The sequence below is a fragment of the Astyanax mexicanus genome, chromosome 1 (assembly GCF_023375975.1).
Source record: "Astyanax mexicanus isolate ESR-SI-001 chromosome 1, AstMex3_surface, whole genome shotgun sequence".
In the NCBI taxonomy this organism is placed as follows: Eukaryota; Metazoa; Chordata; class Actinopteri; order Characiformes; family Acestrorhamphidae; genus Astyanax; species Astyanax mexicanus.
Window position 1 is genome coordinate 3840026 of NC_064408.1, and position 144179 is coordinate 3984204.

The window sequence follows — 144179 nt, forward strand, 5'->3', positions numbered from 1 at the left end:
TCTCATTTGCATATAAGTCTCAAAGGCACTGTAACTAAAAACTTCCTGTTTAATTGTGTGCAGGATCTATACAGATTGGAAAACGGAATTATGGTATATGATGTTTTGGAAATGAACGATGTTATTTTAATCATTGCTTGCTTCGCTACTTTAGCTTAGCGCCCAACAAGGTTAGCGCTCTGCATTCTGCTAGCTTAGCCTAGCATTTCACGTTCTGCTAGCTTAGCACCCAACATTCTGCTAGGTTAGCCTAGCACTCCAAATTTTGCTAGTTTAGTCTAGTGCCACGCTTCCTGCTAGCTTATTTTAGCGTTCTGCCTTCTGTTAGCTTGTCTAGTGTCCCATGTTCTGCAAGATTAGCCTAGATCCCCATATCCTGTTAGTTTAGCCTAGAGCCCCACTTTCTGCTAGTTTAGCTTAGCGCTCCATGTTCTGATAACCTAGCACCTTGCGTTCTGCTAGCTTAGCTTACCATCTCTCATTCTGCAAGATTAGCCTAGCGCCATGTGTTCTGCAAGATTAGCCTAGCATCCCACGTCCTGCCATATTAGCCTAGTGCCCAATGTTCTGCGAGATTAGCCTAGCTTCCAGTGTTCTGCTATCTTAGCCTAACGTCTCTCATTCTGCGAGATTAGCCCAGCGCCTCACGTTCTGCTAGCTTAGCCTAGCAACCTGCATTTTACTAGCTTAGCCTAGTAAGAAATTAATTGGTTAATTAATTAGCTGATAATTAATTTTAAAATGCAACTTTTGCAAATTGTGATTCTATGTAAACAAATTCTCTTTCTAGTGCAATTCTAACACTCACAGCTGCAACACAATCCAAAACATATGGAAAAAATATATATTTAAATACTTACTCTAGGCCCTCTACAACTTTAACACACCCAATCTGATAAAAGATGACACTAGCTTTGTTGATAAATTTGATAATATCAATAATATCAACATATCTGTACATATCTGGCTGCTTTAAAAGCTCTTGGAAATACTTTCTTAGTTAGTTCCTCCTTTAAAATCAAATATTGGCCATTTTTAAAAATATAAATGGAGAAAAAACAGATTTAAGAGGAAAAACTACATGACTTGAACAAACCTGAAGATTCTGACAAAAAGAAATGAATATTTAACAGTGTTTTTTTTAAAAATGGGATAAGATTGTATTTATAACTGCTAGTATCTGATTTCTGCTGCTCAGCACACTGTATAAACCCACATGCAATAATATGCATTAATATGCATTAGTTTAAACACAGTATTACTGTCAGCAGATTGCTGCAGGGTCTGCAGTGTCTTCAGTGGTCAGTTTTTATGGTGAATATGTGAATATGCTGAGGGTAGTATATAGGAAGTGCACTGCATTTGCTCTAGGTGGCGCTATAACAATAAAAAAAACTTACAATCAAACAAACAATTAAACAAAACCATAAGGAGAAACAGTGCCGAAGCTCGTAGTGTTGCTGTGCAATTTCTCATCCATTCAGCCTTTAAAAAGCAGCCCTTGCTAAGGTGTCGCCTGGGGGTCCGATCCGTCCGAACCGGACCCCGAATCCAGCGGAAAGAGGGAGAAAAGGTGGAGAGACCGAGTCACTTTTGTAAAAAAAAAAAAATAGAAAAAAAAAAGAGATAAAAATCTAATAAAATAAAATTTAATAAAAAAGCAATTAAATATTGAAAAAAATTAAAAAATAAAATAAAATTATTTAAACATAAAAAAATAAAAATAAAATAAAATTAAATAAAAAGGTTTAAAAATAAAATAAAACATACAAATAAAAAAATAAATCTGAAAAAAATAAAATTAAAATTAAAAATACATTTTAAAATTAAAAATAAAATTTAAAATTAAAATCCAAATTAAAATAAAAAAATTTAATTAAAATTAAAATTAAAAACTAAAACAACTGGGTGTCTCTCCGTACCTCTTCAAGTGCAAATGCAATAAAGCCAGCAAAAAACAAAAAGAAGAGAAAAATAAAGAAAAACTGATACTAGTTTGAGTTTCATTAAATAATTTACAGTAGAGAACCGTAAGCAGAAGCTGCGGTTCCGTAACTCTTTATTCTGTCGCTCGCGGTGAGGAAAGGCCCCCCCGCTGGATGCTCTCGGCAGGTTACGATGTTTTTCTCGGGTTTTTGTAAAATAACGTGGAAAAAAAGTGTCTGTTTCAGAAATGGGAGATTATGGGGGTGCTGGTTATACTGGGGCTCTGTGGACTGGTAATTTTGCATGCAAGCGTTTCTGTGTTTAGTGTGTGTGTGTGTGTGTGTGTGTGTGTGTGTGCATGTGTGGCATTAGAAATGTTAAAGCACATACACAGTGCACTCTCTGGAGGGCTTTAATGGGAAGTGTGTGTGTGTGAGTTTTCATGCCATAAATAAACACAGGCATTGCGTTCATTACTGAGGTATTATTATCTCCTGAACTGTAACACTGTAAATGCCAGTTTACCATGCCATGTCCTGCAAAGGCTCCGCCCACAAGAATCGAACCGTCTGATGCACTCTGCACTGATTTAACAAGATTTTCAAATTTACCCAGACCTAAAACGTGTTTTCAAAATCCAAATATCAGTAAAGTAGTGGAGGGATACATGTAGGGTGCTGTGACAAAAAGTAGTCCCCTCAAATAAATGTATGGGTGTGTCCCAATTATGTACCAAGGTACCGTAAGGAATCATGTAGTAACTTAGCAAACCAAAATACTATGTGAAGAAGCATTAAGGTGCTCTTATCTGACGAAAAATGATGATAACCTTTCCTGGGGCGGTCCTGATGAGTGCCAGTTCCATCATTATAAAATGTATAATAATCTTTGCATTGACTCCAATTGAGGATACTTTCAAAGTTCTTAAAATCTTTCTTTAAGAACTGATAAGGAAAAATTCTGTATTAACCATCCTGTTATGTTACGCATCAAATTGGCCTGTTTTATAGTTTAAAGATACGGGAAAAATAGTTAAAAGGATTTTTATTCAGAATTAAACTTCTTCTGCTTGCCTTAATTAGTGTAATAAACATACACAGCTAAAAAAATATAATTCTAATTAAATATTCTGCAGGCCACTTTACAGTTTTGATTTTTGAATTAATGTGTGTAATTTTTCAATTAATCTGTTCTAAAAAATGTAAAAAAGTGCCCGTTCCTAAAGACTTTCTTAAAGCAATGCCTGTGTTTATTAACCCTCCAAAGTCGCCCTCATTACCCAGAATGCACTGGGTGTGTTAGTGCAGGGTGTGGGTCCCTGTCCTGGTCCTGGAGTTGCCCTGTTTGCTCACATTTTGCTGTTTTCCCTGCTTTAACACAACTCCTCCAACCAGTCAGCTACAGTATAAGTAAGCACTCTTTAAATTAAATAAAAAAGAACAACTATTAATTTGTTTTCACCAATTGTAAAGGTTTGACGCTATATTCAAACTATTTGATTGGCTGGGAGATAATAAATTGCTTAAAAGTTGCATAAAGATCAGAGTTTTTAGATTTTTTTCTGATCTGGACCCTGTCTCCATAGAAATCAATGTCAGTAATAACATGATTATATGTAAGTTCTGCATTTAATGTAAAGTTAAGTTAATTTGTAATGTAATGTTTTTTTAATGAAGAAAAACCACAGAAGGCAAAAAAAAAAACGAAGTTTCGTCACGCGAATGCATCTTAAAATCTGTTCTGGATTAAAACCGCACATTTTACTGGTGACTGCTTAAACTTTTGTAATTTCCAAGATAAAAACTAATCCAGATGCCTCAAAAGCAGGAAAAACACTAAATGTGCAGTTTTCGGCGTACTCCAGGGCTCAGTGATAGGACCCGTTTATATGTTAGTGTGGGTTGGGTGGGTTATTTATGCGCTATGTACTGCGATGCACGGTACTGTGGCTTGTAAGTATAGTCAACAAGAGCAGCAAGGGGGCGCTATAGAGACGAGTGCAGGTGGGTTGCCAGGTCTTCACTGCCCATTTATCCTCAGACTTTCAACAAACTCCTCCTCCTGCTGTCCCTCCAGGGTCCGTTGGCTACGCATGGCCGCCTCGGCCCCCAGGATTAACAGTGTGGCCCCCAGAGTCCCGTCCACTCCTTCGGCCCCCGCCCCGTCCTCCTCCTCTTCCTCTTTGGGTTCCTCCTGTCCCCGGCCGTCGGACAGCTCAGGCTCCGCCCCCTCCTGGTGCTCGGGACTGTCCCCGTCCAGCTGTAGCGTCCTCTCCGCGTCCTTCCGCTCCCCGAACAGCCGCTGGTCCAGAACCAGGCCCGACGGGGTCAGCGGCTTAAACTCCGGGTCAAAGGTCAACGGGACCCCGGCCCCGGGAGCCCCCAGGGTCAGCCCCCCGGCCCCTCGGTACACCTCCATCCCGTCCAGCAGCATGGACTTGATCTTGGGCAGCCATCGCTTCCGGACGCGCCGGGCGTTGGTGCACATGTCGGCCGCGATCACGTTCATCTCACTCTCCTTAAAATTAGGGGCGAAATTCTGACAGTACACTGCAGAAAAGAGAGAGAGAGAGAGAGAGAGAGAGAGAGAGAGAGAGGAGTTTTACTGTCGCACGCCCAAAAAAATCACAACTCTACACAAAACGCTACACTAAAATGATGACAATAATATATATTTTTTATAATTTTATTTCTAATTTTTCCCATTTTCTCCCCAATTTACACAGCCAATTACCCAACCCACTCATTAGGATGCTCCAACACACCAGGAAGGTGAAGACTAGCACATGCCTCCTCCGATACATGTGAAGCCACTGCTTTTTTTTGAGCTGCTGCTGATGCAGCATTGCCAAGCATCCAGTGCGCTTGGAGGAAAGTGCAGCGACTCGGTTCTGATACATCAGCTCACAGACGCCCTGTGCTGCAGACATCACCCTAGGAGTGATGTGGGGAGAGAGCGCCATCTACCCACCTGGAGGAAGCAGGGCCAATTTTGCTCCCTCTGGGGGTTCGAACCTGCGACCTCCTGCTCATAGTGGCAGCGCTTTAGACCGCTGGACCACTCGGCGCCGATGACAATAATATTGTTTAAAACTATAATTTCTGAGACAATACATCATCCAACACAGACTTAACCATACAGCTGAACTTTCTGAGTTAAACAACTTTGAGATTTAGATTTAAATGTAAGGAAATAAGTAAGTAAAATTTATTCATATAGCACCTTTTACAGACAGAAGTCACGAAGTGCTTTGCAAAATAATTCATACTACACAACCTAAAATGGACAAACATAACAAAAAACATATATGATGAAAAGTCCATAAAATACAAGACAGTCAACCTGATACATTATCCAAAAGCCTGCTTAAAAAAACGTTTTTAAAAGACTCCACTGAATCAGCAGCTCCTTCAGCAGCTGCTGAAACAGGTGGGTGAAGTAAATCAGAAATATACATGGCAGCCTGACCATGTAACGCTCTATATGTAAGGGTAAGAATTTTAAATTAAATAATTTGCTTAAATCACCGGAAGCCAATGCAGTGATATTAGTAATGGACTTAAATGAGATCATTTATTTTCCCTAGTTAGCAATCTAGCTGCAGCATTCTGTATTGCCTGCGAGCGATTTCGAGCGATTTCGATCAATGCGAGATGAATTAGAAGAATGAATAAGCATCTCTAGCTCCACATTTGAAACTATGGATCTCAATTTGCTAATGTTTCTTGGTTTTCAGTGTTGGAGTTATTTGATGCTGGAGTTAAATATTTCAGTGTTAACACAAATAAACTCAATAAATACTGCTCAACTCCACAGACATTTAATTAAACCCCACCCACTTATTTTACTTCTTGTTTGGAGACATCCAGTTACTATCCAATTCTACTTATCCAAGTCCATTTAACATATCTTAGCACATTACTAAAAATAGAAAGTGCCTCCTTATACTAACTTACCATCGGTGTGTAGTCTTGCACACCAGGGCTACCTTCCATTGGGTATTTCATTTTTATATTTTATATAATGGTTGTTTGTCTAGCCGACGTGTTGTAGGCTATAAAAGCAACTTACCATCTTCTGTACTGTAAATTGTGACAAAGTGATGGCAATTCACGGAGAACTAAAAAATACACTGGTAGAATGTAAGCAGGGATGTTTTATCCTGTATAAGGAACCAAAAACACAAGCTAACCTCCTCTGAATAATAATTCAATAATAAACAGTCCTATCTTCTATCTATCTATCTAGTCAAAGTCAAAGTCAAAGTCAAAGTGGTTTTTATTGTCCTTTCAGCTATATACAGAGTACACAGTGAAACGAAACAACGTTCCTCCAGGGACCATGGTGCACATAAACACAGTGTAGACAGAACAATAGTGCAACAGTACAAAAGTGCAGACAGACAATACAACACAATACAGACAAAGAATAATAAATAACAAGACAGTGTGCAAATTATGCAGTGTGCAAAAAAGACCAGTGAGGTAGTAATTACCTCCATTACACAGTGTGCAATAGAGTCCAGTGAGGTAGTAGGGTTTTTAGTGCTTTCCATTTTCTGGGGTAAGTGGGGTAAGAGTGTGTGCGCATGTACAGAAAAACCATCAGTTCAGTCTCTGCAGTTGAGGAGTCTGATGGCTTGGGGGTAGAAGCTGTTGCAGAATCTTGTCGTGCTGGACCGGATGCTGCGGTACCTTCTTCCTTCTACTATCTATATAGTATTTAACACTTTATCTCTAGTTCAATTCACTCACTAAGAATGTGGACATATATAAACCATGGGAAAAAGTTCAACATTAAATCAACATTTTGACTTTTTGTTGTGCATGCTTATCTGCTCCAGGGGGTCCTATTCTATTGGCAATATTTCTGGCTCTACAAGGACTAGACAAGCTGTGTGTCTATTTCAGTCCAACTGAACTAAATTGGCCAAATATACCATTAAATTCACTGAAATCCAATCTAAGTTTGGTTCAGTTTGGTTTGGTTTGGTTCAATGTAAAAAGAGTTCATTTCAGGACATTTTAGAGAATTTCTATTGGTCCATTCATTAAAAAAAAAATTGGACACAGTGTAAGGGACAGTTTGTGTGTTCAGATTATGAGTGTGTGCGCTAACTTTTTCCCCAACAAGGAAATGATATTGTTAATAATTCTATTAAAGTGAAGATTATATGTCTCGATGTTTAAATCTGATTAAAATCAGGGTTTCAGGGGTTAAAGATGGTGTAATAAGACGTACGTTTGACGGCGTTGAGCACTCTGCTGTCCAGAGGTTTCCGGCTGGGGTCGCTGGTGGAGGAACGGATGCCGGTCCCACAGCTGTTAGCCAGAGTGTTCCTGCAGAGCAACCAATCAGCCAGCAGAGGGCACACACAGCAGAACCAATCACAATCCAGAACATTACAATATCACCTCTATCTCCATCCTGCTCATCACTGTCATCAAACACACAATCTCATATAAAACCGTAATAAAAACTCATAACTCCACAGAAAAATGTATATATAGTATAGTACAGGACTGTATGGAAATCAGTAATATCAATCAGTTCTATTTAATGCAGCTTAGATTAATTCATACCGGTTGAATTCAACTGTACAGTCAAATGAATTTTTATTCAATCAAAATAATTTAATCTTTGTTTTGCTCCTTTCAATTCAGTTCAATTCAGTTTTCTTTACTTTAATTCAGTTCAATTCGATTCAGTTCAGTTAAATTCAGTTTTCTTTACTTCAATAAAATTCAGTTCAGTTTAGTTCTTTTTAGTTCAATCTAGTTTTCTTTAGTTCAATTCAGTTCAGTTTAGTTATTTTTAGTTCAATTAAATTTTGTTAAATTCAGTTATTTTTAGTTCAATTAAATTTAGTTAAATTCAGTTTTCTTTAGTTCAATTCAGTTCAGTTTAGTTATTTTTAGTTCAATTAAATTCAGTTCAATTCAGTTATTTTTAGTTCAATTAAATTTAGTTAAATTCAGTTTTCTTTAGTTCAATTCAGTTCAGTTTAGTTATCTTTAGTTCAATTAAATTCAGTTCAATTCAGTTTTCTTTAGTTCAATTCAGTTCGGTTTAGTTATCTTTAGTTCAATTAAATTCAGTTCAATTCAGTTTTCTTTAGTTCAATTCAGTTCAATTCAGTTTTGCTCATTTAAAGTCAGTCTAATTAACTTCAGTTCAATTCAATTTAGTTAAACTGAAATTTAGACGTCCAACTGAAGTGAACAGTTTAACAAATTTAAATTCAGTTCAGTTTAAATCAGTTCTGTTTAGTTCAATTAAATTAAATTCAATTCAAAGTTCCGTTTAGTTCAAATGAGTTCAGGTTACTTCTGTCAAACCAAATTTGATTGTACAAAGCAAGTTTAGTTTAATTTGATTCATTTTGATTCCATTTAGTTTAATTCAGTAAAAAAATCAATTTAGTTCTGTTCAATTTCAAAAAGTTGGATTAAAATCAGTGCACTCCAGGTTAGATTGGCTGAGCGTGTTAACATTAATCAAACCAGGAATCCAGAAAATATGGTAAAGCTAAATAATTAAAGCTTGGTTGTGATTGGCTGGGAGGTGTGTCAATCATTTTGCATAACTTTGCAAACAGTAAATTGAGTGTATTTCATAAAATACTAAATATACAGTCATTTATTTTCTTATGAACCGATTATAACTAGTTGTAATTTGCGTATGTAAATAGCAGATCATATTATACACAGTATATATTAATATATATATTTATTTATATGAGTTTAAATGATGATGTTTGCAGTGACTCACCTGTCGAAGAAGGTAGCGAGCAGTCTCCTCAGCAGCACCTTGTGTTTAATGCCAGCACACAGGTGGCAGTTCATCAGCTGCCCCCGGGTCATGAAGACCCCCGTACCTGCAGAGCACCAGATATAACCTCAACACCTGATCCGCTTCATTACATCAGCACACTGGCAGATCTACAGCTTCAGCAGTGTTTACTCTCGGGAAAGACTACACACTGACGTTAATATAACACACACTCTATACTTAACATTCATCACAGGGTTGCCAGATCTTACTTTTCTGATTTCCGGATAAACTAAGGAAGAACAGAGTGTTTTATGTTCTATTTTGTCAGAACTAGACATAATTGAACTGTCCAAAGAAATTCAGTTCAGTTTAATTTAGTTTAATTTCAACTTGTTTCAGTTCAGCTTAGTTCAGTTAAACTTAGAGTTCAGATCAATTCAGTTGATCTAAATTAAAATCAGTTCAGTTTAGATCAGACCAGCTATCCTCAATTGTCCAAAGCGATTCAGTTCAATTTAATTGAACCAAATTAATTTAGACCAATTTAGGTCAATTGTAATTCAGTTAGCAGGTAAGCATCAGAACTAGGTGTTCAGTTTAGGTCAGTGCATTTCAATTCAGTTCATTTTAACTGAGTGTAATTTAAGTCAATTGTCAAATGTAATTCAGTTAGCAGGTGGGTGTAGGAACTAGCTGTTTTGTTCAGTTCGGTTCAGTTCAATTTGGTTTTGTCTGGTGCAGCTTGGTTCAGTTCAGTTCAGTTCGGTTTTGTTTGTTTTGATTTGGTTCAGTTTGGTTTAATTTAGTTCAGTTCAGTTAATTTCAGTTCAGTTGGTTCGGTTTGGTTCAGTCCAGTTCAGTCCAGTCCAGTTTAATCCAGTTTAGTTCAATTAGGCTCAGTTCCGTTTGGTTTTGTTTGGTTCGGTTTGGTTTAGTTCAGTTTGGTGTTGTTTGTTTCAGTTTAGTTTTATTTTGATTGGTTCACTTTAGTTTCGTTTGGAGCGGTTTGGTTTAGCTCAGTTCAATTTGGTTCAGTTCAGTTTGGTTTGGTATTGTTTGGTTCAGTTTAGTTCAGTTCAGTTCAATTCAGTTCAGAACGTTTCAGTTCAATTCAATTCCATTAACTGAGTCCAGTTTAAGTCAGTTGTTCAAAGTAATTCAGTTAGCAGGTGGGTGTCAGAACTAGGTGTTTAGTTCAATTCAGTTCAGTTTAACTGATTTCAGTTTAGTTCAGTTTAATCTGATTGGATCCAGCAGAGTGACACACACATATCCCACAGCTTCAATAGGGCAAAAGTCATGGGACAAATTACTACAGTGGATTGCTGTCCCATGACTTTTATCAGGTTTTTGCATTAAAAAGACAACGCACAAAAAACTAATAACTAACATAGAATTTAAAATCATTTGGAAATATAACAGTAACAGTCACTAAGTACCTCGCTGCTAATTGTCTTTCAAAATTAGTCGCAGAAGTTTTGGGGCCCCAAAAGGTTTAAGCTGCAATAGCATACTTTTAGTATCACTTGGCTACTTGGTGCACTGTTCTATTGTGCAGTGACTCCTGAACAGATACACCTGCACTGAAGAAAACTGTATATATGTAAAATATGTGTATATACTTCCCTACTAGACTGTAGACTGTATAATCTACAGGTGTGTACATATGTGTGTACCAGGACCATGTCCTTCCCCTGACCTCAGGATTATTAATACTGATTATAAAACTGTAAAATAATAGAGATTTTGATGTAAAGTGATGCTGTAAAGAATGCCCACCTGCCACCAGCTCCAGCTTCTCCCCGGGGTCTCCCTCCGTGTAGAGTTTGGGGTGGCAGCGGTACCCGATCTGGCTGATTAAGCTGGCGGGCAGTGCCACCAGGTCCCGCCGCAGCAGCACACAGGGCCGGCTCTCCAGCGGGAGGGGCACGGCTGCCATCTCCGGCTTATCCGAATCTACAGCACACAAAACAGACATCACCATCAGACATTAGATACTCATACACTATAACTGAATTAATAATATCAATTTTAACTGTAATACTGAGTCAGTTAAACTGTAGAAGAAAAAAAAATCTTCTTTTGAGATAGACTGACCCTTATTTTTTATTAAAGTATTTTTTCCTTTACCTAGTTCACGAGTAAATCGAATTACTCTATTAAAAAATGCCTCGAGAAATAATTTATTTAATTAGAAAACTCAGAGCACGGTACTTTACACTGACTATTTTTATTGTGACACAACACAAGAAGCTGAAATATGGAAGCGGGGAAAAGAGGGAGAATTTATGAGAAAAAAAGACAATACTATGGGAGCTCAATGACAAGAACAACACAGTGACTTGTATTTGGTGCGGCGTGGTCCTTGCCTCCCACAACAGCATGTTTTAATGCTGCACCATCTTGGCCGAAATTAAATAACTAAATTTCTTGTGGCATTTATTTATTTATTTATTTATTTTATTTTTTTTTTCTATTTGAAAATGTATGTTTCAGATTTAAAAATATAAATTATCTAAATTTTAATTCCTTATTAATTTTTAATTAATCATGGGTGTGGTACGTGGGCGCGGCACATTTGTGCGTCCCAGCAGACCCGAATTCTTGCATGGCATGCACTGTTTCTATTCATCTTTGCTATTTGGGATTATTGGCATCTGATTAGTGTAAAAACAAAGAATTATCTTTTTACATAATGTTTTTAAGAAAAATTATGTCCACATATGAGGACTGTTATATATATATATATTCTTCCTCAACCTATTTAATAAATATAAATATAGTAAAAGAAAATCCTCAGAAATACGAGTTGATGTCAATGTTAGGGTGTCAATGTCAACCAGTTGAGAGTTGGAGCTTACAGTTCTGTTTACACAGCTAGTTAGCGTTAGCTAACCTGTGTAAGTAACTTTAGGTTTAAATCGGATCTCCAGTTCATAAATACAGAACACCAGTCAAATTTTACGATATAGAGCGAACTCTGTTTGGTGAGTCGTTATCTGTTGTACTGAATCGTTTCTGTGTCCTGGTTGACCTCGGCGCTGGAGTTTGAGAAAGAGAGTGAGAGTTGTGAAAGTGTGGGATCGTGTGTTTATGTTTTATAGTGGTTTAAGTTTCACTCTGTGGATCTGATACCGGGCCGGTCCCGGCGCTCGGTTCTGACCCGAGCGGAGAAGTGAGGGTCTAAAGCTTTCAGCACCACCACTTCCTCCCGGCCCACCCGGCCCACCGCTCCCACATCCCCCATCAAACTTTAATCACCAACATTCAATCCCGGTTCTGATGCAGCGCCGGCTCCAGCAGCACCAGTTCTGAGTTCTGTCTGTTCCTGATCCGCTTTTAATTGACCTCTACTATCTTACTGTCACTCAGTACACACACACACACATACACACACACTCATATACACACACACACAGTCTCACATCAAGAGTGCTCTCAAATATCCCACAATGTCACCCTCCGGTGTCCTAACTCATTACAGATAGAATGGATTTCAGGAATATGTGAAACTGGACACTTTAACAAAACCTCATGCCCCCATTTGACTTCAGTGAGTTCTTCAGATCCTCAGATCCTCAGTTCTTACACTTTTATTCACTTTTCACTGCAGACAATAATGTTTAAAATTTACTTAAAAAATGATTTCGCAACTTTCTGCATTTACTTTTTTAAAGTAAATTGAATTTCAGATACATTTAAGTAACTTCAACTCCGTTTCAAGACTTAAATGTTACACAGAGTAAATAAGTGAACTGAACTTCAGTCAATCCTTTCTTTTATTAAACTTTACTTCATTTATTTTACTGAATCAATTCTTTCTTTTATTAAACTTTACTTCATTTATTTTACTGAATCAATTCTTTCTTTTAGTAAACTTTACTTCATTTATTTTTACTGAATCAATCCTTTCTTTTATTAAACTTTACTTCATTTATTTTTACTGAATCAATCCTTTCTTTTATTAAACTTTACTTCATTTATTTTTACTGAATCAATCCTTTCTTTATTAAACTTTACTTCATTTATTTTTACTGAATCAATCCTTTCTTTTATTAAACTTTACTTCATTTATTTTTACTGAATCAATCCTTTCTTTTAGTAAACTTTACTTCATTTATTTTACTGAATCAATCCTTTCTTTTAGTAAACTTTACTTCATTTATTTTTACTGAATCAATCCTTTCTTTTAGTACTTTACTTCATTTATTTTTACTGAATCAATCCTTTCTTTTATTAAACTTTACTTCATTTATTTTTACTGAATCAATCCTTTCTTTATTAAACTTTACTTCATTTATTTTTACTGAATCAATCCTTTCTTTATTAAACTTTACTTCATTTATTTTTACTGAATCAATCCTTTCTTTTAGTAAACTTTACTTCATTTATTTTTACTGAATCAATCCTTTCTTTTAGTAAACTTTACTTCATTTATTTTTACTGAATCAATCCTTTCTTTTATTAAACTTTACTTAATTTATTTTTGCTGAATCAATCCTTTCTTTTAGTAAACATTACTTCTTTTCTGCATACAATATTACCTAATTACAGTTACTTAATTTATACAATTTATGTTTTCCCTTATTTTTGAATGTATAGACTTTAAATATATTCACACCTAAGATATCTTTTCAAAATTGGTTAGACTAGAGTGTACATGTGTTTAAATCATAAGAATATTGATGATTTGAGTTCATTACATGGATTATTAATTATTACTTTGATAAAATACATGGAGAAACAGCATCAGGCGGATTTATTTATTATTCTTGATAATCAATAATCACACCTCTAGGATACATGTAGATACTAAAAACCTGACACTCAGAGCAGCGTATGCCTTTCAGTATTTTGAGGATCAGGACACACAAAGAAAAAAATATAAAATCTACAAAAATTTTAACTTTTTAGTCTAAACACCTTTAAATGTGCAAGTAAAATAAAAACTATATAAAGTAGTGCGCACACCATACCTAGCTTTAGTTTGAGTAAAGCAGGTAGTTTCACACTGCTTTTTCTGTGGACACTTTTGAGTCTTTATTTGCTGATATTATTTGGTTTGAAACATCATATAAATATGTTTGAAGCACTAAAGGTAAATAATATTGGTTGGGGAAGGAGATTTTTCACTTTTTTAGGTGTTTTTCTCAATGGGTTTCTTGTAGATTTAGCTTTACTGCACTGGGATGTGATCACTATTTTTAGAAAAAGTAAGCTCCGCCCTTTCTAACCATATATGGATTATGTTTATGTGTGAAGGGATTCCTGAGTAATTAAGATGAGAACACAAGGTGAGATTTTTTCCATAGGTTTTTAAGGGTTAAATAATCAACATTGTCGATTATATCGACTGATCGTTGCAGCCTTAGGTGCCTAGGTGTGAAAATAGACTGTTGGCAGGGTGTTAAGATAGCAATAATCATCATTACATTCACATACTGTATAAAGCCTAAACTCTATACTCTCTACTTTTGTTTTCAGGCAGTATTTGGTAGAGCTGCGCTGAGCTGTAAAGTGTGCGAGGTGTTTTTCCGGCGGGCCGGTTCTGTTCTGAGTCAGGTCCGGTTGGCTGGGTGATTCATTATGTGGAAATAGAGCTGGGTGTGAAAGCTCTGTCTCCTGGTTCAGAGAGGAGCGAGGTGTCTGATAAGGTTCTGTATGTCTGATCTATAAAGGAGAGAGTCGGGAAAAAGTGCTGAAACAGTTTCAGTCTGACTCGAAACTTTCCCCACCTCCTCTTTCCCTCCTCCACCGCTTATCTCATCTAACCGCCTGAAGATTAAAGCGCCAGGACTCATAAAAACAAAGGAAAAACGGTGCTTTTAGTGAAACCACAATATAAAAGATGATTAATTAAAATGATAAAGCCTGCGATTTATATATATACACAAGTTTTAGGCACCAAAGCAAATTAAATTAATTAATTTATCTCAGCATTATGAGTGTTTTTACCTAAAAAAAGCACCACATATGATTTAAACAGATGCAAATAAACCCCGATACAGTAAAACACAACAAGGAATTCTAATTTTTAACTAAGTTTACTAAGTAAGTTAAGTAAGAGATTCCACTTTTCTCCTGGATGCTCCTCAGCCAGCATGTGTATTTTATTATGTTCAGTTCCGTCAGCAGCTCACCTGATTTACCACATTTACCACCAATTTACCACCAAACCAGGTGTTGATTAATATGATGAGAACTAGAAAAAACAACTCAGATGAGGAGCAGAGATTAGGAGATGATTTTTGTTTTTTGTAAAATTGTTGTTTGTATTTATTTTAATGCTAGTTTAAGTTTTACTGAGCTAATAAACATGTATATATATACAGCTCTGGATAAATCTTAAAAATGCATTTAAAAATGATGATTTTCTTTGAATTTACCACATTGAAAACCTCTGGAATATAATCAAGAGGAAGATGGATGATCACAAGCCATCAAACCACCAAACTGAACTGCTTGAATTTTTGCAGCAGGAGTAAAGCAGCATAAAGTTATCCAAAAGCAGTGTGTAAGACTGGTGGAGGAGAACATGATGCCAAGATGCATGAAATTAAAACTGTGATTAAAAACCACCAGGGTTATTCCACCAAATACTGATTTCTGAACTCTTAAAACTTTATAAATATGAACTTTTTAAAAATGAAAATAAAAATGAAATTTTGAAAATGCACTTTTAGTATTCTTTACCAACTTTCAACATACTTTTAATGTTCTTAAGTGCACTTCCTTTTTAAAGGGAAGTGGTGGGAAATCGAGTTTGGTTCGGGCATCGGGTGGAGACTTTAAACTCGTATCTCCGCTCTGGTGGTTGTCTGTCGTCGGCTCTGTGAGGTCACGGGTTTAGTCGTATCTGTGGGTGAGATGTTTACGGGCGTCTCGGCCGCGGTTCCCCGCGCTGTGCCGGGAGTTCGGTGGTGAGGATTCGCTGCTGGATGAATAAACAGTGTTTTGACAGCGTTTTCTAAACTGTTTACCAAGCGTACGGATCAGCGTCGCGTACCGATACATTACAGCAAGTGTCTGAGAAGATTCTCCATGCTGTCGGATCAGCAGTGAAGAAGATAGGAAAGAAGATTTTAAGTGTTGTACAAGGGGATCAGATACAGCAGCAGTGCTGCTGGAGTTTTTAAACACTGTGTTTAATCTCTCACTGCTGCTTATGTGTCTTTTTTGTCTCTTTTTCTGCACTGAAAAAAAGTATGAGTAAAATTTACTTTGAAAAAAGTTCCGCAACTTTCTGCATTTGCTTTTTTTAAGTAAATTTAATTTCAGATTTAATTTAAGTAACTTCAACTCAGTTTCAAGACTTAAAATAAGTAAATAAGTGAACTGAACTTCAATCAATCCTTTCTTTTAGTAAACTTTACTTCATTTATTTTTACTGAATCAATCCTTTCTTTTAGTAAACTTTACTTCATTTATTTTTACTGAATCAATCCTTTCTTTTAGTAAACTTTACTTCATTTATTTTTACTGAATCAATCCTTTCTTTTAGTAAACTTTACTTCATTTATTTTTACTGAATCAATCCTTTCTTTTAGTAAACTTTACTTCATTTATTTTTACTGAATCAATCCTTTCTTTTAGTAAACTTTACTTCATTTATTTTTACTGAATCAATCCTTTCTTTTAGTAAACTTTACTTCATTTATTTTTACTGAATCAATCCTTTCTTTTAGTAAACTTTACTTTTAAACTAAATTTCTGCATACAATTTTACCTAATTACAATTACTTAATTTATACAATATTACTAAAATAATTTATTTTATATTTTTATTTATTTATTTATTTTAAACAGACAAATTCTCATTGTCTCAACACAAGAATAGCATGTTTAGTACACCAGCGATTGATGTACGATTGATCAAATACAGCAGCAGTGCTGCTGGAGTTTTTAAACACTGTGTTTAACTCACTCACTGTTGCTTATGTGTCTTAGCTCTCAGTTTCTGTATGCTGGTTAAGGTTGTAAATACTACAGTAAATGTGATTTTACTGTAAAAGTGACTTACTGCTGTAAGGGTTGGCGGTGCGTCCATAGATCTGGCTGAAAGCCTCCTCCGTGATTCCGTCGTACGGCTCCTCCTCGAACTCCTCGTCCTCGTTCTGGTAGGAGGTGGGGCTGTCCGTGGTGGGCAGGCTGGACTCCCCGGGGCTGGAGCGCTCCCCGGGGGTTATGGGATACGTCTGCACACCTGGCGGGTAAAACCCCGCCCCTCCGGAGAAAAACAGAGACCCGCCGCGTGACGCACCTTCCCTGGAGCCTTTTTTGGCGCCGCCCTGCAGGTTTAACGGAGCTTCGCTGCCTTCTAGCTTGATCCTCCGAGCTGGGGCGACGAGCGACGGTGACCAGGCCGGGGGTCCGAGCATGGACAGGGGGTTATTACTGGGATTACTGTTGGGGTTGTTACTGGGACTCTGCGGTTCTGACCCGGGCTCGTCTATGTTAGCCGTAGCCGAATCGCAGTGGGGTGAATTGGCCTTAAACATGAGGTCCATCCCTCTTTCCACAATGTGCTGAATCTGCAGGTACCCGGCCGTGTACATCACCACCAGCTGCTCGCTGGCGGCCATGGTGAGCTTCCCGGTGTAGCAGAAGGACAGGATCTGCTGGAAACAGGCCGGCGTGACCGAGGAGGGCAGCTCGAACTGGGCTTTGGTGCTGGCGCTGAACAGGTCGCGGAAGTACAAGCTGCTGGCGGCCAGAACTGCCCGGTGAGCCTTGAAGGCCTGGCCCTTCACCAGGATGGACACGTCGCAGTACTGACCCAGCAGTCGCTGCTCGTTCAGCGAGCCCAGCACCGTGCTCCCGAAGTTAGGGATCTCCACGTGGAGCAACTGCGACATGGTGCCTGGCTTTCAGACGTCCAGACAGCGGCGGGTCATCTAGGGGGGAAGAAGAAAAGGAAGGTAAAAAAACGTATAAAGGTAGAATAGGTAAGACAAGTTGAGGGATGGAGGAGATATTGTAGAATATGATTCTTTAAATTTTGGTTCTTCAAACTGTAGAGTTCGTTTTCAACACCACCAACTAGCAACACCATAGCAACCACCTTGCACACGTTAGCAGCCACGTCACAACATAGTGAAGACCAGAGACCTAGCAACCACCTAGCAACATTAAATGCCATAAAATCTAAGCAGCAATGTTCAAACATCTCACGTGATTTTTTCCCAGATAAGAGTTTATCTATAAAAGCTGCTTCTGCAGCAAAGGACGTACAAACATCTTTTAAAACTACTTTTAAGGAGCTTCAACTTAAAAAAGGCCTACCATGAACTGGAAGCTTTCCAGGAATCACCAAGAAAGAACCCTCACCTACAAAATTAACTCCTTTAAAGACATATGCACAGATGAGACCACTAGAAGTACTTATGGGGGAGTAAAGGAGATGCATAAAACCCTAACAACACTCTACCAACTGTTAAACATGGTGGTGGGAGCCTCATGCTCTGGGTGAGGGACTACCTGAGGTGACAGGACCAACCCATACTGTTCAGGCACATTTATCTGAACAGGTGTATGTGTAATAAACAGGACCAAAAGCTATGTCAAGTCACTGTTGTGCCGAATTCAGCACCCCTGCCAGGAAAAGTACCCCCTCTCTGGAGCGCGAACCCACATCTTCTTACCTTTAACTTTACTTATTAAATGGAAATACCCAAGATACTGTTCTAAGCTACGTCACCTGCAGCCTCTCCAGAGAGTGGGTGCTTTTTCTGGCGGGGGTACTAAATTAAGCAGTGCCGAAATCTGCACCCCCGCCATGAAAAGCGCCCTCTCTCGACAGCCCGTTCGCACCATCTTCTTGATAAAAGCGGAGATAATTGCTTTAGTTAACTTTAATTAGAAACAAGCTCCTGAGAGGGGGTGCTTTTCACGGCAGGGGTGCCGATTTCGTCATGCTTTCAAAATAAAAGTTTATTTTAAAACAATTTCTACTTTTTCTGTGGTATCAGAAAAATAATGCTGTAAGTCTCATAACTGCCTCAGGAAAAGTTCAAGCAGTTCATAGAAATCACTGAAACTCCAATATATCCATGATCTTCATCTCCATAACGAGTGTAGAAACAGTTCCACATATCAACAACAGCTTCAGAACTGATATATACAAAATATATACAGATGAAAGTTTTGAATATTGGCACCAGAACTCTCATTTGGGCGAATCCCACACTGAAAAGAGCGGAGAAACCGTGTGGAAAGATTCTAATCTCCTAAACCACCGCAGATTATCGTTTACGAAAAGAAGAGAATTTATCGGAAGAGAGAAACAAACATACTTTATGTTACTGTACATATTTTTTCATCGTTTTGACATGAAAACAACCAGAAAAAGCCCAAAGACTCGAGGCTGTTGATACAGAAAATAAACAGAACGTCGTTTTGCAGAGAAAAGAAAAAGCAACCATGCTTTCTTTTTCACTTTTTGGCATCAGAGCAATCAGATAAAAGTCAGATTTTGACCCATATCTGTCTGTAAAGATCATAAAGTTATAAAAATATATATTTGAGATATATATGTGTAGAAACATAGACCTCTAGCCAATAGGTTTGTGATTGATTATGTGCTCCAGAGAGTCCTATTCTATTGGAAATACTTCCCTACAAGGACTAAACAAGCTGTGTATGTTTGTGCATTTGCACATCTGTGTCAGCAATGCGTGCAACTTAAAGTATGCTGAATAATGCAGCATTCATTAGAAAGGGTGTCCTCAAATTTCATATAAAATACCAGTCAAAAGTTCGATTCATTAAACTGTACATTTAATTTTTCAACAACACCTATCAACCAACTAGCAGCACCATACCAACCACCTAGAAACCCCCTCGCTTACATTAGCAACCACTTCGCAACACCACAGCAACCACCTAGCAACCATTCAGCATCACCATAGCAACAAACAGAGACTCCACAGCATCCAACCAACCACTTAGCAACATTCCAGTGAGAGACAGTGAGAGAGAGAGTGAGAGAGAGAGAGACAGTGAGAGAGAGAGTGAGAGAGAGAGACAGTGAGAGAGAGACAGTGAGAGTGAGACAGAGAGACAGTGAGAGAGACAGTGAGAGAGAGTTCTAAGGATAAGTCATATCTGTGTGAGCTCCCAGATTTTTCTCTTTTTTTTTGTTTTAAAGTGAGAGAAACATTAAGAAAATCTGTAATAATACTTGGATAACGTAAATTCAAGTAAAAAGTAAAATATTTAGGACAGAAATCAAGAAATCAAGAAATTCAATAAGATATTTGAAAGATATTGAATCAAAACAAGAAGAGACTTCACCTTCAGGCAAAGCAGAGCAGGGAGAGAGAGAGATCACTACAGGAGGGAGAAACTGAGAGGAACATACATCTCTATCAGAACTTTCAACAAACAGCATCTGCAGTACTGTGAGTGACTTTTTCACTAAAAACATTGAAAATAAGAGGAAGAAATACTATATTTAAGCGTTTTAGCTATGAATATGAGCTAAATGCTAAAGCTAAAGTGACAGTTGGAGGGTTGACAATCAAAAACCCTCAACATTCCGAGCCATCAGTTACCCATATAAGGTGTCCAGGATGAGCCAATCAGAACTGTCCCCTGTCCCTCTCTGCCCTGTGGAGGATGTGGATCAACTCTGTGGCCCAGTACAGTACTGCCCTGTCATTTACCCTCCTGAACTGAAAAGTGAAACGGCCAGGAAACAGTTTAAACAGAATCTGCTAAAGGAGAATCCTGAAACTCTGTTTGCTGATTTTTATAAGACTGGGGAAATCAGCAATCTCATCTTTTATTCAGAACACCCCAGCTCATGGCATAAAGCTCTGCTAAGTCACTACTCCTCTGTGAAAAAAGAAGGGATCTGTAATGGGTGGAAAATAAAAATAAAGGACCCAACAGACACAGAGACAATTATGGCCACAGTGAACATTTATAAAAATGGTACTGTCATGGTGCAGGGAAACCCCAGTGTGTTCCAGGACTCTTTTAATAATCTTAAAGAAATTGCAAAGAAAGAAAAGTTCACTGTAAACACACTGCAGGAAGACAAGGCAGATCTACAGAACACTACAACAGACCCCCCAGAGCCCCCAGCTCAGGAGCAGGAGGACACAGAACAGAACCAGCAGACTTCACTTTACACCTCCATCACCTCAATGAAAGAGCACTTTACACGCTTAGAATTCGAGTTAGTACAACTCAGAGAGATGGTCCTAAAGCAGCAGTCTTACAATCAACCAAAGCTGGACAAGGACAGCTCCGAAAAAGAGTTGACAGCACTGAGAGAACAAGTTAAAGATCTAAAAATGATCATAGAGGAGGACAGACACACCTACAGAAAGGAGATGTCTGCATTGAGAGAGGAGCTAAAGCAGAGAGACAGCACAGTACAGAGTCTGACACAACAGCTGCTCTCCTTCAGTCAACATCAGAGCCCTCCATCAGCTCAAACCACCCAACTTCAGCCCTCACCCTCAACCTCCACCAACTCTCAACCACCTCCACTTGCTCCAACCATCGACTCTCAACAGCCTTCACTTGCTCCAGTCACCAGTTCTCAGCAGACTCCACCCAGTCAGCAAGCACATGTGGAGTCCAACATCCAGGAAACTGAGAGAGAGGAGGGAAATCCAGGGCAATGTGACATTGCTCTGTTAATCGATTCCAACGGGAAATTCATTAATGAGAAAAAACTATTTCCCAAACACAGAGTGGTAAAACTCTGGTGCCCAACCACTAAAAAAGCACTGGAGCTCCTCACAGAAGAAAAACTAGGGTCACCGACCCACATTATAATCCACACCGGGACAAACGACCTCCGGAGTCAGCAAGAGAGAGTGGCCACCTCCCTGAGAGCAGTAATCGAGAAGGCCAACAACACCTTCTCTAATTCAAAAATTATCATCTCAACACTGCTGCCTCGCAAAGATTTTCACCCTTACACCATCCAGAAAATCAACGCCAGCATCTCCAGGGAATGTGCTCTCCGGCCAAACACCCACCTGGCCCATCACCCGACTCTGGATACCACCTGCCTCTATGATCACGTCCACCTTTTTAAAAATGTAGTGCCTACATTTGCAAAAACGCTGAAGGACATTGCACTGACCCGCAGGGCTATCCAGTACACTGCTGAACAAAACCTCAAGAGAACACGGTCATCACAACACACCCCAAGACCTGGAGGAGGAGCATCACAAGCCCCCCATCAGACACCTCAGCACCACACCTACCATCACCCACCACAGCCAGGCATGCAGAGGAGAATCCAGAGGAACCCTGTTCCTGCACATACATCAGCACCAGCACACACCACAGGTTCCCCCCATGCACCAGTCCCACCATCAACTACCCAGCAGCTCCAGACCAGGCCTGGACCCCTGACCTACGCTCAGGTCGTCAGAGGAACAGCAAACGCTAATATGTCCGAACTCAGAGACATACAGCAGATGCTCAGTCACATCTGCACACGTCTGATGGGACATGGTCTATGATTAGAATAGCATACCTTTTATTTCATTAAGAATGGCATCATTTCAAATTTCAGTTTGGAACATTCAGGGTTTGAACTCTTCTCTTTTTAATTTAAAAAGCAGAAACCCTGAATTTATAAATGAAATTAAGGATATTGATATTTTGGTACTGCAGGAGACATGGTGTAAAGGAGACGGTCCCACTGGTTGTCCTCCAGACCACAGAGAATTGGTTATTCCTTCCACCAAGTTAACAGGCGTTTCTCAGGGTAGGGACTCGGGGGGAATGCTTATTTGGTTTAAATCAGAACTAACAAATTCTATAGAAATAGTAAAAAAAGGAGAAGATTATTTGTGGATAAAACTTAACAAACAGGCAATTTCAACCCCCCAAAATTTATTTATTTGTGCAATATACATCCCCCCAGCAGAATCCCCCTATTTTAAAGAAGAAACCTTCCAAAATTTAGAAAGCGAAATTAGTCATTTCCAAACTCAAGGCCATGTAATGATCTGTGGGGACTTAAACGCTCGAACAGGAGAGCAACCTGACTTTATCAGCACAAAAGGAGATCATTTCATTACAGGAGATGATATACATTTTGGTACTCACTCCCCCAGAGAAAACTGCGATAAATCAGTAAATTCACATGGAAGAAACCTACTGCAGCTCTGTCGAAGCCTGGGCCTGTACATTGTGAATGGACGAATGCGAGGGGACTCCTTCGGTAAGTTCACACACTGCTCAGCTCTTGGCAACAGTGTTGTAGATTATATAATAACAGATCTGGACACAACCTTCCTGAGAGCCTTCACAGTCAAGCCACTGACACCTCTCTCTGATCACAGCCAAATTACTGTATATCTAAACAAACCAGTTGGGAATGATAATTGGCAAAATCCCTGCAAACTTTTCAAATTTAAACTACCTCCCAGATGGACTCAGGACAGTGCTGAAAAATATATTCACGCAATTAACAGCCAGCAAATCCAGACACTCCTTAACTCCTTTCTATCTCACACCTTTCCTCAGAATGCAGAGGGAGTTGACATGGCTGTGGAACATTTAAACAGAATTTTTGACCGTGCCATCCAAATTTCAAATTTAAACATTAGAAAAAACAAACCCAATAAGACCCAAGAAAACAAATGGTTTGATCAGGACTGTAAAAACAAGAGGAAAGAACTAAGAAGGTTATCCAATCAGAAACACAGAGAACCTCATGATCAGGAATTACGCACAAAGTACTGTGAAGCACTTAAAGAATACAAACATACGCTAAGAATTAAAAAATACAAACATATACAAAATCAAATTAACAATTTAGAAGAATCAATTAATTCTAATTCATTCTGGAATCATTGGAAATCATTAAACCGAACAGATCATGAACAATTAACAATCATTAATGGAAATACATGGAGAAATCATTTTGAAAAATTGTACAGTACTCCATTAATAAATAGAAAACAATTTGAAATATCTGAAAAACTACAGGCATTTGAAACAATTATTAAGAATTCCCAGAACCCCCTCGACTTCCCAATTACAGAAAAGGAATTAGAGGAAAAACTAAAAAATATTCAGCCTAAAAAAGCCTGTGGAACAGATGGTGTGTTAAATGAAATGTTAAAAAACACAAATCATATATTCAAATTGGCTATCTTAAAACTATTTAATTTTATTTTAAATGTCGGCCACTTCCCAACTACGTGGAATGAAGGACTTATAACCCCTATTTTCAAAACCGGAGATAAATTTAACCCAAACAATTACAGAGGAATTTGTGTAAGTAGTAACCTAGGTAAGATATTCTGCAGCATCCTGAACAGCAGAATTACACAATTTCTAATAGAACATGACGTTCTGAGTAAAAATCAAATTGGCTTTTTACCAAACCACAGAACATCAGACCACATTTTCACCCTCCACACGCTCATTGATAAACATGTAACTCAAAATAAACACAAAATCTTTACCTGCTTTGTGGATTTCCAGAAAGCTTTTGACTCAATTTGGCATACCGGATTATTTTATAAACTTATTGAGAATGGTGTTGGGGGGAGAACATATGATGTAATTAAATCGATGTACTCACAAAGTAAATGTGCAGTTAAAATTGAAAATCTCAGAACAGACTTCTTTCCACAGTCACGAGGAGTAAGACAAGGCTGTAGTCTGAGCCCCACTCTGTTTAATTTATATGTTAATGAATTGGCAGAAAAATTGGATCAATCCAGTAATATACCTGGTCTTACTTTGGGTGACACCGAGGTCAAATGTCTTCTTTATGCAGACGACCTCGTTTTACTGTCCCCTACGAGAGAGGGACTACAACAAAGTCTCGAAATGCTGGAGGACTTTTGTCACACATGGGCTTTGAAAATAAACCACCAAAAAACCAAAATCATGGTGTTTCAAAAAGGGACAAAAAGTCAGGGGAATTTTAATTTTAAAATTAATAACACAAATATTGAATATACTAAAACATACACATATTTGGGTGTAACGTTCAGTTATACTGGAAGTTTTGGCTTGGCTGTGAAGGAGCTCAAAGAAAAAGCGAGAAGAGCTATTTTTGCCATTAAAAAATCTTTTAAATTTGAAATTCCCATTAAAATCTGGCTAAAATTATTTAAATCAATAATAGAACCCATTGCATTGTATGGTAGTGAGGTTTGGGGACCCCTCACTCAAAATGATTTTTTAAACTGGGACAAACACCCAGTTGAAACTCTGCACACAGAGTTCTGCAGGAATCTCCTCAGTGTGCAGAGGAAGACCCCGAACACGGCCTGCAGAGCAGAATTAGGACAGTACCCTCTAATAATTAACATTCAAAAAAGAGCCATAAACTTCTGGAAGCACATTAAATCTAGTGACCCCCACTCACTCCACTATAAAGCACTGACCTGCCAAGAGCTGAACATCCAGAGGAGTCCCCTAACCCAGCTGATCCTGAATCTCACTGACCTAACACACACTGACATCACACACACCACCCAGCCCCACTACACACTCGCCCAAAACATTAAACCCAACCAAATTATTACCCAACAAAAACAGAAATACATCACACACTGGACTGAGACAGTAAAACAGCAGCACAGACTGCAGTGCTATTCGGCTCTGAACCGAGAATACACTCTGGCAGATTACCTGACAGAAATTAAAGATAGAAAACTGAGAAAGATGTTGAGCAGGTACAGACTCAGTGAGCACAGCCTGGCCGTGGAGACCGGCCGGCGCAGGCAGAACTGGACACCCAGAGAGGCCAGACTGTGCTCTCACTGTGAGCTGGCAGTGGTGGAGACAGAGCTGCACTTCCTCACAGAGTGTCCAAAATACCACTCCATCAGGAGTTTATATTATAGGAAATTTAGCAGCGTCGCCCCCGAGTTCCTACACTGCACTAATACACACAAACTGCCCTACATACTGGGAGAGAGCAGAGAGCTGATCACACTCGCTGCCCAATACATTACAGCCTGTCACAATCTGAGAGACAACCAGTGAGACCGTCCACCAATCACTAATATCTGTACTTATATCTGTAATACGTTCTGTACTATTACTTTCACTTCTATTAATCTAACTTTAACATGCTTTATTACTACTTTTACTTCTTTTCTTTATTAATAACTCAACCTTTTTAATATTACTGTTTTTTTTTTTTTCTCTCTAATCTGTAGATTTACTTATGTATTTTATTTTTGTTATTATTGTTAGTATTTATTTATTATTATTTTTATTATTTTATAACGTCTGTTTACTTGTATTATTAATTGCTTTGGCAATAGTGTATGTAATTACATTCATGCTAATAAAGCACCTCTGAACTGAACTGAGAGACAGTGAGAGAGAGAGACAGTGAGAGTGAGACAGAGAGACAGTGAGAGAGACAGTGAGAGAGAGTGAGCGAGAGAGAGACAGTGAGAGTGAGACAGAGAGACAGTGAGAGAGACAGTGAGAGAGAGAGTGAGAGAGACAGAGACAGTGAGAGTGAGACAGAGAGACAGTGAGAGAGACAGTGAGAGAGAGAGTGAGAGAGAGAGAGACAGTGAGAGAGAGACAGTAAGAGAGAGAGTGAGAGAGAGAGTGAGAGAGACAGTGAGAGAGAGAGTGAGAGAGAGAGAGACAGTGAGAGAGAGACAGTAAGAGAGAGACAGAGAGACAGTGAGAGAGTGAGAGAGTGAGAGAGAGAGAGACAGTGAGAGAGAGACAGTGAGAGAGAGACAGTAAGAGAGAGACAGAGAGACAGTGAAAGAGAGAGTGAGAGAGAGAGTGAGAGAGAGAGAGACAGTGAGAGAGAGACAGTAAGAGAGAGACAGTGAGAGAGACAGTGAGAGAGAGAGTGAGAGAGAGAGAGACAGTGAGAGTGAGACAGAGAGACAGTGAGAGAAACAGTGAGAGAGAGAGTGAGAGAGAGAGAGACAGTGAGTCATTCCAACACCATCACAATCCTCCGTGAAAAAATCGCAATAAGCGTTAAATGTCACGTTACGCAAAGCGTGGCGGAGTAACGACCCCGCCGCCGCCGCGTCTCTGAGCCAATATTAATACTAACAATCCATTACAGCGCTGACTGACTGATATCAGCGGATTCTGCTGTAGCTCCATCAATAACACAAGATAACACCTCACAACTTACACAGGTGTGATCATCCCTAAGCCTCACCTGGGATTACACTTTACGATCAGTTTAAAAACTGCTGTATGCCATGACTTTTGGCATAACAGTGGATAATATTCCACTTAATTAAACACACTATAATTTTACAGAAGCTGCCACAGATGTGCAAATGCACACGCACAGCTTGTGTAAACCTTGCACAGAAGCATTGCCAAAAGAATAGGACTATCTGGAGGAGATACACAAGTATGAGCCTATAGTCACTGTATCTAATACCAGATCAGAGTTAGACGAGTTATTCTGGAGCTCAATCCAATACTTTTGGAAGGAATTAGTTTGGTGGAAAAATGATCAAATGTATTTTCATCCAAAGATATTAACAAACAGTGCAGCAATGCAAACAACGCATGGTCCAAAGCCATCAAACAAAGTGAACAAAGCTCAAAGACTTGAATTTTTGCACCAGGAGTGGCATAAGATCACCCAAAAGCAGTGTGTAAGACTGGTGGAGGAGGAGAACATGATGCCAAGATGCATGAAAAAAACTGTGATTAAAATCCAGGTTTATCCCACCAAATATTGATTTCTCAACATCTTTTTTATTATTTCGACCATTTCTTATTTTCTGTAAATGAAAGCTCTAAATAGCAATAATTCAATTTGTAATTTGGAAGAAATGCTGTCAATAATAACATTAAACGCTGCTGTTTTGCCAGTTTAAAGTGACAGTCAGAAGCACTGACAATCTCTCCAAAATGCACTAAATTAAACTGAAACAATAAGAAATGAACAGTGCTAATAATCTATTTTAAAGCAATAACTGTCCAAAATTGGCCAAACTTCAAATGCACATATTATTATTACAAATAATCACTGCTATTTATCTATATAAAGTGATAAACAGTCCAAAATGCACTAAATTAAACTAAAACAATAAAAAAATGCACAGTATTAAAGTGCTGATATTCTATTTTTTTTAACTATTCTAATTGTTCAACACAAACAATTACAACTGTCCAAAATTTACCAAACTTCCATAATGCACATATTATTATAAATAATCACTGCTATTTATCTTTAAAGTAATAAACAGTCCATAATGCACTAGATTAAATTGTACCAATAAGAAATGTACGCTATTAGGAGTAAACAGTGGTGTTTTGCCATTTTAAAGCGATAGTTTGGTGAAAAATCACTATTGTTCTCGGTTTTATAACCTATAACACACAGTATATACGCTAATAATATACGGTATATCTGTATATGTATATCCTCGCTGTCCAATAAAAAAAAAGAGTTTCTGTAAAACAGCAATTTTACAGGAGAGAGGGAAAACTGATAAACTTTAAATGGAAGTCAATGTAAAAAGAGTTTATTTCAGGTTAATTTAAAGTATTTCTATTGGTCCGTTCTTTGGGAAATTTTGAGACAGTGTAAAGGAGAGTTTTTCTGTTCAAACCATGCAAAAAAAAATTGAGATACTTGTTTTTTATTGGACAGCGATGCTATACAGTATGCATGCACATTGTAACAGTTAAAATAACTCTTCTACACACACACACACACACACACACACACTATTAGCAGAAGAGTATTTAAGTATTTTATTAGCAGGAGAGTTTTAAAACGATAGTTTGTCAAAAACTATTATAACTGTCCATAATGCCTTAAATTAAAGTGTAACAATAAGAAATGCACGTTATTAGTGATAAACAGAACATTTTTCCCATTTTAAAGTGATAGTTTGGTGAAAACAACTAAAACTGTTCATAATGTACTGAACTATAAATAAAAAAATGCTGCTGCTTTGCTATATTAAAGTGATAGTCCGAAATCATTACAGTTACAATTAGAACTATTCATCATGCACTAAATTAAAGTGTAATAATAAGAAATGCACATGCTATTAGGAAAAAAAAACACTTTTTTTTTCATTTTAAAGCGATAGTTCAGCACAAACCATTACAACTGTCAAAAATGTACTGAACTGCAAAAGCACTTTAAAATGAATAAACAGTGCTGCTGCTTTGCTTTATTAAAGTGATAGTTAGAAACAGTTAAAACTGTTCAAATGGCTCTAAATTAAAGTGCAAGAATAAGAAATGCACGTTATTAGGAGTAAACTGTGGTGCTTTGCTATTTTAAAGTGATAGTTTGGTGGAAAAAACACTATTGTTCTCAGTTTGAACTGTAACAATATGGACTGCACATTATTATAAATAAACACTGCTATTTAGCTAATTTAAAGTAATAAACAGTCCATAAACAGTCCATAATATGCTGAACTGTAAATGCACATGATATTATAAATAAACACTGCTATTTATCTGTCCAATGAAAAACAAATATCTCCAAAACAGAAACTTTACAGGAGAGAGAAAAAACCTGCTAAACTTTCAATGGAAGTCAATGTAAAAAGAGTCTATTTTAAGTTAATTTAAAGAATTTCTGTTTGTCTGTTAATCAGGAAATTTTGGCACAGTGTGAGGGACAGATTTTGTGTTTAAATTATGTAATAAACTAAAAATCAACAAAAATGGAGATAAGTGTTTTTTTATTTATACAATATGTAGGCACATTGTAACAGACTCTCATAAACACACACACACACACACACACACACACTCATAATCACACACTTACACACACTATTAGCAGATTAAAGTGTAACAACTAGAAATACACAGTATTAGAAATAAACAGTGCTGATAATCTATTTTAAAGTGATAGTTTAACACAACCAATTACAACTGTCCAATGTATCAAACTGCAAATGCACATATTATTATATATAATCACTGCTATTAATCTATATAAAGTAACAGTAAGAAATGCATGTTATTAGGAGTAAACACTGCTGCTTTGCTATATTAAAGTGATAGTCAGAAATCATTACAGTTACAATTAGAACTATTCATCATGCACTAAATTAAAGTGTAATAATAAGAAATGCACATGCTATTAGGAAAAAAAAAGCGTTCAACACAAAAAGAGTTTATTTCAGGTTAATTTAAAGGATTTCTTTTTCTATGTTAATCAGGAAATTTTGGCACAGTGTTAGGGACAGTTTTTGTGTTTAAATTATGTAGTAAACTAAAAATCACACACTATTAGCAGATTAAAGTGTAACAACTAGAAATACACAGTATTAGAAATAAACAGAAATAAACAGAAATGAACTAAGCGACAGTCAGAAGTCATTACAGTTACAGTTAGAACCATACATAATGCACTAAATTAAACTGTAACAATAGGAAATGCAAATGCTATTAGAAATAAACAGTGCCGTTTTTTTTCCTATTTTAAAGCGATAGTTCAACACAAACCATTAAACAGTCCAAAATGTACTGAACTGCAAATGCACATTATGATAATTAAACACTGCTGTTTAACTTTAAAAAGTAATAAACCCTCTATAATGCAGTAAATTAAACTGCAACAAAAAGAAATGCACTGTATTACAGGTATTAATTATTACCATACAGTATTACTGATATTTTATTTTAAAGCAATAGTTTTCTTTAAACACTGCTGTTTAGCTATTTTTAAGTAATAAACAGTCTATAATGCACTAGTAACGATAAGAAATGCACATATAATTATAAATAAACACCACTATTTATATTTATAAAGTGATAAACAGTTCAATGCACTAGATAAAACTGTAAAAAAAAGAAATGCACATGTTATTAGGAGTAAACAGTGCTGATTTAGCTATTATAAAGTGATAAACAGTTCATAATGCACTAGATTAAACTGTAACAATAAGAAATGCACGTTATTAGGAGTAAACTGTGCTGATTTGCTATTTTAAAGCGATAATTACAACTGTCCATAACATACTGAACTGCAAATGCACATGATATTTTAAATAAACACTGCTATTTATCTGTCCAATGAAAAACAAGTATCTCCAAAACAGCAACTTTACAGGAAAGAGAATGTAAAAAAAGAGTTTATTTCAGGTTAATTTTAAAATATTTCTATCGGCCCGTTTTCTGTTCCAATTATGTAGAAAACTAAAAATCCACAAAAAGTGAGATACTTGTTTTTCATTGGACAGCGATAATTTACAGTATGTAGGCACATAGTAACAGTTACAATGACTCTCCTAAAAACACACACACACTAACACACACACACACACTCACAATCACACACTTACACACACTCTCACAGTTACTCAGTTGAGAAATGTGCTGCAGCAGATTTCCAGGAACAGTAACTGAAAGGCCACCGTCCCGTACCCTCCACCCCTCTACCACACCACCCCTTCATACCTCCGCCCCCCAGCTACCCCCCAACTAAACCCCCCCTCCACTGTCCCACTGTCCCACTATCACCACCACCACCGAAAAACTCTGACCTGCCCGCACTTCTTCTTCTTCAGCCGGACCAGAACCAGAATCAGAACCCAAAGCACCAGAGCGTCCGGAGCGTACGGATCTAATGCTGTGTGGATGTCTCTCTCTCTTTCTCTCTCTCTCTCTCTCTTTCTCTGTATTCTTCCTTTCTTTCTTTGGCGGAGTTCAACAAGTGCTGCAGCCCCGGCTCCAGCGTATCAGTGATGAAAGGAAAAGGCGGGAGAGGCTCTCTTTCTCTCTCTCTCTCTCTCTCTCTCTCTCTGAGTGTGTGTGAGAGAGTGTGTGTGTGTCTTAGAGAGTGTGTGTGTCTCAGAGAGTGTGTGTGTGTGTGTGTGCAATCAATGCAGCATCTATACGTCGCAGAGAGAGAAAGAGAGAGGGAGGGCAGAGAAAACAGGCTACAGTTACAGAAAGAAGAAGAGAGGGAGGGAGGGAGGGAGGGAGCGAGGGATTGAGTGAGTTGGGGGGAGGAGGAGAGGAGAGAGGGAGGGTGTGAGACAGAAGGAAAGTCATTTAAGGACAGTCAGTACGAGCGAAGAAAAGCAAACGCTCGCCGTACGCCTTTCAGCAAGCTTCACACTTCCAGCCCAAAAACCCGAGAGGCAGCGCAACACAATGCTGAACAAATACAAAAGGCCCGACTCCGGCCAAGAGCATTAATATTGATACCCAGAATCTCCCGCTCGCGCCACTTCCTGATATCCACATCCAGATCCAGATAGATATCGCCCGGCGTATTAATAACCAATAACGCAAACACGCCGTCTAGCACAGTCGCATTACGACGTTTTGTACCTTGCAATTTCAATTTCATACCTGGTGTTAACTTAAAAGTTTGCCACCATGATCAGAAGATCGCTGGTTCCAATTCCGGTCGTGCAGCTCTGCATCAGCAGCCGGAGTCAGAGAGAGAGAGCACAGTTGGCCATGCTGTTTCTCTCTGAGTGGGCAGATGGCGCTCTTTCTTACAATTACATTCTACATACACATATATTGCAAATTCAAGTGTCACCTTAAAAGTTTGCCACCATGATCTGAAGATCGTTGGTTTGAATCACGGCAAGCAGCTCGCCATCAGCAGCCAGAGTCAGAGAGAGAGCACAGTTGGCCATGCAACCCAGGACCCCAGTGCAGGGAGGCAAATGTACAAGCCGTCTATTACAGTTGTTTGTACATTTTATCAAATTCATGTTCATACATGGTGTTCAAATCCCAGTCATACAACTCGACATTTACAATCTACACACACTCAACACACACGGGTGATAAGCGGCAGCCAATCGTGAACAGCATACTCTCAACCGGAAACAACCGTCCACCTGGAGGACAGCATCGGGCACTCTGTTATTCGTATTAATAATGAATAACGAAAACACGCCGTCTCGTACAGTCACATTACGACGTTTTGTATTTCGTAAGTTAAAGTGCATATCTGATGTGTGTATTTAAAATTACATTCTACATACACATATTTTGCAAATTCAAGTTCATACCTGGAGTTATCTTAAAAGTTTGCCACCATGATCAGAAAATCGCTGGTTTTAATTTCGGTCAAGCAGCTTGGCATCAGCAGCCAGAGTCAGAAAGAGAGAGCACAGTTGGCCATGCTGTTTCTCTCTTGCACAGGCAACTGTAAGCCGTTGTATTGTAACCGAGTCGCTGCACTTATCGTTTGGCACATAATAACGAATAACGAAAACATGCCATCTTGTAGAGTCATATTACAACATTTTGTCAAGTTCAGGTTCATACATGGTGTCACCTTAAAAGTGTGCCACCATGATCAGGTGATCGCTAGTTCAAATCCCGGTCATGCAGCTTGCCATCAGCACTACTACTAGTGATGAGCTAACTAACCTTAGCAACGAGAAAGCTAACCTTAGCGATAAGCTAGCTAACATACTTATGTGACTGGGGTGAGAACTAAAGCTTCTGATGAGCTAGCTAACCTTAGTGACAAGCTAGCTCACCTTAACATTAGCGATGAGTTAGCTAACCTTTGTGATAAGCAAGCCAACATACAAACGTTACCAGGAAGAGAACTAAAGATAGTGACAAGCTAGCTAACCTTACCCTGCATTCAAACTGGAATGCGACCATTCATTATCTATGGCAGGGCGCGATTTGTCGGCGCGCGACAAGCGACAAAGCAACAGAGCGACAAGCGTCACAGAGCTGAAATTTTCTCAACTTTATGCAAATGAATTATAACGCGGTGAAGCGACATTCTAACCCGATTGGCTCCTAGAGATGAGCTTGCTAACATACTTATGTCACTGGGGAGAGAACTAATGGTAACGGCAAGCTATCTAACCATAGCAATGAGCAAGTTAACCTTGTTACTGGGTAGAGAACAAAAAATAGTGACAAGCTAGCTAACCTTATAAACGAGCTATCTAATGTAATGAGTTATCCAACCTTAGCAACAAACTAGATAACTTCAGCGATGAGCTAGCTAACCTTAGCGATGAGCTAGCTAACATACTTATGTTACTGGGGAGAGAACTAACATTAGTGACAAGCTAGCTTATCTTTGCGATGAGCTATCTAACCTTAGTGAAGAGCTACCTAACCTTAGCGGCAAGTTAACCTCAGCAACAAGCTAGCTTACCTTAGCAACGAGCTAGCTAACATACTAATGTAAACAGGGAGAGAACTAAAGGTAGCAATGAGCTAGCTAACCTTAGCAATAAGCAAGTTAACCTTAGTGACACGCTAGCTAACCTACTAATGTTACTGGGGAGAGAACTAACCTTAGTGACAAGCTAGCTAATCTTAATTGCGAGTAAGCTAACCTTAGCTAAGAGCTAGCTATCCTTAGTGACAAGCTAGCTAACATATTTATATTTCCGAGAGAGAACTAAAACTAGTGATGAGCTAGCTAACCTTAGTGGGGGGCGAGCAAATTTACTTATGTTACCAGGGAGAGAACAAAAATAGTTACAAGCTAGCTAACCTTAGCGACGAGCTAGCTAACATACTTATTTTACCTTGGAGAGAACTAAAGCTAGCGATGAGCTAGTGTTGTAAAAAAAAAAAGATGAAAGGTGGGTTAACCCCCACCTCTCGTCCGGGGTACAACTCCCCTACGTGTTCGTTTGATAGAGTCGTAGACAGGTGGAGTGAAGTTGAAAGCAAACCAAGTATTTATTACTGAATTCAGGAGAACCAATACATACAAGACAGTTAACAGCCGTCCCAGTAGAAGTTCTGACCCCCCTCTGATCTGACTCCATGTTTATACCCCAAATGACGTGAAACCTGCTGATGAGGCGTTGCTAAAATCATCTCATGTTAGTATGCGTAATTTCATGTGTTAGTGCTCAAGTTTCACAGGTCTGACCGGACCACTAGTGTTTGGCCTTGACTGTATCCAGCCGGACAGTGTGGTATTGTTTTAAGAATTGACTGGGTCCAGTCAGACAGTGTGATATTGTTTCAGTAATTAGACAGTGCCGCCCCCCCCTCATGTGCGCGGGGCGTCCTCCCGCTTTGGTAGGTGAAGGACTTTGCACGCACAGAGAGAAAGGCTGCACTGTTCGTCCCGAAGCCTCCTTTGTATCAATTTAGTTCATCCAGAGTGCACTAGCTGATGATTGATGGTCGTTAGTCAGAGACATGCAGTGAACGAAATGCTTCAAGCATGAGCTACACAAGTCTCACAATAGATCTCATATGTTATATGTTAATGTGTTAGTGGCGCGTGGTTAGTCCGCCATACAATAGACCTTATGTGTTAGTAAACGCCTTATGTATCATGTGGGTTAATTTGTCACAATAGAGTCTGTGTTAGTCACATGCCTGATCAAACAATGTTTTACTATATATATGTAAAGAATATATTGTGATTATTGGTTAATCTTCTATATAAATGCGTGTAAAATACACTGTGAGTAATAAAAATGATCAAATATAATGTGAGTATTGGTTAATGCATATAAAATACAAGGTTTCACACACTGATTATGTAATTATAGATACTAAGATAAGTAATCATAATTGTAAGATATTTGTCAATACTCCCAAGGTAAAATAAGTATCTTATCAATTGCTAACCTTAGTGACGAGCAAGCTAACATACTGTTACTGGGGAGAGAACTAACATTAGTGACAAGCTAGCTAACCTTTGCGATGAGCTATCTAATGAAGCTATCTAGTGAAGAGCTAGCTAACCTTAGCAGCAAGCCGGCTAATCTTAGCACTGAGCTAGCTTAACTTAGCAACGAGCTAGCTAACATACTAATGTTACTGGGGAGAGAACTAACCTTATTGACGAGCTAGCTAACCTTAGTTGCGGGTTAGCTAACCTTAGCTACGAGCTAGCTAACATATTTATGTTACCCCAGAGAAAACTGAAGCTAGCGATGAGCTAGCTAACCATAGCGATGATTTTAGACGTTTATTTGCTGCTGGTTGTGAATCAAGATTTCATAGTTTTTGCTTTTAAAGGGGGGAATTGTGATTGTATTCACATTTTATTATAAAAATGAAAGGAATGTGATTCAGTTATACTACAAAGCATGGTTCATGTTTGTTTATCTGCTCTAGAGAGCACTATTCTGTTAGCAGGTGTCCAGAAACATTTGGACATATTGTGTGTTAAATCACAAATAACATTTCTATAGCGAATCCAAGAAGTAAATGAAGCTTTTTAAGGGTTAAGAAGACGAATGCAGAAACACGAACCCGATCCGGCCGCTCTGCCAGCCACACTCCATCCGTCAAACCCGGTTTCATCACCTTTACGCCGAGCGTTCAGAGATACCAGACCAGTTATTCATCAGAGCGGCATGCGCTAGCGACCGTAACGGAGCCGGACCACACCGACGACACGCGGACACAAGTGCAGGTAGGGACGAAACGAATAATTTAATAAATATATATATATAAATAACAAAGATAAACAAATAACAAAGAACACGTAATAATAAAGTAAACCAAAACAAACGAGAGGAACTAGTGAACATAAACTAAACAAACAAGAAGTACTAAATATATATATATACAAACAGGGAGTAAATAAACAAAGAAACAAACAAAGCTAAGCTAAGCTAAGCTAAGAAACTTCCAAAAAATAACCAAGAAATAACCAAAACTAAACAGGGCAGGGATATATATACAACCTGAAACAACAAGAAGCAAAACACTAAGAAATAAACAAGGAAATAGACTATATATATATATATGACAAAAACAGAGAACAGAGAAACGCTAAGAGGACTGATAACACTGAGAGAGACAAAACAACATTGGAAGGTGCAAAGACCGACGGAGACAAAGTGGCAGAGGAGTGCTATTTATAGTAACATGTAACACACAAGAATAGGAAACACCTGGGGAAGGGGCGGAGCTACAAATGAGAAACAGGTGGAAAAGTACTGAGACGGGAGACACAGGGGAGCACAGGTCACGTGGGGAAGACACACAGAGACACGAGACGAGGCCAATACGTGACACTGAGTTAATTTATTTCCGATGTATTTATTTCTGCATTCATTTATTTCCCGATTTATTTATTTCTGCATTCATTTATTTCCCGATTTATTTATTTCTGCATTCATTTAATCCCCAATGTTTTTATTTCTGCATTTATTTCCCGATGTTTTTATTTCTGCATTAATTTATTTCCCGATTTATTTATTTCGGCATTCATTTATTTCCCTATTTATTTATTTCTGCATTCATTTATTTCCCGATTTATTTATTTCTGCATTCATTTATTTCCCAATGTTTTTTATTTCTGCATTCATTTATTTCCCGATTTATTTATTTCTGCATTCATTTATTTCCCGATTTATTTATTTCTGCATTAATTTATTTCCCGATTTATTTATTTCTGCATTCATTTATTTCCCAATGTTTTTTATTTCTGCATTCATTTATTTCCCGATTTATTTATTTCTGCATTCATTTATTTCCCTATTTATTTATTTCTGCATTCATTTATTTCCCAATGTTTTTTATTTCTGCATTCATTTATTTCCCGATTTATTTATTTCTGCATTCATTTATTTCCCGATTTATTTATTTCTGCATTAATTTATTTCCCGATTTATTTATTTCTGCATTCATTTATTTCCCGATTTATTTATTTCTGCATTCATTTATTTCCCTATTTATTTATTTCTGCATTCATTTATTTCCCAATGTTTTTTATTTCTGCATTCATTTATTTCCCGATTTATTTATTTCTGCATTCATTTATTTCCCGATTTATTTATTTCTGCATTCATTTATTTCCCGATTTATTTATTTCTGCATTCATTTATTTCCCGATTTATTTATTTCTGCATTCATTTATTTCCCGATTTATTTATTTCTGCATTCATTTATTTCCCGATGTATTTATTTCTGCATTCATTTATTTCCCGATGTTTTTATTTCTGCATTAATTTATTTCCCGATGTATTTATTTCTGCATTCATTTATTTCCCGATTTATTTATTTCTGCATTCATTTATTTCCCGATGTTTTTATTTCTGCATTAATTTATTTCCCGATGTATTTATTTCTGCATTCATTTATTTCCCGATTTATTTATTTCTGCATTCATTTATTTCCCGATGTTTTTATTTCTGCATTAATTTATTTCCCGATTTATTTATTTCTGCATTAATTTATTTCCCAATGTTTTTATTTCTGCATTCATTTATTTCCCAATGTTTTTATTTCTGCGTTCATTTATTTCCCAATTTATTTATTTATGTTTTCCTTGTCCCTATATATCACAGTGTCTTAGCATTCCTATTGGTTGATTGATGTCAGATACCCTAGACTGATTGTACATGTCTTGCCCCTTTGGTAACTTTGTATCAGCTTCTCTCTGGGCTTGATTGCTAAGCCTGTATATGAAAAACACGCCCCTTCATTATCATATAAGGACCAGGAAGAACAGAAATAAATAAATCTGGAAATAAATAGTTATGAATAAATAAATAAATAATGTTGAATTTTAGGTGCAACCAATGATTTATAAGGGAAGATCATGAAAATTATCAAGGGTGCCCAAACTTTTTTACACCATGAGTAGATCACTTAAATAGGTAGTGTATTTCACTGAACTGCTGTCTGCTCTGTAATAAAAGACTAAAATCTCTCTATAGCTCTTTTTGTAGCAACAGATCAAAGCTGGCAGGAAGGTTAGCGCGCCGCGGCGCTACGGCGACAGACAGCAAGCAGATCTACACAACAACAAGGCCGGAGTCAAACAAAAGCAGCTAGACTTCGCTTTTACTGTCTGCCATCATTTCTGACTGATCTGTCTGAGCCCGAGCCGCTGCGCTACGCTAATGCTAACGCTAATGCTAATCACCTACCCCAGCCGAGCCGTGCCGAGCTGGGCGGCATCTATTCTCCTGAACCAGGTGTGAAAACAATCACCAAACGTCAGAAAAAGACAGACAGACAGACAGAGCGAGACGCAGCAGAAGGTCAGACTCAGCCGTAAACCTGAAAATACAGTTGCACGAAAAAGTATGTGAACCCTTTGGGATTATACTTGGATTTCTGCATAAATTGATTATTCATTAAATGTGTTCTGATCTTCATCTACGTCACAACAATAGACAAACACAGTCTGCTTAAACTAATACCACACAAAAAATAATATGTTTGCATGATTTTATTGAACACAACATGTTGACATTCACAGTGAGGAGGAAAAAGTATGTGAATCTCTGGAACTGTTTCAGTTCAGCTATAATATTATGGGATATCTGGTGTGAATCGCTCTCTTGAGGTCATGATGCCACAGCATCTCAACTGGGTTCAGGAGGTCAGGACTCTCCAGAAGGCCCAGTATTTATTTATTTTCTTCAGTTGAAGTCGTTCGGTTGTTGATTTACTTCTATGTTTTGGGTCGTTGTCCTGTTGCATCATCCATCCTCTGTTGAGCTTCAGTTGGAGAACAGATGATCTTAAGTTTTGCAGCAAAATATCTTGGTAAACTTGGGAATTCATTTTTTTTTCGTTGATGACGGCAATCCGTCCAGATCCTGAGACAGCAAAGCAAAGCAGCCCCAAACCATGATGCCCCCTCCACCATGTTTCACAGTTGGGATGAGGTTTTGATGATGGTGTGCTGTGCCTTTTTTTTTTTCTCCACACATAGCGTTATGTGTTCCTTCCAAACAACTCAATTTTAGTTTCATCTGTCCACAGTATCTATTTATCCAGTAGTGCTGTGAAACATTCAGGTGCTCTTTTCTTGCAAACTTCAAGCGTGCAGCAATGGTTTTTTTTTTTGGACAGCAGTGGCTTCCTCCGTGGTGTCCTCCCATGAACTCATAAACATTCTTGTTGAATGTTTTCCTTATTGTAGATGTATCAACAAAAATGTTAGCATGTGCCAGAGATTTCTGTATTCAGTCTTCAGCTGACACTCTAGGATTCTTCCTCACCTCATTGATCATTCTGCATGTGCTGTGCTCTTACAGTCATCTTTACAGGACTTTACCACACCTAGGGAGATTAGCAACAGTGCTGAACTTTCTCCATTTGTAGAGCGTCTGTCTTGTAGACCGTGGACACATGAACATCATCAAGACTTTTAGAGATACTTTTTTGGAACCCTTTCCAGCTTCATGCTTCAAGTCAACAATTCTTGAACGTAGGTTTTCTAAGAGCTTGATCTTTTGTGCGAGGCATGATTCACATCAAGCAGCAATGCTTCTTAAGAACAGCTCAAAACTCAAAACTAGTGTATGATGTTTTTTTATAGGGCAGGACCGTTAACAGTTAACATGTTGTGTTCAATAAAACCATGCAAATATATACATTTTTTGTGTTGTATTGGATTAGGCAGACTTTGTTTGTCTATTGTTGGGACGTAGATGAAGATCAGAACATATTTAATCACCAATTTATGCAGAAATCCAAGTATAATCTCAAAGGGTTCACATACTTTTTCTTGCAACTGTATAAGAGACACACTGCGGCCGGGAAGAGCCGCGATTCTGACGCCCCAAAACGCTTCACATATCATGTGGCAGCGGCAGATGGGACGGTCAAAGACAACAGCTCCTGCCAAATAGGATGCAAATGGAGACAAAAGAGGAGCTAAGAAAACATTACACTTCACAGAGAAAGAAATGTATCGGTCACTGCTTTTATCTCTGCAACGTTTCTCCAAAAAATACAATACCCTCTGGAGGTGGTGGAGCGATCACCATTACTCCTTCACATTTATTTGCAATATTTAATAAATATTAGTACATTATTTGGGTAAAAGTTGGCAATCTGTATGATGATGCATCTTCAGACAGGAAAATTATAGTAGTATTATTTATTACTACATAATAAATATGAATAGTGGAGTTATTCAGACTATGAAGGAACACATAAGAAATCATGTAGCATTTAGGTGCTCTTATCTGTGGAGCTGTTAACTTGCACTTTCTGAGGCTGATAACTGAGGCTGATGAGTGCCAGTTCCATCGTTATAATACTTTCGATGATGAATTCTTCTTTTTATGCTTGACTGACCTTCATTTCTTCTTAAAGTATTCTTTTCTTTATTTAGTTGAGTAGTTGTTGATTCTTATGATCTGGATTCGAACATTACTCAAATATTCACTTTTCACTGTATACCTGTAACTCTACCTCAGGGGTGTCCAAACTTTTTTTGTTGGGGGCCAGAAGGAGAAATATATTTGAAGTCACGGGCCACAGACTCTGTAATAAAACAAATAATGAAATATACCACTGTAAATAATACATTTTTTCCTGATTATTTCATTTACACACCATTTTACTTGACTTACTCTCTTTATCTTTGACAGTGTTGTGTAAACTAAGATTTTTCAAATTGATGTTTAATTTCATGATGTCTCCTTAATTACGGCAACTTTTAGACTCTTTTACCCCGTTTTTCTGCACTAGAAATGCGCACCCTCTCCGCTTTTAGACTCTTTGGCCCGTTTTTCTGTGCTAGAAATGCGCACTCTCTCCGCTTTTAGACTCTTTGGCCCGTTTTTCTGCGCTAGAAATGCGCACTCTCTCCGCTTTTAGACTCTTTGGCCCGTTTTTCTGCGCTAGAAATGCGCACTCTCTCCGCTTTTAGACTCTTTGGCCCGTTTTGCTGCACTAAAACTGCGCACTCTCTCCGCTTTTAGACTCTTTGGCCCGTTTTTCTGCGCTAGAAATGCGCACTCTCTCCGCTTTTAGATTCTTTGGCCCGTTTTTTCTGCGCTAGAATGCAAATGGCCCACGGGCCGTAGTTTGGACACCCCTGCTCTACCTCTTAACAATATATGAGTTTCACATTTTCAACTCCTTTACATTTCTTTGGAATATTTAATAAATGTTATTACATTATTTGGATAAAAGTTGGCAATCTGTATGACGAAACATCTTCAGACTCCAAAAATACAGTACCTTATAGTCAGTGTTTTTATATTTGTATTTTTTTCCTACATAGTAAATGAATAGTGAATTGATCCAGACTATGAAGGAACACATAAGGAATCATCTGGTAACTTAAAAAAGTGTTAAAAATGAACCAAAATACTCTATGAAGAAGCTTTTAGGTGCTCTTATCTGGGGAGCTGTTAACTTGCACTTTCTGAGGCTGGTAACTGAGGCTGATGAGTGCCAGTTCCATCATTATAATACTTTCAATGATAAATTCTTCTTTACTTATAGTTGAGTAGTTCTTGCTTCTCATAACCTGGATTCGAACATTACTCAAATATTCACTATTCACTGTATACCTGTAACTCTACCTCTTCACTACTTTACTTTAACTGATGCTCTCAAACACTTTATTAAGAGACAAGAAATTCAAGTAATTAACTCTTGATGAGTTCAGCACAGCTGTTAACTGAAAGCCTGAAAACTGACTGAGAAAATATAGCAAAATTAGAAGTGCTATTTACAATAATCTATAGGATAACACATATTCTTGTTTGTTTAACACTTTTGAGTTGGTTTACTGAATAATTCTGCATGTGTTCCTGAATAGCTTCAATATACTTGTGCATATCATTGAAAAGTGACTATATTTCAGTAATTCAGTTGAAAATGTGAAACTCATATATTATATAGATGTATTAAACACAGAGTGATCTATTTTAAGCGATTATGTCTTTTTTTGTTGATGATTATGAAGCTTACAGCCAATAAAAACCCAAAAAACAGTGTCTTTTAGAAAATTAGAATATTATATAAGACCAATTGGTACTTTAGGCTGTGGTGTGGGCAGTGTGCCAAGTCCTGCTGGAAAATGAAATCTGCATCTTCAAACCATCACTGATTGGTGGAAACTTCACACTAGACCTCGAGCAGTTTGGACTGTGTGTCTCTCCACTCTTCCTCCAGACTCTGCTCCCTTCATTTCCTTTAAATGAAATGTAAAATTTACTGATGATCAGTGATGGTTTGGAGAGACATGTCTGTCATCTGCTGGTGTTGATCCACTGTGTTTTATTATCAAGTCTAAAGTCAGTGCAGTTTTGTTTTCCCACAAAATCTTACAGCACTTCATATCTAACAGCTTCCCTCTGCTGCTGACAACTTTTATGGAGATGCAGATTTCATTTTCCAGCAGGATTTGGCACACTGCCAACACTGCCAAAAGTAACAATTGGTTTTATATAATATTCTAATTTTTTGAAACACTGTTTTTTTTTTTTTTCAAAAGCTTAAAATAGATCACTCTGTGTGTTTAATACATCTATATAATTTATGAGTATGATAATGACAATGATAATGATAAAATAGCCTCTCGCTGCACGTGTAAAAGGTAATTGGACGCATTCTCTTTACTAAGAGTTCTGCATAATTCCCTCCTCAGCATTCAGCTTAACAAGCCAGAACACATTTCAGCAGTGTGGAATATTTGCTCTCCTGGCAGCAGGAACGTTCTCGGACTACAAAGAAGCTCCACCTGGTGCCGAGGTCCGGAGCATTAGCGGCGCTTTGTCTTTTCACGTATTCCTCTCTGGTCTCGGGACGGCGCCGCTGCAACACCCGCCAACTACAAACCAGCTCCTCTCGCCGGTCTGAGACGAGATGTTCAAATAGAGTCTGAGCAGACGCTTATTAAACTCCCCTCAGAGCAGTGGAAACACACCGAGATCTGTCCTCATAACACTGCACGCATTAAAACTACGCTAAAGCCCTTAAAACTGCCCGCCAGGGCCAGACCGATACATCGACCGGCTGATTATATCGTCTGATGACCTGCTAATATCTGCCAATTTATTATATCACAAGACGATTCACAGATAATCATACTGGATCATTTTAAACCTTCAACAGTACGATAATATCACGATAGATTGAACGATACTATGTTTCTGCGATACTCAATACGATATATCGCTAGACAATTCACAGATAATCATACTGGATCATTTTAAACCTTCAACAGTACAATAATATCACGACAGATTGAACGATACTCTGATTCTACGATACTCAATACGATATATTGCAAGACGATTCACAGATAATCATACTGGATCATTTTAAACCTTCAACAGTACGATAATATCACGATAGATTGAACGATACTATGTTTCTGCGATACTCAATACGATATATCGCTAGACAATTCACAGATAATCATACTGGATCATTTTAAACCTTCAACAGTACAATAATATCACGACAGATTGAACAATAATGTGATTCTACGATACTCAATACGATATATCGCAAGACGATTCACAGATAATCATACTGGATCATTCGAAACCTTCAACAGTACTATAATATCACGATAGATTGAACGATACTGTGATTCTACGATACTCGATACGATATATCGCAAGACGATTCACAAATAATCATACTGGATCATTTTAAACCTTCAACAGTACGATAATATCATGATAGATTGAACGATACTGTGATTCTGTGATACTCAATACGATATATCGCAAGCTAATTTACAGATAATCATACTGGATCATCTTCCTCTCTCTCTCTTATTCCCTCTTTCTCTCTTTCTCTTACACCCTCTTTATCTTCCCCCTCTCTTCCTCACACTCTCTTTCTCCCTTTTTCTTTTCCCCTTCTCTCCCTCACCCTCTCTCTCTCACTCCCTTTTTCTTTTCCCTTCTCTCTCTTTCTTACTTCTTTCTCTCTTATTGTCTCTTACTCTCTTACTCCCTCCCTCTCTCTTTCTACCTCTCTTTCTACCTTTCTCTTCTCTCTCTAACTCCCTCTTTATCTTTTTTCTCTCTTACTACTTCTTCCTCTTCCCCCTCTTCTTTTTTCTTTATCTTGCTCCCGTTTTCTCTTCCCCCTCTCCCTCTCTCTCTTTCTAACTCCCTCTTTCTCTTACCTTCCTCTCCCGCCCTATCTCTTATTCCCTTTTTCTCTTTTCCCCCTCTCACTTCTTCTCTTGCTCTTTTTTTTCTCTAGCTTTCTCTCTTTTCTTCTCTCTTCCCCCCCCTCTATTTCCTACTCCATCTTTCTCTCTCCATTTCTCTCTCTCTCTCTCTCTCTCTCTCTCTCTCTGTAATGTAAACACTGTGCTGCAGTGCAGAGTGAAGGTACAGAGTCTGCAGACACACATGAACGCAGGGGTGGGGTGAGTGTGTGTGTGTGTGTAGAGTGTGTGTGTGTATAGAGTGTGTGTGTGTGTGTGTGTGTAGAGTGTGTGTGTGTGTGTATAGAGTGTGTGTGGGATACAGAGTGTATATGTGTGAAATAATGTCAAGTCAGGACAAGCGAGTGCACACACACACACACACACACACACTAAATATAGACTTTGCACATCTCTGATAACAATATAAAAAAATGAACCCGTCAACCTGAGCGCCGAATCCTCAAACCACCGCTACTGCCTGCAGCAGGCGGAGCTACGACTATAACATCACAAACACTGAGAACTATCACCTGCAGCTGTGATTATAACATCATAAAAACACTGAGAACTATCACCTGCAGCTGTGATTATAACATTGTAAATACTAAGAACCATTACCTGCAGCTGTGATTATAACATCATAAAAACACTGAGAAGTATCACCTGCAGCTGTGATTATAACATCCTGAACACTGAGAACAATCACCTGCAGCTGTGATTATAACATTGTAAATACTAAGAACCATTACCTGCAGCTGTGATTAGAACATCATAAAAACACTGAAAAGTATCACCTGCAGCTGTGATTATAACATCACAAACACTGAGAACAATCACCTGCAGCTGTGATTATAACATTGTAAATACTAAGAACCATTACCTGCAGCTGTGATTATAACATCATAAAAACACTGAGAAGTATCACCTGCAGCTGTGATTATAACATCACAAACACTGAGAACAATAACCTGCAGCTGTGATTATAACATTATAAATACTAAGAACCATTATCTGCAGCTGTGATTATAACATCATAAGAACACTGAGAACTATCACCTGCAGCTGTGATTATAACATCCTGAACACTGAGAACTATCACCTGCAGCTGTGATTATCACATCACAAAAACACTGAGAACTATCACCTACAGCTGTGATTATAACATAACAAACACTGAGAACCATTATCTGCAGCTGTGATTATAACATTATAAATACTAAGAACCATTACCTGCAGCTGTGATTATAAGATCATAAGAACACTGAGAACTATCACCTACAGCTGTGATGATAACATCCTGAACACTGAGAACTATCACCTGCGGCTGTGATGATAACATCCTGAACACTGAGAACTATTTCCTGCAGCTGTGATTATAACATCATAAGAACACTGAGAACTATCGCCTGCAGCTGTGATTATAACATCCTGAACACTGAGAACTATCACCTGCAGCTGTGATTATAAGATCATAAGAACACTGAGAACTATCACCTGCAGCTGTGATTATAACATCCTGAACACTGAGAACTATCACCTGCAGCTGTGATTATAACATCCTGAACACTGAGAACTATCACCTGCAGCTGTGATTATAAGATCATAAGAACACTGAGAACTATTTCCTGCAGCTGTGATTATAAGATCATAAGAACACTGAGAACTATCACCTGCAGCTGTGATTATAAGATCATAAGAACACTGAGAACTATCACCTGCAGCTGTGATTATAAGATCATAAGAACACTGAGAACTATTACCTGCAGCTGTGATTATAACATCCTGAACACTGAGAACTATCACCTGCAGCTGTGATTATAAGATCATAAGAACACTGAGAACTATCACCTGCAGCTGTGATTATAACATATCAAACACTGAGAACCATTACCTGCAGCTGTGTTTTACTGTGTGTATACACTCGCACACCACCTGTCACAGGAAAGGGACTAGTACTGTAACCCGTGACTTTTGGCGTGACCCATGGAAGCTGAAGAATGCTGCAATGTGAGAAGCCAGTAGCTTCCCATCTATCTGCCCCCACTATCAGACCTCACTGCCAATCCCATAATGCACCTTGCCATGAGCACTTCGGTGTCCAGTGTATGTATATATATATATATATATATATATATATATATATATATATATATATATATCATATTGTGATAGTGTCATAATGTGATAATAGTGTATCTTGACAATATCGCATCATGATATCGTATTGTGACAATATTGTATATAGAAATAATTCCACACTGTGATAACATTGCACCATAATAATTTTGCACTGTATAATAATAATATCGTACTGTGATAGTATTGTTTTGTGATATCGGATTGTGATAATATCGTATTGTGATATTGTATCACAATAATATTGTTTTGTGATAATATCGTATTGTTATACTGTATCACCATAATATTGTTTTGTGATAATATCATAGTGTGATACCGTATTGCAATAATATTGTATCGTAAAAATATTTTATTGTGGTGATAATATCTTATCATGATAATGCTGTATCATGATTATATTGTATCATGATAATATTGTATTGTGATTATATCGTATCATGATTATATTGTGTGGTGATTATATTGTGTGGTGATAATATTATATCATGATAGTATCGTATGATGGTAATATTGTATCGAGATTATATATAGTATGGTGATTATATTGTGTGGTGATAATATTATATCATGATAATATCGTATGGTGGTAGTATTGTATTGTGATTATATTGTATCGTGATTTTATTATATTGTGATAATCGTATGGAATTATACTGTATTGTAATAGTTGTTTCATTGGGAGCTGAAGAGATGATGTATATATTCTCATATGATCTTTAGAACCTCTGTACTGACCAGCCTCTCTCTCTCTCTCTCTCTCTCTCACACACAATCCTGCTTTATAAATATTCAAACACTGCAGATCTTCTCATGTCTAACAGCAGCGCAGACGCTCAGCGCATGCAGAACCAGAACCAGAACCAAGAACCAAGAACCAGAACCAAGAACCAGAACCGGAACCAGAACCAGAAACAGAACCAGAACCAAGAACCAAACCCAGAACCAAGAACCAAGAACCAAAAATAGAACCAAGAACCAGAACCAAGAACATGAACAAGAACCAGAACCAAGAACCAGAACCAAGAACCAAGAACCAGAACCAGAACCAGAACCAAGAACCAGAACCAAGAACCAGAACCAAGAACCAAACCCAGAACCAAGAACCAGAACCAAGAACCAAACCTAGAACCAAGAACCAGAACCAAGAGCCAAGAACCAAACCCAGAACCAAGAACCAAAATCAGGACCAAGAACCAGAACCAAGAACATGAACAAGAACCAGAACCAGAACCAAGAACCAGAACCAGAACCAGAACCAAGAACTAGAACCAAGAACCAGAACCAAAACCAGAACCAGAACCAGAATCAAGAACCAAGAACCAAGAGCCAGAACCAGAATAAAGAACCAAGAACCAGAACCAGAACCAAGAACCAGAACCACAACCAGAACCAAGAACCAGAACCAAGAACCAAGAACCAAGAACCAGAACCAGAACCAAGGGCCAAGAACCAAACCCAGAACCAAGAACCAAAATCAGGACCAAGAACCAGAACCAGAACCAGAACCAAGAACATGAACCAGAACCCAGAACCAGAACCAAGAACTAGAACCAAAACCAGAACCAGAACCAGAATCAAGAACCAAGAGCCAGAACCAGAACCAGAATAAAGAACCAAGAACCAGAACCAAGAACCAGAACCAGAACCAGAACCAAGAACCAGAACCAAGAACCAAGAACCAGAACCAAGAACCAAAACCAGAACCAAGAACGGGAACCGGAACCAGAACCAAGAACCAAGAACCAGTCCCTCTGTGATACGCTGATACTGTAAGCAGATACAGTACAATATATGGTCATTAATTACAAACAAACTGTAAGAAAACTCAATACAATACAGTACAATAACTCAGTTTTTACTTTTTATCAAATCAAAAGAGTGGGATCTAATGACAGAGTACAACACTGCTATCTAGTGGGCATGGTTTAAAGGCAGCAGTAAATGAGCCACTTCTGACACCAATGTTTACTGAATACATACTGAATACACTAACATCTTATTTTGTTTAACAGTTTATTGTTTTTTATACAAAATATACCGTCTGGCAGAAGATAACGGAACATCCAAGACTCTGCAACACCTTCTTTCCACAGACAGCCTGAAACCTTGTCATATATTATTGAAATAGTATCGTGTTGTGAAAATATCATATTGAGATAATATTGTATCCTAGTAATATCGAACTGTAATAATAAAGAACTGTAATAATATCGTATCGTGATCTCATACCGTGATAATACAGTACCATCATAATAACATTGTGATAATATTGTTTTGTGATATATTGTGATATAGTATTGTGATAGTATAATATTATGATAATATCGTTTTGTGATATGATCATTTCATGAATCATCATTATCGTAATAATACTACATTGTGATAGTATTGTATTTTGATGCTGTCATATCATGAACCTTCATTATCATAATAAAATTTTATGACCATATTGTGATATGTTGTGAGAATATTTTAGCCTGATATATTGTATTGTGACAATATTGTATCATGCTATCATTGTTACAGTAATAATATCATATCGTAATAATATCGCATTCATCGTAATAAAATTGTATTGTGATAATATCGTATTGTGATAATATGTTAGAATGTTAGAATATGTTAGTATTGTGAGAATATTTTAGCATTATATCATATTGTTTTAATATGGTATCGTGATAATATTGTATTGTAATAATATCATATTGCAATAATATTGTATTGTGATTATATTGTATCGTAATATCATTGTTATTGTAATAATATTTTATTGTGATAATATAGTATTTTAATAATATACTGTCACAATATTTTAGCATTATATCATATTGTGATAATGTCGTATCATGATAATATTGTATTGTAATAATATCATAGTGATATTGCATTGTAATTATATTGTATAGTGATAATATCGTATTGTGATAATATAATGTGATAATATTTTATCGCTATATCATATTGTGATAATATCGTATTGTGATAATATAGTGTGATAATATGTTATCGCTATATCATATTGTGATAGTATCGTATGGTAATAATATCATATTGTAATACAACAGCTTCTTCCCTCAGACTATCAGACCCCTCAACACACAGATGCACCTGGAACCTCATGACCTGACGCATATCTGATTCATACTACTAAATAATGTTTTTATTAATAATTATTTTTAATAAAACATGTAAATAACAGAATTTGTGAGGATGGTCCTGCACTCTTCGGGGAGATGTCAGCACACTCATCAGTAGTGAACTCCCTGACTGAAGACTAATGAAGCTCCTCTGAGCTATTTCTACTTTACTGTGTGTAATAAAGTAGCTGTCAGAGCCGTGTTAACCAATAAAGAGCCTTCATTTCTGCTCTCGCCAACCTGCCCATCAAACTCCTTAATATAGAAGCAGAGAGAGAGAGGAAAAACGCAGCGACCCACTTAAAATATTAACATTAACACTTTATCTACAGGAGGTTCACCCAGGAATTTCACAGAAACTGCTTGATTTAGGGCATGTCAGTGTGTCCTTGCTATCATAACGACGGGAAAAGTACACCTTGTACCACTAATTCTCTTAATTAATTATGGGTGTGGTTAATTTTGGCCGTAACGTGAAATAAACTCACTTCTGTTACTGGCACTCATTCCTACTACTGGAACTCACTCCTGTTACTGGCATTAATTCCTGTTACTGGAACTCACTCCTGTTACTGGCACTCACTCCTGTTACTGGAACTCACTCCTGTTACTGGCATTAATTCCTGTTACTGGAACTCACTCCCGTTACTGGCATTAATTCCTGTTACTGGAACTCACTCCTGTTACTGGCATTAATTCCTGATACTGGCACTTATTCCTGTCACTGGAACTTATTCCGGTTACTGGAACTCACTCCTGTTACTGGAATTCATTCATGTTACGTTTTATGTTTTGAGTAACAGGAATTAACAGGAACAGGAATGAGTTTTTAGCATAGAATAGAAACATAAAAAAGGGTAAAATGGCGGCTATGCTAATAGCATGAGGACACTGAGCACATTCTAGTGAATTTGTATTATAAAAATAAACCAATAAGATGTAAGAATTAATTTAGGTAACAGGACTGAGTGTTGAGACTGAGCTCCTCAGTCATTAAGATAAAATATACAGAAAAACTAATGAGGCGCCTTTGAGAATTTTGTTCTTTCCATGATCTTCAGAAGAACAAGCTGATGATGTCACTTCCTGTTGTAGATGTGACTTCCTGTTGTAGAATGTTCCAGATGTTTCAGATGATCAGGGTAATGTGTTACAGTAACAGGACTGAGTGAAACACAACAGGGGCTTGACTAAAATGCCTATTTTAACTTTAATATTAAGGATTTATTATGAAAAACACAAAAATACAAAAAAAATATATTATATTTCATGGTAAAGTTTATAGTTAGAGAGTGGGGTAACAGGTGAAAAATGCTATTTTTTTCAGTGTTTTAAGTAGTTTCTATTAACGTTTTAATTACATATCTTACTTTTCCAATTAGGTCAATGTACAAGACGCTATGCTTAATAATAAAATGTATTTTAAAGTTATTTTATGTGCACATTAATACATCTATTTCCTGGAATGGCCCAAATATTACCCATATTAAATAGCATATCAAATCCTTACATACGTTTATTTTATTAAATATCCCCCAATAAACTGCTACAGAATTATCTCTCTACTCTGATGTGTTTTTATGGGCTATAGTGACAGTAGAGACACACGGAACCTGTGGCAGGGTATCCAGTCTATCACAGGCTATAAACCACGGCCACAGACCTGCGACAGCGACACATCTCTGCTGAACGACCTGAATGGGTTCTTCGCAAGGTTCGAGCCACTCAACAACACACCCGCCCAGAAATCCATCCTTCCTCCTGGTGACCAGGTGCTGACGCTGTCCCCAGACAGTGTGAGGAGAGCATTCAGCAGGATCAATGCTCGGAAAGCTCCTGGGCCTGACAACATTCCTGGCCGTGTGCTGAGAGACTGTGCCTGGGAACTCGCAGAGGTTTATACTGACATTTATAACACCTCTCTGAGTCAGGCGGTGGTTCCCACATGCTTCAAAGCCACCACCATCATCCCTGTCCCAAAGAAGGCATCGCCATCCTGTTTCAATGACTATCGTCCAGTTGCACTCACCCCCATCCTCATGAAGTGCTTCGAACGACTAGTCATGCATCACATCAAGTCTTTGCTCCCCCCCTCCCTGGACCCCTACCAGTTTGCTTATCGGTCAAATCGCTCGACCGATGATGCCATCTCCACTGTTCTCCACTCAGCCCTCACACACCTAGACAAGAAGAACACCTACGTCAGAATGCTGTTTGTTGACTTCAGCTCAGCATTCAACACAATCGTCCCCCAACAGCTCATACACAAACTGGACAGTCTGGGGCTGAGCACTTCACTGTGCAACTGGCTGTTAGACTTCCTGACTGGAAGACCACAGGCAGTGCGGGTTGGCAGCAACACATCCAGCATCACCACACTGAACACAGGGGCTCCCCAAGGATGTGTGCTGAGCCCCCTTCTGTTCACTCTGCTGACCCATGACTGCACACCAGCACACACCTCCAACCTCTTCGTCAAGTTTGCGGATGACACGACGGTGGTGGGTCTCATCAGCAACAACGATGAGTCACACTACAGGAGCGAGGTGAGCCGCCTGGCCTCCTGGTGCAAACACAACAATCTCTCTCTGAACACAGAGAAGACCAAGGAGATTGTTGTGGACTTCAGGAGAACTCACAGCACACACCTCTGTTCATCAACGGAACTGCTGTGGAGAGGGTGAGCAGCACCAAGTTCCTGGGTGTGCACGTCACAGAGGACCTCTCCTGGAGCACCAACTCAGCGTCACTGGCCAGGAAGGCAAATCAGCGTCTCTACTTTCTCCGCAAGCTGAGAAGAGCTGGAGCCCCCACCCCCATCATGACCACCTTCTACAGAGGGGCCATCGAGAGCATACTGACCAGCTGTTTCACCGTGTGGTACGGGGCCTGCACAGCATCCTGCCGCAGGACCCTCCAGCGCATCGTGAGAGCAGCTGAGAAGATTGTTGGCACCTCTCTCCCCTCCCTTCAGGACTTGTACAGCTCCCGCCTCACACGGAAAGCCCTCCGTCTGGCAGGAGATCCCTCCCACCCACTACACAGCTTCTTCAGCCTGCTGCCATCAGGGAGGAGACTGAGGAGTCTCGGGCGAGGACCAGCAGACTGCGAGACAGCCCCATCCATCAGGCTGTGAGGATGCTGAACTCTCTTCCTGCTCTGCCCCCCATCCCAATCCTGCCCCAGCACACACTCACTCAGCATCCTGACCCCCCACTAATACAGTACTGAAACTCTGCACTACAATGCACAAAGTACTGGTCCCTTCCAAACGGACTTGCACTACACACCCAATATCTGATATAATTGCACTGTCAATACGCACTTTAATTCCCCATAAACTGTGAACTTTAAGGACTTACGCACACATTCACTTTACCAGCCTTAAGCTATATACCACATACCCTATTTGCACTGCTGATATATACTATTTATACTGTCATTCCATCTCAATCACCATCAATATTGCACTATTGTCTTACGTATGTTTATTGTGTCTTGTTGTTTTGTACATATAGTGTCTCCCACGCTTTTATATTATATCTATTTCTTTTTTTTACTTATATTTATATATCTATTTCTCCCCCACACTACTGCACCTTGTTTCTGTCTCATGTATGTCTATTGTGTCCCTGCTGTATTGTACACATAGTGTCTCCCATTCTCTTTTATTATATCTATTATCTGTACTTGCTGTAAAATTGGGAAGGAGAGTAACGTAATTTTAATTCTCTGTATGTCCTATACATATGCAGTACTGACAATACAACTACTAGACTTGACTTGACTTGACTTGACTATATAACACATGACCCGCGATACGCTCTGCATGCGACTCCATTATATCTAATGCAGGGTTATTCATATCAGGACGTCTCTATACGCTGAATAAAGACAGCGTTTCTCTGAATCACATCAACAGTAAATCACATGATTAAGGATTAGAGCTGGGGCTGTTCCAGCAGACAGTCGTCTCACAGTGAAACTGATTTCCGTCATGAAGAAATTGAGTTTATATCTGTGTTTACAGAACTTAGAATAGGTCTATAGGATATACAAAACATCTTCATGAAGTTCTTTACCCAAAATCACTCTCACATAAAGATAAAAAGATCTCACCTGCTCTATTCTTACCAGTTTTAGCCACTTTCAGAACAAGCCGTTTAAGGGCTCTGTCACTTTTATGCAAATAAGCTGTTGCTGACCACGCCCCGAGTTTATGCTGAGAGTATACCACATGTTAGTGTTGGCTTGAGCTAAATGGAAAACTACAAACAAGCTAGTTCATGCTTAACTGTGATAGAAACGCATAAAAAACTTACAGTAGGTATAGATCCCTCCCTCAGAAGAAGTCTGCTGGCTAATCCTGCCGTGTACTGTCTGAGGGTGGTTCTATGCAACTTTCCTTTTTTTGGAAGAGTCAAACAGCTCATAGAAGCAAATGATGATTCCTGACAGCAAAATCTTTCAGCTGATTTACAGAAAACAGATGGATGAATTTTTTTGGTGTTTAACGTTTTTATAGGGGCAGAGAGACCCAAGTGGAAATACACTTTATTGGGTTTCAAAAAACCTTCATTAATAACTCATTCTCTCACTGGGCGTGTCTCAAATCTAGTAAAGTTTAGTGCACTAAATTTAAGCTAGGCTTTTAATACAAAGCATTTTAAATAGAGATTTCTCATTAAAAGGAAAACAATTATTTTGACGTATGCTTAATTTAGACATTTGACATTTAAGTATGCTCAGTTTGTGGAAAGCGGAATTTTAGTTCCTGATAGTAAGACTGATAAAAAAGTAGAAAAAAAAACAGAAAAGGCTGAAAAATGGAAAAATGCTAAAAAAAAAAAAAAAATAGAAAATGTAAAAATAAAAAATTGGAAAATGAAAGAAAATGGAAATTTAAAAAAGCAAAAAATTGAAAATGTAAACATGAAAAACTGGAAAATAAAAATGTAAAAAAATGAAAAATCTATAAAACGACTTGGCAGGGTGTAAGATAGCAATTAGCAACTATCGTTACAGTCACACATATAAAACTTGATCTTCGAACTTCCTGGTGCATTATTCTTTTGTAAAAAAGTGTTTTTACTTGATTTTTTCTTCTCTGTATGAAGAGAAACGAGGAGCAGGAGTAAGAACTCCGGTGGTTGTGTTTAGGGAACAGCATGTTCTGTAAGTAAGGAGGACACATTAAATCTGTTCATGAGAGGATAAACGGCAGCGTTCCAGTCTGGATTTAAGGACAAACTGGCCTGATTCCCTCTGAAGCAGAACAGAGCAGAGCGAGGAGAACACACACCGACCCGGCCGGACTCAAGCTTGAGGATTCCAGCTTTATAAACAGCTTTTGATACAATAAATCAACAGATTAAATCCCAATTATTCTCATTTAAGACAAAACAAATATCAAATACGCCAAAATACTAGTACCATATTTTTTGCATTATAAGGTGCATCTAGGGCTGAACGATTTTGGAAAATAATCTAATTACAATTTTTTATCTATAAATTGCGATTGCGATTTAAAATGCGATTTTTTAATGTCTTCTCAAGTATTTTTCAACAAACAGAAGCAATAAATCAATTTGTTTAATAATAAACAATGTCAGATTTATTTAAAGCACAGATAACAATAAAGCAAACAAATCTATGCTTTTCCTTTTCACCATTTTTTTTTTTTTATAGAAAATAAATATATAAATAGCTTTTCCTTTTCACCATTTTTTTTATAGAAAAAATAGATATAAAAAAATTAAACTTACTGCTCTCCAGCTAGTAACATCATAAAAAAATAAAGTGCAAAAAACATAAAGAGAATCTGCTTTAACCAACTCGTTATTTTCTGTATTTGAAGATGCAGCACTGGTCGTTGGCATTTTAGCCTTATACCATACGAGGCTTTGTGATGTTTTTTTTTAGGGCGTTTTCACACCTGTAGTTCGTTTCTCTGGTCTGTTTCTACGTGCAGCGCAGATTTATACATAATAAACAGAGTCACGCGGCTGTGAGCGGTGAATACAGCGCAGACGGCGCGAGCATGGAGACAGTGTTTGTTCACAGCTGTAGTAATTAACGTTATCCACCTCCTCTAGCTGGTCTCGGTTCGGTTCTTTTGATCCGCACCCGAGTGCGATTACTGTTTTCACACCTGCTCAATCGAACCGCACTAAAGTTACAAACGGACCAGAGTTCGATTTAACCAGACCAAACAGTGCTGGTGTGAAAGTGCGCTGTGTTGACTTCACTTCTCCACCTCCCTGCCTCCTGCTCGGGTTTGCTCCGCTCGTCCTCGGCTCGGCTCGCTCCCAAGTCACGTGACCAGTCAAATCGCAGCCTGTGCGGTTAGAGAATCTCGTTTTAAAATATCGCGAGATAATCGCAAATGCAATTAATCGTTCAGCCCTAGGTGCATCTGATTATAAGGCGCATTATGCGATGTGACACTAGTAAGGAACAGGGGTGTCTCCATGTTTCCCTCCTAATTCAGCCTGTAAAGATCTGTGAAGCTAAGCTAAATAAAGAAAACTGTAATTCTTTAAAAAAAAAACATCAAATGAGTGCTGGATGTTAATCTACACAGATTTCTCTCTTGAAAACGGTTTATATGGGTCAGTAAAGTACTCCAGTTTATTTACAGTAAGATTAGATTTCCAGATTTCCACTAAGGCTGGGTGCAGCAGCATTAGCATTAGCAGCTAACCACTAGTGCCGCACCGACAGTGCTACACTGAGGAGGCCTCTGTGTTCTGGTAAGATGAGTTTCTTTAATTTTACCAAATTAAAAACCTCTGGAATATAATCAAGAGGAAGATGGATGATCACAAACCATCAAACCACCAAACTGAACTGCTTGAATTTTTGCACCAGGAGTAAAGCAGCATAAAGTTATCCAAAAGCAGTGTGTAAGACTGGTGGAGGAGGAGAACATGATGCCAAGATGCATGATTAAAAAACTGTGATTAAAAACCCAACAGGGTTATTCCACCAAATATTGATTCTGGACTCTTAAAACTTTATAAATATTACATTTTCTCATTTACTGCAAATAAATGCTCTAAATGACAATATTTATATTTAGAATTTTACTCAAACATATACCTATATAAATAGCAAAATCAGAGAAACGGATGCAGAAACTAAAGTGGTCTCTTCATTTTTTTCCCAGAGCTGTATTTTGTGTATTGCATTGTGTCACAGTGTAATATATTGTATGATACTGTTTTATATAGCATATCTTATTGCACCTGGTTGTATTATATAATATCGTATTAAATTATATCACCTCACAATATGCTGTATTGTATATTTTATCAGTCTATGCTGGTTGATGGTTAATTACAGTTATATATGGAATATCAGACTGGAGCTCTGCTGTAGTTAAATGAGTATTTTTAGGGTAAATGTTGTGTCTGGTTGTGAATCTGCCCGAGGCGTGTCCGGTACCGCTCAGCGTGTGCTCAGATTTAGACTATTCTAACCCCAAAACAGCAGAAGAGAGGCAGAACCGGAGCAGACAGAGACGCTGGCTGCTCGTCTGATGGAACCAGGCCACGAGACGTCTATAAAACCCTACTGATAAAATCAGGAACGAGGGAGGAGGAGGAGGAACGGCGCTCTCTCTCTCTCTGTTCTCCCCCTTTCTCAACACTTCGCCTTCTTTAGAAAACAGAACTTAAAGCTCGATTTGTACAGAAAATAGGATATGATGTATACTGTACCACATTATATAATATATTTTATATAACATATAATGGTACAGTATGTTATCTGTCATATGGTATAGTACTGTATTGTATTATATTGTATAGCTCTATTGTACAGTTATATTGTACTGTATTCTATAATAAAATTCTCTATTGTATTATAATCTATTTTAGATTATTCTATTGTATTATTTTATATTGTACAGTATGTTATTGCATTAGACTCTGTTGTGCAGTGTTCTATTCTATAGTTCTCTATTGTACTGTATTCCATTATTCTGTTGTATTGCATTCTATTGTACAATGCTGTATTGTACAGCATTCTTTTGTATTATTTTCTATTGTACAATATTGTACTTTACAGTATTCTATTTTATCATATTGCATTGTATTCTATTCTATTATATTATATCATATTTTGTAATAAATCATATTTGATGTTGTGTCCTACTGTACAGTATCCTATTATGGTATAGTACTGTATTGTATTATATTGAATATAACTCTATTATACAGTGTTCTATTATTCTATTGTACAGTGTTCTATTGTAGTGTATTATATTTTATAGAATTATATTGTAGAATATTCTATTGAACAGTATTATTATGTATCATATTCTATTGTAGAATATTCTATTGTACAGTATTCTATTGAATTGTATTCTAATTTACACTATTTTACTGTATTGTATTCTACTCTACAGTATTCTATTGTATTATATTCTATTGTACAGCATTTTATTGTATTGTATTTTAATGAACACTATTTTACTGTATTATATTGTTTTGTACAACATTTTATTGTATTATATTCTATTGTACAGTATTCTATTGTATATTTTATTGTACAACATTCTATTGTATATTTTATTGTACAGTATTCTATCATATTCTATTGTACACTAATTATTGTATTAATTCTACTGCACAGTATTCTATTGTATTATATTCTACAGAACAGTATGTTATTGTATCATATTCTATTGTACAGGATTCTATTATATTTTATTCTATTGTACAGTATTATATTGTATAATATTCTAATGTACAGTAATCTATTGTAGAATATTCTATTATACAGTGTTCTATTGTATTACATCATATTGTACAGTATTCTATTGTATTACATTCTATTGTACAGTATTCTATTCTATTCTATTGTACACTATTCTATTGTATTTTATTATATTGTACAGTATTCTATTCTATTCTATTGTACAGTATTCTATTCTATTCTATTGTACAGTATTCTATTGTATTTTATTCTATTGTACAGTATTCTATTGTATTTTATTCTATTGTACAGTATTCTATTGTATAATATTCTAATGTACAGTATTGTATTGTATTATATTCTAGTACACAGTATTCTATTTTATTATATTATATTGTACAGGATTCTATTCTATTCTATTGTACACTATTCTATTGTATTTTATTCTATTGTACAGTATTCTATTCTATTCTATTGTACAGTATTCTATTCTATTCTATTGTACAGTATTCTATTGTATTACATTCTATTGTACAGTATTCTATTCTATTCTATTGTACACTATTCTATTGTATTTTATTCTATTGTACAGTATTCTATTCTATTCTATTGTACAGTATTCTATTCTATTCTATTGTACAGTATTCTATTGTATAATATTCTAATGTACAGTATTGTATTGTATTATATTCTAGTACACAGTATTCTATTTTATTATATTATATTGTACAGTATTTTATTGTATTATATTCTAGTGCACAATATTATATTGTATCATATTATATTGTACAGGATTCTATTATATCATATTCTATTGTACAGGATTCTTTTGTATCATATATTATACCATACAGTATTCTGTTGTATTATATTCTATTGTACAGTATTCTATTATATTCTATTCTATTGTACAATATTCTAATGTACAGTATTGTATTGTATTATATTCTAGTACACAGTATTCTATTGTATCATATTTTATAATGTACAGGATTTTATTGTATTATAATTAGATAACTGGCAATAATTAACATCTCTATGGTGCTCGCTCATAATAAGCGTGGACCTGTTTTTCTCTGTAAAGCTGTTTTGTGACAACTTTTGTTAAATAAAAATTAAATAAAATGTATTTAAATATTTTATTCTATTGTACAGTATTCTATTGTATTATGTTCTAACATACAGTATTGAATGGTACAGTATTCTGTTTTATCATATTGTGTTGCATTACATTCTATTGTACAGTATTTAATGGTATTATATGCTATTGTACAATATTCTTTTATATTATATTCTACTGCATCGTATTCTATTGTATTGTGTTGTATTCTTGTGCAGAGTTGTTATTGTATCATATTCCATTGTATCCTACTGTTATCACAAATCAGTAGAACCGTGTTTGAGTTGTATAGAGAGTGTATATCTGGTGTATAAAGCTAAAGCGTTATATAAACACTCCTCAGACGGTCTCGATAGTCAAATCTCAGCTCGATCTGCCGCTGTTATCATACGCAAACCCGCGTCACGCTGACGCCGGCAGAACTACAGTGCGTGACGCTGTAGCTACAGCAGCAGTGCAGTGATGTGCGTGTGCTGTATATATTATGGTCTGTATTCTGCCTCAGTTTATCTTGCTATTGTTCTGATTTGTTTCGTGAGGCTGCTATACTTTAATATATTTGATTATCGTTTATTTAAGCGCGGAGAGTCTACTTAAGATTTTCATCTGCTTTGCAAGTGAATCTTAGCGCAGCTATCACACACACACACACACACACACACACACACACACAGATAATAAAAATAAAACACTTAAAAATTAGTTTCTTTGATTTTTACCAAATTGAAATCCTCTGGAATATAATCAAGAGGAAGATGGATGATCACAAGCCATCAAACCACCAAACTGAACTGCTTGAATTTTTGCACCAGGAGTAAAGCAGCATAAAGTTATCCAAAAGCAGTGTGTAAGACTGGTGGAGGAGGAGAACATGATGCCAAGATGCATGAAAAAAACTGTGATTAAAAAACACCAGGGTTATTCCACCAAATATTGATTTCTGATCTCTTATAACTTTATGAATATGAACTTGTTTTTTCTTTGCATTATTTAAGGTCTGAAAGATCTGCATCTTTTTTTTTTGTTATGTCTGCAACGTTTTTTTGTTATTTCAGCCATTTCTCATTTTCTGTAAATAAATGCTCTAAATGACTAAAATATTTTTATTTAGAATTTAGGAGAAATGTCTGTAGTTTATAGAATAAAACAACAATGTTCATTTTACTCAAATATAAACCTATAAATAGCTAAATCAGAGAAACTGATTCAGAAACTGAATTGATCTCTTATTTTTTTCCTGAGCTGTAGTATTTACTAGTGGTGTTAATCGATTAAAAAATGTAATCAGATTAATCGCTACAGTATTCTGTGATTAACTGCAATTAATTGCACTTGTTCTTCTAAAATGTAAGAAAATGTAAGAAATGTAAATGCAGTTATATTTATATTAGTGTTGTTAATTAAAATAGTTGGCATCATGTTCTCCTCCACCAGTCTTACACACTGCTTTTGGATAACTTTATGCTGCTTTACTCCTGGTGTAAAAATTCAAGCAGTTCAGTTTGGTGGTTTGTGATCATCCATCTTCCTCTTGATTATATTCCAGAGGTTTTTAATTTGGTAAAATCAAATAAACTCGTCATTTTTAAGAGCTCTCTTATATTTTCCACAGAGCTGTATATTTAAATGCTTGTTTATTTATCGTATAATATTATAGTATATAAAGAAGAATACAGAATCACAGTTTCTGTAGGACAGAGCTTATATATATTAAAGTCATATCCAGGCCTGTTTCCCTGGTAAATGTTTAGATCAGTGTGTTCAGATACAGTTGGGCCATAAAGCTATTTATAGGAGATGAGATGGTGCGGTAAAGTTCATGTGTGGAGCACATGCTCACCCAACGTTGTCTGTTTCCTTCACTGAAGCTTCACCTCACTTTACTGTAGGGGTTTGAGCTTATGCTGGTCGTCAAGATTTCCATTTAGTTCAGTTTTTAGTGAATGTTGAGAATTCTAAGAGCAAAACTGAGGTCAAAAAATAAAGAGATCACTTCAGTTTCTGAATCAGTTTCTCTGATTTTGATATTTATAGGTTTATGTTTGAGTAAAATGAACATTGTTGTTTTATTCTATAAACTACAGACAACATTTCTCCCAAATTCCAAATAAAAATATCGTCATTATAGCATTTATTTACAGAAAATGACAAAAAAGGATGCAAAAAAGATGCAAAGAAAACAAGTTCATATTCATAAAGTTTTAAGAGTTAAAAAATCAATATTTGGTGGAATAACCCTGGTGGTTTTTAATCACAGTTTTTTTTTCATGCATCTTGGCATCATGTTCTCCTCCACCAGTCTTACACACTGCTTTTGGATAACTTTATGCTGCTTTACTCCTGGTGCAAAAATTCAAGCAGTTCAGTTTGGTGGTTTGATGGTTTGTGATCATCCATCTTCCTCTTGATTATATTTTAGAGGAACTCATTATTCTAAGTGGTTGCTATGGTGTTGCCAAATGATTTATGTGGTGTCTAGGGTGGTTACAAGTTCCTAAGTTGGGTATGATGATTCAACATCCTGACCACTCGTGTCTATGTTACCACCTGGCTCTCCATTAGTTTTAAGGTTTAAAATCTAGTAGAAAGTCTGTTAATCTGGACAGTAGAGACAGTTACTCCAACAAAAGCAGCATAACCTCTGTTTAATACCCTTAATTTCAGATGAAACAATGAATAAAGAGCAGGTTTCCCAATACTTTTGTTCATAAGCAATTTCTGCGATGATCTGGATGGTTGGTATTGGGGGAGGGGTGCCATATCGTATCGTACGTGATAATATCGCCCAAATTTTTTTATATCGTGAACGATATTATACCCTGAAATATTGTGCCATATCACGCACCCCTACACTCTAAGAAATATAAGTCCAGATTTGTACCTAAAAGAGTACAAAGCTTGTCGCTGGGGCTGTACCTTATATTGAGGTACAAAGAAGTACCTTTTTTGTACCCATGTTTTTTGTGCCAGTAAAGATTATAAAGATTATAAACATTATCATCAACTAAATATGTGTCAAGAACTTGATGATCCAAAATGGCCTGGCTTTTAAATAAAAAATGTGCAATTAAAATATATATTGTTTATTAGTACAGTGATACAGAATACTGAATGTACCTTTTGGCTGCAGGTTAAATGGTACAGATTTGTACTTATTGCTGTTAGAAATTACTTTGTACTTCAGAGGGAACAAATCTGACCCTGTAAAGACCAATATTGTACCTTTGAGGGTACAATTATGAAGAGTGTACTCTAGAGTACAAAAAAGTACTCATATCATACCTCTGTTTTTAAAGTGTAATTACCTAATTATCACATCAGAGTACTACTTTTTTGCCATTTTTAGCAAAAGAAAAATTCACACTGTTCTAATTGCCCAGTATCATTTATGTTACTTTAATCCTGGATATATGGAGATATTGGGAGTGCATTATTATTAGTATCATGATATTCTGTATCATTGACTTCTGTTACAAATCTGATAAAATTATTATTATTTTTTTAAATACCTCAGTTAGCCATATCATATAAATTAGAAAAATATAATAAAAAGCAGGCGTCCCAATACTTCAGTTCATGATGAATTTCTTAGTTTTTAAATTGGCGGACATTATGTTAATTATATCATTCTTAATAAAACCATTGTAGTATTTTGTACTTGAGAAACATACTTTTGCATATAAAATATATAAGTTTAGGAAAATCATTGATAATTAATTTAAAATATATATTTAAGTTTAAGTTTACTGTGCTCAAAAATAATTTTATATGAACTTAACATTTCTTAGGTAATCGATCACATCACAAGTTTTAAGTTTAGTAAACTTATTGGGTTTTAATGAGCATAAACGAAAACAAGAGATATAAATATAAATTTGATGTATATGGATGAAATACACATTTTACTATTTTATATATACATATTGATATATATGTATATAAGAATTTAAACATTTTGACTACACAGGTAGCTCTACAAATATTTTGAATCTAGGAAATGCACAGTGCCTTGCAAAAGTATTCGACCCCTTTGAACATTTTAATCTTTTGCCATGTTTCAGGCTTCAAACATAAAGATATGAAATATATATTTTTTGTGAAGAATCAACAACAAGTGGGACACAATCGCGAAGTGCAATGAAATTTATTGGATATTTTAAACTTTTTTTTTTTATAAAAAACTGAAAAGTGGAGCGTGCAATATTATTCAGCCCCTTTACTTTTAGTGCAGCAAACTTTACTTAAAAAAAAGATTTATTTATTTAATAACTGTAAATCCATTAGTATGATTTGGCACTAGACCTGTGGACATTTTTACCCACTCCCACCTATTCTATTAAAAGGAGCCTGGCAGTGGTTATAATGTTATGGCTGTGGTTATAATGTTATGGCTGGTTACTGCAGAATTTAATGTGTTATTTTATTGTTTTGTCGGTTGTATTTTCTGATTATCTGTGTTTCAGTCGCTGTTCTTACCAAACTGAACCACACAGAAGCTCACAGTGTACTTCAGCCCCGCCCCCTGCCCGCTGTCAGTGATTTAGCACCGGGTTCTGCTGCTGATTGGTGCCGTTTCACTCCGTTTACGGCTGTGGCCGGTTCTGTATTATTAGTACAGCTGTTAGGGAGGGTGTTTGTGGTCTGTGGTGGAACTGAGAGAAACTCACTGAATCAGAACCAAAGCCAAAACCATACCATGGGTTTCAGCACCAGTAAAACCGGGTCAAAGGTCGGCTCAGCCGATCCAGTCATATGACGCTTCTTCTGGAATCAGGGGTCACCAACGTGGTGCCCGCGGGCACCAGGTAGCCCGCAAGGACCTTATGAGTAGCCCACAGGCCTGGTTTAAAAATAGCATTTTTGTTGCTATTCTTTTTTTTTTATATCACAGTTGCATTGGTGTAATTTTAGATTATATTTGATTAATATTAGCTTAGAGATAGCCTATAGTTTATATATTATTATACAATATAATGTAATATAATATGTAATATTGTCATTAATTATTAATAATAACATATAATTAAAGGTAAATTGAGAAAATTTGTAATTTCACGAGTGTGTATCAAACTGGTAGCCCTTCGCATTAATTGGTACCCAAGAAGTAGCTCTCAGGTTCAATAAGGTTGGTGACCCCTGTTCTGGATTATAACTGTTTTACCACAAGGCCAAACCAAACCCAGACCTGGAGTCAATCCACAATATGATCAAGCCCGTCAACCAACCAAAAATAAAAGTCATCACTACACATTATGAAATAAAAGTGACCAATACAAATGTAGAAACAGGCCACAAACAACATAAAGTCCCTAATACAAACAAACAAACAGGCTGTGTCAAAATAAAAGTCACAACTACACATGAAAAGTCAATAATAGAAACAAACAAAACGTGCCAAAATAAAAGTCACAACTACATGTGACTGATACAAATGAACAAACTGTGTAAAAAATAAGAGTCAGTAATAAAAACGAATTAACAGGCTGCATACAGATTAAAGTTACTAAAACAACCAAACAAACAGACTACGTCAAAATAAAAGTCACTAATAAAAAAAAATAACTGTGCCAAAATAAAAGTCAGTAATACAAACAAATTAACAGGCCACATACAGATTAAAGTTACTAAAACAACCAAACAAACAGACTACATCAAAATAAAAGTCACTTATACAAAAGAATGAACAGGCTGCATACATATTAAAGTTACTAGAACAACCAAACAAACAGACCACGTCAAAATAAAAGTCCCTAACACAAATTAATTAATAGGCCGCATACGAATTAAAGTTACTAACACAATCGATTAAACAGATCACGTCAAACTAAAAGTCATTAGTACAAACAAACAAACTGTGCCAAAATAAAAGTCACTAATACAAATAAACGAACAAACTGCCAAAAAAAAGATAGTAACGCAAATTAACAGGCCGCATACAAATTAAAATTACTTACACAACCGAACAAACAGACTACGTCAAAAAAAAATCACCAATACAAAAGAGCAAACTGTGCCAAAATAAAAGTCACTACTACACGTGAGCAAACAACCTTCCAAAATAAGTCACAAATGAAAACAGACTGTGCCAAAATAAAAGTCACTACTACACATAAGCAAACAAACTGTGTCAAAATAAGTAATGAAAGCAAACAGACTATGCCAAAATAAAAGTCACTAATAAAAACAAACTATGCCAAAATAAAAGTAAAATAAAAGTACCTCATGTGAGCAAACAAATTGTGCCAAAATAAAAGTCACTACTACACATAAGCAAACAAACTGTGTCAAAATAAGTAATGAAAGCAAACACTACTACACATGAGCAAACAACCTGCCAAAATAAGTCACAAATGCAAACAGACTGTACCAAAATAAAAGTCATCACTACTACACGTGAATGAACTGTGCCAAAATACTACACATATACAAACTCTGCCAAAATAAAAGTCACTGCTAAACATGAGCAACCAACGTTGTCAAAATAAAAGTCACTAACATAAACAAACAGATTGTGGCAAGCTAAAATGCTTTTTTACAGATCATAAAAAATGATTCTATATGTGGCTCAGAAACTGTGACCTGCTATTGCTGTTTTTTTATATTAGCAGAGAGGTGGGATACTTTGAGTTTGGGACCAACTAAGTAGAAACGTAGATGCATTTATGTATAAAATATTTTAATAGTATAATAGTTTTCTGTTGGTGCAATACATTATATACATAATTTATAATTTTAGGATGTAAAAGTTCCTCTAATTGTAATTTAATTATCCAAATTAACCCATAAGAACACTGGAACAGTGATGCTGCTGAAATGTATTGCTGTAATTTTTCCTGGACAGGGTGATGAAACGCTGACGTGGTGCTGAATTCCCCGGCAGTGTACGGTTAGATATGTTTAACTATAACCCCCCAGTAGAGTTAGTCAGAATATGAGTCAGCTTAAAGTAAAGAAGCTCAGGGTACTACCAGCTCTACCTGTAGAAACATGAAGAACAGAACTGTACATAGATCAGATCTGTATCTGCTGATCAGTAACATAAAAGTACTGATATCAAATCTATATTTCTCAATATTCAGCATTAAGTACAGGAATCAGAGTCAAACCCGCCAGACATGAGTCAACAGCTGTGCTGAATCTCAACATAGATCAGAACATATGTGACAAAAATAACTGTACATAGATACAGTTACTCACAGCAAACATAACAGGTGGGTTACAGTAAGCACATACATTATCAGCACCTACTGCTGTACCTCACCCACATGCATAATATGTATATAATAGCGATGCACTGGATATTTGGCAAATATTCAGCCCAAAATGGCAAACAATGCAGTAGTAGTGCTCTGCTGAGGTAAATGTGTGATTAGAATAGCTTTGCTGAGGTAAATGTGTGATTAGAATAGCTTTGCTGAGCTAAATGTATAATTAGAATAGCTGTACTAAGGTAAATGTATGATTAGAATAGCTCTACTGAGGAAAATGTATGGTTATAACAGCACTGCTGTGGTAAATGTATGATTAAAATAGCACTTCTGAGGTAAATATATGATTAGAATAGCACTACTGATGTAAATGTATGATTAGAACAGCACTACTGAGGTAAACGTATAATTAGAATAGCTCTACTAAGGTAAATGCATGATTAGAATGGCACTGCTGAGGTAAATGTATTAATGGAATAGCACGGCTGAGGAAACTGTCATTAGAATAGCTCTACTGAGGTAAATGTATGATTAGAATGGGGCTACTGAGGTAAATTTATGAATAGAATAGCTCTACTGAGTAAATTTATACTTAAAATAACATTGCTAAAGTGTGTAGATAATTATATTAGCTCTTCTTCAAGCTTTTACATAAAAAATACTGATTTTAGGCTTTTTTGAGATAAACATATGATTAGAATAGCACCGCTGAGGTAAATATATGATTAGAATAGCTCTGCTGAGGTAAATGTATGATTAGAATTGCTCTACTGAGGTAAATGCATGCTTAAAATGGCATTGCTAAGGTAAATGTATTAATGAAATAGAACTACTGAGGTCATTGTATGATTAGAATAGCTCTAGTGAGGTATGATTAAAAGAGCACTGCTAAAAATTATTGTATGATTTGAATAGCACTACTGAGGTACATTATGTTTAAAATAGCACTGATGAGTTGTGTTGATGATTAGAATGGCTCTTCTTCTAGTCCACACATTAACTAAAACTACTGCTTAAATATAAGAACTTTCTTGCCTTCCCAGATTCCAGGCTTTATCTAAGGTAAATGTGTGATTAGAACAGCTCTGCTAAGGTAAATGTATGATTAGAATGGCGCTACTGAGGTAAATGTATAAATAGAATAGCACTACTGAGGTGAATGTATGATTACAATAGCACTGCTGAGGTACAGTAAGATTCTAATGGCAATACTAAGGCAAAGGTATGATTAGAATAGCACAGCTGAGGAAAATGAATGATTAATATAGCACTGCTGAGGTAAATGTATGATTAGAATGGCATTACTGAGGTACATTATGCTTAAAATAACACTGCTGAGTTGCGTTGGTGATTAGAATGGCTCTTCTTCGAGTCCACATGTTAAAACTACTGCTTTAATGTAAGAATGTTCTGGCCTTCTCAGAGTCCAGGCTTTTACTGAGGTAAATTAATAATTAGAATAGCACGGCTTAGGTAAATGTACCATTAGAATATCTCTACTAAGGTAAATGTATGATTAGAATAGCTCTACGACTAGTTTGTACATGAAAACTATTGTTTTAATGTAAGAATTTTCTGGCTTTCTCAGAATCCAGACGAGGAAAAACGCCCCGGGAACATCGTAAATCATCCTAATGTGCAATCCTGTTCAGAGGAGGTTTAATACGCTGTGTTTTAGCATGTGCACACATGCCTAACACTTCTGATCTAAACGACAATCAAGGTCGATTAGTATTTCAGCCTGGAGGGGAAGCCAATAAATAAGCCAGTTAAATAATAATAATAATAATAATAGAAATGCATTAAAATTTAAAGTTACAGCACAGTTTAGAATGCATTGAATGTGGATATTTTCTTGGCCGGCTGTTTACCCTCACTCACAAGATAACACCTCACAACTTACACAGTTGCTGACACAGATGTGCAAATGCATTCAATTTAAATGTGATTAAATGTAATAAATGTGATTACAATACAAAATAAAGTTGGTATTTACATTGTACTCAACAGCCTCTATAAATACTCCAAGCAGGAAAACAATCCATCCATCCAATTTCTGTTTTGAGGTCACTATGAGCCAATTGATTGGCTCCTTTATTGTGACCTCACAATAAGAAAACCTACATAGAAACATCCTCTGGCTCCACCCCTCACCCGTCAACCCTCACCAGAGCCCCACCATTGAGATCTTCTAGTTGAAGATCTACAATTTTGGAACACAGCAATATTAGCAACAGACTTCTTCTGAGGGAGGGATCTGTACCTACTGTCAGTGGCAAGTCAGTATATAAGGGAGATGTAAGTACTTTCAAATAATAATTTTTGCTTTTCTATGGCAGTTACGCATTAACACAAGGTCACGTTAATGTGTTGTAAATGCTTAGCGTAAACTTGGGGCGTGGCCAGCAAACACTTATTTGCATAAAAGTGACAGAGCCCTTAATTGGCTCATTCTGAAAGGGACTGAACATAACTTGTGTAAAACAGGTACAATATGTCCCCTTTAAAACTCACAAATATGCCCCATTTGTATTTATGTCGTTGTTGTGCAAAAATGAACAAACGAGTCTCATTCTATTTGCATAATGCTAATCTGGTAGGGTTTTTTTTATGTCGTATCAGATTTTCATGATGACTGGACCAATAGAAATGCTTTCACTGATTTCCATTGAAAGATAAGCAGGGTTTTTCTCCTATAAAGGAGATATATAGTTTTTTACAGGACAGCCACAAAATATGTAATAATATACCCCATATGTGTATCATATACTAGTAACTGTTATATATTATAATGAGTATAATATAAGAGTTTATATTACATTAATTAACAGTTTTAATAAACTACTGAAGGTAATACATACATTCTAACAAAGAGCATTTTCTTTACTAATTTATAATACAACACACATTGCTTACAATCAATCAACCTTTATTTTGACTCGGATGTAAATTGAGGGCAACCCTCATTTTCAATGTAGCTGATCATTTACAAAATAATAGCTAAATTTAATTATCATAAAATAGCAGTAAATAAAATATAAAAATAGATAAAAAAAAAAAAAGAATTGGAATAAAATAGAAAAAAATAATGATTATAATAAAGTATGGTTTAATCGATAAAATATTAAGATCAAAAGAAAATAAGACTAATACAACAAAAATGAGTTAAAATGAGCTAAAACTAACTTACATAATACACTAAAATACAAATAAATAAATGAACTAAAAAAAAATAAAAGCAATAATAATGATAAAAATAATAGTAATAACAATAAAATAAAATCAAAATAAGTTAAAAAGCAATAATACAAAACTATTAAAAATCATAAATAAATAAATAAATAAAAATAAAATAAGGAAACAATTTTAAAAAAGGAAATAAAAAACTAAAAGGAGAACTAAAATAAAAAATAAAAGTTAAGAATAAATAAGATTGAGTAAAACAGGTACTTACACTTGTTTACAATGTATACAGCTCTGAAAAAAAGTACTTAAAAATGATGAGTTTCTTTGATTTTATCAAATTGAAAACCTCTGGAATATAATCAAGAGGAAGATGGATGATCACAAACCATCAAACCACCAAACTGAACTGCTTGAATTTTTACACCAGGAGTAAAGCAGCATAAAGTTATCCAAAAGCAGTGTGTAAGACTGGTGGAGGAGAACATGAAGCCAAGATGCATAAAAAACTGTGATTAAAAACCAGGGTTATTCCACCAAATATTGATTTCTGAACTTTATGAATATGAACTTGTTTTCTGAAAGCTCTGCATCTTTTTTTTTGTTATTTCAGCCATTTCTCATTTTCTGTAAATAAATGCTCTAAATTACAATATTTTTATTTGGAATTTGGGAGAAATGTTGTCTGTAGTTTATAGAATAAAACAAAAATGTTCATTTTACTCAAACATAAACCTATAAATAGCAAAATCAGACAAACTGATTCAGAAACTGAAGTGCTCTCTCATTTTTTTCCAGAGCTGTATATATTTTAAATATAAAAAATGCTTTCTCTAATCAGAGCTACCCAAAATATTTAGATTATCCATAATTCATAATCATGTGACAGGTTCTAATACAATACTAGTCAATTGCTTCTCATAATATAGATGTACCTGTAACTCTACCTCTTCACTACTTTACTTTAACTGATGCTCTCAAACACTTTATTAAGAGACAAGAAATTCAAGTAATTAACTCTTGGTGAGTTCAGCACAGCTGTTAACTGAAAAAGCCTGAATTCCAGGTGACTCTACCTCATAAAACTGACTGAAATACCTCAAATATAAAACATATTCTGGTTTGTTTTAGTATTAAACTACAATAGTACTGTACATACACACAGTAAGACTGGTAAAAGTGTCATTTATATATATTTATAGCAATATAACAGTATAAATGCCTGTTTATCACCAGAACAAGCTCCTGTAGCTCAGCAGGCTTTTAGCAGACAGAACGCTAAATTAGATATTCTATGATTTTCACACTTACATTACACTTACACTAGTGTTTGCATTTCCAGCTCCTCTATTGGAGATTACTCATACACACACACACACATACACACACACACACACACACACAACAGTGTGTTCATTCACACCCTTCACACGCTGCTTTCACTTCTCTGTGGAAGGCCTGAACTTTCATTTATGGTGAAAAGATGGAAAGAAAGAAACTGCCCACACACTTCCACTCACTACAGCACGCATACATAGCCTACACACACACTCTATACACACTAAACACACTACAAACACCAACATATAACTATAATATATACTATATGTTTGCAATATATAGAATATGTTTTATATTTTACATTCTTCAAAGCAGCACCTCTTGTTTTTACATCTCTGCTGGATTTTCTCAGTCAGTTCTATGAGGTAGAGTCACCCGGAATTCAGGCTTTCAGTTAACAGCTGTGCTGAACTCATCAAGAGTTAATTACTTGAATTTCTTGTCTCTTAATAAAGTGTTTGAGAGCATCAGTTAAAGTAAAGTAGTGAAGAGGTAGAGTTACAGGTATACAGTTAATAGTGAATATTTGAATAATGCTCTAATCCAGGTTATGAGAAGCAACAACTACTCAACTACATAAAGAAAAAATGTGAATGGTGAAACTGGCACTCATCAGGACTGCTAGACAGTAAGTTGCACTGGATAAGTTAATATAGTTACCAGCCTCAGAAACCGCAAGTTAACAGCTTTCCAGATAAGAGCATATAAATGCTTCTTCACAGAGTATTTTGGTTTGTTTAATACTTTTAAGTTACTAAATGATTCCTTATTTTATTATCTATATTATCGTAAGAACTACTCAACTAAGTAAAGAAAAATATACTTTCACAAAAAATTAAGGTCAGTCAATCTAAAAAAAAAGAATTTCAAGAACTTTGAAAAATATAAAAACAACAAAAATGTTATGATGATGAAATTGGCACTCATCAGGACCGACACAGGAAAAAAATAAGAGAGCACTTAAAAATCAAAAACCTCTGGAATATAATCAAGAGGAAGATGGATGATCACAAACCATCAAACCACCAAACTGAACTGCTTGAATTTTTTGCACCAGGAGTAAAGCAGCATAAAGTTATCCAAAAGCAGTGTGTAAGACTGGTGGAGGAGAACATGATGCCAAGATGCATGAAAAAAAACTGTGATTAAAAACCACCAGGGTTATTCCACCAAATATTGATTTCTGAACTCTTAAAACTTTATGAATATGAACTTGTTTTCTTTGCATTATTTGAGGTCTGAAAGCTCTGCATCTATTTTTTTGATATTTCAGACATTTCTCATTTTCTGTAAATAAATGCTCTAAATGATTTAAATATTTTATTTGGAATTTGGGAGAAATGTTGTCTGTAGTTTATAGAATAAAACAACAATGTTCATTTTACTCAAACATAAACCTATAAATAGCAAAATCATATATATATATATATATATATATATATATATATATATATATATATATATATATATATATATATATATATATATATATATGTATGTATATGTACATAAGAGCCACTGTATATGTAATATATATAACTGTAAGTACATTTATTAAAGTACAGAAACCAAAAATACAAGTATTGTTTTTTACTAAGTGACACACAACCACACACACACATCCTCTCATCACTCACTTTCTCCTTCCATCCCACACACACTGACACACCGACACACACACACAAACACACACACACACACACACACACACACACACACACACACACACACACACACACACACACACACACACACACACAGACACACAGACACAGACATGCACAGTAATTTTCTCTCAGTCTTGCTTACCCCTGTCTCTCTCACTCTCTCCTTTCCTCCCACACAGACTCTCTCTCTCTCTCTCTCACACACACACACACACACACGCACAAACTGGCGTGACATCCATACCATGTGATCATGCCAGGCGTTATGCCAAAGGCCAGCCATGTCACTTACCAGAAATCTCACACAGAGAGCGGGGGGGGGGAGGGGGGGAGGGGCGAGGCAGAAGAAAAGAGCCTTTAATTTAACTCTCATCATATCCACACACACACACACACACACACACACACAAAGGCCATACCAAACTTCTACAGCCGAGGACACACAGCTCTTAGCACATGGTAGCTCCATAAAACTGGAGCATAAAACTACTGACTACTGCATCACATGAGTTTTATTACATGATATTACAAATGATGTGAAATGATAATAATAAAAAATAAAGTTTTTTTTTTTTTTGGGGGGGGGGGGACTGTACTGTAATTGAAAGGAGACTCCTGCTAAAATCCTCTTTTTCTCATTTATTGTGAAATACAGTACGTCTCTCTAAATTCTGAGTTGTTTATGATGCTGCACATTAGGGCTGGGCGATATGGCTCTAAAATAATATCACAATATTTCAGGGTATTTTTGCGATAACGATATACTAAGCCGGATGAGCAGGTGTTGTGCCTGACTGCAGTGGATGTGAGGAACACTCTGCGCAGAGTCAACCCACGAAAAACTGCAGGACCAGACAACATCCCCGGCAGAGTGCTCAGGGAGTGCGCAGACCAGCTGACAGATGTCCTCACGGACATCTTCAACATCTCCCTGTGCAGCGCCACTGTCCCAACGTGCCTCAAGTCCACCACCATCGTTCCCGTGCCAAAGAAGTCCACAGTGTCCTGCCTCAATGACTAGCGTCCCGTTGCACTTACACCCATCATCATGAAGTGCTTCGAGAGGCTAGTCATGAGGAACATCAAGACACGACTGCCCTCTTCACTGGACCCCCTGCAGTTTGCGTATCGTCCCAATCGCTCCACGGACGATGCCATCACCACCACCCTTCATCTCTCCCTCACCCACCTGGAGAAGAAGGACACTTACGTCAGAATGCTGTTTATAGACTTCAGTTCAGCATTCAACACCATCATCCCACAGAACCTCACCAGGAAGCTAAGCTCGCTCGGCCTCAACACCCCCCTCTGCAACTGGATCCTGGACTTTCTGACGGGGAGACCCCAGTCAGTCCGGTTCGGGGGCAGCACCTCCAGCACCATCACACTGAACACTGGGGCCCCCCAGGGCAGTGTCCTGAGTCCTCTGCTGTTCACCCTGCTGACTCATGACTGTGCTGCAAAACACAGTTCTAACAGCTTTATCAAGTTCGCAGATGATACAACCGTGCTGGGTCTCATCACCAAAGGCGACGAGTCAGCATACAGAGAGGAGGTGCAGCGGCTGACAGACTGGTGTACAGTCAACAACCTTCACCTGAATGTGGACAAGACAAAGGAAATGGTTGTTGACTTCAGGAGAGCACAACACACCCATTCTCCACTCAACATCGACGGGTCCTCTGTGGAGATTGTTAAGAGCACCAAGTTCCTTGGTGTCCACTTAGCAGATAACCTCACCTGGACCCTGAACACCAGCTCTACAGCCAAGACAGCCCAGCAGCGTCTCTACTTCCTCCGGAAGCTGAGAAAGGCCCGTCTCCCTCCACCCATCCTCACACTCTTCTATAGAGGGACCATTGAGAGCATCCTGAGCAGCTGCATCACTGCCTGGTTTGGGACCTGCATCGTCTCTGACCGCAAGACCCTCCAGCGTATTTTTAAGGACAGCTGAGAGGATCATTGGCGTCTCTCTCCCTTCCATCACGGACATTTACACCACCCGCAGCATCCGCAAAGCAACCAGCATTGTGAATGACCCCACCCATCCCTCACACGAACTGTTCTCCCTCCTGCCTTCGGGAAGAAGGTACCGCAGCATCCGGTCCAGCACGACCAGATTCTGCAATAGCTTCTACCCCCAAGCCATCAGACTCCTCAACTGCAGAGACTGAACTGATGGTTTTTCTGTACATGCACACACACTCTTACCCCACTTACCCCAGAAAATGGAAAGCACTAAAAACCCTACTACCTCACTGGACTCTATTGCACACTGTGTAATAGAGGTAATTACTACCTCACTGGTCTTTTTTGCACACTGCATAATTTGCACACTGTCTTGTTATTTATTATTCTTTGTCTGTATTGTGTTGTATTGTCTGTCTGCACTTTTGTACTGTTGCACTATTGTTCTGTCTACACTGTGTTTATGTGCACCATGGTCCCTGGAGGAACGTTGTTTCGTTTCACTGTGTACTCTGTATATAGCTGAAATGACAATAAAAACGACTTTGACTTTGACTACTTGGAGATATAGGAAAAACTAAAATAATTAATTCATTTCAGGAATATAGTATAATAGTATAACAGAATAATCATAAAGTGGCAAAATAAATAATATAGCATAAAAAAATATAATGCAGCAAAAAATATTGTAGAATTGTAGAATAAGGCGTCGCTGTCCAATGAAAAACACTGATCTCTAAAACAGAAAAAACCTTGTAAACTTTCAGTGGAAGTCAATGTAAAAAGAGTTTATTTCAGGTCATTTTGAAGAGTTTCTATTGGTCTACGCATTAAGAAATTTTGGCACAGTGTACGGGACAGTTTGTCTGTTCAAATTATGTAGTAAACTAAAAATGAACAAAAATGAAGATTTATTTTTTTTATAGGACAGCGACGATATAAACTGCTAACTAAAACACAAATTATACAATAAATACACTTAAAACTTCACAGTAAATAATAGACTACTTTTAAGACAGAACATCCCTATTATCACAATATGGATTTTTAATATCATGATATTTCTGTGTGACGATATATTGAATACGATATAATATTGTCCACGCCTACTGCACATGATGAAACTCTTCCTCAACCTCTTCCTCATTATCTGCAGTAACTAGTGAAAGAAAATATTCAGAAAATATATTCAGAGTCGATCAGAAAAAGCGCCGTGTCTACATCAACCCGTGAATTAGTATTCATGGCCCCGCCTACCTCGGCTCAGGACCGCCCACAGACAGAGCTGAAGCCGGGCAGCAGCAGAGCGACACTTTTAACACTGCTAAATAGCTTTTAGCTTCTGTTTACAGAGCTAGTTAGCGTTAGCTATCTTGTGTAAGTAACTGTAGGTTTAAATAGGATCTCCGATTGATTCTGCGTTTTACAGAGACCTTAAATATACACTAGGAAAGCACGGTTTGACAAGGTAGCAGAACTCGACAGAACACCGGTCAAAGCGGCCGCAGTTCACGTCTGATTTTATGATATAGAGCATCGAATCACCAAGTCTGAGGTAAGAGTTTGGTGAAGTTTAAGGGTTAACTTTATCAAGAACTTAGTGCTGTATCTTTATAACTAAGGCTGTATCTCTGAAAACATTTTGTTCTTTAAGTTTTTGAGCTGTACAATTTACTGTAGGGGAGAAGGCAGGTAAGCGTACTCTGATGCAGTGCCGTTAGCCAATCAGAGGCGATATGTTTGCATGTATGAATATTCATGAGCAATAGCCGAAATCCTGTCTTTCTTCAGAGACCTCTAATTCAGTGATCTAAAACAGGGCTAAATAGAAACACCTGAGACATTTTAAAATGAATGAAAAAAAAGCATGAATTAATTATCTTAATTAATAATGGATGTGGTTAATTAATTTTGGACGTAACGTGAAATAAACCAAATCAGCATATCACTTGCTCATCATTCCCTTTAAGAGTCATGTGAGCTCTGACTTTGGTGGATTGCTATTTTAACGGCACAGCTACCTGGACATGTCCAACAAACACTTCTCAGCAGAAAAAAAAAATATTTATTTTTAGCCCAACCATGGAGACCAGCACACGCCTCCTCCGACACATGTGAAGTCAGACTCCACCTCTTTTTGAGCTGCTGCTGATGCTGTAGCGTTGCCGAGTAGCATTACAGCGCTAACGCTTGGAAAAAAAGCGCATCGATTCGGTTCTGATACATCAGCTCACAGACGCAGCCTTGTGCTGATCCACATCACCCTAGGAGGAGTGATGAGAGGAAAGAGCGCCATCTACTGTACCCACCCAGAGAGAGAGCAGGGCCAACTGTGCTCTCTCAGGGCTCCGGCAGCTGATGGCAAGCTGCATGACCTGGATTTGAACCAGCAAGCTCCTGTTCATAGTGGCAGCGCTTTAGATACACCAGAAATTGACCTGAACACACCTCATTTCCAGACCACCACGCCCCCAATCGGTGTAGATATATATTCAGAAGCTCTGTTGCTATTTAAACGAGGCAGATGGAAGATGTGAAAATAGAGTGCTGGCAAGGTGTAAGATAGCAATGAGCATCATCATGATGCACCTTGTGCAGGGTGTAAGATTGTAGAATTTGGTGCTGAAATAAGCAATTAGCACTAAATTAGCAATTAGCATGTTAGCATGCTAGTCTACTCCTCCAAATACAGTTCTAGATACAGTGCAGATACATAATGCTGCTGTGATTCAGAGAGACCAAAATGAAGTTTAATGATGTTTACACATCTATTTAAGCAGAATTATTTTAAAATCTGAGTATATAGAGTTTATTAGCAGTACAGGCTCTTTAATGCTAAGTTTCTTGGAGAGCATACCTTCACTGCTTCCAACACTTTATACTTTACACCCTCTACACTCCCCCCCCCCCCCCCCCCCCCGCCTCGATCCGGAGCAGGAGCTTTCCTTTCACTTCTCTACTCCGAATCCCGGCCCAGCGAGGGTGAACAGGTTTTCCACGAAAAAAGAGAAGCATATGCGGAGAGATAAGTTACTGTTTATCCTCCAACAAAAGGAAAGGCGTGAACACACACCGCCCACACACTCCCGACCGCAACACCTCCAGAACTTACACCACCTTACAGCAACCACCCGCTGTTTACAGAGCCAGCGCTCAGCTCTACACTGCAGTCTACTCAGCTTACGATGAAAGAAAGATCAGATTTATTATTATTTTAAATATATTTTAAAGTCTATTTGAAGAAATATGACTGAAGGAGATCAGACAAATCATCCGACATACTATTAAAACCATTTGCACACTTAAAACTATCTTTAAAGAGCAACTAAACCCCATGATTTCAACCCCACGAGTCCACACTCAGCTCAAATTTGTAGGAGTACTTTAGGAGGGGCACTGGATGATGTATGGGTTTAGAGGCGGGGCTGAGCAGTGCATCTCTGATAGTGGTGAGATGCAAATGGTTGGACGTCAGCAGAGGGGGTGGTATTACTGATTGATTGAGTTGCATATTGTGCAAATCAGTTGATCATCCTCACCTATAGCAAAGTTAAACCTAAGAGGGTGCTGAAGAGACAGAAATTACCACAAAAAAGTGTTTTTAAAGTTTTCTTTTTAAGAAGGACTGTTAAAAAATGTATGTTTCTTTACTTCAAAGGAACAAATTTCAACTATTTATGAAAAAAACGTTAAATAGGGTTTAGAATTTATTAGAATTTAATAGGGTAGAATTTATTTTCTTGCATACTGAATGCCAGTTGTACTCATACATTGTATTTTAGAGTGTTCTTTTAACTATGTTAAAAATTATGGAAATGTTACGTTATGCTATTTTTTGTTTAATTTTTTGTTTTGTTTTGTTAAAATTGCCATCTAAAAGCTGTTACCCTAATAAAAGCTTATACAATAATACAAGCAGAAAGCCATGTATTAATTGTGCTTATTCAAAAAATATTTAAAAAATCACACAATGCATTTCAATAAACTGTTTATTTGTTTAAAGGGAAATACTTTTAATTTTTTTAAGGAAAAGCTTTTACATTGTGCTTAGTATTGTGCATAAATAGGGGACAATACTAATTAAATAATTAAATATTGATTTTTCCCTGCCTCAATATATCAACTTTCAAGACTTTTAGAGTTATTATTGTTATGGCTGATTGGATGATTTTTACAGTAGTATTAAATAATAATAATAATAATAATAATAAGAAGAAGAATTTGAAGGTTAACTCTGGTTTAAATGAGCTGGTTTGTGGTCAGTACTGCAGTAATGATATCAGGTGGTATGGGTCAGTACTGGATTATAGTAATATTAACAGATTTGAAGGATAATTCTGGTTTAAATGAGCTGGTTTGTGGTCAGTACTGCAGTAATGATATCAGGTGGTATGGGTCAGTACTGGATTATAGTAATATTAACAGATTTGAAGGATAATTCTGGTTTAAATGAGCTGGTTTAGGGTCAGTACTGCAGTAATGATCTCAGGCGGTATGGGTCAGTACTGGATTATAGTAATATTAACAGATTAAAAGGTTAATTCTGGTTTAAATGAGCTGGTTTGGGGTCAGTACTGCAGTAATGAGATCAGGTGGTATGGGTCAGTACTGGATTATAGTGATATTAGAAGAGATTTGAAGGATAATTCTGGTTTAAATGAGCTGGTTTAGGGTCAGTACTGCAGTAATGATCTCAGGTGGTAGGGGTCAGTACTGGATTATAGTAATATAAACAGATTTGAAGGATAATTCTGGTTTAAATGAGCTGGTTTAGGGTCAGTACTGCAGTAATGATCTCAGGTGGTATGGGTCAGTACTGGATTATAGTAATATTAACAGATTTGAAAGTTATTTCTGGTTTAAATGAGCTGGTTTGTGGTCAGTACTGCAGTAATGATCTCAGGCGGTATGGGTCAGTACTGGATTATAGTAATATAAACAGATTTGAAGGATAATTCTGGTTTAAATGAGCTGGTTTAGGGTCAGTACTGCAGTAATGATCTCAGGTGGTATAGGTCAGTACTGGATTATAGTAATATTAACAGATTAAAAGGTTAATTCTGGTTTAAATGAGCTGGTTTAGGGTCAGTACTGCAGTAATGATCTCAGGCGGTATGGGTCAGTACTGGATTATAGTAATATTAACAGATTAAAAGGTTAATTCTGGTTTAAATGAGCTGGTTTGTGGTCAGTACTGCAGTAATGATCTCAGGCGGTATGGGTCAGTACTGGATTATAGTAATATTAACAGATTAAAAGGTTAATTCTGGTTTAAATGAGCTGGTTTGTGGTCAGTACTGCAGTAATGATCTCAGGCGGTATGGGTCAGTACTGGATTATAGTAATATTAACAGATTAAAAGGTTAATTCTGGTTTAAATGAGCTGGTTTGGGGTCAGTACTGCAGTAATGATCTCAGGCGGTATGGGTCAGTACTGGATTATAGTAATATTAACAGATTAAAAGGTTAATTCTGGTTTAAATGAGCTGGTTTAGGGTCAGTACTGCAGTAATGATATCAGGTGGTATGGGTCAGTACTGGATTATAGTAATATTAACAGATTAAAAGGTTAATTCTGGTTTAAATGAGCTGGTTTAGGGTCAGTACTGCAGTAATGATCTCAGGCGGTATGGGTCAGTACTGGATTATAGTAATATAAACAGATTTGAAGGTTAATTCTGGTTTAAATGAGCTGGTTTGGGGTCAGTACTGCAGTAATGAGATCAGGCGGTATGGGTCAGTACTGGATTATAGTAATATTAACAGATTTGGAAGTTATTTCTGGTTTAAATGAGCTGGTTTAGGGTCAGTACTGCAGTAATGATCTCAGGCGGTATGGGTCAGTACTGGATTATAGTAATATAAACAGATTTGAAGGATAATTCTGGTTTAAATGAGCTGGTTTAGGGTCAGTACTGCAGTAATGATCTCAGGTGGTATGGGTCAGTACTGGATTATAGTAATATTAACAGATTTGAAAGTTAATTCTGGTTTAAATGAGCTGGTTTGTGGTCAGTACTGCAGTAATGATCTCAGGCGGTATGGGTCAGTACTGGATTATAGTAATATAAACAGATTTGAAGGATAATTCTGGTTTAAATGAGCTGGTTTAGGGTCAGTACTGCAGTAATGATCTCAGGTGGTATAGGTCAGTACTGGATTATAGTAATATTAACAGATTAAAAGGTTAATTCTGGTTTAAATGAGCTGGTTTAGGGTCAGTACTGCAGTAATGATCTCAGGCGGTATGGGTCAGTACTGGATTATAGTAATATTAACAGATTAAAAGGTTAATTCTGGTTTAAATGAGCTGGTTTGTGGTCAGTACTGCAGTAATGATCTCAGGCGGTATGGGTCAGTACTGGATTATAGTAATATTAACAGATTAAAAGGTTAATTCTGGTTTAAATGAGCTGGTTTGGGGTCAGTACTGCAGTAATGATCTCAGGCGGTATGGGTCAGTACTGGATTATAGTAATATTAACAGATTAAAAGGTTAATTCTGGTTTAAATGAGCTGGTTTAGGGTCAGTACTGCAGTAATGATATCAGGTGGTATGGGTCAGTACTGGATTATAGTAATATTAACAGATTAAAAGGTTAATTCTGGTTTAAATGAGCTGGTTTAGGGTCAGTACTGCAGTAATGATCTCAGGCGGTATGGGTCAGCACTGGATTATAGTAATATAAACAGATTTGAAGGTTAATTCTGGTTTAAATGAGCTGGTTTGGGGTCAGTACTGCAGTAATGAGATCAGGCGGTATGGGTCAGTACTGGATTATAGTAATATTAACAGATTTGGAAGTTATTTCTGGTTTAAATGAGCTGGTTTAGGGTCAGTACTGCAGTAATGATCTCAGGCGGTATGGGTCAGTACTGGATTATAGTAATATTAACAGATTAAAAGGTTAATTCTGGTTTAAATGAGCTGGTTTGTGGTCAGTACTGCAGTAATGATCTCAGGCGGTATGGGTCAGTACTGGATTATAGTAATATTAACAGATTAAAAGGTTAATTCTGGTTTAAATGAGCTGGTTTGTGGTCAGTACTGCAGTAATGGTCTCAGGCGGTATGGGTCAGTACTGGATTATAGTAATATTAACAGATTAAAAGGTTAATTCTGGTTTAAATGAGCTGGTTTGGGGTCAGTACTGCAGTAATGATCTCAGGCGGTATGGGTCAGTACTGGATTATAGTAATATTAACAGATTAAAAGGTTAATTCTGGTTTAAATGAGCTGGTTTAGGGTCAGTACTGCAGTAATGATATCAGGTGGTATGGGTCAGTACTGGATTATAGTAATATTAACAGATTAAAAGGTTAATTCTGGTTTAAATGAGCTGGTTTAGGGTCAGTACTGCAGTAATGATCTCAGGCGGTATGGGTCAGTACTGGATTATAGTAATATAAACAGATTTGAAGGTTAATTCTGGTTTAAATGAGCTGGTTTGGGGTCAGTACTGCAGTAATGAGATCAGGCGGTATGGGTCAGTACTGGATTATAGTAATATTAACAGATTTGGAAGTTATTTCTGGTTTAAATGAGCTGGTTTAGGGTCAGTACTGCAGTAATGATCTCAGGCGGTATGGGTCAGTACTGGATTACAGTAATATAAACAGATTTGAAGGATAATTCTGGTTTAAATGAGCTGGTTTAGGGTCAGTACTGCAGTAATGAGATCAGGCGGTATGGGTCAGTACTGGATTATAGTAATATTAACAGATTAAAAGGTTAATTCTGGTTTAAATGAGCTGGTTTAGGGTCAGTACTGCAGTAATGATCTCAGGCGGTATGGGTCAGTACTGGATTATAGTAATATTAACAGATTAAAAGGTTAATTCTGGTTTAAATGAGCTGGTTTAGGGTCAGTACTGCAGTAATGATCTCAGGTGGTATAGGTCAGTACTGGATTATAGTAATATTAACAGATTAAAAGGTTAATTCTGATTTAAATTAGCTGATTTGTGGTCAGTACTGCAGTAATGATCTCAGGCGGTATGGGTCAGTACTGGATTATAGTAATATTAACAGATTAAAAGGTTAATTCTGGTTTAAATGAGCTGGTTTGGGGTCAGTACTGCAGTAATGAGCTCAGGCGGTATGGGTCAGTACTGGATTATAGTAATATTAACAGATTTGAAGGTTAATTCTGGTTTAAATGAGCTGATTTGTGGTCAGTACTGCAGTAATGATCTCAGGTGGTATGGGTCAGTACTGGATTATAGTGATATTAGAAGAGATTTGAAGGTTAATTCTGGTTTAAATGAGCTGGTTTAGGGTCAGTACTGCAGGAATGAGCTCAGATGGTATGGGTCAGTACTGGATTATAGTAATATTGACAGATTTGAAGGTTAATTCTGGTTTAAATGAGCTGATTTAGGGTCAGTACTGCAGTAATGATCTCAGGTGGTATGGGTCAGTACTGGATTATAGTAATATAAACAGATTTGAAGGATAATTCTGGTTTAAATGAGCTGGTTTGGGGTCAGTACTGCGGTAATGATCTCAGGCGGTATGGGTCAGTACTGGATTATAGTAATATAAACAGATTTGAAGGATAATTCTGGTTTAAATGAGCTGGTTTGGGGTCAGTACTGCGGTAATGATCTCAGGCGGTATGGGTCAGTACTGGATTATAGTAATATTAACAGATTTGAAGGTTAATTCTGGTTTAAATGAGCTGATTTGGGGTCAGTACTGCAGTAATGAGCTCAGATGGTATGGGTCAGTACTGATAAAGCTGGGGTTGATGTGATGTACAGTACAGGGAGGTCTGATTCAGTTTTATATGCCAGTATCTCATGACATACTACACATAGTGAGAGCTGGGTAGTTACTATTAATACGTGCCAGGCGCGAGTTCAGGCGCGAGTGCAGGTCCTCAGAACGACTCTCTCTGAATATTAGATGGCAGGAATCGTGTCCTCCTGAACTTCTGGCCTCTGGAGGAACGTCAGTAGAGCACCACACTGCTCTTCCTATTTAGGTAAGAAATTACCACCACAAAGACACGGACCAGCTCAACTACGGACCACTGGATCATATACCACAGGCTAACGCTAATGCTAGTCTGTCTGTTCACTCAGTCATCTATTTGTTTGTCGGTCCATCCAGTGGTCAGTTAATTAATTCATCTTTATGTGCATTCATCCATTAATTCATTCAACAGTCTCATCATTTGTTCATCTATTCAATCATCTGTCCACTCATTTCCACATTCATTTATCCATACACCCACTTATTCATCTATCAATTTGTTTGTTAATCCATCTATCCATCTGTACATTCACCATGTCATTCATTCATCTATCCATTTGTCCATGTGTTTGTCCACCTGCCTGTTTGTCTGTCAGGCCCATTCGTTCATCCATCTGTCAAGTTATCTGTTCATTCATTCATTCATTCATCTGCTTGTTTGTTCACCTATTCATCTGTCTTTTAATTCATTTATTCGTTCAGTCATTCATTTACTCATCCATTCATCTGTCTGTTCACCCATTCATCTGTTTGTGCATTTACCCATACATTCGTTCAGTCAGCTGCTCTTTGAACCATTAATTTGAAATTCATTCAATCATTCATTTATTCATTCAGACATCTGACTTTATATTCATTCATTTATTCATTTATGCATTCACATCTATATGTTTGTTTAGCCATTCATCTCATCTTTGTGCACTTCCATCCATTCATTCCATCTGTTCATTGATTCAATGATCTGTTCACCCACTGGTCCATTCACTCGTTTAACCCATCTGTCTTTTTATGTATTTGTTTATTCATTCATCTGTTTAGACAAGTATCCACCCATTCATTCACTCATCTGTTCATCCATTGGTTCATTCTTTCATTAACCCATTTGTCTTAATATTCATTCATTTATTCATTCGTTTATGCATTCATCTATATGTTTGTTCACCCATTCATCTGTATGTGCATTTATCCATCCATTCATTTACTCACTCATCTGTTCATTGATCCATTAATTTCTTCACCAACTGGTCTATTCATTAATTCACTGACCCATCTGTGTCTTTATATTCATTTATTCATTCACTTCTTATCTATCTATATGTTTGTTCACCTGTTCAACTGTTCGTGCAATTATTCATACATTCATTCACTCATCTGTTCACCCACTGGTCCATTCTTTCATTCACCCATCTGTCTGTGCATTCATCCATTTATTAAGCTATTCTGTTCATTCATTCACCATCTGTCTTCATTTTACCAATTCATTAATTTCACCAACGGTCTGTTCATCCTTCTGCCAGTGTGTATATTCATTCATATATTTACCTGTGCAAGACTAATGAATTACTAAATAATTAATCAATTCTTTCTCCTATCTGTCTGTACATTACTAATTCACTAATTTATTCATTTGATCATTCATTCATTCAATCAATTTATTCGTTTATCTGCCAATTCATCCATTTATTCAACTGTTTGTCCATCTGTCTGTTCATTTACTCATCCACCTGTCTGCACATACACTCACTCTACATACACTCGCTCTATACACTCTCTTCATACACTCACTTTATACACTCTCTCCATATACTCTCTTTATACACTCTCTCCATACTCTCGCTCTATACACTCTCTTTATACACTCACTTTATACACTCTCTCCATATACTCTCTTTATACACTCTCTCCATACTCTCGCTCTATACACTCTCTTCATACACTCACTTTATACACTCTCTCCATATACTCTCTCTATACACTCTCTCCATACTCTCGCTCTATACACTCTCTCCATACACTCGCTCTATACACTCTCTTCATACACTCTCTCTATACACTCTCTCCATACTCTCACTCTATACACTCTTTCTATACACTTGCTCTATACTCTCGCTCTATACACTCTCTCCATATACTCACTTTAAACACTCTCTCCATACTCTCGCTCTATACACTCTTTCTATACACTTGCTCTATACTCTCGCTCTATACACTCTCTCCATACACTCACTCTACATACACTCGCTTCATACTCTCGCTCTATACTCTCGGTCTATACACTCATTTTATACTCTTGCTCTATACTCTCTCCATACACTCACTTTATACTCTCGCTCAATACACTTTTTTTGTACTCTTGCTCTATACTCTCTCCAAACTCTCACTCTATACACTCTCTCCATACTCTCGCTCTATACTCTTGCTCTATACTCTCTCTATACTCTCACTCTATATACTCTCTCCAAACTCTCACTCTATACTCTCGCTCTATACACTCTCTATACTCTAACTCTATACACTCTCTCCATACACTCGCTTCATACACTCTCTCCATACTCCTCTATACTCTCGCTCTATAATCTCGCTCTATGATCTCTCTCTATACTCTCACTCTATACTCTCGCTCTATATTCTCACTCTATACTCTCGCTCTATACACACCAGGCTAGAGCAGTGGCTTGGCGAAGAGGCAGTGTGATCCAGGCCAGCTCTGAATAAACAGCAGAGGAAAAAGGCTAAACAGCGCTCAGAGAGACGACTGTGAGGTATAGATGTTTGGTGTGGAAACGCTTCCTGGCCGTGGTTGTTGTAATGTGTCATAAACATGTCATAGGAGCTGTCATAACAGCGCCGCTCTGACTGTTTCATATACACTCCCTAAAGTAAGCCATCCCAGCGTCCGGCCACTGAACCGAACGTCTGGAGAACCCTGAGAACTCTGTCCCAAAGTTTACAGACACCGTCTACAACCAGAAATGCAGGAAATGTTGGAATCAATGCTAAACTTGGATTTCTGCATAAATTGGTCATTAAATGTGTTCTGATCTTCATCTAAGTCCCAACAATAGACAAACACAGTCTGCTTAAACTAATACCACACAAAAAATTATGTTTGCATGTTTTTATTGAACACAACATGTTAAAATTCACAGTGAGGCGGGAAAAACTATGTGAACCCCTCGACTAATGACTTTTCTAAGAGCTAATTGGAGCCAGGAGTCAACCAACCTGTAGTCCAATCAATGTGATAAGACTGGATTTGTTGGTTAAAGATGCCCTGCCCTAAAAAATGTGAATTATGCCTCGCACAAAAGAGCTTTCAGAAGACCTACGTTCAACGTTACAAAAGTATCTCTAAAAGCCTTGATGTTCATGTGTCCACGGTAAGACAGACGCTCTACAAATGGAGAAAGCTCAGCACTGTTGCTGCTACTCTCCCTAGGCGTGGTAAAGTCCTGTAAAGATGACTGCAAGAGCACAGCGCAAAAAAAAAACTTTGCACAGCTCAAAACGTGCAACAGGCATGTACTAATTATCTTAATTAATAATGGGTGTGGTTAATTTTGGGCGTAACATGTAATAAACCAATCAGTGTGCCAGTGTGCTGACTTTGGCGCGTTCGTATCTTAACAGTGTGGTGCTTTTGCATGTCTCAGCAGAAGATACTGAAAATAGACTATTGACAGGATGTAAGATAGCAATGAGCATTGCGAGTGTAAGATAGAGACCTTGCTCTTTCTTTCCTGCACTTGAGGATACGTTCAAAGTTCTTGAAATTCTTCTTTTCTGATGAAAGTATTTTTTTTAGTTAGTTGAGTAGTTCTTGCTTCTCATAATATGGATTAAAACATTACTAAAATAGAGCTATTAATTGTAATTTTCATATACCAACTCTACCTCTTCACAATACATCAGTTCACAACCATTCCAGGTGACTCTACCTCATAAAGCTGACTGAGAAAATACAGAAATTTAATTGTTTGGTTTATTAGTTAATTTTATGTGTTTTTCTTCATAGTTTGGATGACTTTAATATTAATCTACAATACACATACAGCTCTGGAAAAAAATAAAAATTCAGAGAAAATTAAGAGTTTCTCTGATTTTGCTGATTTTGTCATTTAGAGCATTTATTTGCAGAAAAAGTTGAAAAATGGCTGAAATAACGAGCAAGTTCATATTCATAAAGTTTTAAGAGTTCATAAATCAATATTTGTTCTCCTCCACCAGTCTTACACACTGCTTTTGGATAACTTTATGCTGCTTTACTCCTGGTGCAAAAATTCAAGCAGTTCAGTTTGGTGGTTTGATGGTTTGTGATCATCCATCTTCCTCTTGATTATATTCCAGAGGTTTTTAATTTGTTAAAATTAAAGAAACTCATACTTTTTTAAGTGCTCTCTTATTTTTTTTTTTTCAGAGCAGTGGTCCCGCGGTGGTTCATTTCCTCAGATGGATGGATTACAGGGGGCTGATAAAGTTTACAGTAACAGCCTGGCTGGTGTTTCCGATAAACTGGCACCTCAGAGTGAAGCTTATGGAGCCATTACAGAGCGCAGGCCTAATGAGTTGTGGGTAGGAAGAGCATGCTGCGGTGGGCCGGGGGGCTGCCGTGGGGTTCGGGGGGGTTGTGAGGGTTCACGGCGGGACACGGTATGTAAAGTAAACTTAAAGCCCGGCTGGGTTCGGCGTGGCCCCCCTCGGCCCCCCTCAGCCCCCGGGAGGAATGTTTGGTAGAGCAGTGCTGGAGGAGGGCAGCCCGGGACACACTGCAAAAATACAGCTGCTGCACGTCATCCCCACGCTGGCACCACGCCAAGCAGAGCACGGTGCTGTTAAAGGCCGGCGTGGGGAAAGCAAAACATGGCCTTGTGTGCAGAGAGTGTGTGTGTGCAGAGTGTGTGTGTGTGTGTGAGAGAACATGCCAACACCGGGGATATATATACTGCAGCTATACAGTAAAAACACACACATATATACAGCTATACAGATATATAGTTAAACAGCTATACAGCTATATAGATGTATAGCTATACAGCTATACAGTTAAACAGCTATACAGATATACAGCTATATAGATATACAGCTATACAGTTACACAGTTATACAGTTAAACGGATATAGAGCTATGGAGACATACAGATATAGAGCTATGGAGATGTACAGCTATATAGATATACAGATATGGGGATATACAGATATATAGATATACAGCTATACAGATATACAGCTGTATAGATATACAGCTATATAGATACACAGCTATACAGCTATATAGATATACAGATATACAGATATACAGCTATATAGATATACAGCTATATAGATATACAGCTATTAGATATACATCTATACAATTATAAAGATATACCGCTATACAGATATAGAGCTATATAGGTACAAAGCTATATAGATTATACAGCTGCTATACATCGATACAATTATACAGATATACAGCTATATAGGTACAATGCTATATAGATTATATAGCTATACAGCTATACAGTTAAACAGCTATACAGCTAAACAGCTATACAGATATACAGCTATGGAGATATACAGCTATATAGATATACAGCTATAGAGATATACAGCTATACAGACATACAGCTATATAGATATACAGCTATACAGTTACACAGTTATACAGTTAAACGGATATACAGCTATGGAGATATACAGATATAGAGCTATGGAGATGTACAGCTATATAGATATACAGATATGGGGATATACAGATATATAGATATACAGCTATACAGATATACAGCTATATAGATATGCAGCTATACAGATATACAGCTATATAGATATACCGCTATACAGATATACAGCTATATAGATATACAGCTATATAGATATACAGCTATTAGATATACATCTATACAATTATAAAGATATACAGCTATACAGATATAGAGCTATATAGGTACAAAGCTATATAGATTATACAGCTATACATCGATACAATTATACAGATATACAGCTATATAGGTACAATGCTATATAGATTATATAGCTATACATCTATACAATTATACAGATATACAGCTATATAGATATACAGATATACAGCTATATAGATATATAGCTATACAGATATGCAGATTACAGCTATATAGATATACAGCTATACAGCTATATAGGTACAAAGCTATATAGATTATATAGCTATACATCTATACAATTATACAGATATACAGCTATATAGATATACAGATATACAGCTATATAGATATATAGCTATACAGATATGCAGATTACAGCTATATAGATATACAGCTATACAGCTATATAGGTACAAAGCTATATAGATTATATAGCTATACATCTATACAATTATACAGATATACAGCTATATAGATATACAGATATACAGCTATATAGATATATAGCTATACAGATATACAGATTACAGCTATATAGATATACGGCTATACAGATATATAGATATACAGCTATTCAGATCTACAGCTATGGAGATATACAGCAATTTACTATCAACTACAAACTATTCAACATCCACTATAGATTTATTAGTTTACAGTATATTATGCCTCATCCAGCAACCACTATGAATTATTCAGTATCTACTAATAATTATTCAGTATCCACTGCTAAAAGATTAGCATTAGTAACTGTAACACCACTATAAACTATCCAGTATCCGCTATGAATTATTCAGTATCCACTATAAATTATTCAGTATCCACTATGAACTATTCAGCATCAACAATGAATTATTCAGTATCCACTACGAATTATTCAGCCACTATCTATGAATTATTCAGCATCTACTGTGAATTATTTAGCATCTACCATAAATTACTTAGCATCTACCATGAATTATTCAGTATCCATTATAAATTATTCAGTATCCACTATGAATTATTCAGCATTTACTATGAATTATTCGGCATCTACTATGAATTATTCAGCCACTATATATTAATTATTTAGCATCTACTATTAATTGTTCAGCATCTACTATGAATAATTCAGTATCCACTATGAATTATTCAGTATTTATTATAAATTATTCAGTATCCACTGCTAAACGATTAGCATTAGTAACTGTAACACCACTATAAATTATTTAGTATCCACTATGAATTATTCAGTATTCACTATGAATTATTCAGTATCCACTATGAACTATTCAGCCACTATCTATGAATTATTCAGCATCTACTATGAATTATTCAGTATCCACTGCTAAAAGATTGGCATTAGTAACTGTAACACCACTATAAATTATTCAGTATCCACTATAAATTATTTAGTATCCACTATGAATTATTCAGTATCCATTTAAAATTATTTAGTACACACTATGCATTATTCAGAACACACTGTGAATTATTAAGCAACCAGTATAAATTATTCAGTACATTAGGGCTGGGGCGACGCGTCGACATAATCGACGTCATCGATTACAAAAATACATCGATTTGCATAACGTGCGTCGGCGCGTCGTAAACATGGCGGCGCCTGTGGAGAGCATTAGAGGTTAGATCGGGCCCAAAAATTCCAACTGGCTGTTTTCGGGCTGTTTTAATGAGCGAAATATGATCAGAATTATGTTAATTAACACGGTAACATAGAAGCATAGAACTATTATTTAATTAAAATGATTTTTAAGAACAGCTAAACACAGTTCTGCAGGTCAAACGCGGAGGAGTTCACGTGCGAGAGACAGAGAGAGAGAGAGAGAGACACAGAGAGAGAGAGAGAGAGAGAGAGAGAGAGAGAGAGACACAGAGAGAGAGAGAGAGAGATTTGCGTGTTCTGGTGAGAACTACTCACAGGTGAAGGTTCTCTTTGATCTCCTCGTGCTCCTATTCTAGTCCCATTCATAATTCTGCAGCTCCCTCAGTGTTTTCTGTTGTATTTTGCGGCTAGCGCGAGCGCTTACAACTGACACCGCGGACCGCGAGGTGCCGCCGCGTTTGTGCCGAATCCGACTCTCTGCTGAATCTGACTCCCGCTTCGCGGACAGAATCGGCACAACACCCCCGCTGTAGAACTGCGGTAGTGAAAACAGCGCTTATAAATAAATTAGTTTAGTTTCACTTTCAGTTTTCGTTATTTTCGTTTTTTTTTTTAAAAATAAAAATATAATTAAAAAACAGACGCCTACATCTCGGACTATTTTCTGGAGCCCGGGTCGGATTTACGGGCGGGCCTCGGGTCATGTCGGGTTTGGGCAGAGAATCTAAGCTCTAGAGAGCTTGGACTCCGGAGAGCAATCTCCAGCTACAAAAAAACGCCAGCGGGCATCTAAAGTTTGGGAGCATTTCACGCAAAAGGGCAACAATGTGGTCCTCTGCCATATGTGCAAAAGGAGCACTTGAAGCGCAAACATCCAGGAGCACTATGTCAACAGGGTCACACAGTAAGTTACCGTTTACATCAGGGTCTCCGCGGGTGTCCTTAAAAAGACTTAAGACTGTCTACCAAAGGTTTTAAACCTGCCACAGGCAGAAATTATACATTTTTGGTTTATATTTATATATATAGTTTCCAGAAACAGTAGCATTATTCATAAGTTCAGGTGTTTAGCTAAGCTAGCTGCCTTAAGTTATTTTAGCTAGCGCCGTCGGCGCTGCGGTGTCACACCGTATTCTGTCACCGTCGGAATTTTGTGACCAGTGCTCACGGTTATGAGCGTTCATTGGCAAAACGGAAGCTTTCTATACCTACACCTTACCCTCAGCCCTAAACTGAACCGTTTTGGCCAGTCGGGGTAAACATTAGAAACGAACACGTTTCGAATCGGCCAGTGCACCGGTCTGCTGAGAACTACTTGCCAGTGGTCACAAAATCTAGCGGTCACAGAAAACAACACACGGTTGTGGTGTATGGGAGCTTATCCATTTTTAGCGTTATAGATCTAAACAACGTGCTGCACATGTAAGTGATTATAAGTGTGGGGTTTGGTTTAGTAGGCTTGTGTTGTTGTTGTTATTATATATAAATATAGTAATTTATCGTTTGCTTTAAAACGTAAAATAATAATTATTTAAATATGTTTCTCAATGAATAGATTAGTCGACTAATCGAAAAAAATAATCGTTAGAATAATCGTTTAAAAAATAATCGTTAGGGACAGCCCTACAGTACATATTATTTCTTGTTTAGTATCCACTGTGAATTATTCAGAAGCTACAATGAATCATTCAAAAACACTGTGATCTCTCATGATCTACTACAGTCAATTTGCTCAGTATCCACTGTGAATTACTCATTATTACAACTGTTATGCATTATTAATCACTCACTCACTATGGATTATCGAGTATCCGTTATGATTTATTTTGCCGCCACTAAAACTGTTCAGTAACTACAACGAATGCTCAGTTACTGTAAGTTATTCAGTATTTAGAGCTACTCTGACATGTTTAAAATCCAGTATGAATTATAGAGAGTTCTGCAGTGTGTACGCTGAGAGTGTGAGGGGTTAAGTGTAAGTGTAGATGTTTAATATAAAGTTTATATAAATCCTCTCTGAGCTGCTGTAGGGTTTTATAAAGGCAGCTCGGACGTATCCGGTGTGTATTGAGTTCTCAGGCCTGCTGCAGTAACAGCTGTATTTAATACTGACGGGTACCCAGCGGGCACAATCGCAGCGCCACGGCGCTAACCATACACACAATCCTGTTAAATCTCTACTGCACACGCACACACACACACACACACACATACACACACACTCACACACAGAAAGAAAGAAAGAATGTATAAGCATGATAAGATGCCAGGGAAGAAACTGCAGTTCTGTTATCTCACAATACCAGGAACACTAAAATACAGTCGGTCAGTTAAATCATGTTTGCAGTCTGAATTTTGCTTTATTACGGCTGTCAATTGATTAAAAAATGTATTTAGTTAATTACATGCTCTGTGATTAATTAATCTAAATTAATTACATTTAATTTAGATCACATTTAATTTAGATTAATGACTTAGGACCCAATTTTAGTGCTCTAAAGACCAGACATTAACCGTGCATCTCGATTTAGAGCATGACAGTGGGTCTTTGCTATCGTAACGACGGGAAAAGTACACCTTGTTCGGCTCAAAATTGATAAAAGGAATTTAATAAAAAGTCTAGAAAATTATAATAATCACGCAATGATTTCCATGTTAAAAAAGGAAGGAAAGCAACTAATCAATCAGTAAGATTATTATTATTATTATTATTATTAATAATAAAAAATGAAGAAAGCACTTAAGTTCTGAATCAGTTTCTCTGGTTTTTTTATTTATAGGTTTATGTTTGAGTAAAATGAACATTGTTGTTTTATTCTATAAACTACAGACAACATTTCTCCCAAATTCCAAATAAAAATATTCTCATTTAGAGCATTTATCCTCCACCAGTCTTACACACTGCTTTTGGATAACTTTATGCTGCTTTACTCCTGGTGCAAAAATTCAAGCAGTTCAGTTTGGTTGAAATTTGTAATTATCTTTATTAATCATGGGTGTGGTTAATTTTAGGTGTATAACACAGTTAGAGGCATTCTATGAGTGCCGTTATCAGCCGGTAATGCACTGTAACCAAAGCTCTCCATGTATTACTCCGCCACAAACAGGTAACCTAGCAACAATGCAGCGCTTACAAACCAAATAGCGCAGCTACAAACAGAGCAGCAATTTATTAACTATTTTAATTGGCAGAGTTTTTATAACCAAACAGATCGTATTTTCTCCTCCTCTTTAACTCTTTAAAATCTTTCAATAAACAGCGATAATGGAACTGTGGTATAATCGCAATAATACACTTGAGGTTCCTGCTATAAGGTGTAATATTGGCACTATTGCTTAAATCAATCAGAATATCTCTTGCTCTTTATTCTCTTTAAGATTGCTATTGTAACGGTGCAGCTACCTGGACGTGTCCAACAAACTCTTCTCAGCAGAGGAAACTGAGCTGCTGGTTGACGCTGTGAAGGAGCTCCAGCAGCTCATTTACGGGAACAGCAATGTTATTTTATTTACTATTCTGTTTATTTAGTATTCAGTGCTGCCAAGATAGTGATGAACATCTGACTGTTGGCGTCTGTCTAGGTTGTATTCAGTCAGTTGTATTCACCTGTGTTTCCTGTGACCAAGATAGAGATAACAATACTCCAGAAATACTACAGAGAGAGAGAGAGAGAGATAGACAGACCCCATCCCAGAGAAAATGATTATTATTATTATAAAATTATAATTATTGATCAATAATATAATTATTAATATAATAATCATAATAATTATTTTTGTTATAAATGTTATTGTGTCTGTTATGTATTTTCATATAACATTGTGTTGTTCATTGTTATAATGCTTTGGCAACACTGTAATTTACAGTCATGCTAATAAAGCTTTATTGAATTGAATTGAATTGAAAGACAGAGAAAGGTTAAGAGAGAGAGAGAGATGTATAGAGCGAGAGAAAGGTAAAGAGAGAGGTATAGAGAGAGAAATAAAGAGAGAGAAAGGTAAAGAGAGGTATAGAGAGAGAAATAAAGAGAGAGAAAGGTAAAGAGAGAGAGGTATAAAGAGAGAAATAAAGAGAGAGAAAGGTAAAGAGAGAGAGGTATAAAGAGAGAGAGGTATAGAGAGAGAGAAAGAAAGAGAGAAAGGTAAAGAGAGAGAGAAAGAAAGAGAGAAAGGTAAAGAGAGAGAGGTATAGAGAGAGAGAGAAAGAAAGGGAGAGAAAGCTAAAGAGAGAGAGGTATAAAGAGATAGAGAAATAAAGAGAGAACGGTAAAGAGAGAGAGGTATAGAGAGAGAGAGAAAGAAAGGGAGAGAAAGCTAAAGAGAGAGAGGTATAAAGAGATAGAGAAATAAAGAGAGAACGGTAAAGAGAGAGGTATAGAGAGAGAGAGAAAGAAAGGGAGAGAAAGCTAAAGAGAGAGGTATAAAGAGAGAGAGAGGTATAGAGAGAGAGAAAGAAAGAGAGAGAACGGTAAAGAGAGAGAGGTATAAAGAGAGAGAGAGGTATAGAGAGAGAGAAAGAAAGAGAGAGAAAGGTAAAGAGAGAGAGGTATAAAGAGAGAGAGGTATAAAGAGAGAGAGGTATAGAGAGAGAGAAAGAAAGAGAGAGAAAGGTAAAGAGAGAGAGGTATAGAGAGAGAGAGGTATAAAGAGAGAGAGGTATAGAGAGAGAGAAAGAAAGAGAGAGAAAGTAAAGAGAGAGAGGTATAGAGAGAGAGAGAAAGAAAGAGAGAGAATAGAAAAGAGAGAGAGGTAAAGAGAGAGAAAGAAAGAAAGAAAGAAAGAAAGAAAGAAAGAGAGAGAAAGGTAAAGAGAGACAGAGAGAGAGAGAGAGAGAGAGAGAGAGTGCAGGAAATGCCATGATGAACACACACTAGTTGCATAGGAAAGGCAGCATTGTGCACAGTCACATGTCTTGGAAACCAGACAGCAAACAGCACACACACACACACACTCACACACACACTCGCACACACACATACACACTCGCATGGGTCATCAGGTTCCGTGCAGATATACACTCTCTCCTATGAGCAGACTTCCTTTCTTCACGTTAGTCATCGTCCAAATCCACGCTAACTAAACCACCAGCTATTCTATACTGTACACACACACACACCTTCTAAATCACTGCTGAGTTAGCATTAGCATTAGCTCGTACTTTACTACAGTAGTTATACACACTGGAGCAGGGTTTAGCTGAATATCCAATTACAACCTATTTTATTATTTCTTTTCTACATAGTAAATGAATAGTGAAGTGATCTATCAGACTATGAAGAAAGGAATACATAAGAAATCATGTAGAAACTTAAAAGTATTAAAAACAAACCAAAATACTCTGTAAAGTGTTAACTTAATAACTTTTAGCAGTTTCTGAGGCTGGTAACTCTGATAAACTTATCCTGCACAACAGAGGAAACTCTCGCTCTTCTATCCTTTCCTGGAGCGATCCTTATGAGTGCCAGTTTCATCATGAGTTCTTTCCTCTCATAATATGGATTAGAACATTTTGAACATGTTTTGTCATATCGGCGAGAATATTGTGATCACAATTATACCCCTAAAAAAATATTGTGATAATATTTTAGGGCAACATCGCCCACACCTAGTCTGCAACTTAAAGTAGTATTAGTAAGTCCATAGTAAGCTTACCACACTCTCTAAAACTATAGACTTTACCATGAAATATAATTATTAAAAGCAATCAAAGATGCAATTCCCATCTATGCTTTAAAATATGCATTTTGACTAATAAATCCATAATATTTAAGTTATAAAATACACATTTTATTTGTGTCCCTGTTGTGTTTCACTCAGTCCTGTTACCGTAACACATTACCCTGATCATCTGAAACATCTGGAACATTCTACAATAGGAAGTCACATCTACAGCAGGAAGTGACATCATCAGCTGGTTCTTCTAAAGGTCATGGGCAAAACAAGATTTCCAAAGTTTCCTCATTATTTTTTTTCTGTATATTTGATCTTATTGTAACTTTAATGACTGAGGAGCTCAATCTCATCACTCAGTCCTGTTACCTAAATTAATTCTTACATCTTATTGGTTTAATTTTAAAATGCAAATTTGGGGAAAATCACTAGAATGTGCTCATGCTGTTAGCGTAGCCACCATTTAGCTATTTTTCATGATTTTATGCTAAAAACTAATTTCTGTCACTGACATTCATTCCTGTAATCTTTATGTTTTGAGTAACAGGAATGAGTGTCAGTAACAGGAGTGTGTGTCAGTAACAGGAGTGAGTGTCAGTAACAGAAGTGAGTGTCAGTAACAGGAGTGAGTTCCAGTAACAGGACTCAGTGCCAGTAACAGGAGTGAGTAGAATCCCCTGGTTTATTGATTTATTAATGTAAATATTAGCTAATGTAAACCGCTTATTCCTATTCTGTTTGGTTTATCGTTTATCCATTTGTTTAATAAACGTATAATAACAACTTCGATCAATTTCAGGTTTGGGTCTTCTTGAAAAGATAAAAATGATACTTTGCACATTTTAGTAAAATACAATGTGCATCCATATACATCTCTGGACATAAAAAAGAGAGTTTCTTTGATTTTACCAAATTAAAAACCTCTGGAATATAATCAAGAGGAAGATGGATGATCACAAGCCATCAAACCAAGCTGAACTGCTTGAATTTTTGCACCAGGAGTAAAGCAGAATAAAGTTATCCAAAAGCAGTGTGTAAGACTGGTGGAGGAAAACATGATGCCAAGATGCATGAAAACTGTGATTCCACCAAATATTGATTATTTCTGAAAACTTTATGAATATGAACTTGTTTTTATCTTTGCATTATTTGAGGTCTGAAAGCTCTGCATCTTTTTTTTGTTATTTCAGCCATTTCTCATTTTCGGCTATAAATAAAACCTCTAAAGTACAATATTTTTATTTGGAATTATTTGGGAGAAATGTTGTCTGTAGTTTATAGAATAAAACAATAATGTTAATTTTACTCACACATAAACATATAAATAGCAAAATCAGAGAAACTGATTCAGAAACTGAAGTGCTCTCTTATTTTTTTATATATGTAAATGTGTTAGATTTAGATTCAGAGTTGGAAAAAGATAAAAAATAAAAAAATAAAAAGTTTAATTTAAAAGAGATACAACAAGCATATTGCACCTATACAGTGGACTATCCCTAATACAGTATATACACTCATATATATATATATATATATAGTACAGTGTGTATAACAGCGCTGCAGTTCGTACACTGGGCATTATTAAGCACGCGGTGACGCAACGGGCGCGTGTCGTATCGTGCAGCGCAGGCGCGCGCATTCCATCACATCGCTAAAAACGCGTATTTTTTTTATTTTTTTTCTCGCTCTTTTCGCGTGCCAGCGGCGGGCACGAGCTGTACCAAACAAGAGATTAAACATAAAAAAGCCACAAAAAAAGCACTAAAACAGCAAAAACAAAAAAAAAAAAAACACGCGCGAGCCAGCTGCACACACACTGCTGTCTATACTATACTAACTATACTAACAGCGCTATTATTATTAATATCATTATTATTATTATTCCCATGTTACAGAGTTATTATCAATCACACACAGCCACCAGAAGTAGGAAATAAAACATGGCAACCATATGCGAGCACAGCAGCAGAGCTGCACAGATCCAGCAGCAGAAACACAGTGTATAAAATATTATATAATATTAAATAATAAAAAAGCGCTTTATTTACCCAGACTGCGCTTCCTCCATACACTCCAGCTCCACTGCCCGGCTCCCCTCTCCCCTCTACCACATCCAAACTACTTACTGAACACACACACACACACTCTCTCTCACACACACTCTCTCACTCAGCTCTCTCTCACACACACACACACACACACACTCAGCTCACACTCTCTCTCTCTCTCTCTCTCTCTCTCTCTCTCTCTCTCAGTCAGGCCAGGAAGTGATTGCAGCTCACATGGACTAGCCTGACATCATTCCCCAGTCGTTTTTAGGGAGTGTGTTGTTTTTTTTAAAGACACAGGCAGTGCCTACAGACTGAAGCCCTGAACCTAAAAAATAATATATATATATATATAAATGTGATCAAGACTCTAAAGAAACACATAAGAAATCATGTAATAACTTTAAAGTAAAGTGAAAAAAATACTCTGATGAACTTATCCTGTGCAACAGAGGAAACTCTTGCGCTTCCTTTCCTGGGGTGGTCCTGATGAGTGCCAGTTTCATCATCATAACGTTTTTGAAAGTTTAGACACACCTTCTCACTCAATTGCTTTATTAAAAAAAAAAATTTACTTTCAAAGTTCTTGAAATGTTTCGGATTAACTAACCTTCATTTCTTAAATTCATTAGGGTGGTTTTCTCTCCTGTGGGTTCTAAGTAATTAGGAACAGGGTGAAAATAAGGAGGATACAGATACAGAAGGAAACGCAGGAATGGTGGTTGCTATGGTCTTGCTAAGTGGCTGCTAGGCGGTTGGTATGGTGTCTGTGGTGGTTGCTAAGGTTTTGCTTAGCGGTTGTTAAGGTGTTGCTATGGTATCCATGCTGGTTACTATGTAGTTTCTAAGTGGTCGCTAAAGTGTTGCTATGGTGTCCATGGTGGTTGCTATATTGTTTTTAAGGTGTTGGTATAATGTTCCTAAGTGGTTGCTTGATGGTTGGTAAGGTGTTGCTATGGTATCTGTGGTGGTTGCTAAGTTGTTGCTAGGTGGTTGCTATTTTGTTGCTGAGCAGATGCTCAGGTGCTGCTATGGTATCTGTGGTGGTTGCTAGGTGGTTGCTATGGTGTCTGTGGTGGTTGCTAAGGTGTTGCTTAGTGGTTGCTAAGGCATTGCTATGGTGTCCGTAGTGGTTACTAAGGTGTTGCTAAGTGGTTGCTAGGTAGTTCCTAAAGTGTTGCTATGTTATCCATGGTGGTTGCTAAGGTGTTGCTACTGTGTCCGTAGTGGTTACTTAGGTGTTGCTAAGTGGTTGCTAGGTAGTTGCTATGGTGTCTGTAGTGGTTACTAAGGTGTTGCCAAGTGGTTGCTAGGTTGTTGCTGGGTAGTTCCTAAAGTGTTGCTATGGTATCCATGGTGGTTGCTAGGTAGTTGCTATGGTATCTGTGGTGGTTGGTGAGCAGTTGCTAGGTGGTTGATATGGTGTCTGTGGTGGTTGCTTAGTTGTTGCTAAGCAGATGCTTAGTTGTTGTTAAGCAGTTGCTAAGTGGTTTCTAAGGTGTTGCTATGGTATCCATGTTGATTACTATGTAGTTTCTAAGTGGTTGCTATGGTGTTGGTAGATGGATGCTAAGTAATGTATTTGCATAAATTGGGTTATAATGTGTCTGCATGTTGCGCAGCGTGGCTATGAAGGCTTGGTTGCTCTGGATGTGTGTGGTTCTGATAGCTGCTTTATCCAATAGCTCCTCCATACACACACAGTACTGGAGCTCTGGCTACATATAATAATAATAATTATTATTATTATTATACAACTACAGAGAGTCATATATGATCAGTGGAGCTGAACAAATGGATAATGGGTGTAGAAACAAAAAGTACGAAAGTACGAAAAGAGGCTTTAACTTAAATCAGGTTCATTAGAATGAAAAAAGCTTTGTGGTGAAAATATTTCTCAGGCCTTAAGGCATGAACCCGGAGACTCTACTGATTATATCTGTGGAGTTAAATCTAATACACAGCCGTGTCCGTGTGTAGAGTACAGTACAGAACACAGTGCCTGAATTACAGCGCAGTGCTTCATTTTCACACAAACAAGAACCAGCACCAGACCAAGTATGAGGCATATGATGTCTTGATCCCTGAACAATAGCAGATTGTGTCGGGCTGGCGTCTGAACCAGGAGCAGTGACACATGGGACACGGAGATCAGGGTCTGATTGGCGTCGGAGAAACAGGTCAAGTGTTATTATTGGTCTAAGGAACAATTTGTGGATGGATAAAAGAAAAGTTCTTAAAAAAAGTTCTTAAAAATTTATCTTAAAGGAGAACTCTGGTGTAAAATAGAAAGTAGTACGTATCCCATGACTTTTGGCATATTAGTGTAAATATGTTCCGTTGAATTTCAGAATTAATTTGATTTCAACAGGATTAAATGTGGAGACTGATCTTTTTTTAAAGTGATTTAACTAAATAATGTAAAAAAAATAAATATGCCTTTTGTTATTCATGAAAATTTGCAAAATACAGAAAAAAGAAATTTAGCTCTTAATAATATAGAAAATGATCACCGTCATGTTAAAACCTCACAATATTGGTTGATTAATGTTGCCAGTATTAGAAGGATTTATTGATATAAAATCATTACATATTGGACTGATATTTATTCCTCAATTTGTAAGTTAAAGGGGACACATTATACCTGTTTTTACACAATAATATAAAAAAAACCTCTTTCGGAAGTTCTGTCACTTTTATGCAAATATGGTGTCGCTGGCCACACCCCATGTTTACCACATGTTAGTGTTGGCTTATGCTAAATGGCAAAATTAATTATTTGAAAGTTCTTACATCTCCTTAATCTGCTGACTTGCCATGAACAGTAGGTAAAGATCCCTCCCTCAGACAAAGTCTGCTGGTTAATCCTGCTGTGTACGGTCTGAGCTTCTCAACCAGCAGACCAAAATGGCGTTTCTTTAACTTGAAGATCTAGTGGGTGGGGCTCTGGTGGGGGTTGACGGGTGAGGGGTGGAGACAGAGTGGTTCCACACAGATTTCCTTATTGTGATGTCACTTATTGTGTGTATGTTAAATGTATTGGTGCATATATAGCTCTGGAAAAAAATAAGAGAGCACTTAAAAATGATGAGTTTCTTTGATTTTACCAAGTTAAAAACCTCTGGAATATAATCAAGAGGAAGATGGATGATCACAAACCATCAAACCACCAAACTGAACTGCTTGAATTTTTGCACCAGGCGTAAAGCAGCATAAAGTTATCCAAAAGCAGTGTGTAAGACTGGTGGAGGAGGAGAACATGATGCCAAGATGCATGAACAAAAACTGTGATTAAAAACAGGATTAATATTCCACCAAATATTGATTTCTGAACTCTTAAAACTTTATGAATATGAACTTCTTCTTTTCTTTGCATTATTTTATTATTTTTTTGTTATTTCAGCCATTTCTCAATTTTATAGAATAAAACAACAATGTTCATTTTACTCAAACATAAACCTATAAATAGCAAAATGAGAGAAACTGATTCAGAAACTGAAGTGCTCTCTCAATTTTTTCGAGAGCTGTATTTATTCCTATACTTTACATTGTGTGAATTGATGCTGAATGGACCAATAGAAATGCTCCAAATTATTTACTTAGTGCTGCATTACCGTATATTATATAATAAAGTAACAAATCCAGGAGAAATTATTTTTTGCTTTGTTAGCAACTTTATGAAAGGTGATGCTGGGGCACGTTGGCACAAAACAACAAATAGAGACCACCCTGATACGAGTGACGACTGACAGTCAGGACAATATGACACTTTCTAAACTTACAGTTAGAGCTACAGTCACCATGTTTAACAGCTTCAAATCAATTGCTATTGTGATAAATTATTATTTAGTTTATAAGTAAAATTAGCCCTTTTAATTGTATTAAATAGGGGTGGCACAATTCCTGTTTTATACAGCTCTGGAAAAAATTCACTAATCAGTTTCTCTGATTTTGCCATTTATAGGTTTATTTAGAGCATTTATGAGAAATGACTGAAATAACAAAAAAGATGCAGAGCTTTCAGACCTCAAATAATGCAAAAAAATGCATCATCCATCTTCCTCTTGATTATATTCCAAAGGGTTTTCAATTTGGTAAAATTAAAGAAACATATCATTTTTAAGTGCTCTCTTAATTTTTTCTGAGCTGTATATATTAAATTTAAGACTCAAAACATTGAGTATTTGTTAAAACTGAAAGTTTTTCAATCTTAAAGTTTTAAATCTTATAATTATAGTAGAGTATTTTGATGTAATTGTTTTAAAAGGGCTTTTATAGTCCATACATCAAAATATTACACAATATTGTGTAAAAATATTGTAAAAAAAAATCTCCTTCCACTCCTTTATCACATAGTGACTGTAGCTTTAACACTAAACAGTGCATTCTACAATAATGCAACAAGAAAAAGAAGCAGAACCGGGCGGTACCGGCTCCTCTGGGTCAGTCCTCAAGCCATTAAATATGATCATATGTTCAGTAGTGCATGTATGAGTTTTTATAGTCATTAGTGTATAAAAAAGATGGCACATTAATAAGACAGGTAAATCGTACAGTGGTAAAAGTGATGCTCTGGGCTTGATTTAAACGTGTACCACATGAATTAAACACACTGTGTGTCCAAAAGTATCCGGACAGCCCTTTTAAAGGATACATTCAGTAGTTATTGTTGCTAGATCTTGTTGAAATGCATTAAGTAAAATAATAGGAACCACCAAAGATTACAGTGCTTAATGCTGTGGGTGGGCCAGGGGGGTCTAATGCCCCCCTAAGCACTGGGTTATGGGATTTTCTGAAGTCGTATAGTGATGCAGCTCCATCAAATATCTCCAGGTACGTCCAAAAGTAATTAAAAACCTTCTTAAAAGACTCATTTTGGCTAATTCAAGGTGTCCCTATTGGTGTAAGAGGGCCAAGGGGTCTATTGCCCCCCCAAGCACTGGGATGTGGGTGTTTCTGAAGTGGTTTCGCTTTATTAGGCCAAACTATATGTCCAAAATAACTGAACACCGTCTTCAATTAGTGATTTTGGTTCATTTAAAGTGGTTTCATTGCTGTAAATGGTCTAAATCATTGGGTTATGGGATTTTCTGAAGTGGTTTTGCTTCATTAGGCCTCACTATAGGTTCAAAAGTATCTGAACAACCTCTTAAATGAGTGATTTTGGTTAATTTAAAGTTGGTTCATTGCTGTAAATGGTCTAAAGCATTGGGTTATGGGATTTTCTGAAGTGGTACATCCAACATTTCCAGAAATGTCCAAAAGTAATTGAAAAGCATCTTAAACAAGTGATTTTGGCAAATTTTAGGTACCCCCATTGCTGTGAATGGACTAGATTGGTATATAGCGCCCCCAGGCATTGGGTTATGGGACTTTCTGAAGTGGTTTCGCTTCATTAGGCCTCACTATATGTCCAAAAGTATTTGAACACCGTATTAAATTACTTATTTTGGTTAATTTTAAGTGGTTTTATTGCTGTAAATGGTCTAAAGCATTGGGTTATGGGATTTTCTGAAGTGGTACAGTGACACAGCTCCATCCAACATCTCCAGATATGTCCAAAAGTAATTGAAAATCATCTCAAGTTAGTGTTTTTGGCTAATTTAAGGTGCCCCCATTGCTGTGAATGGTCTAGATTGGTATATAGCGCCCCCAAGCACTGGGTTATGGGATTTTCTGAAGTTGTAGAGTGATGCAGCTCCATCCAACTTCTCCACATATGTTCGAAAGTATCTGGACACCCTCTTAAACGAGTGATTTCAGCCAATTTAAGGTGTCCCCATTGATGTGAATGGTCTAGATGGTTATATAGAGCCTCTGAGCACTGGGATGTGGGGTTTTCTAAAGTGTTTTTGCTTTATAAGGCCAAACTATATGTCCAAAATAACTGGACACCCTCCTAAAATAGGGGTTTTGAGTAATTTAAGGGGAACCCATTGCTGTAAATGGTCTAGATGGGTATATAGCGCCCCCAAGCACTGGGTTATGGGATTTTCTGAAGTGGTAGAGAATTGCAGCTTTATCAATTATCTCCAGATATGTCCAAAGGTATCTGAACACCCTCTTAAATGAGTTATTTTAGCTAATTTGAAGTGTCCCTATTGCTGTAAATGGGCCAGGGGGTCTAATGCCCCACAAGCACTGGGATGTGGGGGTTTCTGAAGTGGTTTCACTTCATTAGGCCTCTTTATATGTCCAGAAGTATCTGGACACCCTCTTAAAAGTAGTGATTTTGGTTAATTTAAGGTAGTTTCATTGCTGTGAATGGTTTTAATGGGTATATAGCACCCTCAAGCACTGGGTTATGGGATTTTCTGAAGTTGTTTCACTTCATTAGGCCTCTTTATATGTCCAGAAGTATCTGAACACCCTCTTAAACGAGTGATTTTGGTTAATTTAAGGTGCCCCCATTGCTGTAAATGGTTTTGATTGGTATATAGCGCCACCAATCACTGGTTTATGGGATTTTCTGAAGTGGCAGAGTGATGCAGCTTCATCAATTATCTCTACATATGTCTAAAAGTGTTTGGAGGCCCCCTCTAATGATAATTTCTGCAAATTCAAGGCTTTTTGGAATGGTAGAGTGATGCAGCTCCGTCCAACACCTAACTAAATGTTCAAAAGTATTTGGACATTGCAACATGATGTATTTGATTTAATTGCCTTAAGTGACATTGCACGTTCTGCGACGTGACTACTGCGCATGTGCACATTGTGATGACGATGCCTAAATGATATATCGTGCAGCCCTAATCAAAACCTCCTCCTCCTCAAAGATGGTGATTTATTACCTTGTGTATCTTTGCTGTTCCTGCAGCAAACTGTGGTAAACACCCTATAAAAAGCTTGGTTGGTAGAATGGCTGCTAGCTGCTGGACACTTTTTACTGGAATTTTTATCTGTAAATGCTCGTATTTTGTCATCTTTTGGCCATTTTTACGCTACTATTCACATTACAGTGTATTTTATTCATGTTATTCACACGTGAATGACGCACACATTTAAACCAAGCCAATTCAACGCATCGTTTAAGCTCAGTTAATCTCTACATGTCCACAAAAACCATGAAACACCAGCCTAAGCCGCCCACCAGGAACATGGTTACGTGCATGCTGTAGATAAAGAGTTCGTTCAGCACGCCGAAGTCCAGCCGCCGGTGGCCCAGCAGCAGTAGGATGACGGACAGCTTGTACTGCAGGCGCAGGAAGACGCGCACCGAGACGTACTGCAGGCACAGCAGCACCGACAGCGCCACCCACAGGAGGGAGGTGAACAGGCTGCAGCCGAAGTACAGCAGGAAGCGCACGAAGCTGTACATCCAGCGCGACTTCAGGTACAGGTCAAAGTTGTTGTATTTGGTGCGCACCAGCTGCGAGGTGCGGGCGGGGCCGCACGCCGAGTGCATGCAGGTGGTGTGGGGGCCGTGGAAGGAGCGCACCCGCCGCGGGATCGGGATCACAGGCATCGGTGGGCTAGAGAAAGCCCCCCGGCTTCAGGACGGCCCGCTGGCAGGACCTCGCCGATGTCCCATGGGTCGCTCTCTAGGCATTACAGTGAGGGAGAGCGGGGTTTAGCAGGTACAGGAGGGGGTGGAGCGGGTTGGTGCTGGGGAGATACCACCGGACCTCGTGTCCACTGTGTTCACTGTGTAACCTCTCAGATCATGGGCACGGCAACAGGACCCTATAGAGGAGGAAAAAAGTAAAGGAAAATTAAAAGAAAAGGACCTTATTTTCATACACTGTAATCCTGGATAAGTTGAATTTACTTAAAACATTTTAAGAAAACGGTTGCTTTAAAAAAGTTAAGTAATGAGTAGTGAAAACCTGAGTTAGCATAACTTAGAACATCAAGTTATTACAACTAAAGGGGAACTTGATTTATTTCTGAGGTAACCAACAGGGCTGTATTTACTGCTCTTGAAGTTTATTTGCACCTTATATCCAGTTTTAGTTTTAGGTAGTTTTATCTTTTGTGCCGAATTAGTAATTGATTCTAGGCTCATCTGGGGGATGAGTGGAACTTTTCTCCGAGCTGTGGACCGATTGTCAATTCCATCCGTCTATTTTCTGAGTGAATAATTGCTGTTTGATGTTGTTTTTCTATTTTACTCGGATAAAAACACTAATACAGTGAGGAACAGCAGCAGGAGCTCCTCAGATAAAGTGCTGTTCTCTTTTTTCTCCAAGCGAGTGGAGAGAGACGAGCGTTTGACTCCACAGAGCTGAGCTACCATTACTCCAGTGTATTAGCTTGTTATGCTAACTGGCTAATATTAGTTACGAGTTGTATCTGCTTCTTTGGGGCAGTGTTGTTCTACAGTGCCTCTAGTGGTATGGCGGTATGTGAAAAATGCGTACCAGTTTTAATTTCCCCTACCAGTATACCGGATGAAACAGTATACCACCCAGCACTACTCAGTATTTCATTTTACATACACTTGTTAAGTTTATCAAAGTCAAGTCAAAGTCAAAGTCAAAGTGCAATTATCAGTGCAATTATCAGATATTTACCGTCTGAAGCTTACAGTACTCACACGTAAAGCATGCCAGCTGTTTGATGGGCATTAAAACTGGCACCCTCTGGACCTCATGACTGGCTTTTCTGCTGAACTCACCCACCGGATGTAGGAGCGACCGCTAATCCAGCTAGCCAATACACTTCCATACAGAGCTGCTGTTCTTCATTCTACACTGTGAACACACACAGATCAGATATATGTCAATATAACACAAATCCAGCTTTATCTGACTTATTTCTGACAATAACTAATAATATTTACTGAAACAGATTTTACAAATCTTAAAATCTTAAAAAAAAAAAAACGTATCTTTCCCAGGACCACAGGATGAGTTTTTTTTTACATGGTTAATCAACAAGTGAGAAGCTACTCCCTGCATCAGTTAGGGGTGTGCCATATCATATCATGCATAATAATATTGCCAACATTTTTGAATATGGTGAACCATATTATACCCGGGAATATGGTACCATATCACCCACCCCTAATTATCACATCAGGGTTCTACTTTTTTTACTGTTTTTATCAAAAGAAAAATTCACACTGTTCTCATTCCCCATTATGTATCTACTAGAGACAGATTATATCTTCTATTTTCATTTTCTTGCTGTAGTATATTCTTGAAATAATTGTTTTAATTCAGTGTTTTGTCATATCACCAAGAGTATCGTTATCACGAATATACCATAAAATATTGTGATATTATTTTAGAGCCCACCCCTAGCTGAAACATATTAATCTTCCATGCGGTAATTATTATTACTGACTAGAAATAAATATTTAGCTAACCAATAATATATAAACACTACAAGTAAAAAATGTTGGAACAACCCTAATGTTTCCCATTTAAGCTCTTCAGGTCTAATTAATAACCAGAAATGGCACAAATTCCAGTATACAGAATTTAGCAGAAACCTGCCAGTGCCTAAAAACTAAAAAAGTAATTTTAGTATAGTGAAACTAGTATAGTATACTTTATGTAAAAGTATAAAAACTGTAAAAAATAAAATAAAAAAATAAACCTGAAAAAAAACAATTGTATGTTAAAAAAGGGAGTGATTTTTAGCAATTAATAAGGGTACATTAATTAACAGTACTTATGACAGTATTAAACATTGTCAAATGGTTAATTAATGCCTCAACTAATTATTGTAAGTAATGGTTGCTAAAATATAAATGTTTTTTTAATTGAATTAAAAGGTTTAGCTCAGCTTCAGCAGAGAAGAGAAGAATTAACTAGAGGTCTGACAGGTAAAGAACTGCAGTAATAAAATATATACATTACTTTACATTACATATAATTAAATAAAATAAAGGTAAAATATAAAAAAATGCACTGCTACTGCTACAGTACAATAATGTAAAATGTAGTTAACTTGTACAATATATGCCTAACAGTGCACAGAATTATACTAGCATATTAAACTGATCAGAAATATAAAAATATAATTTTAGGTAATTTACAGCTGCTGGTTTATATATGTAAGGTGTTAAAGGGTGAGAGGAGTTAGTAATCGGAATTATTTGATCCGGATTAATGGATAAATCAGTGTAAATCAGTGTATATGAGGGTTAGCTGTAGCTCAGCTCTTTGTGCTGCTAGCCTCCTGCTCTATAATATACAGTACTACTGAGCTAGCATGCTAACAGAATAGCAGGCTAACAGAATAGCATAATAACCTGGCACTCCTGTTACTAGCATGCTAACAGGTTAGCGTGCTAACAGCGTAGCATGGTAACAGGCTAACCGGCTGCATTAGCCTCCGCCCCCCGACACTCTCCCTCAGCTCACCGCAATGTTCCCGCACTCTCCGCCCCGCACAGCGCGCCCGCAGCCCGGGCCCCTCTCTCTCCCCAGCCGCGGTTCCTATATAACTCTATACTGGTATATAAACTCTAATATTAACTCTATAATAAACTACAATCACCGGCAGCAGTAGCAGCACAGCAGCTCACACACCGGCGCGGAACACGGCCTGTCGCAAACCGTTACTATGGCAACAAAGGAAGACTTTAAAGGAGCCGCCTCAACAACAATAGATTAGTAATAACAATATATATTAAACATTACATTAAAAATTTAATTGATATCAAACTTAATATTTATTCTTTTGATGACATTTTATTTTACATGAAAAAAAAAAGTTCTGCTTTCTCTAATGCCATAGATATAAGTAAAATACTTTTAGCAAAATACCACATTCACTGCATCAAGTGGAAGGGTAATAATGGTAAGCTATCTTTTTGAATAGTTAAATAGTATTTAAGTATTTAAAACATGTACTGGTCACTCTCAAGCAGCTTTACTTAATTTTACAAGGTTTCTAATCTGAAGATTAGAGATGCATTTTTAGACTGTTACAAAACCTTTAAATGTGATATTTAAAACGCATGTTTAAAAGCAAGGCCACTAATTTCTTTGATTTTAAATCTCTAGAAAGTCTTTACTTTTCTTTTCAAATAAATGGTTAACTGCATGATCAAATAATTGATATTTATGACAAAAGAATCACTATATATGCATGCATGTTGTATTTTTCTAAAACAAGACCCACACCTGAAATGAATCAAATTTATTATCATGCAGTTTATTAAACAAATAGATAAATGATGAACCAGACAGAATAGGAAAAAACGTGGTTTACATTAATTAATATTTACATGAATAAATCAATTAACCAGGGGACAATACACACTCCTGTTACTGGAACTCACTCCTGTTACTGGCACTCACTCCTGTTACTGGCCACTCACTCACTTTGATTGCAGCGCTGATTCGTGAGAGATTGCTAAGAGATTAGGTGGTTGCTAATGTGTCGTTATGGTGCCCGTGGTGGTTGCTATGGTTGCAAAGTGCTTGCTAATGTGTTGCTAAGGTAAACTCAAATTAACCCAAACTATTCTAATCAGATGTTCTGTGTGGTACAGCAGACTAAGGAGCTGCCACTATAATCGGGAGACCGTTGCAGCTCGCCATCAGCTGCCGGAGCACCGAGAGAGCACAATTGGCCAATCGGCCTCTCTGGGTGGGTACAGTAGATGGCGCTCTTTTCCCTCATCACTCCTAGGGTGATGTGGATCAGCACAAGGCTGCGTCTGTGAACTGATGTATCAGAACCGAGTCGCTGAGAGCTGTGATGCTACTCAGCAATGCTGCATCAGCAGCAGTTCAAAAAGAGGCGGAGTCTGACTTCACATGTATCGGAGGAGGAGGCGTGTGCTAGTCTTCACCCTCCTGGTGTTGGGTTATCACTAGTGACGGGGGGATATACAGCTGAGTGAGTGGGATAATCGGCATAGTTAAATTTTGGGAGTAAAACGGGATAAAATATTAAAATGTAATGTTAAAATGTTTATTCTTCGTCCTCCACGTTGGGGGTCTTTGTAAACTTCCTCTCACCTCTGTGGAAGTTTTCCAGCGTGCTAAAGCTCCACAGAGCAGATTTATGGCCGTGCTGTGAGATTGCATCCTGGGTATTTGTCAGGAGGCCAGACGTGGCATATCTGCAGCGAGATCCATCATAAGGAGAGGCGTTTTTAAAAAGCCTTCATTACGCTCGTTAATGGGCCGGCTGATCACTCTGCCCCCGCTTTAAAGAAATATTATGCAAAATCAGAAAAACATACCTTATAATACTTAATCAAACACGCGTAAAGCTGTCCCGGCCCTAAATAAATTCTCTCAATTAACCGGCCCGAGCCGTGTGATTGCTCTTACTAATTTAATCAGCGCGGTAATAATTCCAGTGCCGGCTGAATTGATGGAGGAACCGGACGAGGAAATCGAGGGGAAACTGGGCCGATACTCTTAATAGCTCTCTCACTCTCTCTCTCTCTCTCTCTCTCTCTCTCTCACTTTACTGCACCAGCAAACTTTCAGCCCGCTGAGTAACGACCTCTACCATCCAGGGTCATCACCACAAACCGTAACGCACTGAGAGAACTTAGCATTAGCATTAGCATCAGAATCATGCAGTAAACTTTAAAGTGTTAAACAAACCAAAATGCTCTTATCTGGGGTGCGTTTGTTAACTCTTGCTCTTCGTTTCCAGGGATGGTCCTGATGATTTCTAGGTGGTTGCTAAGGTGTTGCTAGGCGGTTTCTATGATGTTGCTATGGTGTTTATAGGTGGTTGCTAAAGTTATTCCTGACGAGAGCCAGTTTTATCATTATAATGTTTTTGGCGGCGTTTGCTAAGTGGATGCAAGGTGGTTGCTGGGTGGTTTCTAAGGTGTTGCTGTGGTCTCTGTGGTGGTTCCTAGGTGGTTGCTAAGGTGTGACTATGGTGTCGGTGGCAAATGCTATGGTATTGCAAAGTGATTGTGAGGTGGTTGCTAGGTGGTTTCTAAGATGTTACTATAATGTCCGTGGTGTTTGCTAAGGTGTTTCTACAGTGCCCGTGGTGGCTGCTCTAGTGTTTTTAAGTGGTCTCTAGGTGGTTGCTAAGGAGTCTCTATGGTACCCAAGGTGGCTGGTATGAAAATCCAGGTGGTTGCTACAGTGTTGCTAGCAGAGGTTGTAAGCTTGTTACTATGACGTTGCTATCTATTAGGAGTGTGGTTGCTAAGATGTTCCTGGTTGGTTGCTATGGTATGCGTGCTGGTTGATAAGGTGTTGCTAAGGTGGTTACTAAGGCAATGTTCTAAGTAATGTATTCCCGTAAGTCAGATTATTAAGTACTATTAAATGTTTTAATAATAATGATTTTGGTGGCCTTTGCTAAGCGGATGCAAGGTGGTTTCTAAGCTGTTGCTGTGTGATTGCTAAGGTGTTCTTTTTCTCTCTGTGGTGATGGCTAGGTGGTTGCTAAGGTGTCACTAAGGTGTCTGTGGCAGTTACTATGGTGCTGCTAAGTGGTTGCAAGGTGGTAGGTAAGGTGTTGCAAATTAGTTTAGAATATGTTGCTATGATGTACGTGGGGGTTGCTAAGTGGGTGCTAGGTGGTTGCTAAAGTGTTTCTACAGTGCCTGTGGTGTCTGCTCTGGTGTGCTAAGTGGTCTCTAGGTGGTTGCTAAGATGTTTCTAGGTGCTTGCTAAGGTGTTTCTATGGTGCCCAAGGTGGCATATACTTAGCTAACAGTTCTATGAGTATTACATTTCTCACATAATGTTCTCTGATTGCTACAGTGTTGCTGGGTGGTTGCTAAGGTATTGCTATGGTATCGGTGGTGGTTGCTAGGTGGTTACTAAGGCAAGGTTCTAAGTAATGTATTTGCATAAGTAAGATTATTAAGTACTATTAAGTTCTATCATAATAATGGTTTTGGCAGCCTTTGCTAAGTGGATGCAAGGTGGTGTTGCTGTGTGATTGCTAAGGTGTTCCACTTGCGAGGTGGTTGTTAAGGTGTCACTATGGTGTACGTGGCAGTTGCTATGGTGTTGCTATGCGGTTGCAAGGTGGTGGATAAGGTGTTGCAAATAGCTTTCTAAGATGTTGCTGTGATGTATGTGGTGGTTGCTAGGTGGTTGCTAAGGTGTTTCTACAGTGCCTGTGATTTCTGCTCTGGTGTTGCTAAGTGGTCTCTAGGTGGTTGCTTAGATGTTTCTAGGTGGTTGCTAAGGTGTTTTTATGGTGCCCAAGGTGGCTGCTACTTAGCTTACAGAGAACGTTCTATGAATGTTACGTTTCTCACATACATTTTTCTGGTTGCTACAGTGTTGCTGGGTGGTTGCTAAGGTATTGCTATGGTATATGTGGTGGTTGCTAGGTGGCTACTAAGGCAAGGTTCTAAGTAATGTGTTTCCATAAGTCAGATTATTGAGGACCATTAAGTTTGATCATTATAAAAGTTTTTGCGGCCTTTGCTAAGTGGTTGCTAAGCTGTTGCTGGGTGATTGTTAAGTTGTTCCCATACTATCTGTGGTGGTTGCTAGGTGGTTGCTAAGGTGCCACTATGGTGTCTGTGGCAGTTGCTATGGTGTTGCTAAGTGGTTGCAAAGTGTTTTTTAAGATGTCACTATGGTGTCATGGCAGTTTCTAAGATGTTACTATGATGTATGTGATGGTTGCTAAGATGTTTCTAGGTGGTTGCTAAGGTGTTTCTACAGTGCCCAAGGTGGCTGCTACTCAGCTAACAGAGAATGTTCTATGAGTGTTACATTTCTCACATAACGTTCTCTGGTTGCTGTGGTGTTGCTAGGTGGTTGCTAAGGTGTTGCTAGGGAGTTACTAAGGCAACATGCTAAGAAATATATTCGCGTATTAAAGTTCCATCATTATAATGTTTTGATGGTCTTTGCAGCCTTCAGGATACTTTTTGGACTGGATGTGGTAGGCCAGGTGCTAACGTTCGGTTGTTTGCGAAAAAAAAAATTGTAAAAAAAGAACAAAAATACGTTTTTTTAGACATTTTTAAACAATAAGACACTCTTGGACACGCGTGTGTGATGATTTGGCCATGATGCTAATTGATGATGCACTGCACATAAGCTTCATTAGCCCTGTAGCTCCAGTGTAAAAACTAACAAAAACAAATTATTCACACCATCGTGTCTCCTGATTGGCTGGATTAGCAGTAAGTGTAGTAAGGGGTTTTTGTGGTTGATTTAACTTGGGTAAAGTCAAGCTTTTAAAGAGCACATCTTCTGAACTCATATCAGCACCAGGGGGCGGTATATCTCTACTTATCTATATATATATATATATACCACTGTGTTCCACCAGGAAGTGCTTCTGTTGGACTGGAAATTACTATTCAGGAACTGTGGACTATCTAATGGCCACATTTTCGTCTTACCAGTATCTTAAACAGTGCAACACTCTATAACTGATCATCTGTAACACAGATTAAAACTGTGGGAGGGGTGGGTTTTATTTGGACTTGCACTTCTGAATAATATTAGTCATTATTTCATTTTATTTTACTTTAAAATGTATTTATTTTGCAGTGGGACAGTCAAATTATATAGATTTAATTAAAAAAAAACATTAATTCTGGATTCCAGTGGTATTATATACACTATAGTAAGTAGGGCCCTTTGATGTCTGTGATGCTGAGAAAACAGACACAATTCCAAAAATGAGGCTTAAAACTGAAATCAAAAATCAAATTCCAAAAATACTATAAATCTACATTTTCCGATGGTAAAAATAAATTACTGAAAATACGGAAAATTAAAAAAAGCTTATATTGTGAAGAAAACAAAGGATGGTAAAAAAACACAGGTGGTTGCTATGGTGTTGCTAAGTGGTTTTCTAGCTACCTGGTTGCTACATGTTTGTGGTCATGTTCTTAATAACGCTGCCTTCTGAATGCAGATAATGTTTCAGTGATAACGTAAATGACTGGAAAAAAAAGAATAAATAAATAATTAAGCAGTAAGATGATTAAATAAATATATTATTTAAAATATTGAAAATATAACCAACTTTATCTACATATTATATATTAGTAGAGCTGTAGATATGTCAGCGAAATATAGATAATATTCTAAAATATTTAAAAATCACTTAATCTTAATCATTAGAAATCTCTGTTTTAATACAATTCTGCTGTCTAAATGCATGTACTGGTGCAAAGCTGAAAACAAACAAACAAACAAACAAACAAACAAGCAGAATTTATTTCTGAAAAATAATAGTGAAAGTAGAAATTTTAGAATTAAAATCAGTCAACTTTAACCTAAACTCATTTACAATGTAGCTGAGCCAATATACAGGAAAGGAATTGTCAAAAAAAAAGTAAATAAATAAAAACATTTTAATAAAATATATATGATATTTTAAAATAAAATATAAAACAAATAATATAAAAATAAGAATTTATTAGGAATCATAAAATCATAGGTAGAAAAAGCCCAAGGTAATAAAAAATTATAAGAATGCAACAACAGATGGAAAAATCAAGCACATAAAGCAGTAAACAAATATATAATAAGCAGTAACTTAATTTAAAAAGATATCTAAATAAATAAATGAAACTATAGAAGAAAGGTAAAAAGAATTAAAAAAGTTATCTGAAAAATTAAATACGACCAAAAACAACTCAAAAAACTAAAATCAACTAAAAATCAACAGAGGCAGGCTGTCTGAAGGTGATTAAAGATTTTGTGACACCAGTGATCTGAGATTTACAGTTTTAGAGCTATAGAATTTAATTTGGACAGATATGCTAAATTTGTTTATTTATAACAAATGAAAAATATATTTTAACTGACAAATTAGATAAAAAAATGCTTCTTATAATTTTATGTATATCAGAATTTATTTGAACTGATCAAATACCTCTGTTTTAATATCATTGACAGAGTTGATCTAGTTGTGTATTATTACTGTTTTGTATTTTTGTCCCTATATTTCTCTATTTACAGCATTTTGGACTATTATTTTGTGTTTTTTTACTATTTCAAGACTAAAAACCAAATCAATAAATTAAACAGAATTAACTGTTTTTTTTAAACGTTTAAATTAATAGTCTGTACTAATGTTTGTCGGTGAGTTAGTAAGTGAGTACTAACGCTTTCTCCATTCTCAGGCATCCGGAACGTCCTGTTGCTATGGCGTTGCTAACTAGCTGGTCGCTAAGGAGTCGCTAGGTGGCTGCTACTTCGGTAACAGAGAAAGTTCTTAAAATGTTATGTTTCTCACATAACGTTCTCTGGTTGGTACGGTGTTGCTAAGTGTTGTTGCTTGTTGCTATGGCATTGCTAGGTGGCTGCTACTTAGCTAAAAGAGCATGTTCTTAGAATGATACATTTTTCACATAACGTTCCAAGCTTAGTAAATACATTATCGAAAAAACATTAAAGTAACATTCCAAAAGCTAAAAATTAAAAAAATATTGACACAAAGTTGCACGAAGACTGACATTACCAGAACATTTATAAAACTTAAATAAAAATGTTCTGAGAACATCTAGAAAAGTTGACAGGTTGAACGTTTTAAGAATATTAACTGTAATTTCGCAGAATTGGGGCTTAAAACGAGTTTTAAATTTTAATTCTATATAAAAATACTGTAGACCTACATGCTGTTAATAACGCTGCTGTCTGAATGCATATAATACTGCAGTGATAAACAAATAACCAACAAAAAATAAGTAAGTAAGTAAGCAGTAGGATGAATGAAAAAAACATATCATTTAAAACAGGGGTGTCTAAACTACGGCCTGCGGGCCCTACGGGCCTGTTTCCTAAATGTGGAGAGAAAAGGGCTCAAGAGTCTAAAAGCGGAGAGAGTGCGCAGTTGTAGCGCAGAAAAACGGGCCAAAGAGTCTAAAAGTGGAGAGAGTGCGCAGTTTTAGCGCAGAAAAACGGGCCAAAGAGTCTAAAAGCGGAGAGAGTGCGCAGTTGTAGCGCAGGAAAAAAGGGCCAAAGAGTCTAAAAGCGGAGAGAGTGCGCAGTTTTAATGCAGAAAAACGGGCCAAAGAGTATTAAAGCGGAGAGGCTGCGCAGTTTTAGTGCAGAAAAACGGGCCAAAGAGTCTAAAAGTGGAGAGAGTGCTCAGTTTTAATGCAGAAAAACGGGCCAAAGAGTATTAAAGCGGAGAGGCTGCGCAGTTTTAACGCAGGAAAACGGGCCAGAGAGTCTAAAAGCGGAGAGAGTGCTCAGTTGTAGCGCAGAAAAACGGGCCAAAGAGTCTAAAAGCAGAGAGGCTGCGCAGTTTTAGCGCAGGAAAAAAGGGCCAAAGAGTCTAAAAGCGGAGAGAGTGTTCAGTCTTAGAGCAGAAAAAAGGGCCAAAGAGTCTAAAAGCGGAGAGAGTGCGCAGTTTTAGCGCAGAAAAACAGGCCAAAGAGTCTAAAAGTTGCCGTAATTAGGGAGTTTAATATTAAGAGACATCATGAAATTAAACATCTATTTGAAAAATCTTAGTTTACACAACACTGTCAAAGATAAAGATAGTAAGTCAAGTAAAATGGTGTGTAAATGAAATAATCAGGAAAATGTATTATTTAAAGTGGTATATTTCATTATTTGTTTTATTATAGAGTCTGTGGCCCGTGACTTATATAATATAATAGAAATATATTTCTCCTTCTGGCCCCCAACAAAAAAAAGTTTGGACACCCCTGATTTGGACTATTATTTTCTGTTTTTCACCATTTTAAGACAGAAAACAAAATAAAATAAAAAATGTATTTGTTATATCTCCTACAGTTTAATTAATAGTCTGTACAGATGTTGATACAGATGTTTTTCGGTGAGTTCTCCTCTCTCCTCAGACGCGGCGATGCTCCAGCGGTCGGAGAAGACAAGATTAAAGGGTTAAGATGTCCGAATCCTCTTACCCACCCAAAACACACGGGCCCAGGATCAATTAATTCATTAGGTAAGTGTAGAGGTCAGAGCCAATCGCTGAGCAGAGACGGATTAAATCAATTAGGAGCGGCTAATAAGAACAGAGGGGTTTAATGAGAGAGAGTTTAATTACGCTGCAGCCGGAGAGCAGGATTAAACCCTGCTTTAATGACCTGTACCAGTACAACACGGGGCTGTAACCAGTATAACCACCAGACCATAAACACACACACACACATACAGTTAAACACATGAGGTCATATCCCTTATGTATTATATACTCTATATACCAACACAGTCTGAGAAAACATGCTGTACTGCAGTTTCATGATGAATGGACCAATAGAAATGCTCCAAAATGACTTACTCTCCCAAATCAGACAGGATTAAAAAAATGGTTTCCATGCATTGTTATGGTATCCCAGGTGGTTGCTATGGTGTTGCTATGATATTGTCATTGATTGTTAAGCTGTTGAAAGATGGTTACTATGGTATCCAGGGTCATTGCTATATTTTTTTGCTGTAAGGGGTTGCTAGTTGACTGATATGGTGTTGCTATGGTTTTGTTGTTGGTCGCTAAGATAATGGAAGGTGGGTCATTGCCATATTTTTGCTGGTAAGCTGTTGCTATGGTGTTGCTGTGGTATAGTTTTTACTCACTAAGGTGATGAAAGGAGGGTCATTGCTATATTGTTGCTAAGTGTTTGCTAGTGGATTGATATGGTGTTCCTAAATGGTTGATATGGTGAGGTTGCCAAGTTGTTGCTATATTATTGTTGTTGGTTGTTAAGATGTTGAAAGGTGGTTACTATGGTATCCTAAATCATGGCTAAAAGTGGTTGCTGGTTGATTGATATGTTGTTGCTGGGTGTTTACTATGGTGTTGTCGCTATGGTGTGGTCACTAACATTTTAAATAGTGGTTACTATGGTATCTTGAGTCATTGCTATATTGTTACTAAGTAATTACTCGTTGATTGATATGGCATTTCTAAGGTGTTGCTATGGTATAGTTGTTTGTCGCTAAGATGTTGAAATGTGGGTCTTACTATTTTGTTCCTAAGTGTTTGCTAGATGATTGATATGGTGTTGCTAAGTGGTTGCTAATATGTTGCTATGGTATTGTTGTTGGTCACTAAGGCTTTCTGAAGTGGTTACTATGGTATACTGGGTCAATGCTGTATTGTCGCTAAGCGGTTGGTAGTTGATTGATATGATGTTGCTGCTAAGTTGTTGCAATGGTATGACTATGGTATAGTTGTTGGTCACTAAAGATGTTGAAAGGTGGGTCACTGCTATATTGTTGCCATTTGTTTGCTAATTGATTAATAAGGTGTTGCTAAATGGTCGCTATGGTGTGGTTGCTAAGTTGTTGCTATGGTTTGTTGGTTACTAAGATTTTAAAAGGTGGTTACTATGGTATCCTGGGTCATTGCTATACTGTATGCCATAAGTGGTTGCTAATTGATTGATATTATGTTGGTGCAAAGTTGTTGCAATGGTATTACTATAGTATAGTGTATGCTTGCCAAGATGTTGAAAGGTGGGCCATTGCTATATTGTTGCTAAGTGTTTGCTAGTGGATTGATATGGTGTTCCTAAATGGTTGATATGGTGAGGTTGCCAAGTTGTTGCTATATTATTGTTGTTGGTTGTTAAGATGTTGAAAGGTGGTTACTATGGTATCCTAAATCATGGCTAAAAGTGGTTGCTGGTTGATTGATATGTTGTTGCTGGGTGTTTACTATGGTGTTGTCGCTATGGTGTGGTCACTAACATTTTAAATAGTGGTTACTATGGTATCTTGAGTCATTGCTATATTGTTGCTAAGTAATTACTCGTTGATTGATATGGCATTTCTAAGGTGTTGCTATGGTATAGTTGTTTGTCGCTAAGATGTTGAAATGTGGGTCTTACTATTTTGTTCCTAAGTGTTTGCTAGATGATTGATATGGTGTTGCTAAGTGGTTGCTAATATGTTGCTATGGTATTGTTGTTGGTCACTAAGGCTTTCTGAAGTGGTTACTATGGTATACTGGGTCAATGCTGTATTGTCGCTAAGCGGTTGGTAGTTGATTGATATGATGTTGCTGCTAAGTTGTTGCAATGGTATGACTATGGTATAGTTGTTGGTCACTAAAGATGTTGAAAGGTGGGTCACTGCTATATTGTTGCCATTTGTTTGCTAATTGATTAATAAGGTGTTGCTAAATGGTCGCTATGGTGTGGTTGCTAAGTTGTTGCTATGGTTTGTTGGTTACTAAGATTTTAAAAGGTGGTTACTATGGTATCCTGGGTCATTGCTATACTGTATGCCATAAGTGGTTGCTAATTGATTGATATTATGTTGGTGCAAAGTTGTTGCAATGGTATTACTATAGTATAGTGTATGCTTGCCAAGATGTTGAAAGGTGGGCCATTGCTATATTGTTGCTAAATGGTTACTAGGTGTTAAAGAGTTGAAAGGTGGTTACTATGGTATCCTGGATCATTATTATATTGTTTGCTATAAGTGGTTGCTAGTTGATTAATATGGCATTTCTTATGTGTTGCTATGGTGTTGCTATGGTATAGGTTTTGGTAACTAAGATGTTGAAATATGGGTGATTGTTATATTGTTGCTAAGTGGTTGCTGGTTGATTCATGTGATGTTTCTTAGTGGTTGCTAAGGTGTTGCTGAAAAGGTGTTGTTATGGTAGTGTTGTTGGTTGTTGAAAGAGGGTTATTATGGTATCCTGGGTCACTGCTATATTGTTTGTTATAAGTGGTTGCTAGTGGAGTGCTATTATGTTGAAAGGTGGATCATTGCTATATTGCTGCTATAAGTTGTTGCTATGGAGTTGTTAAGTTGTTGCTAAGTGGTTGCTAAGGTTTTGTAGGTGCCAGAGACTGACCGCTGTATGAATGAGATTTCTCGTTACATTAAGCATGGCCCCCATTTATGGATAAAGTCCCGCCCTTCAACAAAAAGAGCCAATCAGCTTGCTGCATGTGTGAAGAGTGGAGATCTGCGCAGGCGCAGCAGCCAGAACAAGCAGAAAAATCATGTTTTTGTGCATTTTTGAGTTAAATGTTACAAACCCGTTCATGAGGTTCTTATCAGATTTTATCAGAGATATGTTTAAATAAAAGTTAGACCTTCGGTTTAGAGTATTTTGGTCTTGATGTTGCGTGCATTTCCATTCGCTATCTTACGTATTTAATATCAGTATATTTAATTTAGTGCTGAATCTGGTATTACTGCAGCAGCGACTTCAAATTGAAGCCTTTTCTGGCTGTTAGCAATCATTTCTCTCCTTCAGCACTTAAACACCAGCCAAACACACACACACTCACACCGCACACACACCACAGTCCACACAACACCCACACAAACCAGCTGTTACCATTAAATCTGCCTCTCCGCTCTCAGTGTTCTCATTATTTATCGCTGCCATTCTACTCACTTTGTTATCAAAGCTGCATATTTTTGCATATATCAGCTCGTCTGCATCCATACAGAAACATCACATTTAAAATCACGTAAACGCCACGACTGAAACACTGCACTTCACTTTTAAACAGCGCATATATCAGAAAAAGCCTTTAAAAACATAAAAAACATGCCTTTTCAGTATACATATGGTTGCTATGGTATTGTTGTTGGTCACTAAGATGTTGAAAGGTGGGGCACTGCTAAATTGTTGCTAAGTGGTTGCTACTTTATTGATATGGTGTTTATAAGTGAATGCTATGATGTTGCTAAGGTGTTGCTATGGTATGGATGTTGATTGCTAAGATGTTTAAAGGTGGTTACCATGGTATTCAGTTGCATTGCTATATTGTTACTAAGTGGTGGATAGTTGATAGATATGGTGTTGCTTTCAAGGTGTTGGTAAGGTATTTGTTGCTATGGTATCTTTGAGCATTGCTATATTGTTGCTAAGTGGTTGCTTGTTGTTTGATATGGCGTTGATACAGTGTTGCTATGTTGTTGGTATGGTTTTACTATGGGATTGTTGTTTGGTTGATAAGATGTTGAAAGGTGGTTACTATGGTATCTTTGAGGATTGCTATATTGTTGCTAAGTGGTTACTAGTTGATTATTATGGTGTTGATATTGTGTTGCTATGTTGTGGGTATGGTTTTGCTACGAGATTGTTGGGATTGGGGTTAATAGGGTGTTAAAAGGTGGTTCCTATGGTTTCCTTGGGCATTGCTATAAACAGTAGTTGCTAAGTGGTTGTAAGTTGATTGATATGGTCTTGCTAAGTAGTTGATGTGCTGTTGCTGCAAATGTGTTGCTATGGTATTTTTGTTGGTTGTTAAGATGTTGAAAGGTGGATGCTATGCAATTAAGTTGCATGGCTATATTGATACTAAGTGGTTACCATACTGATACGGATATGGTGTTGCTAAGTGGTTGATATGGTGTTGGTGCTGGGGTATTGCTATGATATTGTTGATTGCTAAGATGTGAAAAGATGGTTCCTATGGTATCTTTGGGCATTGCTATATTGTTGCTAAGTGGTTGCTACTTGATTGATATCGTGTTGCTGCAGATGTATTGCTATAGTATAGTTGTTGATTGCTAAGATGTTGAAAGGTGGTTACTATGGTATCCTTAGGAATTGCTATATAGTTGCTAAGCGGTTGCTACTTGACTGATATGGTGTTGCTAGGTGGACACTATGGTTGAAAGATGGTTACTATGTTAACCTTGGTATTGCTATATTGTTGCTAAGTGGTTGCTAGTTGATTGCTATGATGCTGCTGAGTGGTTCCTATGGTGTTGCTATGGTATAATTGATGGTTGCTAAGTCATTGAAAGGTGGGCCATTGCTATATCATTGCTAAATGTTTGCTACTTATTTGATATGGTGTTGCTAGTTGTTTGCTGTAGCGTGGCTGCTAAGGTGTTGCTAAGGTTGATTGCTAAGATGTTAGAAAGTGGTTACTATGGTGTTCAGTTGCACTGCTAAATTGTTGCTAAGTGTTTGCTAGTTAATTGATATGGCTTTGCTAAGTGATGGCTATGGTGTAGCTGCTAAGGTGTTGCTATGGTATTGTTGTTGATTGCTAAGGTGGATTCTATTGTATTCAATTGCATTGCTATGTTGTTGCAAAGTGGTTGCTACCTGATTGATATGGTGTTGCTAAGTGAACACTATGTTTGAAAGATGGTTACTATGGTATCCTGGGACATTGCTAAGTGGTTGCTAGTTGACTGATATGGCGTTGCTGAGTGGTTGCTATGATATACTGTAATTGTTGGTTGTTAAGATGTTGAAAGGTGGGACATTGCTATATTGTTGCAAAGTGGTTGCTAGTTGAATGATATGGTGTTGCTAAGTGGTTGCTATGGTGTGGCTGCTAAGGTGTTGCTATGGTATAGCTGTTGATTGCTAAGATATTGAAAGATGGTTACTATGGTATCTATGGGCTTTGCTATGTTGTTGCAAAGTGGTTGCTAGTTAATTGATATGGTGTTGCTGCTAAGGCATTGCCATGGTATTCTTTTTGGTTAATAAGATGTTTAAAGGTGGTTACTATGGTTACTATGTTGCAAAGTGGTTGCTAATTGAACGATATAGTTTTGCAAAGTGTTGCTGCTACAGTGTTGCTATGGTATTATTATTGGTCGGTTGGCTTTCCGTTTTTTTTTAGTTACAGTAGAGTTTTCTTTAATTAACATATTTTTGAATGTAATATTCAGTAATTTAGTGATTTATTGGTGATATTTGGATGAATCTGCTGGAAGGTTAAGGGTTAAGAGCGTCTCTCTGGAGTGTTGACCGAATAACAGAGAAGCAGAACTAATCCGTCTGTGTTACTCTTAAAGAAGGAGTGTGTGTGTGTGTGTGTGTGAGTGTGTGTGTGTGTCACTGTTCTCAGATTGGGCCGGAGTGTTAATCCTTGGCATAAGGAGACCAGGCTGGATTACAGAGTCACAGAAACATCTGCACTGCTGTGGATCAGCAGTGTGTGTGTGTGTGTGTGTGTGTGTGTGTACATATGTGTGTGTGTATTTACATGTGTGTGTGTGTGTGAGCTCCAGATTTCCTGGATTTCGGTGGATGTAAATTGTAGTCGGAAGGTTCCGGCAATATGGTCAGAATTGACCATACTGCATGTGTGTGTGTGTGTATAAGAGTGTGTGTGTGTGTGTGTGTGTGTGTGTATAAGAGTGTGTGTGTGTTTATAAGAATGTGTGTGTGTGTGTGTGTTACATACTATAAATAATGTATTTCTACTAATTCTCAATATAAAAGCAGATGTAATATATAGTATCACCAGAAGGGGGCAGTAACTAGCTCTACTTTACTCATATTCCTTTTGTATATGATATGGACAAAAGTAATGGGACACCTGTTCATGAATTGTTTTTCTTGCTGTTTAATCAGATTTCGTCCAGCGAAGAAGTAATACCTACTAGATGTAAGACTCACATTGCTGTAAAGATTTGATTGCACTGAGTCACAAGAAAAGCTGAGGGGATTTTTATACCCCTCTAATCCTCACCTGGGTGCAATTTAAAGTAGCTGAATACATAAATTAGAATAGGTCATGTGGTCTCTTTAAATGTACCTCAGAAATGTTGGATGAGAGCTCATTGCCAGCTGTCAAAAATCTTATTTTTTAAGCAAACTAGGTTTGTTCATACTGTATTCTTATATCTCAGTGTAATTCAGATGATTTTTAAATAAGAATAATATAATGTGCTGAGTTAACTCTAAATGAGGGCTTTAATAGAGGAAATAAATGCAAGTGTAGCTCCATGTTCCACCTTCAGCAACACTGAAACCTGGCATCAGCTGTGTGTGTGTGTGTGTGTGTGTGTGCATGCAAGAGAAAGAAAAAAAAAGCATCTGAGAGTCTTCAGCACAGTGATGGTGTGTGGGCAGTTTGGAGGAAAATGAAGCGTGGATGAAGTGGCTCTGTTTGTAGCTTACTGGATTGGCGTAATTGCTAACCGGACACGCGATAAACAGTGCGAAAGTACGAGCGATTGCAAACACACTCACAACAGACAAACTCATCATTCTCATCATTAGTAGGGTCTCTAACTAAAGTGCGAAGCTAGACGGTTAGGCAAAAATATTTTACTGATTAGCTGAAAGCACTTCGCAAAAGGCAAGATGAAAGGATATGCATAGTTAAGAACATGGATGAGACAAAGTCCTTATATTATTTTTCTACAAAGTTTGAAGCCACAAACTTTAATAATAAAAAAAAAAGTTTGGACCTGGACTACCCTCCTCTGTGTGTGTAAGTAACTATAGGTTTAAATAGGATCTCCGGTGGATTTGGCATTTTACAGAGCCTCTAAGACTAGGTCAGTGTCTGAACTGCACTTAGCAGGGCATTATTACACATGTTGTAAAGTTACATATGACATTTCAAAGACTGTTATTAGTGTAAAAATGTCTTTATTTTAAACTGTCGTCCCTCTCGCTGCCTCCTGGTGTCGCAGTGCTGTTAGCCAATCAGAGGCGATATATATGTATCCACTCCTCCACCGGACTAAAGCAGTGTTATACCAGCTCACAAAAACCAGCTCACATAGCATCCATTCATACTAGAGACCACATCTAGACATTTTAAAATGAATGAAAAATCAATGGAATGAGACCTTAAATAAACATTGTTCTTAAATAATAGTTCTATGCTTCTTCAGTGTTGCAATGTTAATCATGTAATTATGTTAATCGTTAGTTCTGACCCTGCAGAGGCGTTCTATGAGTGCTGTTATCAGCCGGTAATGCTCTCCATGTATTACTCCGCCCCATACAGGTAACCTACCTAGCAACGATGCAGCGCTTACAAGCCAAACAGCACAAATGCAGCTACAAACTGGCGGAGTTTTTTTTAAACCAAACAGATCCTATTTTCTCCTCGTCTTTAACTCTTTATAATCTTTCAATAAACAGTGATAATGGAACTGTGGTATAATAATCACAATAATACACTCAAGGTTCCTGCTGTAACTCATGTAACAGTGCCAATATTACACATTATAGCACGAACCTCGAGTGTATTATCGCGTAATTAACATAATTCTAAACAGATTTCACTCATTCAAACAGCCTGAATTTGTTCTTTCTTTTTTTATATACCTTTATTTATACGATTTTCACATTACAAAGTTTCCCACAATATTAACATCAACAAAAAATATATCCATATCCTAATCGCAACATTAGAGGGCACACTACGGAAAGTTCATGTGCATACAGCAGTCTGACAGGGTGGTGAAAAAAGAGAGAACAAGAGCAAGAGACTAAAATAAGCTACAAGTTTCAACCGAGTGTGTATTATCTAGGTATTCCAAAAATGGATTCCATTTTTTTTTTTTAATTCTTCAAATTACCAGACAATATATATCTGAGCCTGTCAATATGCAGGTTATTTGCAACGTCTGTAAGCCACATTTTAAATGTTAGTGGGGTATCCAATTTCCAAAGTCTTAAAATTATTTTTTTGGCAATTATCATCCCATATGTAACAGCAGTTTGTACCAGAATTTGTTCTTAAAAAACTCACTACTTTTTACTTTAACTAACTACTAAGTAAAATAATGTAGGGTTTAAATCAGGCTCGGGCTCATAATCACACTTTATTTATTACACTTTTTGGGCCCGATTTAAGCTCTACTCTGCGTCATCATGCTGTAAGTAGCCATTAGAAGATGCTACACTGTGTTCCCATCGTTAAACAGGGAAATTATCACTTTCCTTAAATACGAGGGTCTGCAGACACCAAGACAAGACACCAATCCCCCCATACACCCCCCCCCCCAACACGGGCAGAGGTGAATAAACGCCACGTCCTTCTCCAAACAGAGCAATTTCTACACCATCTGTTCCCCCAGTGTAAATAAATCAGTGTGTGTCGATGTGCAGTGTAAGCACCTCACCGCAGCCAAAAGTGTGCCCCCCCGCCGCCCCCCCCTAAACCCCCCGGCTCTAAATCCTGCACGCAAATTCATGGCCTTGTGTACATGCACTATTTTACTGCGTAAAGAGCAAATGCATGCGGAAAAAAACTGCAGCGTCCTTCAGCGCGACACCCTGAACCCGCCGGTAATTATTATAATTAAATGGCGTCATATTTAAAGCCATTACGCTCGTTTTTCTGCACAAAATACACAAACTGTACTTTCTGTAAAGTCACAGCGTCCAGTGATGCATCACAGCCATCTTTAAAACATTACCTTTTCTAACATACAGCTCTGGGGAAAAATGAAGAGAGCACTTCAGTTTCTGAATTTAAGTAAAATAAACATTGTTTTTTTTATTCTATAAACTAAAGACAACATTTCTCCCAAATTCCAAATAAAAATATTCTCATTTAGAGCATTTATTTACAGAAAATAAGAAAAAAAAATGCAGAGCTCATCATGCATCTTGGCATCATGTTCTCCTCCACCAGTCTTACACACTGCTTTTGGATAACTTTATGCTGCTTTACTCCTGGTGTAAAAATTCAAGCAGTTCATTTTGGTGGTTTGATGGCTTGTGATCATCCATCTTCCTCTTGATTATATTCCAGAGGTTTTCAATTTGGTAAAAATCAAAGAAACTCATCATTTTTACGTGGTCTCTTATTTATTAATTTTTTTCAGAGCTGTAAGTACCAATATAAAGAGTGACTAATAGTGAATATTTATTATTATATAAATTATTCAATCATATATTATTCAATATTTATAATTTGACTGAAATCTTTGTTGTTACGCTCTTAGATCACCATCACATACATTTTATAACTACAAAAACAACCAGTTTTACTACAATGTACTTTTTCTAAACACTGCAGCCATACTTATACAAATAAATCCTTGTTATAATTAAATAATTAAAAACACATGAATTAACTCATTCATCTGAAACCTTGTTTGGTTACCACAAGAGAAACCTTTGACTAAAGTAAACTCCAAGCTGAAACATTATTAAAAAGTGTGAATTAATACATTTTTCATATGAAACTCTTAAAGATATTTTTTAACCTCCTTAGACTCGCACTCTTGTCTGCCATGCATTTTTCAGTTCAGCTTGGTTTGATGATGAGCTTGTGATCATCCATCTTCCTCTTGATTATACAGGTGTTGGACAATGAAACTGAAACACCTGGTTTTAGAGCACAATAATTGATTGTGGTGACGGACAGTTCTGGTGGAAACAGGAGAGTTGAGGTGCACATTGAATTCTGCCGTGATTTGATCAGCCGTGGTTTTATGTTTTTTTTTAATACAATCCGGGTTAGCACCCGAACATCCCTTTCAGACAGCTTCCTCTTACAGCGTCCACAGTTAATCCTGTTGGATGTGGTTGGTCCTTCTTGGTGGTATGCTGACATTACCCTGGATACCGTGGCTCTTGATGCATCACAAAGACTTGCTGTCTTGGTCACAGATGCTCCAGCAAGACGTGCACCAACAATTTGTCCTCTTTTGAACTCTGGTATGTCTCCTATAATGTTATAGTGTGCATTGCAATATTTAGAGCAGAACTGTGCTCTTACTCTGCTAACTGAACCTTCACACTCTTACTGCTCTTACTGGTGTAATGTGTAACTAATGAAGATTGACCACCAGGCTGCTCCAATTTAGCCATGAAACCTAAAATCCCACATTAAAATGATGACAGGTGTTTCAGTTTCATTGTCCGACCCCTGTATGTACAGTGTATGTAGAGTGTATGCTAACACTGAGCAGCTGTATGATCCAGCTGTTCTCCTCTGGCCAGCTTAAGGCCGTGTGACACGTCGGTGTCCCCTGAAGGCCAAAGTCTCGGAGGGACGGATCAGGAGACTCTGAGGGGCTTTACTCTTCTAATCCCACCCAGCGCCTCCATCTTTAACCCAAATCTACAATCCCCGGCACAGCGGCGACAGATTTCACCCTGTACCCAGCCTCTCCTCCCAGCCCAGCCTGCATAACACTGGATAACACACCCATAAACACCCACACACCACTCTACTACACAACACACAGCCAGACTGTGAAGAAACACATAAGAAATCAAGTGTTAAACAAACTAAAATACTCTATTTTTCACACTATTAGGCGTACTCGTTTATAAGACGCATTATGCAACACTAGTAAGGAACAGCGGTGTAAACACTGTTTATTTACAGTAAGCTTAGATGTCCAGATTTATACTAAGGCTGGGTGCAGCAGCATTAGCATTAGCAATAACTAGGCCTGTCACAATAATTACATTATCGACTTCAATCGATCGTTCAATAAACGGACATGACCTCAATTATTTTAATAATCATGATATCGTATCATCCATTGTGTTTGCACTTACAAAGTGCACATACATATATTGTGACTGTGTGACCTGGTAGTGCAGAAACACAGAGTGACATAGACACAGGAAGTAAATTAACCTAAAACGTACCTTTATTAGGAAAAATGGAAAAATCACTAAAACAAAATTAAAGAAACAAAAAGTAACAGCCCAGTTCAGCTCTAGTCACTTAACTCTTAAGTTTGTGTTGCCTCAAGGCAAGGTCTTTATGCTGGTTCAACGTGGGCCAGCTGGGACAAACCGGGGCTGCACATCATGGTGTGAAGCAGACCCACGGTTCCCCTGCCTCTGCACTTCGCAATGTGTATATATATATATGAACAGGAATGGAAAGTTTATTGTCTTTAAAAGGGTGCAATGATATTATGTTATCAATATTACTGGCATTAAATTTTCTTCTAATGCCAGCAATATCGTTTATTGCAATAATTTCTGGGACAACATATCTTCGCAAAAAGGTTTTGTCGTGAAAGGCCTAGCAATAGCCACTAGCTAACCACTGAAGTACCCTTTTGTGTTTTCCGGGAAGCCAGGGTGATATTAGCTAGCGGTTCATCCCATGTAGCTAGCGCTTAGCTTAGTCTGCGACTGATGTTAATAGTGCTCCAGCAGTGCTTGCCAGGGTAGGCTGGCTGCAGGCTGATAATACTCGCCTCTGAATGACAAATGACAAGTTAAATGCTTAGCGCGGTTAGTGGCTAATGCTCATACTGCTCCAGCAGTGCTAGCCGGGGTTAGCAGCAGGCTACAGGCCGCTAATACTGCCTCAACACTGGAGAACTAAACTGAAACTCCTGTATAACTCTGTACTTCAGCAGAGTGGCTTTACTTCTCCTTAATACCTGACTGGAAGAATTTATACATAAGGTGCACTGACGATTTTTGGGTAAGTTAAAGGATTTTAAGTGCGCCTTATAGTGCGAAAAATACAATAAGCTAATATGTTAAGTATAGCTCTGGACCCCTTAAAAATGATGAGTTTCTTTGATTTTACCAAATTGAAAACCTCTGGAATATAATCAAGAGGAAGATGGATGATCACAAGCTGATCATCAAACGAAGCTGAACTGCTTGAATTTTTACACCAGGAGTGATTAGCACAAAGTTATCCAAAAGCAGTGTGTAAGACTAGTGGAGGAGAACATGATGCCAAGATGCATGAAAAAAAAAATGTAATTAAAAACAGGGTTATTGTTGTTTTCTTTGCATTATTTGAGGTCTGAAAGCTCTGCATCTTTTTTTTTTGTTATTTCAGCCATTTCTCATTTTCTGTAAATAAATGCTCTAAATGAGAATATTTTTATTTGGAATTTGGGAGAAATGTTGTCTGTAGTTTATAAAATAAAACAACTTTTTTTTTTTCCAGAGCTGTATGTAAAAAGATATTGGGACACCTGCTCTTTAGTTGTTTCTTCTGGAATCTAAGGTATTAGAACACGTTTATCTTGTTTTTGTTGGAGTAACTGTCTCTAATGTCCACAAAAGACTTTATACTAGATTTTGGAGTCTTGGAAATCTCAATGCTGTGAGGGCACCTCACCTTATTTTTACTAATTTAATGTAATTTATAACACTTTTTAATCATGTTTTTTGGACTGTTTAGGAATGGTTTATGAAGTAAAAAGATGAATATGAAGTATAATATATTACACACAGGCTTCTAATGGAATGAAAATTAAAACTATATATTAATTATTTTAGCTAATTGGATTTTTTGCTATATCGATTTTGTAGTAGAATAGTAGAGTCTTCTTTTCTGTGTATTAGACAGACAGAAATCAGCATCCTTAATTTTTTCTTCTTACATCACTGGAGATAATTCTGGTCTGAAAGGGTTAAATTCATGATTATTTGCTCCAGAGAGTCCTAATCTATTGGCAGTACTGGATTTGCACATCTGTGTCAGCAATTGGTGCATCTTAAAGTATAAGAATGGGTGTCCACCAATGTTAGTGCTGGCCCACGTCTCTTTACTTATAGCCGGAATGCTCATGCATCCATAAAGGAATTATGAAAATCAATTTATGCAGATCTGAAACCATTGATCCCACACACATCCCATAATTAATATGGATTTATGGTTATGCTGCCCGGCAACATTTACATACAGCGGCTAAACATATGCTTTTGTCAATTATCTCAAACACTCCAATGACAGAAGATACTTTAGCCTACCAGCGATGCTAGCCATGCTAACGCTAAGCATCGTGGGTTATATAGCGAGTATGTGATGCTTTTTAATAGCAGTTCGTTAAGCTCGTTAACTTTAACGACCCAGCTGAGAGAGAGAGGTCAGTGCTAATGAGGCTCCATCAGTGAATGGCAGCACCGAGCCGGACAGTTAAAACATCCGACGTCCAGGAAGTTAGGAACCCGCGGTCCGGACGCCGCTAAACACCGGGCCTCCAGCCACCGGCCGCCATTAGCCTGATTGGCCGGCTGGGGTCAAACTGTTACGTCGATGGCGCGGCCCTATCGGACACACGCCAGGGTCAGGCTAGGCTACGTTAGCGCTGAGTTATGTCCGTGCAGAGAGTCCTGCTGTAGTACTGCCAGAAAATCCATCGCTTCACTTCATTTGATTTATATTCTCACAACCGGCAAAGGAGAAACAGCAAACACAACATTTCCAGTGTGTATTTAAAGCTCCTCCAGCACTGAGAGGAGTAGATCAGCAGTATAGATAGTAGTAGGGTTTAAAAAAATACTTCTGTAGAAGTATTCTTCTTGAAGAAGAATCAATTCAAGCTTTTTACTCTTTAAGTAAAAGTGTTAAAAAAGTACTGGTTTCAAAACTACTTAAAGAATAAAAGTAAAAGTAATGTAAAGGGAAAAATTAAAGCCATTATGGACACAAGCTTTAGTTGAACCACAGGGTAAAACCCAATAGACTTGAGTTTTGACTCTAACTCAAACCCTAGAGACTTGAACTGTGACTCTAAATTAAACCTCAAAGACTTAAGATTTGGTTCCAACACAAGCCCCAGAGACTTAAATTTTGACTCGGTCATTGAAATCTGACTCGCTCATTAACTCCAAAAACTTGGATTTAAAACTTGAAATTTGACTCTGATTTGAACCTGTACTTCCAACTGACTCCATCTCACACATTAGAGACTTGAATTTTGACTCTAACTTAAACCTCACAGACCTAATTTTTAACCCTTACATAATCCCCTTAAGAGTTGAATTTTGACTTTAACTCAAACCCCAGAGTGTTAAAATTTGACTCTAAACCTAAACCCCAGACATATGAATTTTGACTCTGTATTGGATCCCAGATATGTGAGTTTTGACTCTAACTGGAACCCCAAAGACTTCAATTTGGACTCCAACTCAAACATTAGAGATTTGAATTTTGACTCTAACTCAAACCCCAAATACTTGAATTGTGGCTCTAAATTTAATCCCAGATACTTGAATTTTGAATCTAACTCAAACCCTAGAGACTTGAGTTGTGGCTTTAAGTTGCACACCAGAGACTTGAGATTTGGTTCCAATGCAAACCCTTAAATTTTGATGTTGACACAAACTCCAGAGCCTTGATTTTTGATCTAAACTTGAATTTTGACTCGTTTTAAACCCCAAAACTTGAAGTTTTAACTTGTTTTCAACTCCCAAAAACTTGAATTTTAACTCGGTTTTCAACCCGCAAAAATTTAATTTTGACTCGGTTTTCAAGCCCAAAAACTTGAATTTTAACTCGGTTTTCAACCCCAAAAACTTGAATTTTAACTCGGTTTTCAAGCCCAAAAACTTGAATTTTAACTCGGTTTTCAACACGCAAAACCTTAATTTGGAAGTTTTCAATTTTGACTCTGTCATTAACCCCAAAAACTTGAAATATGACTATGATTTGAACCTGTACTTCCAACTGACTCCAACTCACACATTAGAGACTTGAATTTTGACTCGGTCATAAACCTCGAAAACATTTAACTCTAACTTGAATCTTTAAAGTTTTGACTAAACTTTTTTTTGGCTTGAGATTTTAATTCTGATAATTTAATTCTGACTCTTCCATCAACCTCAAAAACGTAAATTTTGACTTAGTTTTCAACCTCAGAAACGTGAAATTTGACCGTTATTTGAACCTGTACTTTCATTAATTTATTTTTTGGTTAAACTTTATCATTTAGGTTTAAGGCAGGGGCAGGATCCTGTCTTTCCCCCGAGGCCGAGTCTAAGCAGGGCCGGTGGAAAGTTCAGTTGGACACTCATTAATGTTAATGGGCTAAACCTAAATGTGTGGTGAACCACAGCTTGGCCTGAATCAGTGGAGATAAAAGCATCAGTTTCCACGCTGGGCCTTTCGTGCCTTAATCCATCACAAAGCCACGGGATCCACCTTTATCAGGCCGCATTAAAGTTACAGCGAGTACAAACAGATCGCAGGTCACTTACCACTCTTCCTTTAACCTGTCCAAAACATGGCTCCGGTGTCCGCGGGGAAAGAAATACCCCCGCGGCTCATCGGCTCCGAGGGTCAGGGGTTAAGGAGTGGGAGCCGGTGACCTAACCCCATTACATCATCTGCCCATTCAGCCCGCGCTCTTTTCGGGTATCGTTTGAGGCGCTGAGCTGAGGTTTGGTTACCGCTTGGTCACTGGAAACGTTACAACCTCGCTAACAGCAAGAGAATACAGCCGTTCAAAACAAGCACGGCCCCGAGGAGCTAAAGGTCAGAGCGCCTACCTCCTAAAACCAGCTACAGCCCTTTAAAACCATTCCTCACTCAAACGTTTATCACCTTACTGCCAATACAATCGATCAGGTGCGATCAATACTGAAATGGAAATACAGAATAGTATAAGAAACCACTTAAAAATTATGAGTTTCTTTGATTTTACCACATAGAAAATCACAAGCCATCAAACCAAGCTGAACTACTTAATTTTTTTGCACCAGGAGTAAAGCAGCATAAAGTTATCCAAAAGCAGCGTGTAAGACTGGTGGAGGAGAACACATATTGATTTCTGATCTCTTAAAACTTTTAATGAATATGAACTTGTTTTTGATTTGCATTGTTTGAGATCTGAAAGCTCTGCATCTTTTTCTTATTTCAGACATTTCTCATTTTCTGCAAAAAAAAAAATGCTATAAATGACAATATTTTTATTTGGAATTTGGGAGAAATGTTGTCTGTAGTTTATAGAATAAAACAACAATGTTCATTTTACTCAAACATAAACCTATAAATAGCAAAAACCGCAAAGAAACTGACGTGCTTTTATTTTTTTTTCTCCAGAGCTTTATATATTAAAAGTGTCCATATCATGATATGATCTACAGTATTGTGCAAATGTTTTAGGCACCTGTGGGAATTTTAGTACAGAAAAAGCTTCTTATCTGTGCAATAAGTGTTTATTAGCTCAGTAAAACACTAAAAAACACAAAAAGCAGAGCTTTTACAGCCCTGTTTTCATATGTGGTGCTTTTTTCGGGTAAAAACACTCATATTGCTGAGATAAATGGATTAGTGTTAATTTGCTTTGGTGCCTAAAACTTATGTACACTACTGTATGTATTTAAATGTATCTCAGAATTCCGTGTCTACCCTGTCATCTTGCCATAACCCCGTCCCTTTAAGAAGGTAACCCTTTAAAATGAGTTACGTCACATCTATCAGACTGTTTTATTTATTTTCTGAAAGAGTTTGGAGTCAGGAATCATATGAGCTTCTATGAGCCGTTTGGATGATCCTCCCTTATTGTGATGTCACAATAAGGAAACCTGCATAGAACCACCCTGGCTCCTCCCCTCACCTGTCAATGCCCACCAGAGCCCCGCCCACTAGATAGATCAGTTGAAGAAACTTTATTTCGGTCTGCTGGTTGAGAACCTCAGACAGTACGCAGCAGGATTAGCCAGCAGACTTCTTTTGAGGGAGGGATCTGTACCTACTGTCTGTGCCAAGTCAGCAGATGAGGGAGATGTAAGAACTTTTAAATAAATTTGTGCTTCTATCTCAAATTATCTCAGTTTGTATTTTGCATGGCCAGCTACAGCTTACTGCATAAACGTGACTGAACCCTTAAAAGAGATATAATATGTTTTCTTCAACATAATTTAAATGTATTATATTGTCTCCACAATGAGTGAAAAGAAGTGAAGATTAAACGGTGCACTCTGGTACTGTAAAATATCCTGAAAATTATAATAATGTTGGAAAATCTATGTATCTTTGATACAGAACAAGAACAGTCATCAAATTGCTATTTTTTGCTAGAATTGTGAAGCTTCCGCAATAAATGAAAGAGTCAAAATGTGATTAAGCTGGAAAATATGATTCATGTTTAGTCTGTGATATCATAAATATGACTATAAATCAAAAGGATGAAATATAATAATTCATTTTTCCAGAAATGTTGATGGACAGAAGAGCCAGTATTTTTTCAAACGACCCAGAAAAGCTTATGTAAACATTTTTAACTGTGTAAACTGTTAAAACCTGATATTTCATCAGACTATCGCTTTATTGTTGAGCTGTAAGGAACTGATTCAGGGTCAGTGCTGTGTTGTGTTGTGTATAAAGCTGTATACCGCACCCCCTCCCTCAGCAGGGCTCTAAGTGTCTGATTGATTACCCTCCTCTGCTATAATTCTCCTATCACTGGCAGGAGATTACCCACCACAATTTGTGTTTATGAGATTCCCGAAATTCACTTAACAACTGCCCCCCTATTAAAAGGTCAGGCTGGGAGGGGGCAGTTCTCCTCCGCTCTGTTCCTGATAAAGAAACACATCGTTCTGACTGGATAAAGAAAACACGGCTCAGAGTGAATTAAAAAAGGAAAAGTGACTGTTGACTCTGGATCCTAGTCTCTACAAACTAGCTCTGGATATTTCCGAAGTAATCAAAGAAGCTTTTGTAAGTCACTCTGAATAAGGGCACCTGCTAAATACCCTAAATAAAGTAATGTAAAGTAATGAATGCTGGTGGTAAATACATTGCTGCACTTGAGCTTGTGTTGCTAATGTAGTCAGCTAGCAATGGAAACTAATGCACTGCCAGTTAGCATGGTGCTAATTGAGTAAAATAAAAAGTAATCTCTATTAGACTTTCCGAAATAACATCATGGCCAGATTAAGAGGTTTATGCTGGTTTAGTTGGTTTACCAGTTTAGTTCTTGACTAGCTTAATAAAATGGTTTAATGGTTAAGCTGGACTACCAGGGTTATCAAAACCATAGTGGTTGAACATCATGACCATCAAGGCCAAGGCAACTGAGCTGCATGACTACGCTTTTTGACTAGCATGACCAAAAAGACCAAAGAGTTCAGAGAGCATGACCAAGTAGTTGGACCAGCAAGAGCAAGTTGTTGGACCAGTATGAACAACTTGTTGGACCAGCATCACCAGTATGAACAAATTGTTGGACCAGCAACACCAGCAAAACCATGTTAGTTGACCAGCAACACCCAGTTGTTGGACCAGCACGACCAGCAAGACCATGTTAGTTGACCAGAATGACCAAGTTGTTAGACCAGCAAGACCAAGATGTTGGACCAGCATCACCAGTATGAACAACTTGTTGGACCAGCATCACCAGTATGAACAACTTGTTGGACCAGCATCTCCAGCATGACCAAGTTGTTGGACCAGCATGACCAGCTAGACCAGCATGACCAAATTGTTGGAGCAGCATGACCAGTATGACCAATTAGTTGGACCAACATGACCAAGTTGTTTGATCAGCATGACCAGCAAAGACCAAGGTTGCCCAGCATGGTGTCAGTGGCTTTGTAGGTTGACCAGCTTGGTCTTGATGGACCAACATGACCAGCATGACCAGCAAGACCAAGTTGTTGGACCAACAAGACTAGCATAACTAAGTTGTTGGACCAGCAAGACTAAGCTTGTTGACCAGCATGACCAAGTTGTTGGACCAGCATGGCCAGCATGACTAAGTTGTTGGATCATCATTGCAAACAAGACCATGTTTGTTGACCAGCAAGACCAAGTTGTTGGACCAGCATCACCAGTATGACGAAATTGGTGGACCAGTATGACCAACAAGACCATGTTAGTTGAACCAGCGTGATGAGCAAGACCAAGTTATTGGATCAGCAAGACTAGCAAAGACCAAGGTTTACCATCTTGCTTTCGATGGACTTAAAGTTGACCAGCTTGGTCTTGATGGTCTTAAAGGTTAACCAGCTTGGTTTTAATGGTCATGCTGGTCAAACCATTTGGTTATTCTGGACTTGTAGGTTGACCAGCTTGGTTATGATGGTCTTGATGGTTAAGCATCTTGTTCTAACTAGTATGACCAACATGACAAAGTTGTGTGAGCAAATCTAATTGATCAGCACTTGAACTGAGCAGTAAAATGTGTTTTTTAACACTTATTTTATTAAATATTAGGAGCGTCTTTTATTCTATGGGTTCTGCAGGTGTTTTTACTGTGTATAACAGGCGGTTCTGCTGTTGATGTTGGTTCTGCGTCTCTTTTTTAGTGGGTTCCTCTCAGGTTTCATGTGTTGCACTGGGTGACCTCGCCTCTGCTGGTTTGGAGTTTCAGCTTTTCCTCCATTATTGATGGAGCCGCACTATTATCCCCATCAGGATCCCGTTTCGGACCGGGCTGAGTGGCTACGCAGCCGGGATATTTTTATCCGTAACACACACACACACACACATCCTACAGGTGTGTATGTGTGTTTGTGAGCAGGAGATGGACAGGCACAGGGTAAATTATTAATGTATGTATTCCTATAGGTCTCGAGGTGTAGGAGGCCAAGTAGCAGAAAAAGAGGTGGATGAAAGAAGTGGGCGGAGCTTTATCATACTTCTCTGCCTATTGAATAAGACTGGCTGGAGGTCTGTGACCCTAAAGGAACTGGCGGTCATTTATTTATGAAGCAGTCTATATAGCAGAGTTTCTCAACCGGTGGGTCGGGACCCAAAAGTGTGTCATGTACACGATCTGAGTGGTTTGTGGACAGCTTATAAAATAAATACATTAAAAACATTTTTTTTATGAAAAATAATTAATTATTTTATATTGGGGGAAAATGTACTCTGAATGCAGAAAAAATAATATGCAATTTTGTGGTTATATTTATTTTGTGTAGTTTTGATTTTGAATTCAATTTAGTTGTTAAACTTTTATACATATAGTTGCCTTATACATGTTTTCTCCTCATTTTCTTTGCATATATATATATATGCATATAAATATGTTTGAATGGGGTTTTGAAGGCTTTCATACATTACATATATTAGTTTGGTTTGTATTCTATAAAGGTTTTATGTGGTAAGGTGGCAAAATGTGGAAAAGTTCAAAGGGTATGAATAATTTTGCAAGCCACTGTATGTCCACATGTGTATGTTTGTGCACATTAATTAATGATCAATACAGCATTCAACTACTGTATGTTGCATATATTGCTAAAACACATCAGAAGTGTCAAGTGATAAAGTATAAAAACTTTGTTACATTACTTAAGTAGAAATGTTGGTTATTTTGAGCTCACTAAATATTTTAAATAAATATTACCTAAATTAAACAGCTGAGAAACGCTTAGTATGTGGTGATATCTATCTAAAATGTCGTAGTACATTACACAAAAACTGTTTTGTTATAGGCTCCTGGCATCAATTGTTCGAATAATGGGTGTGTTATCTGTTACTTATTACACCAGCGACGACTTTCTTCTGTAGGACAGTACAAATAATGTATTTTTTCTATAGGCTTCTGGCATTTATTGTTTGAATAATGGGTGTGTCCCCACCAGGAATACCTTTCTTTGGGTATTTCTTTATATCTTATATGATGGTTGTTCACCTAGCCACTGTGTTGTAGGATATAAGAGCAAGTTACCATTTTCTGCCCTGGCAATGCACTGAGAACTGCAATGTATTAACACTGTGCTGTATTATATTTCCCATGCAATGATAAAATATACTGGCAGAGTGGAAGCAGAGCTGTTTTATCCTGTATTAAGAACCAAAACACAAGCTAAGCTAAGCTAATCTTCCCTAAATAGGCAATTGTTAGTCGTTTTAAATGATTGTCATCAACTGCTGTGGATTTTCTTGTTCTATCTGTTTGATATCTGTTACATAGTACACCAGCGACGACTTTCTTCTTTAGAACCAAAACATAAGCTAAGCTAATCTTCTCTAAATAAGCTATGTTCAGTCATATTGATTGATTGTTATCAACTGCTGTGGATTTTCTTGTTCTATCTGTTTGTTATCTATTACTTAGTACACCAGCGACGACTTTCTTCTTTAGAACCAAAACATAAGCTAAGCTAATCTTCTCTAAATAAGCTATTTTAGTCATATTGATTGATTGTCATCAACTGCTGTGGATTTTCTTGTTCTATCTGTTTGTTATCTATTACTTAGTACACCAGCGACGACTTTCTTCTGTAGGACATAGGGTAAGCAATTTTAACACTTTAAAACAGACAGATAAAGGTCAGAGGTCCGGGGTAAGATGGGTTAACGCAGAGTATAAATTATGTATAAATTGTGCATTAATAACTCAGGTGGTCTGCAGGTTGAGGCGCTCCCAGTGTTCCCAGCTGTTGTGTGGGAGGCGGCTGGTTGGTGTACTGGTTGGTGTAGTTTTGTTGCAGTCAGCAGGTACAAAGCGCGGTGCTGAATTATCCAGAGCAGATGGGACTCTGCCAAAACCCGAGCCGGACACCCGACACCGGGGTAACCCGCCCATCAGCTGGCCCAGGTGTGTCCGGCCCGTGGCTCACCTGAACTTTCCCCTCTCAGGCCCCGCCCCCTCCCCACCGGACGGACAGCGGGGTTAAAGACGCCGCCGCGGCCGCCGGGGTCCGGTTTCCACCGCGCTTGTTCCACCAGACGCCGCTGCTTGTTTCCTTCACCACAAACCCGACCTGAGGAAGCCGAGGTGTGGATGAACATCGTCCAGCGGTGTCGCTTTCATTATCCAGCGTCCAGAAACACTGAGGAACATCAGAGTTACATTTTAGAGTTTATAGTTAATTCAGTTTTTCACTTAATAGTTAAATAAGAGCGTTTTCACACCCATACGCTGTTTAACCTTAAATGATTTAAGTCTGTTTTACATAAAATTGGATATTTCTAAACAATTAAACTATATATATATATATATATATATATATATATATGTACTATATATAGTATATTATAATAACTGAGTTTAGTCTGTTTTGCCATTAACAGCTTCTTTTCTATTCCCTTCTGTCACAATCTATTTGCATACTGGGTGTGTCCAACAGTTTCTGACTAACACTCACCATCAGTGTGTAGTGATTCCCCCTGGGCTACCTTAAAAATAAATATAAATAAAACTTAATAACTTGATGTTTTAATTTATGCTAACTCAAGTTTTTATTCAACATTACTTTAAAAAAAATTGAGCAAACTGGCTGCCTTAAAAAAAGTTAAGTAAACTCAACTTATCCGGTCTTACAGTTTAACTTTATGCTATCTTAAGTTTTCATTACCCATTACTTAACTTACAGTGTAGTTTTGAAAGTTTCTATAGTCGGGATCGGTTGATGAGTTTGTTTATTTGTAGCTTCAGTTTCTCCCTCTGTTTGGTTTGTTTTCACACAGGCATAAACTCAACTAAACGCACCAAAATGTAAATCAATAATCCACACCAGCATATCGTCTCCTCTGATTGGTCAGAGCTGTCTAGTGCGGGAGTAATAAAGTAAATATAGAGAGAAGATTCTGTGCTCTAGAATGCTGGTATTAGTTGGAGAATGATGGTGTTTAGGAGGGGAATGGTGGAGTTTGAGAGGTAAAGAATGTTGTTATTTGCTGAAGAATTAAGGAGTCTGAGTGAAGATTAATGGTGTTTAAGTGGAGATTGATGGAGTTTGAATGAAGAATTTTTTTTTGTTGGAAAATGATGGTGTTTAAGTGGAGAATTATCATGTTTGAGTGGAGAAAGATGGAGTCTGTTGGAGAATGATGGTGTTTGAGTGGAGAGTTATGTTATTTGTTGAAAAATTAAGGAGTTTGAGTGAAAAATTGTTATTTGTTGAAGAATGATGGAGTTTGGTTGGAGAATTTTGTTATTTGCTGAAAAATTAAGAAGTTTGAAAGAAGAATTATTTTATTTGTTGGAGTATGATGGTGTTTAAGTAGAGAATGATGTTATTTTTTGGAGAATAATGGTTTTTGAGCGGAGAATGATGTTATTTGTTGGATAATAATTGAGTTTGAGTGGAAAATGGTGTTATTAGTTGTAAAATAATGGATTTTGAATGGAGAAAGATGATGTTTGAGTGGATAATTATGTTATTTGTTGGAGATTGATGGAGTTTAAGTGGAGAGTGGTAGAGCTTGAATGGAGGATCATGTTATTTGTTAAATAATTAAGGTGCTGGAGTGGAGAATTATGTTATATGCTGGAGATTGGTGGAGTTTGAATGCAGAATGACGTTATTTGTTGGAGAATAATTGAGTTTGAGTGGAAAATGGTGTTATTAGTTGTAAAATAATGGATTTTGAATGGAGAAAGATGATGTTTGAGTGGATAATTATGTTATTTGTTGGAGATTGATGGAGTTTAAGTGGAGAGTGGTAGGGCTTGAATGGAGGATCATGTTATTTGTTAAATAATTAAGGTGCTGGAGTGGAGAATTATGTTATATGCTGGAGATTGGTGGAGTTTGAATGCAGAATGATGTTATTTGTTGGAGAATAATGGAGTTTGAGTGGAGAGTGATGGTGTTTCAGTGTAGAATGATGGTGTTTGGAGAATGATTGTGTTTGAGTGGACAGTTATGTTATTTGTTAAAAAATTAAGGAGTTTGAGTGGAAAATTATGTTATTTGTTGGATAATGATGGAGCTTGAGTGAAGACTGACTGAGGTTAATTGGAGATTGATGGGATTTGAGTGGAGATTGATGGAGTTTGAGTGGAGAGTGGTAGAGCTTGAATGGCGAAGCATGTTATTTGTTGAATAATTAAGGAGCCGGAGTGGAGAATTATGTTATATGTTGGAGATTGGTGGAGTTTGAATGGAGAAAGATGGTGTTTAAGTGGATAATTATGTTATTTGTTGGAGAATAATTGATTTTGAGTGGAAAATGGTGTTATTAGTTGTACAATAATGGATTTAGAATGGAGAAAGATGGTGTTTGAGTGGAGAATTAAGGTATTTGTTGGAGAAAGATGGAGTTTGAGTGGAGAGTGGTAGAGCTTGAATGGAGAATCATGTTATTTGTTGAATTATTAAGGAGCCGGAGTGGAGAATTATGTTATATGTTGGAGATTGATGGAGTTTTAATAGAGAAAGATGGTGTTTGAGTGGAGAATTGTGTTATTTGTTGGAGAATGTTGGTGTCTGAATGGAGAAAGATGATGTTTAAGTGGATAATTATGCTATTTGTTGGAGAATCATTTAGTTTAAGTGGAGAATTATGTTATTTGTTGAAGAATGTTGGTGTTTGAGTGGAGAATTGTGTTATTTGTTGGAGATTGGTGGAGTCTGAATGGAGAAAGATGATGTTTAAGTGGATAATTATGCTATTTGTTGGAGAATCATTTAGTTTAAGTGGAGAATTATGTTATTTGTTGAAGAATGTTGGTGTTTGAGTGGATAATTTAATAATTTATTGGAAAAAGATAGAGTTTGTTGGAGAATGATGGTGTTTGAGGGGAGAATGATGGTGTTTGAGGGGAGAATGATGGTGTTTAAGTGGACAATTAGGTTATTTGTTAAATAATTAAGGAGTTTGAATGGAGAATTATGTTACTTGTCGAAGAATGAAGGAGTTTTAGTGAAAAATTATGTTATTTGTTGGATAATGATGGAGTTTGAGTGAAGAATCATTGAGTTTAATTGGAGATTGATGGTGTTTGAGTGGAGATCGATGGAGTTTGAGTGGAGAAGTATGGTATTTGATGGAGAATGATGGTATTTGAGTGGAGAATGATGGTGTTTAATGTAAAGCGAAGGTGCTGTTCCTTACAAAAGTATGTTTTTTTGTTTAAAGAAATGTGGTCCTCTTTGGAAACCAGTCTTTATTGGAGAATGTTGGTGTTTTTTTGAGGGTGTTTCTTCAGTGTGGCTTGAGTTTCTGACATTTGCACTAGACTTCAGACCTTTCCTGTAAATTTCTGACTGTAGCCAATGAGAATCCTTCACTCCCCATCGATGCCGCCCACCCCCCCCTCCATTCTGGAGATAGCTGAGATATCCATCACGCTACAGTTTGATCTGCTCCAGCTCCAGCAGGACAGTCCTGAGCCAGCGCACCGCAGGACGTATGAGCTGTCAGAGGAAAAGTGTGGAGCTCTGCCGGAAACTGACAACACTCAGAGAGAGGCCCTGACGGAGGAGAGCACTGTAGCTCTCTCTTTCTCTCTCTTTTTCTTTATTCCCCTCCCTCCTCCATCCCTCCATCCCTCCCTCTTTCCCTGAGCTCAGCACAGTAGATCCCACTCATCATCCTGACAGCTCAATCAGTGTCAGGCTGAAGCCCGGCCCCAGCTTTTCCCGGTAGAGTGTGTGTGTGGTGTGTGTGTGTGTGTTCGGTGTGTGTGTGTTCGTTGTGTGTGTGTGTTTTATTCAAAGCACTGTTACATCCAGCATGTAGAGTAGCAGGTGTGGCCTGATCAGATACTGGGTCTCACCACAAGAGGGCGTAAAACCCCCCCTGTGTTTTTGCTATCGTAACGTCAGGAAAAGTACACCTCAAGCGACTCAAAATACGAAAAAGTCATGTACTATTTCTCTTAATTAATTATGGGTGTGGTACATTTTGGGCGTAACGTGAAATAAATAAACCAATCAGAGTGTCTCTGGCTCATCATTTCCTTTAAGAACAGCCAGGTGAGCTCTGACTTTGGCGGATTGCTATTTTAACGGTGCAGCTACCTGATAGCAAAGAGTAATGATATTTTATTTAGTATTCTGTAACACTACTAATACTCTAGTTTACTATGTTATTAAGCTTGTTATAGTTTTCTTTGTGTGTACTGATTAAAATACTGAAAGGTATAGGCTGCTCTGAGTGTCAGGTTTTTAGTATCTACATGTATCCTAGAGGTGTGATTATTGATTATCAAGATAAATAAATCCGTCTGATGCTGTTTCTCCATGTATTTTATCAAAGTAATAATTAATAATCCATGTAATGAACTCAAATCATCAATATTATTATGCTTTCTTATAACTCATAAACACTCTAGTCTAACCATTTTTGAAAATATATCTTATGTGTGAATATATTTAAAGTCT

General features: G+C 37.4%; 2 protein-coding genes across 4 annotated transcripts; both read right to left on the bottom strand.

The window, feature by feature from the left end:
* Window positions 1–465: 465 nt before the first annotated feature.
* On the bottom strand, window positions 466–98998 carry LOC103043869 (nucleus accumbens-associated protein 2). The gene is made up of 6 exons (XM_022666325.2): window positions 98910–98998; window positions 16721–17594; window positions 10480–10656; window positions 8698–8803; window positions 7168–7265; window positions 466–4475 (listed from the first exon to the last, which is right to left on the bottom strand). The coding sequence occupies exons 2-6, from the start codon at window positions 17553–17555 to the stop codon at window positions 3946–3948; spliced, it is 1746 nt and encodes a 581-aa protein (XP_022522046.2). The 5' UTR covers window positions 17556–17594; window positions 98910–98998; the 3' UTR covers window positions 466–3945.
* A 4166-nt stretch (window positions 98999–103164) lies between these two features.
* On the bottom strand, window positions 103165–109415 carry tmem250 (transmembrane protein 250). Of its 3 annotated transcripts, none has more exons than XM_007236334.4 (3): window positions 109223–109415; window positions 107446–107597; window positions 103165–106592 (listed from the first exon to the last, which is right to left on the bottom strand). In XM_007236334.4, exon 3 carries the CDS (start codon window positions 106372–106374, stop codon window positions 105955–105957), a length of 420 nt encoding a protein of 139 aa, XP_007236396.2. In that variant the 5' UTR covers window positions 106375–106592; window positions 107446–107597; window positions 109223–109415; the 3' UTR covers window positions 103165–105954. The 3 variants fall into 3 exon arrangements, with proteins under 3 accessions (XP_007236396.2, XP_007236395.2, XP_022522049.1); XM_007236333.4 differs by having other exon boundaries at window positions 107446–107602; XM_022666328.2 differs by having other exon boundaries at window positions 107423–107602.
* Between the last annotated feature and the right edge of the window lie 34764 nt (window positions 109416–144179).

Excerpts from the sequence above, each read along its gene's own strand:
- LOC103043869 (XM_022666325.2), bottom strand. The coding sequence starts at position 17,555 with ATGTCGCAGTTGCTCCACGTGGAGATCCCTAACTTCGGGAGCACGGTG. Across the intron at positions 8,804-10,479 it reads GAAGCTGGAGCTGGTGGCAG|GTACGGGGGTCTTCATGACC; the intron begins GTGGGCATTCTT and ends GGTGCTCTGCAG. Across the intron at positions 7,266-8,697 it reads CTCGCTACCTTCTTCGACAG|GAACACTCTGGCTAACAGCT; the intron begins GTGAGTCACTGC and ends GTTGCTCTGCAG.
- tmem250 (XM_007236334.4), bottom strand. The coding sequence starts at position 106,374 with ATGCCTGTGATCCCGATCCCGCGGCGGGTGCGCTCCTTCCACGGCCCC.